The sequence below is a fragment of the Martes martes genome, assembly GCF_963455335.1.
Source record: "Martes martes genome assembly, chromosome: 7".
Lineage (NCBI taxonomy): Eukaryota > Metazoa > Chordata > Mammalia > Carnivora > Mustelidae > Martes > Martes martes.
The window spans coordinates 48234000-48376729 of record NC_137894.1 but is presented as its reverse complement, the minus strand read 5'-3'; the positions used below and the strand labels follow the sequence as shown (position 1 = coordinate 48376729).

The following is a 142730-nucleotide window of genomic DNA, read 5'->3' as shown; positions in this document are numbered from 1 at the left end:
ACCCAGAGCTCCTGGGCCATAGGAGTTTGGCACCAGGAAAATTCAGCTGTTGCTTCCCCCACTCTACAAATACTGTGGACACTTGCCCTGTGCCAAGCAGAGTACTAGGTACTGAGGAGGATACAGGGGTGAGTGAAATCAGACAAGCTCCCCACTCTCATGGAGGATACAGACATTAACCAAATAGCCACAAAGACAAATGTACCATGCACCATGACTCTGCTGTGATGGGGAAGTCTGCAGAGCTATGAGGGGGTACTCTGACTGTGATTGAGCTGGGCTTGGAGACGCAGGGACTGAGGTATAAGGATAAGCAAGTGTTAAGGTAACAGACAAAGAACAGCACTCCAGAACAGCATATACAAAGGTCCTGAGGTGGGAGGGCCATGGGGAATTGAAGGCCGGCTGGTGTGGCCTGGGCAATGACAAAAGTGAAAAACCAGAGGGTAAGTGGGAAGACCAGAGAAGGCTTTGGAGTGTGAAAATGGCAATTCCCCAAAAGCGGTAAGGAGCCATTGACTGGTTTTAAAGAGGGGGACCCAGAGGAGTTGTAACACATTTACATTTCAGAAAGGGGACTCTGGCTTCCTGTGGGAATGAGACATGACCAGCAGGGATGCAGATAGTCCTGTCTGGAGATGACTGCATGGCCCAGAGCCCTCATGAGCAGAGATAAAGGGGACAAACGTTAAGGTCTTTTAAGAATGAATACCAGCCCTTCACCAGCCCACATCCTCAACCTCCGCTGCAGGGCCCTGGGGTTCAGGAAAGGATGCTCAGCTCACTGGCCCAGCTGAGAACAAAATGGGCCCTGGAAGTTGCAAGCAGTCCCCTGCTTTCCCTTCCTAAGAGCCATGTCCTCTTTGGCTGAGCTCAGGCATTTTGCAAAATGGAGAGGGATTGGGGAGGGTGAAGAAGGGAGGCAATTTCTTTAATTTCTGGGCCATTTTCCCGTTTTTTGTGGGAAAGTCCCCTGCACTTATCTGCACGGATTTTCAGATTGTCTGGCAGAAACCCCAGCTGGGGCCCTTTGGGGAGAAGAAATGCATGATTCAGCCAGAAGGGTGGAGTCAGAAAGGTCTGCAATTGATGAGGGAGGCTGGGGGTGAGGGGTGAGGAGTGAGAGGCCCGGGTTCCTCCCCATTAGAGCTGCGGGGAGCCAGACAGCGATGGTGAGGAGGCTAGAAGGAAGCCAGCCAGTATCCCCAGGTGTGCCAGGCAGAAGCCTGGCTCCCGTGCGCCACTTCCTGGAGGCAAAGCCTCCCAGCCAGAAAGCCAAGAAATAAGATAGGACCGATTGAGTGACTGATTCAGCAGTGGGGTTGCTCTTGGTCCAGGCCCAACCTGGAAATTACAGCCCTGGCTTGCAGCTTCCGGGACAGCTACTGGAATCGGGGGCCTGCTGGTGATTGTGGTCCACAGCCACAGGGCCTTGCCTTGCCTTCCTGCGCCATGGTCATTGACGGTGGGGGTGGGGAGGGGTGGGGGGCTCTTGCGCCCAGCCCCGGCTGGAGAGCTGCAACTGGGAGGGCCCTCCAGAGGTTTCCCAGCAGCACAGATGTCCCAGAACAGTCCACTGTGAAGACGAGCCTGGCCTCGCCTGGGGCCTATGAGACAAGGATGGTAAATTCTGTCCCTATTCACAGTGGTCGCGGAGGCGCAGGTTCACACGGGCGCCATCGTAGTCCAAAGGAGACGAGCTGTGGCTTTCTTATCCCAGTTTTGCCACTGCTATGTGGCTTTGGCAGATTCACTTCCCCTTTCTGAGCCTCAGTTTCCCAACCTGGAAATGGATACAGAGAGACAGAAGTAACTGCTTTGTTACCATCACTGTTGTGATGGTCAAGTTCAACACTTTGATGAAAGGTGAGACAAGAAAGAAGGTCATTATGGTGATGACATCCCATGTGACCTTCACCTTGCCCTCTAAGGAACCTCAACCTTATCTCAGGGCCGAGGAAGTGGAGGCTCAGGAGCTGAAGGATCCCACTCAGATCAGGTTGGATGGTGAGTGGCTGAGCCAGCAATCCAGCCACATCCACCTACGGGAAGACCAAGGCTTCCTCCCAGCCCCACAGCTGCCTGTGGGTTCCTCAGGAGCCATTTGCATTTAGAGAGGTTTAAAAAAAAAAAATAGAAGCCTTGGAATTCAGAACTGACAACAACAACAGTTGCCTTGTTAATTTTCAGATTTGAAAAGTAAGCAAGATTGCAAGGATCAGCTCATAGCAACCTCTCCGTGAACTCCAAGCAAATAAAATACCTGGAGATTTGTCCCCACAAATCCTTGAAACAGGAGCAGCGAGCTTAGGGCTGGGTGGGTTTTGCAGAGCTCACCAAGCTGCGGGAACTTGAGAGACGAGGTATTGCCGCATTCCCATCTTACAGATAAGGAGAGCGGGTCCCAGGAACTGAGGGTAGGATGGTGTCATCACTAGTCCAGTTAGAGGCCGAGCTAGGACAAGAACGTGAGTCTCCCTTAGACTCCACACAATGACCTTTCCAAAACAGCAGCTCTCTGTGAATTCATCAGAAGGGACTGGGTGATCTCAGGAAGTGAGAGGTGACACTTTCAAGGAGCCCTTCAGCAAGTCTTCGGGACCTTACCCTTGCTGAGATGCTTAAGCGCTGTGTAGACAGAGGTTCAAGGCCCAAGTTCACTCCCCATCAACTACCCAGCCTCATCCTTCAAGCTCCTCTTGGATGACCTTTGTCTCCCCAGCCCCATCTCTGCGCTCTAGCCAGGTGGGCTCCTTGTCTCCAGCTACCACATCCTCCCACCCCTCCTGAACTCCTGCCTCAGTTTCCCCCACTCCTGCCATCTTTTCCATGGATCCAAGTTTTACACTTCTCTTAAGGAACTCGTTCTGCCTGCTCCATGAAACTTACCCCAGGTTGTCTCTCTCCCTTCTCTGAACCAGGGTAATAATCATCCCTATAGTAGCCAACACTTTCTGAGGTTTTGTACCTGCCCAGTGCTGGGCTGAGAGATCACCTCATGTAAATCCTCAGGCATTATTGCTTAGTTTTATCCCCACTTTGAAGAGAGAGAGGATACAGGCACCTGGAGAGTTGAAGTAATGGCTCATAGTCACACAGCTTGTCCGTGAGAGAGCTGGGGCACTAGGCCGGGCTAAGCTCTCACCATCAGGCCCCCCAGCTCAGAGGATGGGGCTGCAGCTCATTCTGTCTCTACACCCGCTGCCCCCCACCCCCCACCCCGGGGCAGCTGCTTCGACCCTGTCTTGGTGCTATCCATTTCCTGTGCATAGCCCTGTCTGACCAGGTAGGCGGGGACCTCTCAAGGCAAGAACAGACAGATGCCTGACCATTTCACTCTCTGGGGGAAATAGGCAGAGTTGGCTCTCAGAAAAGACTATCCTTACTTGAATCACCTTCCCGAGAAGGACTCTGGGCTGCTGAGAGACAGGAAAACTTAGGTCAGCCGGGCACCTCCACTAGATGGTTCCCTGTGTTCCCAGAAGACAGGGTGCTTTTCGTAGTAGCAGAGTAAGTGGGCTCCTTCTTCCCAGTGTGGTAAAAGTGTCTCTGGTCAGCTGTCCGTGGAATCCCCTCCTTGTGGTTCCTCCTTTCTTGTCTTCCCACTCTCTGATCCCCTCCAAGCACTTCCAAGGACCTCTCCCTGCTGTCTTCTCTGAAATCGCCAGCTCCTCACCACCGGTGGCCCAGGATTCCCACTTCTGTGTGTGAGTCTGGATGCCACACGGAATAGGCTTGTGTTGGCCATGGAGAGAAGGGGGAGGCCTCTCCCACCCCCCTGGGTATTTCCCTGGGACAGGATGTGATCAGCATCTCACCATCGCATTATAGGATTGTAAATGCAGAGGGTGCTGGTGGCCTCAAGGACATGCTCCCTGAGAACTTAGAGCAAAGTTACCCTCAGAGACAGAAGGGCACCCCGTCAGCAAGACTGAGCCACACCCAAGGGCAAGGTCTAAAGAAAGATGGCTGTGGTCCAGTGGGGAGGGTCTGGCCAATGACAGAGGACAGGACCAGAACAATCCCGCAGTGCCTGAGAATGCAGGGAAAGGCATCCCTGGCCTTTGGACCAGGAGAACGTTCACACTTTTCATTCAATCTCTCTGGTCATTCCCTGGAACATGAGTTTCTGTGGCATTTATCACAATTTATAACTTTATTTCTAGTCGCGTACTTAACTGTTTATGTCCTGCTTCCACAGTGAGGCAGTCAGCTCTGTTCTGTTCCATGCTGTGTCCCCAGCGCTCACCATGGCACTTGACAAGTATCTTTTGGCTGAAGGTAGGACATGTCATCCCTGGCGAGACAAGGAATGCAGGGAGTTGTGTCAATACACAGTGGCGATGCCAACCTCACTGGCAAGGCCATCCAGGCTTGAGAGGGATGGTCCCCCTGAACTCACTAGTGAGCGTCCTGAGCCGCGTCCTGTGGGAGACAAGAGTCCCCTTTCAGGAAGAGAACGTGGGCACACTGACGTGAGGACTTAGTTCTACTTAGAAATTAACAATGTAGTATTCAGGTGTATCCATGAAGTTGGTATGTTTTGTTCACGAGAACCTAACCTAACTCCACTAAGGCAGAGTGGGTAGGAGCCCAGCCGAAGCCAACAGTAGCAGGTGTCCTGTGTGCCTGGCCCAGGGTCGATGTCGTGAGCGCCCCCTGGAGGCCTTGAGGAGATGGCCAGCCTGGGCTCCTTCAGGGTCAGCCTGGGAGATCGCCTTTCCACTCTAAAGTCGTCCACATCAAGGTGCCCCAGTTTTGGAGTGTCATCGAATATGTGCCTAAGAGCTGCTTCTAGCCTTCTGTCACGCCCACAGAGCTGGTGACCACCTGGGCAAAGAGGTCTCTGGGAGATTCCCCTCATCCAACTCCTTTAGTGTAATTGTCTTTGTAATGCCATGTATCATCTGTCCAAGAGTGCACAAGAGATGTGTTTGTTTACAGAATCATGAAAATGAACAGCGTGTACTACACCATCCAAATTAAGGAATGACCTATTACCATTTCAAACTGCCCACCCCCATTTCCTGTAATAACCACCCCTGCCGAACACACACACCAGAGGCAGGCATGTCCTGATTTGGGGTTGGCCAGTTTTGACTTTTGAAACTGGTTTTACCACCTAATATGTATTTTCATTATTGAGTTGTAATTCAAATAGCATCAAGTTTACCCTTTTAATGTTAACAATACAGTTCAGTATTTTTACATGGTTGGGCAACTGTCACCCCTATTTTCATCACCCCCAAAAGAAACTCTGTACCCGTCAGCAGTCACTCCCCATCACCCCTAGAAACCATTAATCTCCTTTCTATCTCTATAGATTTTTTCTATTCTGGATATTTTGTCTAAATGAAATCGTACCATAAGTGACGTTTTATGCCTGGCTTTTCTCACTCAGTGTGACATTCTCAAGGCTTACCTGTGTTGTAGCCTATGTTAATGCTTCACTCCTTTTTATGGGCGAACAATGTTCCGTTGTATGGATATGGATATAAACATTCTGTTATCTGTCCATCAGGTGGTGATGAATATTTGTGTCGTTTCCTCTTTACGGCTCTTACAAGTGATGCTGTCCTGAACATGTGCATACAAGCTTTTGTGTGAACATCTGTTTTCAATTCTCTTTGATACACACCTAGCACTGGGATTTCTGGGTCACATGGTAACCCTCTGTTTAATCACTTGAGGATCTGCCAAATTGTCTTTCAAAGTGTCTGTGGCATCATACCATCAACAGCGTCCTTCTTCATCTCCTCTAACACTTACTATTGTCTGTCTTTTTCATTACAGATGTCCTAGGACGTGTGAAGTAGTGTCTCATTATGACCTTGATCTGCATTCCCTTAATAACTAGTGACGTCGAGCATCTTTACACATCCTTACCAGTCATGTGTGTATCTTCTTTGGAGAAATGTCTACTCCAACCCTGTGCTCCTTTTTTATTTGGGCAATATGTAGTTTTCTTTTCTTCTTTTTTTAGAGGGAGTAAGGGAGAGCAGTGCGGGGGGGGGTGGGGTGGTAGAGGGATAGGGCAGTGCAGAGCCTGTTGCAGGGCTCGATCCCATGACCTTGAGATCATGACCTGAGCCAAAACCAAGAGTTGGATGCCTAACTGACTGAGCCACCTAGGCATCCTGGGTGATATGCATTTTTAAAGAATGAATTTCCACATGCAAATGAATAAAGTTAGACTCTTGTCTCACGCTGCATGCAGAAATTAACTCAAAATGGGTCAAAGCCCTAAGAGTTCAAGCCATAGGACTCTTAGAAGAAAACCTGTGTAGATCTTCATGACCTTGGGATGACTGTAGACAATTTCTTAGATGTGACACCAAAAGTACAGGCAACAAAGAAAGAATAGAGAAACTGAGCATAATCAAGATGAAAACATATTGTGTTTGCCAGGACACCATCAAGAAAGTGAAAAGGCAAACTACATATGGGAGAAAACTTTTACAAATTCTGTATTTAAGAAAGAACTTGTATCTAAAAGATGTAAAGAACTATTGTAGTTCAATAATAAAAAGATAAATAACAATCAAAACAGGCCAAGTTGGGGTACCTGGGTGGCTCAGTCCATTGAATGTCCAACTCTTGGTTTTGGCTCAGGTCATGATTGCAAGGTAGTGAGATCGAGCCCCAAGTTCAGCTCTATGCTCAGTGTGGAGTCTGCTTGGGTTTCTCTCTCCCTCTGCCCTCTGCCCCTCTCCCCCAACCTGTACATACTCTGTCTCTTAAATAAATCTTTAAAAAATAAAAATAAAAACGGGCAAAGGATCTGAATCTTCTACTGAGAGACATCTGAGCTGTTTGAATTTGGGACTGTTACAAAGAGTTCTGCCATGAACTTTCTTTAAAGTGTTCCCTGGTGCACAAGCACAAAAATGTCTTTATTTAACAGTGGAATTCGAGTCATAAGGTTTCCACATGTTCAACCCTACTAGGTAATGGTAAACTGTTTCCAAAAAGCTTCATCAACTCATATGCCCACCAGCAGTGGAAGAGGGCTTCATGACTCTATATCCTTACCAATACTTGGTGCCATCAGACTTTTTACTTTTTGCCTATCTTGTGAATGTATAATCGTATCTTGCTGTAACTTGTGGTTCTTTGATGATGGTTGAGTTTGAGCCTCTTTTCGTATACTCATACACTATATTTCTCTGTCTATGGCATGCCAGTTCACATATTTTTTTTTTTGCCCAGTTTTCAATCTTTTGTCATTTTGTACTCTATTCATAATAATATATTCTGGATGCCACTCAATACCTTGTTGGTTTTACTAACTAACTTGTTTTACTTGTTGTAATTACCCTCTGCTGGTTTGTGGGTTTGTCTTTTAACTCCCTTTATGGTGTTTTGTGATGAACAAAAATTCTTAATTTTAATGTAGCTAAATTTATCAATCTTTGTCTTTCTGGTTTGTACTTATGGTGTCTTGCTGGAGAAATCTTGCCCTACTCTGAGGTCATAAAGATACTCTCTTATATTATCTTCCAATAGCTTTATAGTTTTTTCATTTTATGTCTAAGCCTTTATTCCATCTGGAGTTGATTTTTGTGTATTGTGTAAGTTGGGGGATTAAGTTTCATTTTTTTCCATATGGATAACCAATTGTCCTCGTGCCACAGACGTGCAATGTCTGGTCTGTCATAAATCAAGTTTCTGCATATGTGAGGGCTTATTTCTGGACTCTCTTCTGTTTCATCCCTATGCTAATATCACATTGTCTTAATTATCATATCGTTATGATAAATCCTGATATCTGGCATAATAAGTCCACCATCTGGTTTGTTGGAGATTTTAAAATCAGAGTATCTTGGCTAGTCTTGACTATTTTGCCTTTCTATACATTTGAGAATTTGATTGTTAAATTCTAAAAAAAAAAAATACTTTTGGAATTTGAATTGGAATTATATTGAATTTACAATATAAATCTGAATTTTAAAAAAACTGACATCATGAAATTATGATTTATTATTGTTTATTTTGTAGCTAATGCTGTTTGTGTCCTGTTTACGAAACTGTTGCCTATTTCAAGGTCATGAAAATGTTCTCTAGTGTTTTCTTCTATTATTTTGTCATTATTTTTCAACTGTTTTTGCTTTTCACATTTAGATCTGTAATCCCTCTGGATTCAGTTTTTGCATTTCAGCTAGTGGAACAAATTTATTTTTTTACATGTGAATAGCCCATCAACCTACCACCATTTATGAAAAACAAATCATTCTAATACTACATTCTTACACTACATTATACTATATCTACACTCTACATTAGAGTGTCACCTTTGCATAAATCCAGGGACAGAATATGTGTGGATCAGTTAACAGATTCTAATCCATTTCATTATTCTGTTTGTATGTGAGCCGTGCTGTTTTAACCACAATAGCTTTATGACCAGTCTTGTTAGCTAGTAGTGAAGGTGCTCCAGCTTAGTTTTTTTTGAAGATTGTTTTTAATATTTTAGAACTTTTACATTTTCATACGAATTTTACAATTAACTTGTCTATGCTGATTAAATACACACACATGCATGCATGGACACACATATACATACAGATTTTTAAAAATAAAGTCAATGTAATTCCATTGACTTTATAGATTAATTTGAGGAAATTCACATTTTCACAATATTAAACCTCTCAATCCATCAACATATTTTATTCCTCCCCCTTTTTATATGAGGAGTATATTCTCTTTAAACATTTTCCTCATCAAAAAGTTGAAGGGGCGCCTGAGTGGCTCAGTGGGTTAAGCCTCTGCCTTCAGCTCAGGTCATGATCTCAGGGTCCTGGGATTGAGCCCCGCATCAGGCTCTCTGCTCAGCGGGGAGCCTGCTTCCTCCTCTCCCTCCATCTCTCTCTGCCTGCCTCTCTGCCTACTTGTGATCTCTGTCAAATAAATAAATAAAATCTTTAAAAAAAAAAGTTGAAAATAGAGCTACCCTATGACCCAGGAATCGCACTACTGAGTATTTACCCTAAGGATACAAATGTAGTGATCCGAAGGGGCACATGCACCTGAATGTTTATAGGAGCAATGTCCACAATAGCCAAACTATGGAAAGAACCTAGATGTCCATCAACAGATGAATGGATAAAGAAGATGTGAGATATATATAAAATGGAATACTATACAGCCATAAAAGAAATGAAATCTTGCCATTTGTGACAGTGTGGATGGAAATAGAGGGTATTATGCTTAGCGAAGTAAGTCAATCAGAGAAAGACAATTATCATATGATCTCCCTGATATGAGGAATTTGAGAGGCAAAGTTGGGGGTTAGGGGAGTAGGGAAGGAAAAAATGAAACAAGATGGGATCGGGAGGGAGACAAACCATAAGAGACTCTCAATCTCACAAAACAAACTGAGGGTTTCTTGGGGGAGGGAGGGTACAGAGAGGGTGGTTGGGTTATGGACATTGGGGAGGGTGTGTGCTATGGTGAGTGCTGTGAAAAGTGTATAAGCCTGATGATTCACAGACCTGTACCCCTGGGGCAAATAATACATTATATGTTAATAAACATTTCCCTCAGTTATATTTTGTAGTTTTTGCCACAGGAAACTTGCATGTATTTTGTGAGGTTTATTCCTAAGTGCTCAATGTTTCTTGATATTATTATAAATTGTCTTTTAAAATTCTATTTCCCACTTATTTCTGGCATGGAAAAGAAACACAAAATTTTAGTACTAACTTTATTAACAATGACCTAGTGGAACTCACTTATTAATTCTAGTAGTTTGTAGATTATTTTTGGGTTTTCTAGGCACAAATTAATGTTATTTGTGAATAAAAAAATGTTTTATTTCTTCCTTTCTAATCCATTTGTCTTTTATTTCTTTTTCTTGCCTCATTGCACTTGTTAGAAACTCCAGTACAATGTGGAGGACATGAAATAGCAGACATCCTTGTCTTCTTCCTAATCTCAGGTGGAAAGGTGTCATTATTTTATACTGGTATTATAATATCAATATTAGAAATTGTATTAGGCAATTATATAATAGCAAAATATTAAGCATGATGTTTCTTATAGATATTTTGTAGATACTTTTAATGGTTTAATAACGTTCCCTTCTACTTATAGCTTGATATGAGATTTTATTATAAACGGATTTTAACTTTTACCAAATGCATTTTCTGAATCTATCAAGATGATCATATTATTTTTTCCTTTCTTTTGTTAATATTGTGAATTACCTTAATTGATTTTCTAATGTTAACCCAAACTTGCATTCCTAGAATAAAGCCCAAATATAATAATGTGTTGGCTGGGGCACCTGGGTGGTTCAGTGGGTTAAAGCCTCTGCCTCCGGCTCAGGTCATGATCCCAGGGTCCTGGGATTCAGCCCCACATCTGGCTCTCTGCTCAGCAGGGAGCCTGCTTCCCCCTCTCTCTCTGCTTACCTCTCTGCCTACTTGTGATCTCTCTCTGTCAAATAAATAAACAAAATCTTTAAAAAAAAAAAAAGAAAAAATGTGTTGGCTTTTAAAATATGTTGCCAGATTTTATTGAGTAGCATTTTGATAAGGATTTTTGCAACTATATTCATGAGAGATACTGATTTTTCTTTTCATTTTTTGCAGTCTTTGCCAGGTCACAATATCGAAGTGATGTTGGCTTTATGAAAAGTGTTAGGAAGGATTCCTTATTTTGATGTTTTCTGGAAGAAATTGTGAAATTGGTATTCTTTCTTCTTTAAGTGTTTGGAAGAGTCCATTAGTAAATCCATTTATTCTTAGAGTTTTCTTTCTAGGGAAGTTTTTGACAATCAGTTAAATGTCTTTAATAGAAGGGTGCCTGGGTGGCTCAGTTGGTTAAGTGTCTGCCTTTGGCTCAGGTCATGATTCTGGGGTCCGGGATTGAGCCCTAAGTTGAGCTCCTTGCTCAGTAGGGAGGCCACTTCTCCTTTTCCCTCTGTTCCTCCCCACCCCTCCACTCCCTATGTGGGTGCTGTTGCTCTCTCTTATATAAATAAATAAAATCTTTTTAAAACATTTTTAACAGATATTAAACTATTCTGATTTTCCATATCTTCCAGCAGTGTTGATAAATTATATTTTAGAAAAATTTTGTCCTCTCAATTTTCTAATTTATTCAAAAAATTGTTCATACTCTATTATTTTTCAGTATCTATAGGATCCATGGGGGTGTCTATCTTTTCATTTCTGATATTGGCAGTTGTGTTTTCTCTTTTTTCTTGGTCAGACTTGCTAAGGAGTTATCAATATATTAATCTTTTCAAAAAACAAATTTTAAGGTCTGTTGTTTTTTCCCATTGTCCAGTTACTTTCTATTTCATTAACTTCTGCCTCTATCTTTAGTCTTTCCATCTGCTTTATTTAGTATCATCCTGTTGAACTTTTTTTTTTTAAGATTTTATTTTATTTATTTGACAGACAGAGACCACAAGTAGGCAGAGAGGTAGGCAGAGAGAGAGAGGGGAAGCAGGCTCCCGCTGAGCAGAGAGCCTGATGTGGGGCTGAATCCCAGGACCCTGGGATCGTGACCTGAGCCGAAGGCAGAGGCTTTAATCCACTGAGCCACCCAGGTGCCCTGCTGTTGAACTTCTTAATATCTACATTACCCACAGTATATTAAATTTGAACTTTTTTTTTCTTTTCTAAGGAAAGAGTTTAAAGCTAAAAATTATAAATTTTGTACATAAGAGTTTCATTATTGTTCAATTATAAGTATTTTCTTTTCTGTTGTGATTGTGTCATTGACCTATAAATTATTTAGTAGTATAGTATACTTAGATTTAAATTCAATGTGTGGTGTTTTTTTTTCTAATAATCTTTTGGTTATTTATTTCTAACTCCATGGCACTGTGTTTAGAGAATATGACCTATCTGATACCAATCTTTTTGAAACTTTTTGAGATGAGTTTTGCAACCTCCTATAAATTTATCATAAATGTTTCTCCTATGTGTGCTTGACAATTCCTATGTTCTTTGATTGTTGGTGTAATGTTTTATCTATGCCCATTAGATCAAAATTTGCATATTGTGCTATCACTGAGTTTTCATATTTTATTACTCTATAGGTAATAGAAAAAGCATGTTAAAAATCTCTCATTATACGGTCTGTTTGTCTATTTTTTCACTATAGATCTATGAATTTTAGTTTTTATCTTTTGAGGATGTTATTATAGGCATACAGAGTTAGAATGTCATATTTTATTGCTAAATTTTTCCACTTATTATTATATACTGTCCTCTGTAATTGTAAAATACTTTGGATCTTTAAGTTCATTTTTTTGTCTCTTATTGAAATAAACATTCCAGATTTAGTTTGGTTAGTATGTGCCCAGCACATATTTTTTCCCATGCTGAGAATTCCAATCTTCCATTGTTCTTTGTTTTAAACATGACTGTAGTAACACCTTACAATTGACATTTTCCTTTGTAACCCAGTCTGACAACTCTTCTCTTTTACCCTGAGTTTTGTCTATTTACCCTTATTGTGCTTACTTATGTATTTGTATATATCACTAATATTTCATTACATACTATTTCTTTTTTCTTGCTTTTTTGGTCTCCTTTTCCCACTGCCTTTTTTTCACCATCTTTCTTCTTTATTGGGTTTCTCCTCTTCCTCATTACTTTATTAGAAGTTGTAAGTTCTTTGCCTGTTTAGTGACTGTCCTAGTTATCATGAAATGCAGACTGAGCTCAACACACGTGGAAGATACTATCCGCCTTCCTACCAGGTAATATAAAGATATTAGAATGCCTTAATTTCAATGATCTCCTTGCAATTCATTTGCTATTATTGTTCAGTATTCTAGTTTTACCTTGTTTCTTCCCCTACATAAATTAGTCAATATTATGCTATTTTATGCAGACAATAATTTTCCTATTTGCCTGCATCTTTACAAGTGTCTTTGCTCATCATTACCTCTTGTACCTTCAGTCTTCCATCTGGGACTATTTTCCTTTCTGCCTGAAGCACATACTTTATCATTGCCTTTAGGGAAGATTTTTGGGGATAAACTCAGTGTTTGTCAGAAAATGTCTTATTTAACTCTAATTCTTCAAGGATAGTTTTGCTAGGTATAGAATTCTGTGTTGGTGGTTATTTTCTCTCAACTCATGCTTTTCCATTAAAACATCAGGAATCTATCTAACTTTGTTTTTGTCTCTGGCTGTTTTGAAATATTTACTGTATGTCCAGGTATATACATGCATGTATGTGTATGTGTTTACTCTTGGAATCTGCTAGATTTTCTGGATCCATGGTTTAGAAGCTTTCAACAGTTCTGGGAAATTATTAGTATTTATTTCCAAAACTATGTCCTCTGTGTTTTCTCTTTACCTCTTTCTGGAAATCAATTCAAAATATATTAAAACATTTCAGTCTGTCTTTCATGTCTCTTAACACCTCCCTCTCTTTCATATTTTCTAGTTCTTTGTGTCCACATTTGGCTAGTTCTTTGAAACTATTTTCCAATTTACAAATTTTCCTTTCAGTGTCCAATCTGCTCATTAACAATTCATTTGAGTTTTTATTTTAGTTCTTATATTTTTCAATTCTCAATCTACTTGACTCTATTCCAAACCTGCTTATTTCTTCCTCGTGTTTATATGATTTTTTTAAAAATTTCTTTCAATATGTGAAACCTAGTTATCCATCTGCTAATTCCAGAATATGAAGTCTTTGTAGACCTGCTTTTTGTTGCTTCCATTGACCCTTCCTTTTGGTATCTTATTTCCTTGTGTATTTTGTTTCATTTTGTTTTTCCTGTGAGTTGCTCCTTTTCCTTGGAAGTTTATTTGTGGAGTTCTTTGAGGGTTGGATTTAAGTTTAGTTTCTCCAGAAATTATTTATATTTGTTTCTTCTAATGTAGGGCCACTTAAAATTAAATTCTCCACTTGACGTTTTTGGGCCACACTGAGTATGAACTTGGACTGGAAACTCACACGAAGGTCAGCTTACAGTTTTGAATTTTCAGAGTTTTTCCCCCTCTCCATCCACAGTTAAGATTTTTTAAAGACTAGTTTCTATGCTTTGCCCTCTTTTCAGAGTTCATTTCTTCTTCATTTCCACTGAAGGCAATGCTTTTTAGAGATGTTTTAGCCTTGTGCAAAGAGCTCTCCTATTGGATTTTCTACCTTGGGTCGCCCCTAGGCCTCCTGTTCTGTCCCCTGCTTCTGTAAAATCATGAAACAGAAGCTCAAGATCCCCAAATTTTGACAGAAACCCACAATTCAAAGGAGAGCTTTGGCACCAATTTATATTCAAGGATTTGGGGTTTCAACTTATTTGTGATTTCCTTACCTTTATGCCAGCTTGTCAGTACAGTTAAAAATATTTTTTCTTCTTTAGATAGCACTGTGTACTCTTCCATCTGGTATGTGGTTTATGGTGTGCCATGATGCAAGAAAAAGAAGTCTCCATCACTTCACAAAAGAGGAACCTAAGGCCCAGAGAAAAGAAGCCAGCTCACAGCCAAGCAGATGCTGGCATTTTTCAAAGGAGCTAAATGAGTCTGCTGAGAGTACAACTCAGAAGGATCTTTGGGGCCAGAGCTGACCTGGCAGATTACTCAGTATGGCCACTGTGGGCAGCGTGACCAGAAGAAGTCTCTGATTTATGGTTCAGAGAATCAAGTGTCCCCAGCGTACCCTTCTACCCTCCTGTTCCCTTACGATACTTATGTCCCACTGTGCACACCATCAGCTTCCATTTCATAAGAGGATGGCATGGGACATAGCAGAAGGCTAAGGCCAATCTAGCTGGAGATGGAATCATGAGCTTCTTGCCAATTATGGTCCACCCCAGGAAATGCTCTCTGCCCCTTCTAGCATCATCCATTGGTATATGCTAGGTTTTGACTGGACTAGCTTGACTCCCTGCCTCACACTCAGTGGCAGCCACCTAATGTCTAGTTTTTAATCCTCTGGTAACCAGCCAGATATTGGCCTGGATGCCTGGGGAGGAAATACCAGCCTTGGGGACTGAAGTGGCACCTTTTGCTCCTAAAAGCTCCACTGCATTTGCTTTCTGGTCTCTGCCCCAGAAAGCACAAGTAGAAGAAAGTTGAGCAGAGTTGTGCACACAGGCTCATTACCTTCATCTTCCTAAGAGCTCATAACTTATTTACTGAATGTTCCCTTTACATTAAGCCCTGTGCTACACTCTTGCATGCACTCACTCATCTAATTCTCAAGCAACCCTGGAGCTAAGAGAGGTCACCCCCTTACCCAAGGTCCCCTCTTGGTAAATGGTGCTGGGATCCAAACTGCGTCAAACTGTCTGATTTCAGAAACCATGATCCTGACCCTCTCATGACAATTTACAACCTGAAGTGACCTTTTGGATAACTGGATACAATCACTTCATTTCGCAGAAGAGGAAACTGAGAATCAGGGAAGTCAAGCAATCAGCCCAAGGTCACACATCTTGCCAGTGGCAGTGCCAGGCTTACGTGATTTTCCTCTTGATGAAACATTCCTCAAATAAGTGAAAGCAGAACTTGGATGCTTTCACAGATGAAAAGAACCTGGTTTTCCTCCAGGGAAACAGCCCCACAGCATTACCCCTTGTGAAACCCTGACCCCAGCCAGACTCTGACACAGTGTCGAGAGAGCCCAGCACCTGGAATTCTCCTTCACATCTCCTATACACCAAGTTGGAGGTGGCAGCAAATTCCCTGCCTCATCCTTTGAGTACTCCCCCAGCTGCCAGCCCAGCTGCCTGCCTGCCTCCTATCCACAGGGTTGTGGTCAGGGCAGTCTGGGAAGTATTGGATGCTGCTGGCTTTCCATCTTCCCATCCAACCTTGGAAACCACCCCCACCCCCCACCCCCCAAGATCTTTGGGCAGCAAGCAGATTTGGAGAAAAGTGAAAAGTTGGCTCTCCTTTCTGACATCCTGTGGAGTGCCAAGAATGGAACAAAAAATAGAGCCGCCAAGCTATGGCTCAATGTAATTTAAAATGAAAGCCTCATTTGAGGAGAAGCAAACAAGGTATACCAATCTCCAAAGACAGACAATGGGGCAAGCTACAACTTTTTCTTTCTCCTGGGTTTTGTGGTTTGTAGTGCTGTTGTTTTATATTACTTTCTTACCTGGAGGAAAATATCTGAAGAAACCAGTTCCCACCTAGAGGGGTGTGTAGTGTAGACCAGAATGATGGGTATCGCGTGTATACAGTGTGGGAGAGGACAAATAGGGGCCAGTTAGGGAACAGTGGTGGTCCTATGGAGTAGGGATCTCATGAGACATAGTGTTTAAAAACAATATTTTCGGGTAGAGCTGGAGGTAATCTCCCCAGACCACCTAGCCCTATACCCCTGCTCTACAAACAAAGAAACTGAGTTCCAATAGGAGGAAGGGACCAGCCCAGGATCCTCCACCTACAGTTTAAGAGCCAGAAATGGAAAGTCTTGGCTTTTTCAAAGTCTGTCAGTTGTCAGCCAGGAATCCCAATGGGAGATTCCTCTCCAGTTTGGACCACAGGGGTCATTAACCCCAACCATCATGGGGAGGGAACAGGAGATATTTTGATGGGCTGTTTTGGGGCAAATTCCCAGGGTCTTTACAATCCACATCCCACCTCCAGCCGTTCTTACCTTGGTTTGTCTTTGGCACTGACTGCTTGTGGCATAACACCCAACACATTGGAAAGCACCATGTCTGTTCCATGTCTATCTCCTCCATCAGACTGTGAGCTTCTAAAAGCCATCTTCGTAGTGCCAGGACCATGAATACAGTAGGTGCTCAGTAAATATTTGTTGAATGAATGAGCAAATAAGTACATGGAGGCATGTATGTTTAGACGGATGGATGGATAAACTAACTGGTATTTTCCCAATGGACAAGATTTCAATTTAGTGTTGTAGAAAGTTCCCAGTATCTAGAAACAAAAAGTGGATGGTTAAATCTGAGTCCACTGCTCACCAGCCATGTGACCTTATGCAAATCACACAACCTATGCCTGGTACTTGGCAAGTGCCAGGCCTTGTATTAAATGCTCACCTCATAGTGCCTCATTCAAAACTCATAAATAACCAATGAACTAGACACTGTTATTCTGATTTTAAGATGAAGAAACAAAGGTGCAACCAGGTTCAGAAACAGTGATGTAAAGCTTGAAATTAAGGTTCACTATCATGAGCTGCTTGATATCTGGTGACATTAAGAGGACCCCAAATGGCTTAATGGCTAGCTCCCCTCTCCCCTCTGCTCTCAAGGATAAGCTTCTTTAGCCAACTCTTCTTATCAGACAGGCCAGGCACAATTCTTACTTATCTCTGAATAACACATTTCAGTTCCCTGCCAGACCACAGAACTATACAAACAAGCCAATCATTGCGAACCAGGAGGCACCATACCCTCTTGAGACTACAGAGTCTGCTTCCCTCCACTCCAGTTGTTCATCCTGCTCCCAACTGAGACCCCCTGTGGTCCTGCATGGTGGTGGCATCCTCCTCCCTGGGCTGTGAGCATAGATAACTAGTAAATACTCTTGGTCTCATCACCTAGTGTGTGTTTAGCCATCCCCATAACCTTAGGGTAGTGATCTCTTCCTCACCAATGGGGTGAAGAGGTCATCAAAACAGAGACTTGCCCAAGGTCTAGGACAGCTAGTGTGCCATAAAGCTGGGACTTGAACCCTAGCATCTGATGCCAGAACCTGCAGCCTTTACTTGTGACAAATTGCTCACAGTTAACATTCAATGATTATCTTACAAGTCTGTAGGCAGCATAAGGTCGAGAGCAAGGTCTTATTCAGAACTGTATCCCCAGAGTCTAGCACCAGGAGTATTAAGCACCAAGAGCAGTAAGGGATAATTCAATAAAGATTTATAAGAGAATAAGTGGATGGACAAACCTCACATTTCTGAACTTCAATTTCTTCATTTAAAATATTAGGATAGGGGCGCCTGGGTGGCTCAGCGGGTTGGGCCTCTGCCTTCAGCTCAGGTCGTGATCTCAGGGTCCTGGGATCGAGCCCCACATCGGGTTCTCTGCTCTGCGGGGAGCCTGCTCCCCCCGCCCCTGCCTGCCTCTCTGCCTACTTGTGATCTCTGTCAAATAAATAAATAAATAAAATCTTTAAAAAAATAAATAAAATATTAGGATAGTCCATTTACCTTGCTAGAGATAGTTTATTTTAGAGGGTAAAATCTGTAGCTTTGGAGCCAGATGACTTGGGTTTAAATCCAGGTTTCAGGGACACCTGGATGGCTCAGTCAGTTAAGTGGCTGCCTTTGACTCAGGTCATGATCCCAGGGTTCTGGAATGGAGCCCTGCATTGGGCTCCCTGCTTGGTGGGAAGCCTGCTTCTCCCTCTCCTGCTCCCTTTGCTTGTGCTCCCTCTCTTGCTGTGTGTCTCTCTCTGTCAAGTGAATAAATAAAATTTAAAATAAATAAATAATAAAAAATAAATCCAGGTTTCACCCATCATGTAACCTTGGACAAGCTCCTTAACACTCTGTGATTCAGTTTTGTCATTATAAAATGAGGATGATAATAGCACCGACCTCACTGAGTCTAAATGGGTTCGTGAGCACTCAATAATGCTAGCTATTACTATTGATTTATTGGCTAACTGTGAAAAACATATCAGAATGTGTATGTAAAGACTCAAAATAATGTGTGGAATGGGTGGTTTGTCTTTGGTAATGTTCTACCCTTACTACCAATCCCCTGTGGTGAATATTGCCCAGTAACCATTCTGCTCCTTCCTTCTTCCTTCCTAATAGAACCCCAATTTTGTTGAAGAATTGGCCTTTCCCCAACATGACTCAAGGGAAGATGGTCCCATTCCCAGCTAGAAACAGATCATGGCTAGTCTAGTTCCTTCTGGTAATTTTATTTCCTTTGCCAGTGATTGGTATAGGAGAGGGCATGTGACCCAATCCTGCCCAATGAAAAACGAGGAGAGATGAGGGGAGGTGTGTTGGTCTTCCCGTTTTTCCTCTGGATCTTTCAGTGGTTGGATGAGACCAGTGGAGCTTCAGCTGCCATCTTTTGCCAGCCCGAGGACAATGAGAGGTAAGAGGCAGAGGAGCAGCTGACATTCCAATGACCTCTGTCTGAGGTTCCTCTACCTTGAGGCTTATTATTTTGTGAGAGATAATACATTCAGTCATTATTTAAACCCATTTGGGTCCAATTTTCTGCTGCTTGCAGACAGAGCATCACAATTATTGTAATTCTTCTTGTACTTGGCATCCTCATACTCTTCCTATTGCAATCGATTGTTTTCAATGATTTTTCTCTCAATCTCTCATCACATTTGAGTGTAGCTAAATTTTTATATGTGCCCTCACTCTCTCTCTCAATCTAGACTTTAAACTTAGGGACGGGGGGAAGGTGTCTGGTCTACTTACCATTATATCTTTAGGGCCTAGATCAGTGCCTGGAACATAGCCAACACTGAATATTTATTGAATAAATGAATAAATTAATTTCCTAGTCCATGAATTGTTATTAGGTAAGACTAGATAAAATCAAGATCCCAGACATACCCACTTTTGAATAGAAAATTCTAGAAGGTTTACTAGAAAATTCTTGCTGTGTTTTACGAGATATTAAAGGATGTCTTGAGGAAATGATATTGTCATATTTTGGATTACACTTCCAGTGTTGGCAGATTGAATAATGTAGACAAGTTTCCTTCTGAGGAAAATTAAAAAAACTGGACAAAATATTTTCCAAAAACCAGCTTGTAAGGATGGGAAAGCTATCAAGGTAGTAAAAATATTACTGGACTGAGGTCTGCAAGAGGAAGGAAGCCCAGAGAGAGAAGCTTGGCATTGGGGCTCCCATTGCCCTGGGGGCATCTGCAAATCCAGAAGATGCAGCTGAGAAACTGGGAAATATTTTTGACCATACCTGTGGGTAGGGAAAAAAAAATGTAGTTCAGGATCGGCAAAAGTGGGGATCATAGTAAACCCAGAAGGGCCATACCCTAAGAGTAAAAGTGAACTACTAGTAAACCAGCCCTCACATAGACTGAAATACAGCTCCTAGACATTTGGGGCCCCAAGAAAGTCTCAATCCCAAAATATTATTAACATTATTAAGAGTATTTGAGTGATCTAAATGACCTTGGGAGCCTAGCAGAAGCAAATAATCCTTTCCGGAAGATAAAATTCAAGCTCTCAATTTATTTTCATAATTTTCCAGCCCATTGACCTATGCACAATCAAGGATAGCCAGTCCCATGAGAGATAAGACATCATACATGAAGATCAGGAGAAATAACATACAATAGAAGCAGACCATAATGACTCTGGTTGATCAGACCCAGAGTTTAAAGTAACGACGTTTCCTATATTTGGGAAGATAAAAGACAAGATTTAACATTTTAAAAGAGAACTGTAAAGAACCAAATAGAAATTCTCAAAATAAGAAATTAAATAACCCAAATTAAGAACTTAAAGAATAGGTTTGAATCAGCTGGGGCAAGACCTAACAAATTGGAAGATAAGGCAAAAAAAAAAAAAAAAAAAAAAAAATATATATATATATATATATATATATATATATATCTAGAATGAAAATTAGAAAGAAAAAATAATTGAAAAATGCAAAGATGAGAAGCATAAAGAATAGTGTCCTAGTCCATTCAGGCTGCTATAACAAAAATACCACAGACTGGTTGGCTTAAACAGAAAACATTTATTTCTCACAGCTGGGATGTCTAAGATCAAGGTGCCAACAGATTGGTGTCTGGTGAAGGCCTGATTCCTGGCCATCTCCTACCATGTCCTCATATGGCAGAAGCAGGAAGGGAGGTCTCTGAAATGTCTTTTATAAGGGCATAAATCCTATTCATGAGGCCACCGTTGTCATGACCTAATCACCTCCCAAAGGCCCCACCTCCTAATACCGACATATTGGGGTTGGGATCTCAACATATAATCTTAGGCAATACAAACATTCAGTCTATGACAGATACATGATAAATTCTAATAAATGTCCCAGTGGTAGAGGAGAGATAAAAATGGGACAGACATAATATTTGAAGAGGTAAGGGCTAAAGTTTCCCCAAACTGATTAAGAGCTTTGAATTTTAACAGTTTTTTTAAAAGGCCAAATTAATCTCAGTAGGATAAATAAAAAGAAATCCACATCACAGCAAAATTTCTTAAAACCCAAAGAAAAACAAATCTTAAAGGCATCTATAGGGAAATTAGACATTTTACCTTCAAAGGAACAATGATTAAACTGAGAATTGACTTCTCATCAGAAATAACAAGAATCTGAAGACAACGGAATGATCATTTCAATGTGATAAAAGAAAAAATATAATGCCCAGAGAAAACATCCTTCAGGAATAACAATGAAATAATCATTTTCATACAAACAAGAACTGAGAGAATTTGACATCAGAAAATCCAGTCCTAAAGGAAATGCTAAATGGCATTCTTCTGGCAGAAGGAAAATGATCCCATATGAAAAGTCAAAGATGCAAGAAAAGCAACAAAAATGGCAAATATGTGGACAAATCCAAATATTGACAGGCTGTATGAGAATAATAAAGTATCATGATTTTTAAAACATGGAGAGAAAAGAAAAACAATTGTGTATAATCATGAAGGTAGCAACTGCAATGCAAATGCTCTGAAGTTCTTGCATTGTCTGGGAGAAGATAAAAGCACTTTTTCATATTAGACTTTCATAAATTAAAGATGCATGCTGGAATCTCTCAGGAATCACTAATGCCTAGCAAATTTCTTTATTACTTTCCACCTAAAAAAGTGGGGGAAAGAATAATTAGAAATGATCTATCCAAAAGAAAGTAAGAAAAGAGAGAAAAGGGAGCACATACTTCGGGCAGAACAAATAGAAAATACTAAGATGGTAGATTTAAACTCAAATATGGTGAAAATTAAATGTAAATGGACTAAGTGCTCCAGTGAAAGCTTAACAGATTAAATTTTAAAACAATTAAATTCTGCTTACATGAGTTATGTGTAAAATACAAGGATATAGAAAGTTGAAAGCAAATAAATGGAAAATGATATTCCACGCATACACTAACCAAAAGAAAGCCAGTGTAATCATGTTAAGATCAAAAAGTAGATGTTGTCAAAAGGCATAACTAAAGATAGACATTTTGTCACAAGAAAAGGCTCAAGTCACTAGGAAGATATGACAATTCTACATTTGCACGCACCTGGAGACTTAGCTTCAAAATCTATAATGCAAAAATGGACAGAACTATAAAAGAGAGACGTATGATTCTGCAGTCTTCCTGGGAAATGATTTTTGGTTTTACTGTAAGCGAATAACACTTACTCTGTGCCAGGCACTTTTCCAAACACTTGACATGTGTGAACTCATTTCAATCTTCACAATAGTCACATGAGACAGGTATGCTTTCTTATAGGTTAGAATTCTGAAAAACCAAGAACTTAAGGCACTTGCCCAAAGTCACAGAATTCATGTGTCAGGGCTGCGATTTAAAACCAAGCATTCTAGCTCGAGTCTTGGTGAAACATAGCAGGAAATATTAACACTACCCTCTCTGTAACTGACAAAACACACAGGCAAAATTTTACCGGAGTAGAAGACTTGAACATGGCCATGAGACTCTCTGTTACAGGAGCTCTGCTCAGCCCAAGTTTTATGGCACAGTTATGTTCAGTGGTGGACTGTCAGGAGGTTGATATGAGATCACACCTGTTCATAAAATGGAAAACGTTATACAAATATTAGTTCCATTGTTTGACTCTTGGTCTTCTATTGTTGGAATTTTTTTTTTAATTGTAAACCCTTCAGGTCCTAATTATAAAGTTAGAGGATAAACAAGCAATAAATTGTTATTGTATCACAGTTTACACAGCTGGGTATGAAAATGTTTCTGTAAATGCAATCTGAGTGAAACATACTAAAGGACCACACGCTGATGATAGTTTGGCATTTTTTTCAGCCCGCTGGTATGTAATTCAGGCTCTGGGATATCAACACAGGCTTGCTGAAGGATGGTATGACCAGAGGGCTAGTGTGGGACCTTATGTACATTGCTGACCTTGGGCCTCCATGTCCTTGTTCATCCAGTAATCATGCCCACTCGAAACTGCCCCCACCACTCTCACAGGGCCTTCAAGGAAGGTTCTCAGAGGCCTAATCGGGGAATGTCCTTTGAATTACATATGGAGCTAAACAAATGTCAGGCATTGTTAACAATCTTAAATGGTGCGGATAGCTTGACTAGTCTGTTTTACGCTGTTTCATATGTTGTTAATAATAAAAACTAACATTTATTGCAAGCTTGCCATGTGGTAGGCACTGCGCCAAACCCTTTATAGGCTATGGTTCAGCCCTGCCTCACGACAACCCAAGAGGCAGAGGGATCCAGGTAGATCATGTAAGGCCATCTCCAGGCTCCACCACTGACCAGTTGAGTGTCCTTGAGCAGTTTATGCTTCCCCTCATGCCTCAGTTTTCTCATCTGTAAAATGGGAACAATGATAGCCCCAACTTCGGAGAGCTGTCGGGATTATTCAACGAGATGATATACGTCAAGTGCTGAGAACTGTGTCTGGCACTCGGTAAGTGACTTATTGAAGCCTGTTTTCATTGTTTCCACCTGAAATGGTCACCCACCAGATGCCAGGCCAGGCTGGGATCCTAATCTAGGTCTCTCTGGGCCCCAAGCCCACATGTGTAACCACTACACTCCCTGCACTCTACAGCTTCATGAGCAATGTCAGGGTCCCCAGCCATTTACAGGGTCTGTTGAAGCTCTGCAAACACAAACACAGACCAGCCCCTTTCCTTGCAATAATCCTATACTCAATGCTTAACTTTTGGCCTACATGGAGGGCTGGTGGGGTTAAGAGGCCTTTAAGCCCAGCTTTTGCACCCACATTTTGCTCACTAATGCTCAGCAGAGAAAAAAAAATCCTCACAGAAGCATTTGTTACCCAAATGTCAACTAAAACATCTCCACTCCCCATCCCTCTCCCCACATCTGCAAACACCACCACTTAGCCTCTGCCCCCAGCTGCAAATTGCCTAGGAGATGTTTATTTCTAGTACATGCTTTAGGATGAGCAGCAGCAGCTGGAAAAGTCTGGGCACAACCTTCCCCGGCAGCACGGAGGTCTGTCCTCTTTCCAGAAATACGTGTAGACAAGCAGTCTCCAGGAAAGCCCCCACTGGTGGCTGACCCAGCCTGGCAGGTATGTGATCGCAGGGACGAGTCCAGCCCCTCATGCCTGTGGCAGAAGGGGAGGTACAGGGAGGTAGCAGCCCTTTAAAATTCTAGTCTCTGGGTTTAGCGAGGCTGGCTGGAGACAGAGGTAGACAGATAGAGGGTTCGTCACTGGTTATACTGTCACGAACATTTTCTTTTCTTATGGTTTGTTTTGGGTTGTGCTCCCCTATCTCTTCTCTTGGACTTCCAAGATCAGGTATACAACTTGTGATGTTCAGAAACCTCTGCGTGCCCTTCCAGGCTGAGGGCATTAGCCGAGGCCTAGGACCGGCTCTCAGCTAAATGGGGAAACAGGACATGCTTTCCCCCCACCCTCTCAGCAGCCTGCCTGAGGGGCTGCTTTCTGCTGCTGGGGCCTCCAGTTGCCCCAGGGCTGGTTCTCCTGATCCACATTTGCTGCAGATCCCTTTCTTGTCCCTTTTAAATCTCCTGCTCTGTTCAGGACCTTGGGGAATAAAGGGCTGATATTCATTGAACAGGTTCATCGACTTCCCAAGTGGAATTTTCTTTTTCAAAGAGTGTACCTGGAGCCAGAAACTCAGACAGCAGAATTTCCGGCATTCCCAGGCATCCCAGGTGTTTGGACAGTTGTGAGCAAGTCTGGAGGTCTGATAGTTGGCACGGTTTGGGGCTACTCTCAGTGTCCCTCCCATGTCCCCTGGGTTCCAGGCTTAGTCTGCCACTTTCTAGCTACAAAACTTGGATCTAGTTGCTTTACTCCTCTAAACCTGGCAGTAGACCCTGATAGGAGAATTTCAGTGCGAGTGTTCTGGGGTGGGGGTGGGGCCGTGGGAAGGTGATCCCAGAGAGCACTGTCAAGGGAATGACAAGAGAGAGAAGGGAGGGAAGCCCTTACAGGGTGCAGCAGTGAGCAGGTGGCCACGGCGGGCAAACAGGGCTCAGTTCCGCCCGGCTCCCTGGGACACCGTGGAACATTCCTCAGAGTGGTCCCTCAGGAGGGATGTCTTCGTCTGCTTGGCCTCCTCTGTCAAAAATACCACAGACTGGGTGACTTATGAACAAGAGGGATGTGTTTCTCAGAGCTCTGGAGGCTGAGAAGTCCAAGATCAAGGAGCCAGCAGATTCGGTGTCTCCTGAGTCCTGCTTTCTGGTCCGCAGACAGCGTCTTCTAGCCGTATCCTCAGATGGCAGGAGAGTCAGGGGGACTCTCACAGTCTTTTTTAGTAAGCACGGTAATCCCATTCATGAGGGCTCCACCTTCACGACCTAATCCTGTTCCAAAGGCCCCCACATCTTAATACTTAGGGATTAGGATTCAACATAGGAATCTGAGGAGGGGGAGACAAGCATTCAGCCCCTAGGAAAGGCTGTGGGAGCTGGGGTACTCATCCGTCATTGGTTGGGGACTGCTCCCACTGATTCCCCAAAACTCCCAGCCTGCTGACAGAGCTCCAGAGCCAGGGAACACAGAGAACCCCCTGTGGGTCGCAGCTGAAAGCCTCAGGATATGGCATTCACAGGAATGGCGAGGGCCAAAGGAATACTTGAAAATACTGACAGTTGCCTGCAAAGCTGCCTGTGTGGCGGGAACAGAAGGATGGGACGAGACGGTGCAGGACATTCGGTCCAGAATCTGGTCCGCGGTCAGGGATGCTCAGTGATGGTAGCTGGTCCTGTTATCCGTGTTCCAGGCGTGCTGAGTACTAGCCACCAGACTAGAGCACGTGGTTTGTTTCAGAGAGAGGCAGGAAACACAATAGGGAAGGCAGGAGTAAGTCCCATTACACAGGCTCTGAAGGGCACTGAGGGCACAGGTTAGATCCAGTAGGCAGGGCTGGAAGGAATGCAAGGTTCAGTGCTGAACACAAGGAACGGTACCCACCAAAGCTGAGAAGGAAAAGACAGCATCTTTATGGAAGCCCAAACATTGCCCATGAAAGCTCACAAAGTCTTGGGGGAGCATGAAGGGAGGATATCGAAAAGATGATCTGGGAGTGTTGGCCCCTCCTTCACAGAACCTTCCTGAATGGGCCAAAGGCCACAGGCTTCTGTCCCCCCGACTGGTTTGGATACAGATCTCCCTGCCCTTCCCCAATTTCACTCAAAAACCTCTGAAGCCTTCTTGTTATCAAATGAAGGCTGATTAAAAATACCCCACAATGGGACCAAAATTATTTCTACCCTTTACCTTTTAACCCATCTTCGGCCCAAATCCCTAGGATTTACAGCCCACCCCCTCGGAATTTGATCTGCCCCCAAAGTAAAGGCTAAAAATATAAAAGCTTTATCTGGGCCTTTTTAGAGCCAAAGGTCATCCTTCGGGAGCTCTGTCCCTGGCATTTGAGCCAAGGATGCCGTGACTCGTAACTCAGACTTCACCTGAAAGTGGGAGAAAGAACGATGAGGAACCAACACTGTTCCAAAATGCTCTCTCCAAAACGCACAGGGTAATCTGTACATTTGAGGTTTTCTTGGAGTAATGTTTCTCTTCCTTAACATGGATTCAGATGGTGCTGGATGGGAAGAGTGTATTTATGCTGGCACGGATGTGTGTGCATGTGTGCAACCATGCACGTGTGCGTGTACCTGTATGTTTGGCCCGATCATACCCACTAGAATTTGCTTATCGAATGGCCCAGCTCCCACACTCTGGACAAGTGGCACCCTTGCACCTGCTCTGTGTGCATAGTTGAGAATCCCTTTCTCTGCTCCACGTCCTTGTCTGAGACTCTCCTGAGAGCCCATCTTTACCCTAGAGCGTTCCATCCAGACCCTTAACCTTCATGGCTTCTCCCTGACCTCTCAGTCAGATGAAGGTCCTAGACAGCCACCTGGGTGCGGATGATGAAAGGAGTTCCATTAGTCTGTACTGAGTGCTCATTGAAGGCAGGTGTCCTTCACACTGTTCTCGCTGTGACGTTTAACCCTGATGTCGCCCTTCCTGTCTGGTCCATGGTCAAGGGTTTCTCTCATCTAAGCTGCATTAGAAATAGCTTTTCCATTAGGATGTTGACTGCTACCTCGAGACTTTCAAAGCAATTTTTATTCTCCCGCACCCTCTGGCATATTTTTCTTCAAAAGGATGTTTCTTCATCTATCTTGTGTGTCTGTGTGTGTTGTGGCCATTACTCCTTCCCTTTGATATCTTTACTGCAAAATAGTACATACTTGTGGCTTGAGAAATGGAAATCAGAAAATAACTTCCTGGATTTGGTATAGGTTGTGTACAGGGCTTGGTCCCAGTAGGAATCCCAGTCCCTAACCCTCGGCTCAGCACAATGTTTGGAAGATGGGAACATCCCCCCAACTCCAACATTTAGGATGATTGAACTTTCTACTTCAAGTGGAAACCAGCTGGGGCAAACATCAGCTACTGGGGTAAACACATTTATTTAAAGTTAACCTCATTCACTCTTTTGGCAAGGATGAGACCTGGCATGACAAACTGAAACATAAGGCCATTTGTGCGTGACACAATCACCTTCCCATCATCCCCATTATTGGTCTGGGACAGCGACATGTGTCATTCAAACAGCAGATAACAAAAGCAATCCTGTAGCTTTCTTCTACTTTGTTTTTTGCAGTGGAATTTGTTATCTCTCTCTCTCTCTCTCTCTCTTTTTTTTTTTTTTTTTAATTTTGGCAGATGATGTGCCTTCCCAGGGACTGTAAGTTTGCTGAAGTTTATCTTAATTTAAAAAGAGAGTCTGCATTTCCTAAGCACCAACCAACAGACAAGGCACAGGAAGAGGGCAGATCTATGAGGGAAGCCTAAGGGGGCAGAGAGGAGCCCCGGAGCCAGGGTGCCCCCCCCCAAGGTGGACCCTCCCTCATGCTAACATGGTGAGTGGTTGCACTGGAGGCACGTGGGGGCAGAAAACAGAAGGGTGGGGAGAAATAACTAGAGAGTAGGGGATAGATACCTGGCAGGGGAGGGGGGAGGAGAATCTTGGAGAGGAAAATTGAAGAAAAAGTGGCAGAAGGTCCAAGAGACAGAGATCGGGGACCAATCTGTCCCAGCTGGCCAGGGATGGCTCCGATTTTGACACTGAAGTCCAGCAACCCAGGAACCCTCTCTGTCTGGCATACTTTGTCATCCTCTTTTTTCTGTTTCCTTTCAGGGAACTATTCTCCTACAATATGTGGTCTTGGTGGGGCTGTCAGTCATAAAGCCCTTCTCTTCCCAACTCCTCAGGGCTGGGCATGTGCCCCAGACTCGGCCAATTATAGTACCCTATTCCCCAGCTACTGATTGGTTCTGGAGTAGACATGAATCAAAATCCTGGACTTTCCTGCTGCATCTAGTAGGGAAAGCTGTCTCTCCCTTTAGAATCTATGAAGTGTAAGCTTGGGTCTGTCAGCTACATCTTCCTAGCAGGCAGAGAAATCCTGTCTGCTGCAGGAAAGGGAAGCAGAGCGAAGCAAATGTAAGAGAAGACAGAAAAAAAGAGGAGAGTTTCACTTAAGACTCTGGATCCAGCCATACCTGCAGCACTTCCTGCCTACATCAGCTGATATGCTGCCTTTTCTGCTTGAGTTTGTTTGTGTAGAGTTTCTGTTCCTTGCAACTGAAATAATCCTTATCAGTACAGTCTTTTTATCTATAAAAGTGAATATAATTCCTTGCAGGACTCTTGTGAGCATTAAGTTAGATCGCAGGTGTCAAAGGGATTTCAAAATTGGTAAAACACCATGTACCCCCTCATACATCGTGGGTAGGAATGTAAAACAGTGCAGCCACAGGTGGTTCATTCTTCCAATGATTAAGCATAGAGTTACCACACTACTCAGAATTCCACTCCCAGGTATATATCCAAGAGAACTGAAAACATATGTTCATACAAAAACTTGTACACAAGAGCTCATAGCAGCATCATTCACAATAGCCAAAGGGTAGAAACATGCAAATATCTTTCACCTGATGAGTGGATAAATAAAATTCAGTATATCCATGCAACAGAATGTTACTTAGCAATAAAAAGGAATGAGGTGCTGATCCTTGCTGCCAGAGGGAGGAACCTCAGATACATTATGCTAAATGAGAGAAGTCAGACACCGAAGACTATGTATGATATGATTCCATTTACACAAAATGTTTAGAATAGACAAATCCACCCAGACAAAAAAGTAGATCTGTGGTTGCCAGGGACTTGGGTGACGGAATGGGGAGTAACTGCTGATGACTACAGAGTTTCTTTTGGGGGGGGGGTCACGACAATGAAATTAGTGGTAATAGTTGCACAATGTTGCAAATAAACTAAAACTTGCTGAATTGCGTGGTGTATTTCATGGTATGTGAATTATCTCAAGAAAAATAAATATGCTACATACCCATGAAGGATTAGTAGTATTCTTGTCATTGCTCAACTCAAATCCCAGCTTCCACAAAGCCCTTCATCCAATTCTCTGAGCTTCTCCAGCCAGACTGTGGGTCACGCATTCTCCCCCATACGCTTCTGCCCTCTGTGATTTTCACAAAGTTTAATGGTCATTAACGAATACGTTATTAAAATAAGTGATTAAATAATTAAATTATTAAATAATAAGTGATTAAATAAATTAAATAAAATAAGTGATTAAAAATAAGTGATTAAATAATGACATCCATAAATACGAGGTTGTGTCTTGTCTTCTCAGCTCCATCCCTTGCTCCTCCAGTGTGAGCCCCTCTCGTGTGTTTTGCACGCTGAAAGAGGGAAGGCGCACCTCTCCCTCCCTCCCCCACCTTGCCAGATTACAGAAAGGCACACATATTCTATTCAGGACTCCCATGCCCCTGATGAGGACAATGAGAGCTAATGACCGGATGAACAGCGGAATTGTTACTCGAGCCCCTTCAGCAAGCAGTGTTTGGTGCTTTGGGCAACGCCCATATATGCGGAGTTTGAGAACCACCAGAGAAAGTCTGAACTTGTGTGAGGCAAGGACGTAGTTTGCAGCTCCTTAGATCACTGTTCCCAGTTAGGATGCTCTAAGTTCAAAGCATCCTGACTCAAATCTGCTCAAACAATAAAGGGGCCTCATTGGTCATAGGACTGGAAAGTCTTCAGGGGAACAGGCTGATTCAGGGGCTCAACAAGACCCTCCTGGACTTGGGCACTCCATTCTGCCATCCAGCATCTGTCTGCCTCATCCCAAGCCCAGATTTCCTTTCCCCACCCCTATGAGCTTCTGGGCCTACAGGAGTCTTTTTCTCAGCCTGGGAGGGGATGTGAGAGTAGGAGAAGGGAGGAGCGAGTTAGTTACTTCATTGTTCCTTCCTTCATTCATTCCAGGAGAATCAGAAGAGCAAGAAAGCTTGTTTCCTAGAAAAGAAAACCTTCTTCCTTTTTCTTCTCACATTTCCCTTTCTTCAACTATGGCCAGGGGATGGCAATACATTGATTCACTTCAGCCTAAACCACGTGCCTCCCCCAATACACATGTACATACCCCCTCCAGAGATGGAATCAGCTTTCCCCAGTCTGTGGTGGAGCGGGAGAGGTGAGGTTGCCCAAACAACAACGAGCATAGCTAGAGAAGAGAGCAATTTTGGCGCAACACCCATTACTACACTTGCATGAACCTGGACCTTCTCCAAACCCACCTCATCCTCCAGGACCCAGCCTGAATGGCAACTCCTCTGGGAAGCCCTTCCAGTCCCTCCCAGACAGGAAGTTCTACCCTCTGAGCCTCCCCTCACAACACCTGTGCTCGTTCACCTATTCATCCAACCATCCACCTACCTACTATGTGTTCCTGGATGCTCAGTGGTGAACCAGACAGGGATTTCTACCTTAATGGAGTTTTCAGTCTGGACAAGGAGAGAAAAGTTAATGCTTCTACCAACTGAGGCATAGCTTCTCTACTAAGTTCAGTGAAGGAGAGAGAGAGAGAGAATGGACATGTACCCTGGTGCGGATCTGGGTTCGGGAGGTGGTGAAGGAAGGCTTTCCGGAGGAGGTGAGGCGGGGTGCCTGCTCTAGCTTTCACGACCTGGGCCATCCCACCCTCTGCCTCAGTTCTCTCCCTTGCTGGACAGGCCAGCCTCCGCACTCACCGGTTGGGGTCCAGGTCCTATTTTAAAGTTCGTGCAGCAAACGTGCATGGGATTTAACTGTCCGGGGTAGAACTACTGGGAGGGAAGGGAGCTGCATTCCAAAGAAGAGCTTCTCTGTTCCAGATGTAGGCACGGGTTCCTCCTGGTTGCTTTGGGGTGCCTCAGGTAGGAAGCAGCCAGAGTGCAGGTCAGAAGAAGCACTGGGCCCTTTACATTCCAAGCTCCTCGCCGCGGGCCCGCAGGGGGACGTTTCAGAATTGACGTTGGAGGGACATCTGCTCTCCTGGGCCTATGGAGGCCTGAGTCGTGACCCGGTGTCCCCGGGTCACCTGAGATAACCCCTCGGAGCTTTGTGAAGCCCTTCCCTCTGGGAAATGGGAATATAAGCCACTCTTCCTGCAGCGACGTGGAATTTGGTAGCGGAGCGTGGAGGGCGGCGCCGCACCAGCTCTCCCCGGCAGAGGTGGGGTGGGGGCGCGGGGCTGGGGTGCGGGGACGGCGCCCGGGCGCGGCACTCCGCCGGCCCAGGTGGCAGAGGGGCCGAGACTGGCCTGGAGCCCGGCGCGAGCGTATCCGCGCGCCCCTCCCCGCGGCGCGAGCCCTCCCACTTCCTCCGCAGGAGCGGCGGCTGTCAGGGAGCCGGGCGCGCGGCGCGCAGTGCAGGCTCAGGGCACTCGCGAGGAGTCTGCCGCTCGGGCTCGCTGCCGCGTCGCCCCGCACCCGGCCCCCGCCGCCGCGCCGCACGCCATGGACCTGCCCAGGGGCCTCCTGGTGGCCTGGGCGCTCAGCCTGTGGCCAGGTACGTTGCCCCCTTGCCTCCGCGTGCCCGTGGGAGCCCCTCGCAGGGTCGGAGCTTGGCCGCCGGGGTGGGGGACGGGGGTCCCCCGGAAAGTGGCTGCAGTCTAGCGGCTCCGCCAAACTCCGCAAAAGAGGGAGGCGCGGCCGGACGGCTTGGAGCCGAGCGTTTGGCGTGTGGGGAAGAGTTGGGGAAGAGTTGGGGAAGGGCGGAAGAGGAGCGCTGAGGGGTGGCGGCCCCGCGGGACACGCTGGCCACTCCAGGCGCCCCGCCGGGGACACTCAAGCGACCTGGGAGCGCGGAGGGCGCGTGGCCCGCGCTGGGAGGGGACGCGAGGCGCGGAGCAAGCGCCGCCTCGGCCGCCCTCCTGCCCGCGGAGGGAGCCGCCTGAAGTTCGGCCAGCACGACACGGAGGCCCGGAAGGGCTGGGGGATCTGGGCGCCGCGAGCTGCCCAGAATCCCTCGGTCCGGGGACGGACGAAGCCCCAGGGCGGCGGCCCTAGGCGGTGCCGGCCGGGCCAAAGGAGACGGGCGCAGCTCCGCAGCCAGGGCCCGGGAAAAGTTACCTGATGCTTGGGGTAGGGACCGGGCAACCCGCGCTTGGAATTATGCAGTTATTCAATAATCTGGAGAAGCCGCCGTCGCTGAGAGGCGCGCCGCCCGCCTAATGCAGTCCAGGTGTCGGGGCGCGGCGGGGACCTCTGTCCCGCAGGGCGCACGACCCGTAGCGAGAGGCCAACCCTAGGCTCTCCGGACTGGGGCAACCAGCCTGGGCTTCTCCACTGCCGGCGCCCCGGCCAGACCCATACCTGTAGCGCCGCCGTTCTACCGGCGGCGACAGCTTTCGGGGCCTCTCGTTTGCGCAGCCGAGTGTCCCGGTGGGGACCAGCGCCAGCCGCGGGTACTGGCCCCCCGGCCTCGCCTCCCCTTCCGCATGGGTTCCCGGCTGGGGCTGGGGCCGAGACCGGGGGTCAGATATGGAAGCAGCGAGAGAGGAGCCATCAGGAAGCACAGGTGGAGACCCCCCAGCCCTGGCTCACTCACCACTGTCCGGGGGTACCTCGGAAACAAGTGCACCCCCCGCCCCCATCGGTCTATAGCAGAGCTTCTGGGAGGGGCTGTAGTTGAAAAAGTCTCTGGCTGAGGGAGTTCAGTCCAGATCCTAGAGCCACAAAGTAAACGTTAACGCTTTAAGTTGTTGGGGGAAAGGGGTGTTCTGAAGGACAAAGGAAGAGCTGCCACCAGGCCAGTGTTCATCTAGAAACCAGCTGCCGGAGGTGAAGCCCATTCTATGTCACTTATGAGGGAAGAGAACTCCAGGAACTGTCTTCTGATCACAAGGAGATCCCTCCGTAGGAAAAGGGAGTGTGCCCCTGTGTGACTCCAGATAGGAGGACCCATCCCACCAGACCCTGAGATGGAGTAGCTAGAGTCAGTCTGAACCTCAGGGAACTGAGGGGGAAGTCTTTGCAGTCAGAACGTGTTTTCCATTCTGGCTCTGCTGCCCACTAGCCGTACAACCTTGAGTACATTATGCAATCTCTCCACAGGTTTCCTTCTCTGTGGAATGGAGATGGAAATTCAGACTGAGTTCATAAACTTCTCCAGATAATTGAGTGAGGCACTGTCAGAAAAGCTCTTAACTCGGGGCTGGGTGCACAACAGGACAGAAGCAATGGTTGTTCCTGTTGTTGTTAGTCAAGCAGGAATGGTGGTGAGGGAGGGGGGTGTGTGCTAGGGGAGTGGGGTGAAGGACAGGGACAGAATTTGTGACTCAGAATTCCCTTTAAATGGAGAAAACCGCCCTTGAGTTCTGTCTGGTCAGTTTGGGTTCTTAAAATATGGGATTCATTAAACATATCAATCAATGTTGGAACGACATCTGCTTGCAAGAAACTGGGGGTGGGGATGAAGTATGTGTGCGATCTGGGCCCTGCCTGGCGCTGGGAATGAGGCAAGGCCAGGCAAAGCTAAATAGAGGAAGAAGGGAGTGAACGGCACAGAGAGACTAAGAGCCACGGTTCAAACAAGAAATTCAATTTCACTTGCATTAGCAAGGAAGGCTTCCTGAAGGAGGAGGTATCATTTTAACAGGGTCTTGAAGGAGTGTGGAGAGGCCTTAAAGTCGATTGGTTATTAAGTTAAGAGTGTTATTTCCAGGGACTAATCAAAGAACAAAAAAGTGGATATTATAAAACCATAAGGGTGACCCTAGTTTGGACTCCGAAAATTGGAAAGGTCGTGGGGTCGATGAATCCATTCCCCTGGCTCTAGAGCAAGATTGATGTCCATCTCCCAATTGTGTATCACATGGATCCAATGTGAGAATTACCAGGAAGCGTGCCTGCCGGTGACAGCACAGTTTGGCTGAGCAGGGGAACAGGGGACCTATCATAGGCCAAGTTGGGAGGGAGTCTACACTGAAACCATTATGAGTTCAGAGCCTCTGTCTTGCCAGAGCTTCTGCTACAAGCTGGGCAGGGTGATGGGTGGGCAAAGCTACCAAGAAAGCAAGAGAAAAAAAGAAATAGACAAGGCCAAAGACTTCTATAGCTGACATCCAGAGATAGCAGATCCATTGATAAGAAGTTCCTATCATAACACATCTGTAGTAAGGGTTGATGAGTGATGATTCTTTTCTTAAGATTTATTTATTTATTTTAGAGAGAGAATGTGTGTGTATGAGTGGTGGGGATGGGCAGAGGGAGAGGAGGAGAGGAAGCAGACTCCGTGCTGAGCACAGAGCTCCACACAGAGGTTCATCTCAGGACCCTGAGATCATGACCTGAGCCGAAACCAAGAGTGGGATGCTTCAGCAACTGAGGCCCCCAGGTGCCTGGATGCATGATGATTCTTTTTAAAACCTCAGTCTTCACTGAGCATCTGTAATCTGCCAGGCCCCATAAAGGCACATAGGGAGATTAGACACAGTGTGGGGGTGAAGGCGCTGGGGTCTCACAGCCTGGACTGGGTCTGGGCTCTGCCAGTTAGGACTCTGTGCTCTTGGCAAACTACTAAGTGGTTCTGTGCCTCAGCTTTCTCACCTGAAAAATGGGGATGAAAGGAATAGAACTTACAGAGTTAGCCAAAGATTAAATGAGTAAGTGTAAATAAAGGGCTTGGAAAGTCCCAGCACACATTATGTATTCAAGGAGGTTGTCTCTGTTTTCCATCATCATCAGCAACAGTAGCACTCAAGATACTGACCATTCAGTAAGGGATGGGAGTGTGCAGGGAGATGAAACTGCCAAGCCGCAGTCCCAAAGAGAAGTGTAAAGGAAGGGCTGGGGTTGGAGGCTCAGAGGGGGCATACATGCCAAGGGCCCGGGAAATCCAGACTTCCCCAGCTCTTCTCCCAAAGACCTGGCCCAAAGTCTTGATCATCACGGGAGTTCAGGGATGGATTTATTTATTTATTTATTTGCCATGGAGTCAGTGCGATCTTAGTGTGAGTGCCTTGTGGCATTTTGTGGAGCAGAGAAAAACCACGCCATTTCATTTCCAGCAGGAAAACCTTGTCTGGAAAAAACACAGGACGAGGCAGCAGGAATGTGCAAAGACTAAAAGGATCCAAGCCCTACTCTCCAGCTTTGGAAGAGCAGAGCAAGAGATGAAGCTTGTCCCTCCCTGCTGGGAGCTTGTCAGCCAAGCCTCTCCGCTACCATCACCAGCTGAAGAGCTTCTAGATCCTTCCGCATGGAAGCCCTTCCACATAGGGCCCTGAAGGGATAGGAGTAGAGTCTCACCTTCTTTCTACTTATACCCCATAGCCCATCCACCCCGCCCCAGACCCCCAGAGATGGGCTATCTCCTGGCCGTTCTCCTTGTCCTCGCCCACACACACGGCCATGGGCCTTAAGGCATTCAGACGGTGACTCACCTTCTTCATGACCTTTCTGCAGCTCTTTCTCTCCCCTCCTGTAGTGGAAGCTTCCTCCAGCAGCAGGGAACTTCCCTTCCATCCTCTCCTCTCGTTGCTTAGGACAAAACTTTCTTCTCAGCTGGCTTGACTCTTTTTTTTTTAATGGTAGTGTTTTGTTTTGTTTTTTTTCTAAATAAAAGCAAAATTGGTATACGATATTATATTAATTCCAGGCTGCAACATAGTGATTCAACGTTTATATACATTACAAAATGCTCACCAGGATAAGTGCAGCTACCATCTGTCATCATATAAAGTGGTGACAATATTATTATGTTCCCTGTGCTGTACTTTTCATCTCCATGACTTATTTATTTTTATAACTGGAAGTTTGTGCCTCTTAATCCCTTTTACCTCCTCGGTCCATCCCTCCACGCCCTTCCCCCCTAGCAAACCAGTTTATTCTCTGTATTTCTGAGTCTATTTCCATTTTGTTTTGTTTGTTCTTTTGCTTTATTTTTTAGATTCCACCTGTGAACGAAACCATAAGGTATTTGTCTCCATCTGACTTATTTCCCTTTAGCCCAACACCCTGCAGGTATTATCCATGTTGTTGTGAATGGCAAGATGTCATTGCTTTCTATGGTTGAGTAATACTCCATTGTATACGTACGCCACATCTTTATCCATTCAGTGGACATTCAGGTGGCTTCCATATTTTGGCTACTGTAAATAATGCTGCAATGGACATGGGAGGACATTTGTCTTTTCAAATTAGTGTTTTCATTTCGGGGGAGTAAACACCCAACAGTAGAATTACTGTATCATAGAGAAGCTCTATTTTTCACTTTTTGAGGAAACTCCATACCGTCTCCTGCAGTGACTGCCCCAGTTTGCATTCCCACCAACAGTGCATGGGGGTTCCCTTTTCTCCACATCCTCTCCAACACTTGTTACTTCTTGTCTTTTTGATTCTAGCCGTTCTGACAGGTGTAAGGTGATTGCTCAGTGTGGTTTGGAATTGCATTTCCCCGATGAGGAGTGATGGTGAACAATTTCTTCATGTGTCTGTTGGCTGTCTGGATGTCCTCTTTGGAAAAGGGTCTATTCAGTCTATCTGACTATTTAAAAATCAGATTGTTCACTTTTTTTCTGTTGAGTTGTATGACTTCATATGTATTTTGGGTATTAACCCCTTATCAGATATATCATTTCAAATATTTTCTCCCATTTACTCCCAGGTGTTGATGGTTTTCATTTTGTGGGTGGTTTACTTCACTGTGCTACAGTTTTTAGTTTGATGTCGTCCCAATTGTTTATTTTTGCTTCTGTTGTCCTTCCTTCTGGAGACAGACCCTCCCTCCCCCCAAATATTGCTAAGACCAAGGTACAGGAGTTTACTGCCTATTTTCCTTTAGGAGTTTTATGGCTTCAGGTCTTAGATTTAGGCCTATCATCCGTTTTAAGTTTGTTTTTGTATCTGGTATAAGAAAATCGTGCAGCTCCTCTTTCCCCCTGCCTTCCTTCCTTCCCCTCTCCCACCTTCTCTCTCTCCTTCTGTTTTCGTTCTCTTTTTCTTTTCTTTCTTTTCCTTCCTTCCTTTCCCTCTTTCTTTCTTTTCTTTTTTGCCTACCTTCCTTCCTTCCATGTAGCTGTATGGTTGTCCCAACACCATTTATTGAAGAAACTGTCTTTTTCCTATTGGATGTTCTTGCTCCTTTGTCATAAATTAATTGACCATATAAATGTGGGTTCTGTTCTGTCCCACTGATCTATGTGTCTATCTATGTGCCAGTGCTACATGGTTTTGATTATTACAGCTTTGTGGTGTAGTTTGAAATCCAGGATTGTGATACCTCCAGCTTTGTTCTTCTCTCTCAAGATTGTTGGGCTATTTGAGACTTTTGTGGCTCCTCACAAATTTTAGGATTATTCTAGTTCTGTGAGTAATGCTATTGGTATTTTGATAGAGATTACACTGGATCTGTAGATTGCTTTGAGTAGTATGGGCATTTTAACAATATTAATTCTCCCAATCTATGATTATACTATATTTTTCATTTATTTGTGTCATCTGTAATCTCTCTCTCTCTCTCTCTCTTTTTTTTTTTGAGAGAGAGAGAGAGCAGGGAGGAGGGAGAAACAATCTTTTTTAATTTATTATTTTTTATTAAAGTTCACTTCAGTTAACATATAGTGTATTATCAGTTTCAGGCGTAGAATTTAATGATTCATCAGTTGCATACAACATCCAGTGCTCACTGCATCCAGTGCCCTCCTTAATGCCCATCACCTAGTTACCCCATCCCCCCAGCCTCTTCCCCTCCAGAAGCCCTCAGTTTGTTTCCTATAGTTAAGAGTCCCTTATGGTTTACCTCTGTCTCTGTTTCTATCTCTTTTATTTTTCCTTCCCTTACCCTATGTTCATCTCTTTTGTTTCTTAAATTCCACATATGAGTGAAATCATACAGTATTTGTCTTTCTCTGACTTACTTCGCTTAGCATAGTACCCCCTAGTTCCAACCATGTCATTGCAAATGGCACAATTTCATTCTTTTTGATGGCTGAGTAATATTCCACTGCATATCTAAACCACATCTTCTTTATCCATTCACCTGTGGAAAGACAGCTAGGCTCTTTCCATATTTTGGCTATTGTAGATAGTGCTGTTATACACGTTGTTGTGAATGTGTCCCTTTGAATCATTATTTTTGTATCCTTTGGATAAATACCAAGTAATGCAATTGCTGGGTTGTAGGATAGTTCTGTTTTTAACTTTTTGAGGAAACTTTATACGTTTTCCAGAGTGTCTACAGCCATTTGAATTCCCACTAACAGTGTAAGAGAGTGAATTTTAAGCAGGCTCCATGCCCAGAGTGGAGTCCAGTGCAGGGCTTGATCTCACCACCCAGAGGTCATGACCTGAGCCAAAATCAAGTGTAGGATGCTCAACAGAATGAAACACCCAGGTGTCCCAATCCTCGGTGTCTTTCATCAGTGTCTTACAGTTGTCAGAGTAGAGTTCTTTTACCTCCTTGGGTAAATTTATTAGGGTTTTATTCTATTTGACACAATTTTTTGACATATTCATTTATTAGCTCTACTAGTTTTTGTGGTTTGAGGGGAACTCTTTAGGGTTGTCTATGTATATCATGTCATTTGCCAACAGTGACAGTTTTATTCTTTTTTATTCTTTTTATTCTTTTTTATCTTTTTTATATTCTTTTTTATCAGGCCTTTTATTTCTTTTTCTTGTCTGATTCCTGTAGCTAGGATTTTGGATACTATGTTGGATAAATGTGGCAAAGTTGGTCATCTTTGTCTCATTTCAAATCTTAGAGGAAAAGCTTTTCACTGTTGAGCATGAGGTTGACTATGGGTTTGTCGTATGTGGCCTTTATCCTGTTGAGGTATGTCATGGCATCCAGTGGACTCAGAGAAGGTCAGCTACAAAACAAACTTTTAACATGCACCAACGCATTTCAAAATTATATTTCTGCTGACCCTCATCACTTCACGCCCCTATCCCCCCCACACTACCACCCAACTGTGGGCTACCATCAAGGATGGACAGCCATTTGAAACCATCTTCCCCCAAACAATTGAGAGCTCCGAAGACACCCACATCCCCTCGGTATGGAAGGCTTGCTAGAGGGAGCTGTAGTCCGGGTGGGGACCATACCCAACCCCCATGGTGTAAATCCTAACTGTACCAATTCTTAGCTGAAAGCCCAGAAGGAGAGGAGAGGAGAGAGCCTGCAATTGGTTGTCTTGTAAACCCAAAGCGAATAAGCTCCCAAAACATTCCACAGAGGGCTTTCATACTGTGTCTTATGATCTGAGTCACAGCATGAATAAAGTCCCACATGGAGGGAAAGTTGGTGGGAGAGTCACACTGCCTCCCTGTCTCCACCCCTTATGTCTTTTTTCACCTGCTGCTTCCTGAACAGCAAGAACAATCACTACACGAAGGGCCCAGGAGCCCAACAGCCCGGATCCAAATCCTTTCTCCTTGGGTGGCCCTGGATAAGCCCCTCTGGGCCTCGTTTTTCTTCATCTGCAAAATGGGGAGAACAACAACTTCACCCGCTGCTGTGTGCTAGATGTTAGATAATCTCTTTGTGGTCCATTCCCATCCATGCTTACAATAGCATCCGGCATCCAGGAAGCCTTCAGCTACCAGGACCAGTTCTTACCCTTCCCATCATTTATTATTTGACAGGTGCCAGCCGTGGTGTGAAGCCCTTTCTCGCATCTCAGTTAGGCCTGGCGACTGCCACACGAGGTCACTACTGTGGTCACCGGGTTACACGGGAGGAGTTAATGGTTCACCCAAGGTCATGCCGATAGAGTAAGAGGTAGTGTCGGGATTGCCTGATCCCCAAGCCGCAGCTCTGACTTAATCCATTCATGATATTTCTTTGGGAAATGGGCCTGGAGAGCATTGAAAGATGAGTAAGACGCTCCTGCTGAAAGAGCTGTCCTCTGGGAAAATGAGATCAGCGCTCAAATGGCCACCCGCACAGGGGCACCAGCTCGGAAGTGACAACTCCCTTCTTCAAATTCAGTTAGCCACTAATTTCTCAGTCAAGATGCTGGCTGGGTGAGAAGCAGTGCTCACATGGGGCCTCGGGAGGTGGGGGCTGCTCTCCCTTGCCTCACAGCTTGGGGCCAAGAGAGGCTCTGCCAGCTGCCTCCCAAGTGCCCTTACTCTGGACCACTCCACCTGCCCCTGGACTCTCTCTCTAGTCCATCCTCGGGGAGCAGGCTGAGCCTTTTCACCTGATCACAACCTGCTCTAAGCCCCAGTCTGTTAACAAGGAGTTAGTTCAGGCTAAAGAGCCCTGATGAGCAATGACAACTTCATGTGTCCTACCTGAAGGGATTCACACTGGAACTGGGCTGTGCCTTGACCTAAAGGAACCAGGGGCTTTTGGTGGGATGTCAGGCTCAGAGCCTAGCCAGCAGACCATAGAGATGAGGCAGGGGACCTGCCTTCACATGGTCCAGCCGCTCAGCCCACTAAACCAGTCTGTGGCTTGGGTGATGTGCTAAAGCAGACAGAGGTTTTTCCACGTGGCATGTGGGGTGAGTTAGGCAAGTTGCTATAGCAACATACTCCAGGATTCCAAACAGGATGACACAGAGAAGGGGCTCCTGCCTCTACAGCTGGGGCTGACGGCTTTCTTCCTGCAGTAGCATCACCCAGCTGGGCTAGGCTACTAGAAATCCTGACCCTGCAGATTTCCTGGGCCTATTTCTTTACAGTTCTTTACAGACTGGGAAGACTGTGCCTGAGGAAGGTCTTGGGGGGAAAAAATGAGGTAGTGGGCTCAGATCCTGATAAGCAGTACCATATGTTCATTCTCTGAGTGACTGGGTGGCCAGGTGAAGCTTAGAGGCCCTGCCAAGGGGGCTATGTCCATTAGATAAATGGAGAAACTGAGGGTCTTACAGGTTTTCCCAAGGTCACATGGGGACTCAGGGGCAGGTCTTCTGGCCAAAGATGAGCTTAGGAATCTAATCTGCCATACCTAATTTAAGGAGCAAGCAATGCTTCAGCCAAAGGAATAAAGTTCTAATGGTAGAATTTCTACATCTCTGGTAGACAAGTGGGATAAGGTCATTGGAGTCATTCTCTATAGACCTTTGGTTGTGTCCCCAGTCTCTATAGTTCTCCCTCTCAGTCTGGCCACCCCCAGACCTTCAGACCACTGCCCCCTCCTCCTGCCAGAAAGGTCACAAAGCAATGTCCATCTTCTCTTCCTCTACCAGAATTGGTCTTTCCCTGGAGCTAATGGCCCCTCAGATTCAGCAACTGGTGGCAATCATAACATCCCATAAATAACTTGTAGATAGAGCTCTTCTCTGAGTTTATTCACACCATTTTCCACACAAGCAGAACCAGATACATAACCTGTAGAACGCAGCACAAAATGAAAATGCAGTGCTCCTTGTTTAAAAAGATTAAGGGGCACCTGGGTGGCTCAGTGGGTTAAAGCCTCTGCCTTCAGCTCAGGTCATGGTCTCAGGGTCCTGGGATCCAGCCCCACATCGGGCTCTCTGCTCAGCGGGGAGCCTGCTTCCCCCTCTCTCTGCCTGCCTCTCTGCCAATTTGTGATATCTCTCTCTCTCTCTCTCTCTCTCTCTCTCTCTGTCAAATAAATAAATAAAATCTTTAAAAAAAAAAAAAGATTAAGAATTCCAGGATGGCCAAAGAGGAGCATTAAACCAAGCAAGGGCCCTTCTGAGTGTAAGACCCTGAGCAGTTGCATAGGTCACACACCCAAGAAGCCAGCCTTCCCAGATGGTGCACAGGCAAAGTGAAGACAGGGTGGGGTGGGAAAGGATGCTCCATTAGGAGGAGAGACCTGGGAGCAGAGCAGCAGGGCCCCAGCCCAGCTTGGGTGTCTTTGTCTCTCTTGTTCCCACCCATCAGACCTTTCTCAATAGCAGCCAGACTAAAGCTAAAACAGAAGCAGTGTGGTCACTCCCCTGCTTACAACCTTCAGTGGCTCCCTATTGCCGTTAGGTTGAGTCCAGACGGTAAGAGAGCTAAGCAGACCCTGAAGAGCTGGCTTTGGCCTGTGCTCAGGACTCACCTTGAGGATCATCTGCACGGCCCTCTAGCACCCCCAGCAGACTGGGCTTCCTTGTGTTTCAGACACACCAGCTCTCTCTGACCTACGCACAGGTTGTTCCTTAGTTCACATCCCACGTCTTCCTTTCTCCTGGCTGCCTCCCACTCATTCTTCAGGTCTCCACTTGGACACCAGTTCCTCCTGGAAGCCTCACCTCACCCCCACAATCCAACCTTGGAGGCCTGTCTGATCTCCAGACCCCTGCTCTCCACATACCACACAGTCCTGCAACTGCTTGAACATCTTCCTGCACTGGACTGAGAGCAGAGACGACCTCCCTGATCAGACCCTGTGTCCCCAGCTCTCCCACGGTGCCACAGTCGACGCTCGATTAATATGTATTAAATACGTAAGCACTGTCTCTCCAAGTAAACAGAAAGCTATCTAAGGGCAAGACGGACGTGTTGCATTTCTCTGCACATGCCCCCCACCCAGGAGGTCCTAACACAGGAGCCCGTATGAGTCAGGCCCCATGCTAGGTGCTCTAGTGGGCAAAAGACAAGAGATGCAACCTGTCCTTCCCTGGGCTTATGGTTAAGTGGGAGGGATAGGATCTTCGGGTAAATAACATAAGGGAAGATGCACTAAAGGCTATTCCAGCTACAGATAAAAGACCTTGGGATTTGAGAGTTGAGCAAGAGGTTGCAAATGCAGGAAGGGTAGTGAGTGGATCTGGGCAAAGGGTCTGACATTGGTCAGCAGGATGCTGGAGGGTGTGACATGAGGAACTGCAAGAAGGCTGAGACCCTGAGAGAGGACCTGAAGGCCAGCTGAGGCATTGGATTTAGCAGCTAGGGAGCCACTGAAGGTTTTTGAGGGAGGGTAGTGGCATGTTCTAATCTGTGTTTTGAGAAGTCATGAGGGGGAGAAGAGAATGAATACAGCAAGACGACTGGGAGTGGGTAGAATGATAAGATGGCACGGTAGTGACCCAGGCAGGGGACAGGGGACACCAGAGCCTGACGGAAAGGGGGTGAGATGGAAGAAGAGGTGTGAGCCTGGGAGGCACAGAATGGAGCAGGGCCTAGTCACCAGGGGAGGCAAGGTGTCAGGGAGGCCAACAGCTGGTGCCACTGGCCTGAGCAGAAGAGGCTGGAGGGAGAGAATTCAAGTCTGTTTGAGACATGTCGACTTGGTGGGGCTTTGGGGGCAGGTGGAGGCAGCCCCAGGCCGGCTGGAAAGGTTGACCGGGAGCTTGAGAGTGAGTCCGAGCCCGAGGGCTTTGAGTGGGAGCTTATCACATAAATGTGCTTAGTGAGACACAGGCCTACGTGAGAGGGGGCACCGCAGATGGGGCCTCCCGCCTTCCATCCCCTTCCCAGGCCCAGAAGCAGTGATTCATGCCCCAAACTTAAAGAGAACCCAGATTTTGATTTTTTTTTAAAGCCTTTCAGAGCAGAAGAAACCAAGGAAGAAGGCCAGGCCAGACCACAAGCCAAGCGTCAGCTGTGGAATGTGCTTGCTGCTGACGGTGAGGCCAGCCAGGGGCAGAGACGCTGGCAGGCTCGGCAAGGGGCCCCAGCGACAGTCCCGAAGGCGTCCTAATGGTCACCAGGAATGTTCCTGCTCTTTTCTCTTTTCGGCGTGCTGCTGCCTGCGTTCTAGCTCATCTGAAAACTCGCTCTCCCCTGCCACACCCCAGCCTGGGAGTTCCCAGGTCCCACATCATCCATGCGGGGAAAGCTCTGGTCTGCCCTCCGCCTACCCATCTCTACCCACTCGTCCTGGAGGACTAGGGACCAGGGGGCGGGCAGGGGTCAGGAGGCTACTGTGGGACCCCCAGAAAGTCTCCCATGGCTCATGGCAACAACCACCTAACTGGTCTCCCAGCATCTGCCCTTGTCCCTTGAGGCCCTTCCCCCTCGTCGGCAGAGGGATGCTGCTAGAATGTAGGTCAAATCATGTCACGTCTGTCCTCTGCTCCAAGCCCTCCAGGGCTCCCTTCTTCCTCTGAGTAAGAGGCCCCTTGTGATCCGGCCTCCCCTGACTTTCTGACCTCATCTTTGGCTCCTCCCCCACGTGCTCCTTCTGCCCCACCCACACAGTCTCTGGAAGGTTCTCCAAGCCAAGCATCCTGGGCTCTGCACATGCTCTTCCTTCTGCCTGGAATGCTCTTCTCCAAAGAGCTTCTGTCACTTCCTTCAGGCCCTTAACTCTAGCATCACCCACTCCTGGAGGCCTTTCCCGTCAGGGCCAACGAAACTTCCGACCTCCCCCGCATGCACGCACTGACATAAACACCCGCCCAGCCTCTGCTTCTCTGAGCTTATTTCTCATTCTTTAGCTTCGTTACTGATTTATTTACTCACCCTGTTCATTGTCTGTCTCCTCCAACAGAACGTAATCGTGAGAGCAAGGATTCTCATATGCCGTGTTGGCTTCTGGGCCCCTGGGGTCCAGAGCAGGCCTGGCCAGAGCAGGCAAGCAATAAATAGTTGTGGAATGAATCAGTGAATCAATGAAAACTCATCCAGGCCTGCAATAGCCTGAAATCCCATTCATTAATCCCCTCTGAGGTTACGATCCCCTTTCTTATAAGGCCGGTCCCCTAGGTGGGCTTGCGTGCGGTCTTGAGGTTTCCAAAGCCATTTGCTATTATGTTAAAGACTTTCTTTCCAGACAAGAAGAGTTAGTGGCAGTTGCAGACGGACAGGACAAAGTGGTGGAAGAGGGTCTCTTGAAGAGAGGAGGGTCTGGAAGGAGCAGAGCAGTTCATAGTAGGCAGCCCAGGTTGGCCCAGCTGGTCCTGTGCTATTCAGCATTATTATTACTGTGACTCAGGCAGGACACGAGGAGACATGGGAAAGGGCTTGTTTTTACACAGTGCAAACCTATGTATATAATGGGACTTCCCAGGAACAAGGCGGGTGGAAGGCAAGTTCAAAATGCTTCGTTCCCCACAGAAGGGTGGTGATTCAGACATTGTCCACGTACCGCGGGACGCAACCATATCATTTAGTACCGAAGGAGGGGCTGGCAGTGCCCAGAGAAGATGGCAGGGACTGTACGGTGGGCCCCAGGTTATGCTCCAGTCCCTGGGCACTGCCAGACCAGAATCTGCCCTGGGGGGCTTGGGAGAGCACCTGAATCCCATTGTATGGGTGGAAAGACTGAGTCTGAGCCAACGCGGTTCACATGAGTAGCATGTTGCAGTGACTTGGGGTGTGACTCCTGGCCCTGACACTTACGAAGTGTGACCTTGGGTAAGTTACTTCTCTTTAGATTATATCATGGAAATTGTAATGTCTACTATGTAGGATTAGTATGAAAAATTAGAAATGATGCTGATTACTCCAAAATGTCTGGCAGGGATGAGGAGCTCAGTAAACATTCCTTTATTACATTTAGCAATAAGAATACTTGCTAGCATTCATTGAGAGCTTCCATGAATCGGCTTCGTTTTAAGGACTCATTGTCTCTATAGTCCTGTAAGAGGGGTGCTATGTCCCCCATCTTAAAGATGAGAGAACAGGAGCCTGTAGAAGTTAAGTAGCTTACCCAAGATCACCCACAGGATAAAGTCATAGCCTGGGATTCAAACCCAGGCCATCCAGCTCCAATGACCGCAATCCCAAGAGGCTTATGTGACTCGCCCAAGGTCACGCAACTGCCACTGAACAAGAGAACCCAGATCCAAATCCAGATTTGATCATCTCAAAGCCCACTCCCTTCCTGCTTTTCATGTACCTCCCACATGACTTTGGGCTTACCTGTGCAACATGATGACGGTTTTCACTTAATAATTTTCTTTACATTGACTTTAAATTAGCTTCGTTTTATTTACCCCAATCCGAAGCAAAAATCTCCATGAAACCTAAATTTTCATTGACTTGCCATTCTTTAATATCCATTAAAGAAACACATGAGTCGTCGAGTTTTAAAGTTCACTCTTGTCCCATGTAAAATTTTCCCGCCCATGATGCCGTGGTTTGGGGGCCACTGGCTTACACTGTGCGGTGCTCAGGAAAGACAGATACCCCTGTATCTGCTGGGACAGGGTCAAGCTGGACTGGGGGATTTTGTGAGACAGACCTGGATTTCATTCATCTGTGGTGTGATTTGCCCTGGCTCTCTCTCCTTGGAGGCGTGGTTGAGGTCTCGTCAAGGGCCAGCTCCCCTGCGGCATTCACTAGGAAGGGTCTAGAGAAGCTGGTAGGTGTCCGGGCACAGGGGTGGCCATTTTCCCTCATGCTCAGCCCACCCCGGGGCTTTTGCAGAGCTGCCTGACTTGGCAGTGGCCCCACTGGACTGGTTCCCACTGCTCATGGGGGCGGGCCTGGGAAGAGAGGTCTTCCCAGGGTGCCCCACTCCTGAAGGCGAAGGAGCTTTATGTGGGCCTAGAGCCCAGATCAAAGCTTTGCTGAGCAGGGGTTGGCCTGGAGTTGGAAGAGGGGCAGGTGGGGTGGGATGTGGTAGGGGGAGTAAGAAACCACAGGGAGGACAGTCCAAATAAATCTTTGGCCCCCATGAGAGAAGAGGAAACCCCCAATCCTTTCCATAATAAGTGCCCTTAGTAGATGTAGGTTAAAGTGAAGAGGAGCTTGTTGCTTTCCTGGGCTTTAGCAGCCCCAGAGAGATCTCTTCTTTCAGGAAGCCCTCCTGGACCACTGCCGAAGTGATGGTCATATTTCTGTGGGCTTCTCTATCAGCAACACCTCCCTTATCCTGGCCCTTTGGGCAGTGGACACTGTTCATTGGCTTCTCTCTAACTCTGTCCCCCTCTGTGTAGCATCACACCACCCTGCTACCCAATGCCAACACACATCCTTTTTAAGCCTGGGACGCTGGCTCAGGCAGCTCACCCCAGCCAGCAGCCCCCCTTCTTCCAACTGTGGCTCTGCCCAGCCTGCTGGGCAGGAAAACAGCTGCAAACCAATTCACACAGAGGAGCTCACGGGTGATAGGATATGAGCCCCACCCCGCTCGTTACTGATTTTTTAGGAGAGGCTGCTTGAAACCAGCGATGACGTGACCCAAGCAGGCCAGTCTGAACCAACCCTGAATCTTACAGACGTGGAAACCAAAGCCCAGGGCTGGATTACATCTCTCACTACCCCTCCGAGTCAGAGGTCATGAAGAACCCCTGGCTTACAGATGATGACCTCTAGGTCGAGTTCAGGCTCCTATACTAAACTTAAGGGAGTCATGTATCCTCTTAAGACTTCCATCCAATCACGATTCTAATAGCTCTTGCTTCTGTGAACAGTCCTGAGCCAGAAGCTCAACTTGGACTATGAAGGCCACGTGTAACATGAGAAAGTTGACCACGGGGACTCTCTTTCAAAAGAAGTTCATCTAGAGTGTGGGTGGACCCACTACATGGTTGGCCCTTCCCCTGCCACAGGCCCATGAGCAGTCCTAGGCCCCAGGGGCCTCTTACAATGCCTCAGTACCAAGTATCTGCCTGAGAGGAAACGTAGAGCCTGAATATCCCAGACAAGCGGCCATCCTTGGCTTGCATCCCTCCAGGGACAGGAAGCCCACCACCCCACAAGGCAAACCTCTGCTTTCTAGCAAAGGCAGATGGAGACGTGAGCCCTTGACTCTTCTAAGGACCTAAAATGGACAATAGACAGTAGAGAGAGTTTTAGAACCGTAGGGAATGGACATACATACACAAAAACCCAAAGAGAGGGCTTCTGCATAAGCTTCTGGGAGCCAAACACTTCCACTCCCTGGTACCCTCCACCCCCATCAAGCCTAGCCAATAGCATCCAGCTTAACTGCTTGGGTCTGTGTTGAGCTCTGTACAGCCAGAGAACTTTTCAGATGGGTGTGGATGTGTCCACTGTAGGGCGGACCCTGCAGGCTTAGGAGGGAAGGCCCCCACAATTCCTTTTTTTAGTTCGTATTCAAAGACAGGGGCAGACAGGCAGAGCAGTTCTCTGGGTCCCACTGCACTGCTTCCTCTCCTCCGAGGGAAAGCCCTGCCACAAATTGCATATCCTAAGCCTTGTCTTTCTCTTACTTTGCCCAAACACTCCCTGGGCTGGGGCTAACCCTGGATGTACAGGGCTCTTGATCCACACCCCCATGACAAGCAGGAAATAATCTTAGGAACTAGAAAACCAAAACCAAACTGTCTGAGCTCTTTGAGCTGGTTAGTATGTCAGGAAAGGGAGGAACTCAGTGTCCAATTCGGCTTCCTTTGAAATGGCCAGTGGCCAGGACCAGAGTGGGCAGGGCCGCCACGTACAGCTGTGCAGACTGTGCACTGCATAACTTGATCAACTACAATAGAAACAGCACCCTCTGCAGTTGTGTGGTGTAGTACAATGACTGGGGGACAGGAGGTGGTCAAGTGTTAACAGTGTACATTGATAGAGCAGCTAGTCCAGTGTGTGCCTTTGACAGATAAGAGAGCAGGGTCAGGAAGAAGAAGAAACCAGTCCAAGATGTAAAACAAGTTAAAAGCTATGCTGAGATTAGAACCAGAGCTTCTGGAGTCAGATTAAGTACTCTGAAGTTCTCTCCCTCTCTGAGGATCCAAGGCTCGAATTCCCCTTCTATTCCTTGTTGGCAGGTTAGTGTATGAGACTCTTGGAGGCCTGAATGCTTTTATTCATTTTTCCCCCCATTTCTTTTAACAAATGCATATTGAGTATTTATTGTGTGCTAGGCATTTTTCCAGATGCTGAGGATAAGGTAGGGAGACAGACAGATACAGTCCCTTCCAGGAGAGTGCTGATAAATGTTTAACAACTCATTCTGGCTCTTGGAAGGAGATGGGAAGAGTCCCTATTTGTAGCATTTGCCAAATATCGTGGTGTAAATCCTCCCGCTGTGGTCCGTTAAAAACCACCGTGACATCACTGAAAGGGAAGATTGCACACATTCAGCTCTATGAGCGTGGTCTCCCCAGCACACCACTGGTCCCTTTCCCTGTGGAAATGAAACTCTAGGGGCAGAGGGAACCGTGTCCAAGTGAGCAAATAGCTCTTATAACCAACTGTAATTATCTTTATTTGTAAAAGACATAAGGAAGATGCTGTGAGGGAGAATAAGGGTTCTCCATGGCATGGCCAGGGAAGATTTCTCTGAGGCTGGGACATTAAAACTGGAAATTAAGAAGGAGCTGGCTGAGCAAAGATCATGGAGAATAATGTTCCTGACCAAAGGAACAGCACGTACAAAGGCCCCGAGGTGGAAAGAACTCTGTGTGTTTGAGGAGCAGGGAGGAAGTCAGTATGGCTGGAAGTAGAAAGTGAAGAAGATAGTGATGCAGGAACAGACAGAGCCTGCAGGGCCTAGTGAGCCCCGGGGAAGGGTCTGGAATCACTCTGAATGCTGTGGGAGGACCCTGGAAGGTTTTTAGCAGGAAAGTGCCAGGATCACTCTCGCTGCTGTGAAGAGTGTAGCTTGGAGCTGAGCGCGGGTAGAAGTGAGGGACTGAATGGAAGGCTCTTGAAAAGGTCCAGGCACACAAGAATGAGAATGACTCGGTGTGGGTGGCATAGGAGGAAATAGACAAGAGGGGACACATTCTTGGGAATCGAGGGGGCAGAGCCTGTAGGATTTGCTGCCAGGAGACTGACTTCCAAGTCTTTGACTTGGGCAGTCAGGTGGCTGGTAACTCCAGGTCGTGAAATGGGGAGTCTTTGGGGAAAGCCTACTGGGGAGGGAAAACCTAAGGCAACTTTTTGGTCACATGAAGTGAGATGCCAGGAGACGTTCAAATGAAAATGCCTGCGGCAGCTGGGCATTAAGCATGGGGTGCAGAGGGCAGAGCTGGGCTGGGCTGGGTGTGATCTAGGGTTCACAAGAGCCTGAGCCACTTTGGGGTGAGTGGAGAAAGGCAGCAGCCCAAAGCCCAGTCCCTCGGCTGGGTCCTACAGGTGTATTTTGGGTTCATATCTCTTGACTGTGGTCCCCCAGGCAGCTTGCAGTTTGTGTATTGAGGGGAGGGGGTTAGTTGATCTAGGCTTTGTTGTGCTTGAAATGAACTTGCAACACAGAGATTCATAACACCGATACTGGTGTGTTTTTGTATCTCCTTCACAGCTGTTTTTGAAAATCTTAAGGAAAGCAGTCCATTTGGATCACTTTCCCTGGCTAGAAAAAGGAGTAAATGATGTAAGGCAGAAAAATGCACTGGCTTTCATGAAATTGTGAGTCTTATTCCTGAAGGAGGTGATCTCCTGAGGGCATGAGACGGCTGTCCAAGGCTGGGAGCGAAAACAATGTTAATTACAGCAAATTTCAGTTCGGTGTTTGCTGTTTTCAATTTTTAGGCCTGTTTTCCATGAGCTTGACATCTGCTTAACCAGCACATTGGCAAACTCCCGATCTCTCAAAAAAATAAAAAGGACAGCTCTGGCTTTCGCCAGCACAGGCTCCTTCTCCCCACTCCCCTCGTAGTATGCTTATGCAAGTGTCTCTCTTTGAGCCCACAGCATCCCCTACCCCCAGCCCCACGTAAGTAACACCCAGTGGCCAGGGGCCGTCAGGACCCCATACAGCCTCTCAGCCCATGTCTGATTACTTCTGATTTGTGCTAAGTCACACATCAGCAAGCATTAGGACCCTACGGGAACAGGACAGAGAATGTTTGAGCTTTTAGATGAGACAAGGAGACTGGAATAGGGGACAGAGGTAGGCAGGTGAGAGCCATAGTTTTCCTTCTGGGTAGACGGTGTGTTAGAAGCAGTCTGGACCCAATGAGATCCTGAATATGGAAGCTTTTATCTACCTCTGTACACATAGGAAGGCTTTTCAGGACACAAGATTCAAGGGGAACCCAGAACTCACCCAGGGACAATGTCTAGACCCCCTCACTGTACCCGAGAGGAAGCGGTCTGATTCCAGTGTGCTCTTTTTTCATACATGTAACATCCTGAAAGACATGAACGTACACATTGACCTGGGGTCCTTCCTCCTGGGACAGGGGTCAGGTGGCCGCAGCTACCCAGGAGATGGCTGCTGGCTCGCCCAGAGTGGCTCGCTGACATAAGCAGCAGGGAACGCGGGCTGGGGACATGCTGGTTCCCAGATGAGATCACTGCCCTAAGAGAGTCCCCCAAGACATGAGTGGCATGCTTGTTCTGTGCAGAAGGCTCCACACGGAAGCCTTCACACGAAGGCCTCTCCGTCCCTTCTCTACCAGTGTGAGGAGAGGGGTGGTCCTTCAGAGGGATGGCGCCCGCGTCCCCTGAATCTGCGCCGCCTTCTGAGCTGTTGGGTGAAATCATTGCATCGGGCTCCCTCAGTGGGCCCATTGCCACTGCACCACATGGGGGGTGGGGTGGGGGGCTGGGATTTGAGATTCCGTCCAGAGATAGGTTCCCTCCTGCTTCTTCAACAGAGGGAAGGAAGAGGAAGGACGGTACTTGGCTGGTGACACTTGTGGTTGGAGGGATAGGACGGAGGGTGGACTCCATAGGACTTCTTTCCAAGGAAAAGGCAGTGGGATAATGACTTGTTAGCAGAGAGACCTGAAGGCACAGAGGAGGTGGTTGGAGGAGGTGGAAAACAGGCTGGTCTTCAGCCAGAGGAAAGACCTGAGTTGGGGCAGGTTTGCTCGAAAGCTGCAGAGGGCCGCAAGGGCCTGTTGGTCAGACCTGGTTTGGAATACCCAGACCTGTGCCCCACCCCCACCCCATCACAGCCTCCAACTGTAGCAGGGGGTCAGCCCGCTGAGTGCTGAGCCACGGAGGGCCGGTGGGAGGGGGCTCCAGCTGCCTTCCAGAAGTGGCTTGAAGGTGAGGGGGACCCAAGTGCTACAGGGGAGGGGCAATGGCCCCAGTCCCAGAAGCCAATCTGGCAGGGACTTGGGGGGACAGTGACCATCAGCTTGCCCTCTTGGGGTGCCCAGTGCTCATCTTCTGCCTCTCCCCTCCAATGGGAGATGGATTTGGAAATGAATCCAGAGGCAAAGGGCCACACAGCCTCAGAACATCCCGACTGTCGAGGTTCTTAGGCCACCCGGTCCAGCATCCTCATTTTTGGTAAGGGGAAACTGAGGTCCAGAGAGAAATGCCTTGTTCAAGGTTCAGCCAGTGGGTGGCAGAAGCCAGGGAAGAACCCAGGGCTCCTGCTGCCTGGCCTCCTTCTGCTTACCAGGGCAGGCCTAGCTCTCAAGAGGTGGGCACTATATTACCAGGTTGCTTTTTCTGAATTGTCAGGAGCCCCTCCTCTGGCTTTTGACCTCGGTAGGGGTCCTCCAGCCAGTTCTCCCCAGTGCCTTCACTGGGCTCATTACTTCCATTCCTAGAAGATCCTGGGGAGAGAGAAGCATCAGTCATTCCAAGGCCACGTAGCCATGTACTCAGGGAGCTAGTGCCCAAAGCCCGGCATCCACAATTCTGAAGGAAGAGAATTCCGGAGGCAGCCGCGGTGTCCCCTGCTGCAGACTCCCGATCTCCTCCCTGGGGTTTCAGCAGCACAGTCCCACTATGGGGCAGGGCTGGGCTTTCCTGGAAAGGTGACCACATGGCCTGGACCCCCACCAAGGCCACCCCTCTGGCAGCTGGGCGGGCCAGCAGCCGCAGCCAAGGAAGAGAGGCCCTGAGGCCTGGTCTCCAGGGTTCAGGCAAGGAGAGGGAGCTGGGCCTGCACACTCCGGAGTGCTCCACGACAGTTCTCTTCCGTCCTTCCCTTTGGCTTGGGAATGCAAAATATCATCATTTTTGCCTGGAGAGTTCCCTTCCTACATGTGTTTGGCTCTGGCCAACGTTGAGATGAGTTTGCATTCCTCCACACTGCCGGGCCTCCGATTCTAAATTGTTTGCAAAGCCTCAAGACAGATGCTCGCGTGCCGACAGCTGGAAGCTGGCTGTGCTTTTGCCCTAGAGAAACTTACTGACGTGCGCAGGGATGGGGCCTTAGAGGGCAGGGAGCAGAACCCTCTCGTTTTACAGATGGGGAAACTGAGGCCCACAGAGGCGTAGGGACTCTCCACGGACGCATGGTCCAAGTGAGTGACAATGCTGGGATTAGGACCCAGATCACACCGGCCTGGTCCAACTTTCTCTGGGCCTCACTTTGGGCTCTGCTGACCAGCACGTATGTCCATTGGGTTGCCCACATGACTGTTGACTCTGAAGACCACAAGTCTTGTCTTATTGACTTTGTGTCCATGCTACTAAGCATGGAACCTACACCCTCACAGACCCAAATACACTTTTATTGAATTGAAGGACTGAAGAGAAAAGTCATGCAGAAGGCCTGGCAGTGAATAAAGATGGGCGTGAGGAAAAGCCAATGACCTTGCACAAATCCCCACCCCTCTCTTAGCCTTTGCTCTTTCATGTATGACAATGAGTCTTAAACCTGATCAAGTGGTTCTCAAACTATGTTCCAGGATACCCCAGGGTTCCAAGGAATTAGGACACTCACTGGTGGTGAAGAGGTACTCCTTGTCCCTCACCCTAATCCCAACTTCAACCTCTTATGTCTGCATTTCACGTGTTGATTGTGTTCAAAGAAGCTGGGATTCACTGCAAAAAAATAAAGTTGGGAGACTGCTAGACTTAGAGACTCGATCTCTAAGATCCCTGCTTGCTCAGAAAAATAAAATCTGAATATGTTTCGCACCCCTGAAAACAAATTTGCTACTCCTTCGACCCAGTGTTCAGTTGTCTGGGAGGGGTGGATAGTGGGTCATGAGCCCTGGTGATGGGGAGGAAAGAAAATGAGGTACAGGAGGGCCCTTGTGCTATGGAGAGTTTGGTAGGGCATAGACCCTACCTAGAGCCCAGAATCAATGCTCAGGGTCTGTCTGTCTGTCTGTCTGCTGCCCCTGCATCTGCCATTCTGTGTCCTGACTAGGCATGGCAGCGCTGTTCTAAGGCTGGGTGCATGGCTTAGGTCATGACCTGCTGGTTGGGCCACACTATTCCTTGACAGGTGAGGACACGGTCCAGCCTTCCCTGTGAGCCCTTGCGAAAAGAATGATCAGACTGCTACCCTCAAGATCACGAGTCCCCCACAGACCCCCCAGCCTCCCTCTCCTGTGTCTTTGTCAATCACGCTATGAAACTGTTCCTTCCCCTCCCTGACTGTCCATCCTTTAAGAGCCAGACCAAATCAGTTACCAATTGCTTCAATGATGCCGCATAACAAATAACCACCAAAATCTGAGTGATGCCCAATAATGATGTAGTTCATATGTCTGACACCAGTGGACCTAAACTAAGCTCAACTGAGTAGCTCTTCTGGTCTCCCTGGGCTTGTTCATACATTCTGGGGATGGCCGATCTCAGCCAGGGTTGGCTAGGGCAGCTCAGCTCCAGATATCCTTCATCCTTTTCCTGGCATCAGTGAGTTAGCCTGAGTGAAATACTTCTGACATCCATGGCAGAAGTGCAAGTGAACAAACAGAAACAAAGCCTTGTAAGACCTCAGCTGGGAGCTGGCTCACTTTAATTTCTGCCTCCTATGGCCCAGCCCCAAGGCAAGCAGGAATGCTCCACAGTGTCTGTTTTGTATGGTTGTTAGGCAGAGCTAAATGGTCTACTTCAGTTCAACACATTTTACTGAGCACCTACTGGGTCCCAAAGCCTTTGTTAGGAATGAAGAGATAAATGGAACCAATTCCTTGTTCTTCTGTTGCTCAGAGTCTTGGCACTGGGATACGATGTAGGAAATCCATTCTGCTCAGGGCATAGGTTTAACCCCACACTTAACAAAGATTCACTCGACACCCGCACCAGTGGGGTTATGGGCCGAGCTGCTGCCCAAGAGAAGCTTGTAGGACAGTACGATTGCCCTGTTGTTCAAACAGCTACCCACAGGGGAAGGACTGAACACTTTCCCCATCTGCCAGGGGCTCCCAAGGTCAGAGCCCAGATCCCCGCCCTCCTGAGGGTTTCCTGAGGGAGTGTGTAGTTACTAGGTTTCTTGGAGGGCAACGGGACCCCTGAGCGCAGGGTCCCCGCTTCTCCCCAGAGCCGGAGGACACCTCAGGCTGGGCCCACCTTCTCTCTAGTGCAGGCCTTCTTCCCTCAATGGGCCAGAAGTTTCTCTGATGAGGGGACCACATGCTCCCTCCTCCTAGCCTTTCTCTTGGATCTCACTAGCACCTATCACAGGGGCCTAGACTAGGGAGCACCCTGGGGACTTGCCAGCCGTGCCCCCAAACCTGGCACTGTCTTCTTCCATGCCTTGTCTTTGGAACAATGGCCTTGGGGCCAAAGGGAAAGGTGACTGGTAGCAGAGTGAGAATCACTAAACTTTCGTGATTTGCCCAGGCCAGGCAGAGGGGACGGCCAAGCAGATGGGGCAAAACAGCCAGACATTGAAACCTTATTTCTGTCTCACTTTGGAAATATGTTATATCGTCTTCCCAAGTGTCCAGAAGTTCACTTTATCATTTCTTTTTGCTCAAGCTAGTTTCTGGGTCTTTCTGCCGCCGCACCCTGCCGCGCCACACCCCTCCCCCCAACCCCGCTGCCTCTATCTGTGTGATTGGCTTTTAAACAAACTGAAGTGAAGATTCTTGGGGCCCATGTAAAATTGAGAAGAGGGAGACAATCTGAGAGAGCTCGGGTCACATTTCCACTCCCTCGACCCTATCCAAGCTCATAGCATCCAAGGAAAATGAAAGCGTTTGCTTACACAGGTGCGACTGCAGCCCCGAGCAGGGCCCACGGAGTGAGCCGAGGCCGGGTCTGGGCACACGGAGGGCTGCTGTAAGGCCTTCACCCTCAGGTTCCTCCGAGGGGGCTTCTTCCTGCTGTCACCGCTAGTCTGGTGCTTTCAAGGTCCTTGGGACTCTGGCTGCCTCCTTCCGCGGCACAGCTGGTCCCTCCTATTCTACGCGTTAAGCTCAGGGGTTCACTGATCAGCTCTCTAGTGAGCAGGATTTAGGGTGTGGGACCTGGGACTGGGGAGGGTTTAAGAAGCAGGGGGTGGGAGGGGTCAAGCCTGGGTGAGAGCACTGAGGGCAAGGAATTCAAGTGAGGGGGCGGGGGGCTGACAGGGGAGAGGAGGCTTGTTGGAGGCAGGCGGCAAGGGGCTGGAGTGCCTCCCTGCCATTCCTAGCTGTGTGACCCCTGCTGGTTTCCAGCCAGTGCCTCAGTTTCTTCTCCTGTAAAATGAGAATATACTGCGCTTACTTCAAAAGGGTATTAGGAGGATGAAATAAATTTAGAACTGTGTTTGGTACCTAGTGAATGCTATCCATGTTGGTATTGTAATCTAAGTGGAGGGGACTGTGAGTACCTAAGTCAGAGGGCCAGGAGGTAAGCTAAGGCAGGAAGAAGCCAGCAGGTACTGGTTCTTAGCACAGATTCTCAGAAGGTGAGAAATCCAGTTCCTCAGAGAGGCTCAGGCAGAAGAAGCAGCAGGGGCAAAGGTCCCGAGGTGGAAGGAAGCAAGGGTGTCTGGGGCTCAGAAAGGGGCCCCTGGGGACTGCCCCTGCAAGGAGCCAGAGGAAAACTCACACAAGAGGAGTCTGCAGAGGTCTTGGGCCTGCATGGAAGATTCGGGACAGGGCTGGGCAGTGGCGGGGAGCAATGAAAATGGACCGACGTAGTATAGACATGCAGCAGCTGCCCCCTAGGCTAGAGTGAGCATTCCCTGGGGAGCTGTTGGCCGACAGTTGCCGTGGACATGTGTTGGCCAGCGTGCCTCGGCATTTGGGATGATGACTGCCCCACCTGGTAGCTGGGCAATGGCCTTCACCTTAGCCTGGAGGGGTGTTCAAGCTCAGGGCTGTGTCCCTGAGTCAGTCCCTGAGTCAGTCCCTTCTTGGGACTGACTGGTGCTTTTTAAAAAGACAGATATGCTTCTGAAAAAGGGAGCAGCAGCCAATGTCACTTTGGCCCCGGTCCCCAGGAGAGCAGCCCAAACATTGTGGATCTCCCCCCTCCATCATCAGTACCCAGGGCAGAGGGGCAGCAAGCCGGGCTCCTGGTGTTGCTCCAGTCGGCCTGTCAGTTCCCATCAAAAACAACTTTGTTTGGTTTTATTGGTATTCGGAGTCCATAAATCTCTAAGAAGGGTACATTCCCCAAGCGTGGAAGCCGTCTGCCATCAGAAGAGCGTGCCAGAGATCTTGATGGGAGCCAAGGTCAGAGTGTCGGACTTGACATCACATTTAGGAAATCCATTCTCTGACTCCATTTGGCCAAAAGAAAATCCCAGCACCTTGTCACTTAACGCCCTGACCTTGAGGGCTTTTGTCCTCTTCCCTGTGGCGCACTTCACTAATCCTATCCCCAGGAAGTTGAGGGTGGGGGTTGGGGGGAGACTGGGCTGGTCCCAGACAGACCCCCAAGTGAGGGAAGGAGCACAGGGAGGCCTGCCTTCTCTCCGTGTGCTTCTCCCAGCAGACCCCAAAGGCAAAGCCCGCTGACATCTGAGGACAGAGGTCAGGGAAGATTCCCTTCTCTGTAAAGAATATTCCCTCCTCCCTAGTGGGTCCTTCTCATGAAAGGCTGGTCCCCCAGGGGTAACACATCACCCCAGGGCCCTGAGCTCTTTGGTCTTGGACTTGCTCTCACTTAGGGCAAATTATTTAACCTCCCAAATGTGTAGTACCTATCTTATAGGGTTGGTGTGAGATTTAACTAATGAATGTAAAATTGATGGTTAGATACCTAGGATCGTGCCTGGAACATCTCAGTGCTCGGTAAATAGACTTTTCTTTCTCCTTTTCCTCATGAAAGGGAGAGGGCACCCCAGCCCCATGTGCCTCCTGGTCCCCAATCATCTAATCATCAGTCTGTCCCTATGACTATGTGCCAAGGGCTAGGTCTCTATTCAAGCCCTAAGCATGAGCAATGAGGGCAAAGCCGTGTCTCATGCCACTAACGAGAACCTAAGAATATTATCAACTACCAGCCAGGTGACAAGAAAGAGACAAATATATATTATGTGATCAGTGCTATCAGGAGGAATGGAGAAGGGGGATCGAGAGTGACAGGGTGGTCTGCTGGTGGACAAAAAGGAACTAAAACAGGGACACCAGTGACTTAAAGGGCGAGCCGTGTGGCTAACTGGGAGAGGAACCTTCCAGGCAGAGGGAACAGCCAGGGCAAAGACACTGAGCAGAGGTGGTCTGACAAAGCACGACTGGAGCAGAAGGATGGAGGGGGAGGGCAGGGACTAAGGGGCAGAGGGAACAGCACAGGGGTGGGGCTGGTGACACAGAGCATTGTGGGTAAGGATTCTGGCTCTGACTGAGTGGGGTGGGAAGCTGGTGAAGGGGATGGGACTGAGGAGTGACAGGACCTCACAGGTCTTGGAAGGATCCCTCTGGCCATGTTCACACAACAAGCACTGATAGCAGGAAGACCTCAAAGACACAGTTTTTGGCCTTGTTTTCGCTGACCCTCACCCTCCAGGCCTGGAAATGGTGGGTGGGTCCCAAGAGCCAGAATGTGCCTTCCTCTTACTCCGGGCCACCCCCTCCTGCTGAGGTCAGATCCAGAAACAAGAGGACCAGGGACAGCCATGGGGTGTCTGCAGGGGGCACAGGGAGCCAGGTAAAGTGTTGCACACAATCTGAGACTGTGTGTGACCTGTGCATATAAAAGTGTGTGTGTGCGTGTGCACGCGCACAGACTTATGTGTTACATCTGTGTGTGCGAGCATGTGTGTGTGCACACAGGTCTATGGTGTGCACGGGTGTGTGCATGTGTGTAAATATGTTCATTTATGGGACCGATTTGCAGTTCCTCATCTGCAACTCCGCTTTTTTAACCCCTCCATAGCCACTTCTCAGCTCTGCACAGGGGACACTAGTGTCCCTCTCTCCTCCAAGACATGCCCTTACTGGCCAAGAACTGGTGCTCCTTGATCCCCCTGTGCTCACCAGACCAGGAGCCTCTTCCCTGAGGCTGTGCACTGCTAACCAGGCTGAGAAGCCCGTTCATGGTCTGGGCCTTATAAAGAAGGCACTAAAGGGTTAAGTACTCCTCTTCTCCCACCCCCACTCTGGGCCATGACACTATATTCATGTGGCAGATTAAGAATCGTGAAGACCAGATTGGCAGCTATATAGCAACTTGCTGCCATGGTCCTTATCCCCAGCAGGCACTGCTCACGGATCACAGTAGTCTTGTCTGCTCAGCACAGACTTGACCTCAGAATCTTTCTTAACTCAGTGCTCTAGGCAGCACTAATAATCAATTGACATTCAATATATCTAATAGGCCTACTCTAAGGCGTTCCAGTTTTCCCTCTGGGACTGTAATTCAGTGACTCTAATGATAAAACTGTATCCATTTTCAGTGCAAAAAAGAAAGTGTGGAAGAAACTACTTGCTCCCATACAGTAGGTCTTGTTTAAGTAGGTGCTCCTGGGTATCACCCTCAAACACTCAGCCCAGGGGCTCAATGTCCACAGGAAGGACAATGGGACACTCAAGGTGCAAGCCTCACATTCAGAGTACTTGTCTAGCGGGCTACCCTTTGCTACCCACATCACAAGACTGTCATGGAGGTCAAATGGTAACATATGTATAGACGTTCTTTGAAAGGCATAAAGTACCCTACACATGAAACAGGTGACAATGACATTCTGTCTATTCTATTCTATTTATTCTATCCTATTCTATTGGTTGTATTTCACTAATCTGAAAGTTTCATCTGATGGTAGGATCCTACCCCTTAAATCCCATGGGTCCCAAGTTTGGTGTTCCTGTTAATGATGATGGGTAAGGAGGTCAGACATGCCCAGAAAATGCCTCATGGAGAGGAATCAAAGAGCAGGCATCTGAGGTCCTAGCTCCTGATGCTACCACTGACTTGCTGTGCATCCCTGGACAAGACTCTTCACTCTCTGGGGCTGAAACCCCTCTGCCAAATGTAGGTGATGCTTGTTTATTTTCCCAAGTTTCCATGAGGGAAAATAATGGCTGATGTGAGGAGACCCAGAAACCCAAGGTACCATGCAGGTGTGAGTTGTTGTTTGTTGTGATTTGGTACAAGAATGCCAAAGGCTCAACACCAAGGCTCTCCAGCAGATAAAATCAGTTCACTGATGTGTGACCTAACCAAACAGAGAAGATGGTAAAGGCCAGGGTGAAAGGGTTATGAAACTCTTCCTCTGCTTTGCATTGACTGCCCCAGCCAAGCAGTGTCCCCAACTAAATTCAGGCAGAGCTTCGCAAATTGGTTCAAAAGGCAGTGGTGAACTGGCAGAGTTGGAGCCATGACCATTAGGACCCCAGGCTAGGGGGACAGGTGGGAAGTCAGTTCTTTGACTCTTTAACAGGCAGAGATGAGAGGAGACAAGAGAGGAAAGAATAGGAGGGAGAGGAGGAGGAGAAAGGAGGGAAAATAGAGAACAAAATGGAAGAAGATAGCAAAAGCTAGAAGAAGCAGAATTGGAGGTAGGTAGAGGAGGAAAGGAGTGGTCTTGTCACCACCCCCATCATGGGACCAGGAATCCTTGGCGGGAAGGACCAGGTCTTCCCAGTCAGACCTGGTCTACCTGGGAATATGTTTTATACCTCCCCTATCAGATTATGGCTCTTGCAGGGCTGGGGCTGGGTCTTCTCCCATCAGACCAAGGGCTCCTCCAAGCGGGGACTACCTTAACCATTTCATATGGGGGGTCCCCAGGAGACGGGAATATACTCCTCCCACAGCCAAGACCTGCCAGCGGGTCCCATCAAGCCATTGGGGCCCACACCTCCGCCTGCCTGACTACCCTCTTCTCCCCATCCCAGGGTTCACAGACACCTTCAACATAGACACCAGGAAGCCTCGAATCATCGCTGGCTCCAGGGCTGCCTTCTTCGGCTACACGGTGCAGCAGCATGACATCGACGGCAAGAAGTGGTAAGTGAGAGCTGCCACCCCAGCCAACCCTAGACCTCCCCACACCTGTCTCCTCCACCAGCTGCCCAACATGGCTCTCACATGTGCAGACACCCCCACGTCCAGTGACTCGATTTCCTGTCCCAGCTGCCTAGGGTCTGCCCCTGACTGTGAAACCTCAAGCATTCCATAGCAGGCCCTCGATCTTTTCATCTGAAAAATGGGGATGAAAACAACACAGGGAGCAGGCATCCTAGAACCAATAGTTACTATCTATCTCTCCCATTTGCTTATTTTTTACTCTGTTTTATTTTACTTTATATACTAATTATAGTTATTTTGAAGTCCGTGGCTAATGCCAATATCTGAAGCATCTCCGGGTCTACTTCTAGTGACTATTTCATCTTACGATTATTGGTCACTTTTTTCTGATTCTTTGCCTGTTCAGTAATTTTTGTATTTTATTCTATGGTGAATATTGTGAATGGTACACAGTAGAGGCTCTAGGTTATGTTACCTCCCTTTGAAGAAATACACATTTTGTTCTGATAGGCAATTAAAATACTGAGGAAATCACCTAGATCTGTGGCTTGGCCTGGGCCTTGGTTAGGGAAGATATCATCTTGTTTTGTCCTTACTTCGAGACTGTGGTCTTTATTCCTAAGGCATAGATTTTCTGGGATCTCCACTGAAAGCCCATAGTAGTCATAAAGTTTCTCCATTCAAACTGAGCATGTACCCCAACATCTCCGAAGCACTGGACAGCCTCTAATATCTCTTCCCCAAGGCCTCTTCTCTAACAGATTTTCTAGAGTCTCCCACTATGCATACACAACTTAGGAGTCAGCCAAGGATCCTGAGGAGAAATTTTAGCAGAATTTTGGGGGCTCTTTCTCTGTGGCTCTCTCCCTCTGCCTGCCCCCACCAGATCCTAGTTTCAGCCCCGACTCCAATCACTATTCCCTCCATGCAGCAAGACTGCTCCTCTCTGGATTCCATTCCTGTGCCAAAATAACGAAAATGCCTTCATGGAGAGGGCTAGGCTGAATGTGGGGTTAGCTGCCGGGATTCCCTTTTCTCAGGTACTGAGCTCTGCGTTGATTGCTGTCCAGTGCCTGAAAATAGTTGTTCCATGTGTTTTGTGTAGCTTTTGTAGTTAGTTTTTGGTTACAACTTTCCTATTCTTTTACCAACTGAGATTTCACTTCTCCTACCTTCCCTTCCCATCACTGGATGAGTTGCCCCATAAGGTTTGTATTTCATTTTTTATGTTTACCAAACTGAATAGTGATCGCCTTTTTTGTAAAATAAGGGGTACACTCCTTGGCAATTAGTAGATGCTCAAAAGAACATGCTTTGAAAGACTAAATTAATGATTTAAACCTCTCTCACCCCGCCCAGATGTAAGAGGCATAACATCCAAACTTTTTACACGGGATGAAGGGTTAAGGATGAAATAGAACTGGCTTTGGCAAGATTGAAATTGTTTTGACTCATATTTGTTTATTAAGCTTCTGTTAATAAACTTTACTAAACTCTGCAAAATATTAGTGTGAGTAAGACATGGTTTCACTCTCAAATCATTCACAGACCATTTGAGGAGGCCACACTAATACCCCTGAAATAATTAAATTATACAAGACAAAATACAAGCTGATGTTCATTATGTTTCTCTTTGTGAGGCCACTTTCTCCATGAGGCTCTCCAGACCCTTCTCCTAGCCTAAGATGATCTGACCCTTCCCAAGCCCTCTCTTCTGGTGACAATATCACTTCCGACCTTATGTTGGAGTCACTTAGGCCCGTGGCGTATCTCCCCTCCTGGACACCATCATCATCTCCCAGCACAGTGTTTTGCTCATAAAAGAAACCCAGCCAGAGTTCGAAAGGAGAAATCTGCATGCCTGGGGTCTCCAGGAGGGCTTCATGGAAGAGGGGCATTTGAGTGCGGTCTTGGAGGATGGTTCTAGAAGAGCAGTAATGTAGGATAGATTAAACTCCTGGTCGTGTTTTCTGATCTGAGTATATCATGGGAGGGGAATGGTATTGCACTGGAGCCATTTGACCTTGGCTTGTTTTCTGCCACAGCTGGCCTGGGAGAGCCAGAGAGAGGCCTCGGAGCCCCAGGGAGCCCCAGCTCATGCAGAACTATCTGGGGCACACAGGACCCTTCAGGAATCCCTGTCCTCACTGCAGGGATATCCCTGCTCATCTTACTTCCTTGCTTCCCTCTCTGCTTCCCCTCTGGCCCCCATTTTTCCTGTCCTATAGGAAGCATCTCGAGTTGTATTCAGACCAAAGCCCCTGGGGATGTTGATCATAGGGAAAGAGGTTGATGCCAGTGTGATTTGGGGGATGTTGGCTGGAAATGATGCACGGGAATGGCCCCAGGGGTTCGTGTTGGTTCAGCTCCCTGCCAGGAGGCACCTCAAAGGGAAGACAAGTGCAAGCAAAGGCTTGCCGTCCAAAGATGGCGGCTTGGGGGGAGGTCTTGGGAGAAGCTCTCTCTGTTTCCCTGCACCTCTATTAGCTGGTGTGTAAAATGGATATGAACATTCCTATCTCAGTGCTAGGCAAGGTCAAAGAATACCTCAAATGTGAATGTGCAGAGCAGGAAATGGGGGATTGAATTCCTTACAGCCAGCAAGAGGCCAAACCTGAAATCGGGCCTCTGCAACTTTGTTGAGCATCTCCCTCTGACCCAGGCTCTTCCTGCCTCCTGGGTATGGACTTGGATCCCAGGCCCACATCTCCTGGGCCTGTAGTGAGGCCACAGAATCTGTGTTTTAAAGAGCTCCTCCAGGAGACTCTAGCAGGGAAGGGGGACTCCTGAGGATCACCATCTCTGCTGGAGGGAGGGAGGTGCCAGTGTGGAACCACATCACTCCCCAGCCCCTGCCCAAAGACCCAGCTCCCAACCCTGCCACATAGAAGCCCCCCCACCCAGCTATCATCCACCACAGGCGCCTATGAGGCCCGGCCCCCATTTACCAGGTTGTGGGCCTCCTTAAATGTCAAGGGCACCAGAGCCTGATGGAAACAGTTGGACGATGAGGGGACAGACTTGGTGGGGATGCCACTTTATTTTCTGAGCCCTTCACCTTCTGCCCATGGCGCCCCCAATTCCAGGCTCAAACTGGGCAAAGCTGGTAGACACAATTTATCAAACATCTTGAACAGTTTCCCACATGCCTTGGTTTTAGCAACAATAACAACATGCACAGACACACAAAAAGGAAAAAAGAAAACAAATTCCTCTTGTGCTGAGTATTCTCTGCCCCTGCTTTTAAAGCCCCTGTGTATTTTCAGAGAAATTTAATCCATATGACTCTAATGCATGTACATTGAAGTCATTAAATCAGTTGGTTTTTAAAGTCTTCAGTTCCCTGGAGCAGGAAGCCTCCTCGTGCAGAAGAGAAACAGAACTAGGCCTCACGGGCTTTCAGTTTGTCACTGAAGCTCTCACCCCTTGGAGAGAGAAGCCTCAGCTCTTGGCAAGGCAGGGCATTTGGCACTCTCCCATCAAGGGCAGTGGGGAGTGGGAGCCAGACAGCCCTAGTGGGCTCCGCAAAGGGGCCCCTTTGGAACTTAAACCCATTTTGGCTTTAAGAACAAGAGGGCATGGCGAGTTCCCTGGGGTGCAAGTTCAGGGACATGAGCAACTTGTGAAAGAAATTGGCTTGTCCCCATTTTACAGGTGGGGGAACTGAGACACAGGAGAGAGAGGACATGATTAGTAAGACTCTCAGCCAGGTCTGGAGCCCAGATCTCATTAGGCCCGAGGGGGCCCAAAATAGAAGCAGCCCCAGCCCGGAGGCCAGCTGGAACCTACAGTCTTCCTTCCCTACCGGGCCCACAGGTGGCCTCACAAGAACCAAGGCAATTGTGTCCCCAGGACCCAACACTAGCAGATTCACATAAATGTGCTGAGCTCAGCCAGGAAGGGAGGGTGTATGCTCATAGAACCCCAATCCCCCATGATAAATACCAAGAGAGGGCACACAGAAAGGATAGTGGGAATTCATGTGATGGAGAAAGTTCTAATTCAGTAAGTGGAGGGAATCAGGAGAGGCTGTGGAAGAGGGGGCTTTCAGATGGGTAGGATTTCCATGGGCAGAATGCACATGGGTGAGAGAACTGGCGGGACTAGCATGGGTATTTGTACAGAGATGGAAAAGAAGAGCCTGTGTTTAGAGAAAGGACACCATCCCATGTGGCTGGAGGAGAAGGTGAAGAAAGCCAAGCAGGGAGGTCACAGGCTGGGAGGGTGAGGAGAACACCAGAGAAGGGGACTGTATCTGGGAGGCAATGGGGAACCAGTGGAGGTTTTAGAGCAGGAGAGTGGTTCATCAGAGGTGTAATTTTTAGGGTGCTCAATTTGGCTACTATGTGGAGGAGGGAACTGAGGGAAGGAAAGCCTGGAGGTGAGGAGGCTGGTGGGAAGTCTATGGAAGTCTAGGCGAGTGGAGGGTATAAGGCCTGGGGCTTGAGGAAGGGGCCTGCTTTGTGAGTGTCAACAGTTTATTCATTCATCCTTGCAAGCCTGGTGTTAGGTCCTGGGAATTCAATGGTGAGCAAAACTGCAAAGTCCCAACCCTGAGGGAGCTCTTCTTCTAGTGGGACAAGACAGGTTGTTAGTTTGCCCATTGTCCGTCCAATGTTGATCTGGCAATTGAGATACATTAGGCAGGGTAAGAGGGCTTATAAGTGGGGGGGCGGGGGGAGATGAGTGCTGCCACCTTATGCAGGTCACCAAGGAAGGCCTCAGTGCTAGGGTGATAGCCATCAGAGACCTGAAGGAAAGGGAGACTGGGACAATCATGGATACCTGGAAAAGACTCTTCTAGGTGGAGGGAATGGCAAGTGCAAAGGCCCTGAGGTAGGAAGATGCTGGGATGTTCAAGGAACAATGTGTGTGGTTGGAGTTGAGTGGGTTAGGGCAAGAAGGAGGCAGTTGAAACAGTATGAAAGGTGACTGAGGGCAAATCTTGCTGACTGGGAAGCCAACAAAAAGGCAGAAAAACCAAACTCAGCAACAGGAGACCAACTTTGGGGGAACATGAGCTAAGCTTTGGTCCCACTGGTTTGAAGTATCCAAGGGTCATTGGGTGCAAGTGGTCAGCTGGCAGCAGGGGCCAGAGACCTTCAACTGGGCGGGGAGATCAGAGCCAAGATTCAGATGTGTTTGGGAGAACTACATTCTAAGAGGAGTGATCAGAGAGAAGGAGGGGGCTGGGGAAAGCACTGTTGGATGCCTATGAATATGAGCGGGGAAGAGGGAGAGAGAACCATCAGAGGTATGGGCAAAAGGGGTTGCAGTGTCCCAGAGGGCAGAGGAGGGGAGAACTGCAACACAGAGGGGGGTGGGGTTATCCTGACTGTCACTCCGGGAAGTAGTGGCGGGGCCCAGCTGGGGATCATACAGCGCTGGGCAAACTCTTACAGGACCAGAGCCCTTGCAATGGATGGGAATGCCCATGATGTGAACTTAGGCACACAGAGTCAGTCAAGAGCTCTCCTAAGGACTCCATGCAACATCTGTGAAGTCTGAAGTTCCTACTCTAGATCAAGTGGTTCTCAAACCTCAGTGGGCGTCAGAGTCCCTGGAAGGCTCATTACATGGGATCCCTGGGTGCCAGGTCCAGAATTTCAGAGTCACTAGTTCTGGGGTGGGATCTGAGAATGCACTTATCCAGCAAGTCCCCAGGGGCGGCTGGTGCTATCATTCTGGGGACCACACTCTGAGAACCACAGACTAGAGATTTCTGTTCCCGGTATCTTAAGCTGATGACAACAGGCAGACACAAAATGACTGGAACCATGTAGGTGCCCCCATATGTGGGGAAATGGGGACTCGGGGAGCCACAGTCAGCTGGGGATGAGGCTTGAGAAAGACCTGCTCACACCTCACTGTCATCCCCAGGCATCCTGCTGTCTCTCTGAGCCCTTCCTCTGCTTTCTCTTTCCTTTGGATTTTCTTTTTTCTTCTCTTTGCTCATTTCCTCTAGCTGGTTTCCGGATTTCTTGGCTTGCTCCTTACTAGGTGATACCTATTTCACCTAAGTTCGAATTGGGGTAAGGTATTGATTCTTTCATAGCATGGACCGTCTATATGGACCTTCTTGGATAAGTCCCACTCATGATAGAACTGGGGGTGGACTGGAATGTATCCATGAACACTGGGTGTCAAGCCTAAGCCTGGGGTGCCCTCTGGCTCTGCCATTCTCTCCTGTCCCAGCCCTGGCCGATTTCCAGCCTCTCATCAGTGGCCCCTTCCCTCGAGGTTGTGGCAGATCTCACGGTTGGCACAGGTTTCCTGCCTGGGCACATAAATGAAGGCACACTGAGGGGCTTTTTACTAAGGAGACATCTAAGCTTCTGAGCCACATGGACCTGGGTTCTGTTCTCCGCTCAGCCACTTTCCAAGCCAGGGGAATGGAGCACCTTACAGCCACTTTCTGGACCACAGTTTCTTCATCTGTGAAATGGGCACAATGATGCCGGAGCCCAAAAGTTCTTTCGTGAGGGTGAAATGGGAGATGGTGTACGAAGTGTCTACTGTGGGCAGATTTTGCTGGAGTTATGGTTCCCTGCGCTGGTCTATGCTCCATAAAAGGATATGGTGTCAGGAAGAGGTTCCGGGGAAAAGGGCCCCAGGGACTGTTGCTTGGGCAGAACAGCGGGTCTTCTCCAAGCCCGCCCCTCCTCCTCCTTGGTGCCCTTATGGGCAGTCAGGCCTGGGGCAGCCTCAGCCTTCGAGGCTGTAAAATCGCACTGTGGGGCAGCCTAAGCTCTTCTCCTGGCTCAGGGCCCCAGAGCAGGGTCCCAAGACCACAGGGCAGAAGTGCCCTCTGCTATTTTCTCTTGGAACAAATAGAATCTGGTACGATGATTCATTCTGGTTAAAGGATAAATCACTACAGAAGCAAAGCCCAGGGCAGGATGAAACCACCCAATGCACCAGAGAGAGGAAGAGAGAGAGAAAAACTGTGCTGGTGGGGAAACGTTGGCCCAGGGCCCAGGCCCCCAGCCGGCCCTGGCAGGCAGCGCACGCCCCGGAAGAGTGTGAGCAGGGGTAGGCAGGAGCAGTGGAAATCCAGACGGCTGTCCTTCCAGACCGGAGCCCAAGGCACCTTCAGGCCCTCAGAGACACAGAGCAGGCTCTGAGCTGCTGGGGAGAGCCCGCAGCGGGAACTCTGGGGCCATGTGCACAGGAGAGACTAGGCCCTCGAAGGTTTTCCAGGCATCTCGCATCCGCAGATACTGCTTCTGTTCTTGCCTTTTTCTCTCTTCCTCTCTCCTTTCTTTCTCCTTCACCTTCTGCTTCTTTTTTTTTCTTTTTAAGGCCACAACCACACAGGGAAGTCCCAGGACTTGAAGAGTATGTCAGCTAAGGCTCAGGTTACCCCGCCCCCGCCCACACCCACGTGCACACGCATGCACACAGGCACACAGCTGGTCAACCTGAGACCCTCAGGGTCCTGGAACAACCTTAGTGCTGAGCACAGAAAGGCAGAGCGCCAACCATTGCATGCTTTGAGGGTAAGTGGAAACATTGCAAGGAAAGTCTCCAGGTTACTAACCTCCATGAAAGCAAATAAATTTAATTTGGGCAGTTCGGGGAAGCCAGAGGGATTTGCGAACTCAGCATCTTCTCCACCACCACCCCCGCCCCACCCCACCCCCACACACCCCCCCCACACACACCCCCACACACCCCAGGGGCCTATGGTCTCTTCCACCTGGCTCTTTGGCCTCTGCCAGCACGCTCCTTCAAGGACCCGCAGCGTCCTTCCTGGGTCCAGCGCAGGACAGGGAAGGAGGGCTCCTCATATGACATGGAGAACAAATTGATGCTGAAATTCACTCCATCTTGAGAATGGCTTTCTATAATTTCATAGGATTGAATTTTCAAGACTGGTTATCAATGGCACCTTAGCCCTTTATCTGCAATTCTCATAACTGACAATAGGGGGAGCAAGGCCTGCCAGTAGGGGTTCCTTACGTCAATCATTTAGGCTTTCCATTGATGTTACAGCTCAGGGCTAACAACCTGTGCCTCCATGCCGTCCGGCTACAAAATGTGAAAGACTGAGCTCCTTATTGAAAACCATAATTGGAATAAACATGCCTTAAAGTTATATCCAATTATAAAACCAAATCAGTGGGCTGTACATGCTTTTTCTCACTAACCTCAGCTGTGATAGCCCACGGCTCAACCTAACCCTTGCTTTCTCCAGGCTTGGATAGAATACCTCCTTCTAGCTTTTCCTGACTCCTTTGTGAAGAATTAAGGGCTCTTCGGGATTTCAAACTTTTTCCAATGGCTCTTCTCTTTCACATGGCTGCATCCCTCAGACATACAGCCAATGGCAAACGCTTGCTCTTGACTCAAGACTCAACAAGGTTGCTCTTGCCTTCTGTGGAATCTCCAAATCCTTTCCACTTTCCCTCTTGAATCACTTATTCCTGGTTTAGCTGTGGTGAGTCACCCTGAGCCAATAAAGCAGACAGATGTGAAGAGTTGTAGACAAAGCCAGTTAAGAAAAGTGGCAAAGGACCCCCAAGGGTAGGGCTCGCCTTTGATTCGTCTTTGCCTGGCACAGACCCAAAGAAGGAGGAGGGGAGGACGGTTCTAGAAGTCAGGCTATGACCTACCTAAATCTCAGGGCAGCCCTAAGCTGGACATTCTGGTGGTAAAGAGCCTGGGGACAGTGACTCCACATGGGAGGGGTTGGTGAGAGACTAAAGTATGGGCAGGGGGCGGCAGAAAGAGAGTCAGGCAGGCAGCAGGTGGGGGCTTGGACAGGGGTCTGGTCCCACGTTGGGTGCCTACTTTATAGCATCAAGTCCTCTTTGCTTCTCCCCAACCACTGAGCCAGAGATTTTGTAAGCCAAGAGGGAGGATGGTGGGGTTGATGTAATGACAGATTCTACCCACCCAGTGGTTCGAGGGAGTCTACTGCCTCCGTGCTTCCTTATGGCTTCTCCAATAATAATGCTGTAAGAAGAGCCATTACTCACAATCCAGAAGGGAGAGGAGGGAAATAAATCTGAGCTCTGAACCAGACAGAAAGTACTTCGAAGGATTTTGCATAGCCAGTAATTCCCTGATGCAACTCGGGGCTGGCGTCTGTGTGTCCCGCCCTCCTGTGCCCAGAGCCAGAGAGAATGAGGCCACAGAGCTGCCCAGCAACCAGCTGGGTGACTTGGGTTAATGTCCAAGGTAGCACCTAGCGCAAGCTCAGACACATGGCCAACTGCCCCATCATTTGTGCGTGCATTAGTTTATTTGCTTGTTCATACAAAGTGCTTTCAAAGTCCATGTTTGTTAAGTAGTGTTTGTGAACAGTTTTATGACCGGGCATCCTGTCCCCAGTTCCTATTATCCTGTTTTCCATTATCTCAAAGCCTAGTAATCATCTCACAATATAACCCAGGGGTTCCTCAAGCTGGCAGAACAGAATTGCCTGAGAAAGTATTGAAAAGAATACAGATTCCTTAGCCCAGTCCAACACTTGCCAAATCAGAATCTCTGGAGGTAGGAATCCACACTTCTAAACATGCCCACGCAAGTTAGATGCCCAGCCAAGTTTCCGGAACGACTGATTTAAGGGGTCCGTGAGTTCTCATGGATTCGTGGGTTAGCTCCTTTCCAGGCTTACTCGGAGAGTGACCCTCAATTCCTGAACCCAAAGGCATGGCCAGTTGCAAGAATTTAGAGACCCTGGAAAGTGGGGGAGGGGGCAGAGGGTTAATCTGATTGGGGGGAAAATGCAATGGTCTTCAGCAGGTAGGCATCTAAGCATCTGTGTACAGTTCAGGTCACATTAGGTAGAGTTCTCTGCACAAGCGAGGGGAGAAGGGTGGGAATTTGGGGTGTTGAGGAGATGCGAGTGGGGAGGAAGAAGGGGGATGAATGGCATGAGCACAGCTGAGAATGCCCTCACGCTGAGCTTTGTGAAGTCAGGCACTTACCTGTCTCTCTGGGTTCATCCCTGGCCCATGGGAGCTTTTGCCACACCAGGTGCAATAGAAGCACGCCCATCAGCCTGGCCCCGTCAGGACTCAGTGATCACTCCTCCTCGTGAAGGGCTAGTCACCTTGCAAGGCTCTATCTAGCAGCTGCCTGCTCCAGAAAGGCTCCCCACACGGCTGAGCAAGTGTCCTTCCTCTGCATCCCCACCACATCCGGGCCCCCTCTTGTAGCGCTTTCCTCTGCCCTGAAATCACCAGGGGCTTGTCTCTCCGCCCACTCCCAATTAAGGGTGTGGACTAGGCTCCATTCGGCTTTCCATCCTCAGTGCCCAGCTCATACTATGGGTTCAGTGACTCCTTTTTTGCAGTGAATCTGCCCAAGCTGTCATTTCATAGGTGAGGACACAGGCCCAGAGAGGGCAGAGACTCCCCCCAGGTCACTCAGCCTGCCTGGGAGCAGATCAGAATTAACCATAAACATGACAACAGGCCCCAAACTGAAAAATGGCATCTGTTGTTTTGCCTCTTCTCCCCTTTTTCTCCGCTCCCCAAATCCTGCTGGCGGAAATGGCAGCAGACTCAGTAGGCCTAACGAGTATCCCGTCTGCACCTCGGCCTCTACCCAGAGCCTCTTGGCATGCCATGCAATGCCATGAGCCAGGGCTGGGTATGCTGGTCACATTTTGGGTATCACCAGGCTGACCATGACCCCGAGGAAGCAGGCCTACACGGGACAGAGAATGGGGGCTTCCATGGCCAAGTTCGGACTGAGGAGCTGCCACGACATTGAAACCATACGTTCCACTGAGCAACATCTCCCCAAACTATCCGCGTGTTAACATTTCATTTTCTGAGGAAAGAGTTGTTCAGGAACTGGGGGGAGAAAGCAACCTTGAGTGCACCTTAGAAAAACAAGCAAATTTATTGGACATTTTGAAAAGAGAAGGGGAGGTCCTTATGCTCCCCTCTCCAAATGGAGACCAACCCACCATCACCCTCCTGGAGAGCACCAGGTCAAGGGCATTCCAAAGTCGGTGGCCCAGCTGCAGAGGGGGCCCAGAAGAGCTCAGCTCAGCTCCTGGCTACCTGCACCCTAAGAAGCAGAGTGAAGATTCAGCTCATCTTTGCCAAATGAGCAGTGTCTTCCAACCGTCCATCTGCATATGCACTCAACAAGCAATTATGAAGACTAGACCATGTTCAAGGTACTTTGACCAGCACCAAAGGGGAGACTTAAAGGTGGATCAGGGTCTCACTCTCTGCTCTCTCGAGGCAAATTATCTAAAGGAGAGAAAAAACAGACAGGAGGGGTAAAAACAAGGCTTCATGCAGAAGTGAGAGAGAGCTTTCAGCTGAGAGATCAAGGAGGGCGACCTGGAAGAAGAGGATCTGACGAGTGGATGGAAGGAGGCAGGCTCAAGAGTGTGGGATTAGGGGACCGCACACACAGAGGTAGGAAGGAGAACTCCAGGTCTGGTGAAAACTAGGACAAGTGGCCCCGAGAGACTGGCAGCTGGGTGTGTGAAGGGGAGGGACACTGAGCTAAATGGCACAAAGGGCCACTCCGTTCTTCACGGTCAGTGGGTCAGGTTCTTGTTTTCCCTTCCAGTGGGCCGAGATTGTCCTTTGCGGTCACCTTCCCTCACTCTTCCCTCTGCTGCAACTTAGGAAAAAATGCTGTTTGGATGTAAGGTGAGGTGGACCCAGAAGTTTCCAGGAACAAAGCAGAAAGCCAAGCTTGTGAATGAAGTCAGCAGCTGTGATGATGCTTGTCAGGCAGGCTCTGTGCCTAAGACGATGGGGGCCGGCTCCAGGGCCCGCCTGCACAGTAACGGGCATGAGTTTTGTCCCCACTGACTATGCTGCCCCACGTAGCTAGGCCTGCGGAGTCTTGTTTATTCATTTGGGCTATGAAAGGCCGCACCTCCAAGCTCTGTCCTTATACCCAGCCAGCAGCCATTCCTCTGCTAGCCCTGTCAGTGGTAGGATCCACCGTGGGAAAGACAGATCCACGGAAGAGGCCTGTCCTGAGCTGTTTGGACAGGAGATTTCGACGTCCCCGCACCCAGGCTGGGGGGGTCGTCGGCTCTAGGTGTCCTGTCCCTTTGACCCCTAGGACTCTTCACCCCGTGAGAGGGGGCACAATCAGAGGAGGGTCAGAGTGGGCCCCAGGACAAGGGGCCCGGGACCAGGTCTAAGTGTGACATTAATATATACTGGCATGGAAAGTTGTTCTACTGCAAAATAATTAAGTGACAATAGTTCACTACAGAACCGTATATGTAGAATATTCCATTTTCCAAATTCGCTCTATAAATACCTAGAAGGTTTTCTGCACCCGTATTGCTAGTGGTCGCTATCTATAGAGGGCTGGGTGAAGAGGAAGGGGGAGGTCTTGCATACGATACTTTGCACAGTTCTGCATTATGAACTTCAGACAGTAAGCATATATCACTTATGTGCTAAAGTAGGTGTTTCTTATGTGTTTTCTTGTGACCAAAAGAAGCAAAACAAATTTTAAAAATATTCCTGGGCCATTCCGGGACAGGTAAGAAGGGTGCCATGGTCATGATCCCCAGATGTAGTAAAAATTCCTGGGACGCATGTGCTTTTTCACATGTCCACAGGACCTCACATCTGCTTCCTGCCTGAACACCTGGGAGCTTCTAAGAATAGATTTCTGAGCCCTGTCCCCCACCTGGTTGAATAAGAACCTCCTGGAGGTGAGGCCCAGGAACCTGCATTGGTAACTCCCCAGGTGACTCTGATGACCAGCAAGGTCTGGGACCCACCACCCTCAAAACCCCAGTAGCCCAGGTGTGTTCGGTCCCATTCAGTTGATGAGAACACTGAAGCCCAGGGCAGTTAACAGCCTTACCTCAGGTGTTGTTTCCACCAGTAGAGCTTGTTCCACTCTCCCGGCTGGATTAACAGGTGTTGGGAGACCAAGGAGGGCCTGTAGTCGGCCGTCCCAAATTGCAGGTTATGGGATCACAGTCATTCCACTGAGCCAGGTGACTGGCTAACTCATCCAATTGTATTTTGGGGAGCTGACCTGTGCCAGGCACTCTTGTGGGTGCTGGGGTGTCTTTGAGATGCAAACCTGGCCAACAAGGCCCTCACCCCCTTGTTTCTCACATTCTACTGGGAGATAAGGATGATGAACAGGGGGCTGCCTGGGTGGCTCAGTTGGTTAAGCGTCTGCCTTCAGCTCAGGTCATGATCCCAGGGTCCTGGAATCAAGTCCCACATTGGGGCTCCCTGCTCAGCAGGGAGTCTGCTTCTCCCTCTGCCTACCACTCCCCCTGCTTGTGCTCTTTCTGTCAAAAAAAAAAAAAAGATGATGAATGGAGGGGGAAGCATCTTCAAGGACACCTAGGTGGCTCAGTTGGTTGAATGTCCGACTCTTGGTTGGGGCTCAGGTCCTGATCTCATTGTCGTGAGATCTAACCCTGTATCGAGCGCCATGCTAAGCCCAGAGTCTGCTTGAGATTCTCTCTCTCTCTCTCTCTGTCCCTCTCCCTTTCACTCATGCTTGTGTTCTCTCTCTCTCGAATGAGTAAATAAATCTTAAAAAAACAAACAAACAAACAAACAAAAAAAAAAAACCTGGTGTCTTCAGAGAGGGGGAAGTGCTAAAGGGAGTTAAGGCATGGTGGTGAGACAGGAGGGGCAGGTGGTCAGGAAAGGCCCCTTGGGGGAGGTGACCTTGGAGCTGAGCCCTAAGTGACAGACCCAGTCGTGCCACATTCAGAGCCACCCTGATAAAAAGGGGGGAGGGGCAGGTGAGCATCAGGGAGCCAATACAGAGCTTCTGCAGGCAGAGTGAAGAGGGTGGGTTTTACTGGAATGGATTTGGGGCTTTGAGCCCAGCCAGGGTCGCAGGTTACCCCACGTATTATGATGTATTATGATTACATGGGTCATCATCCCCTAGAGGGCTTATTAATACACAGATGCTGGCTCCCCCTTTTAGTTTCGATTCTGTGAGTTTGGGTGGGCGGGGCTTGGGGGGCAAGATGTTGCATTTCTAACCAGCTCCTGGGGACGCTGATGCTGCTGGTCTGGGCACCACTGTGAGAACCACCGCGGTGTTGTCATGACCTGTTAACCTGCCCGTGTCACTAGGTGAGCTCCTCTGGAGAGCTCCCAAAGGCAGGATGACCTCATGTGCATTGTCGTGCCCCCAGCGCTTGGCACATTAGCAGGAGCTCAATAAATGCTCACGATTCATTGAATGAATGAGGGTGTGGATCATTGGCAGCATCAGATTCATGGAAAACCCTTGGAATATAACAAGCACTATGTAGCTGTATTGGGGTTCCCCAGAGAAACAGAACCCATAGGATGTGTGTGTATGTGTGTGTGTATACATACACATATCTATAAAGAGATTATAAGGAGTTGGTTCACATGACTATGGAGGCTGGCGAGTCCCGAGATCTGCAAGGTACATCAGCAAGCTAGAGGCTCCGAGGAGCTGATGGGGTAGTTACAGGGTGAGGGCCAGCCGGCTGGAGACCTAGGAGAGCTGAAGTTTCCATTTGAGATGAAAATAAGAAAAAGCAATGTCCCAGTTCCAAGGCATTCCATTAGGAAAGATTCTCTGTTACTGGCGCTAGGGTCAGCCCTCTTGTTGTCTTCAGGCCTTCAACTCTTTGAACGAGGTCCACCCACATGAAGGAGGACAATCTGCTTTACTCAGTCTTTAGATTTGAATGTTTATCTCATCCCAGAACACACTCACAGATATACCCAGAATAATGTTTGACCAAAGATCTGGACTCCCCATAGCCCCGTCAAGTTGGCACATAATAAAATTAGTCATCACAGTACATGTGTGTGTTTCAAATGCACCCAGAGGAGTCCCACTTCTCATGGGGGTTGCACCCGGGCAGGGGGAGTTAGGGATATGCTGGCAAACAGAGGGGTCTTCATTTTCCTGGCCCCCAGGAGTTCAGACCTTGTCAGGTCTTTGAGCCACAAGCCCCTCCGACCAAACCAGGAAGACCAGCAGGTGTCCGGTGGGCTCTCCCTCCACACCCCACCCTCAGCACGGGGTTTGCTGCGCTCAGCGCTTTCCTAGCCCCATCTTGAACACATTAGCCACCCTATTCATGTTGGCTGCAGGAGATTACATTTTCCATGGAGAGAGAGGGAGAGGAAAAACCTCACTGAAGGAATAGTCTCTCCTTTGTTCCCCGGAGCTCTCTGCTCCTCAAGTGGACCCCCCTCCCTGATGTCCCTATCTGATTTCAAGGAAAGAAAATGGAGCCAAGAAAGAAATGGAACAAAGGGGCTGGGTGGGTTTGAGTGGAGGAGGGGTGCTGGGAGAGAGGAACAGGTGAGGGAGGGAATGGGGTGATTGGGAGAGAAAGGGACACAAGGCCCCTGGGGGACTGGCCCATTTGGCTCCAGGGGGGGTAGCCCCTCTCCATCCTGGGCCTTCTGAACTGGCCACTCTTTCACAATGGTGGAAAGAGCACTGGACTTGGAGTCTCAGTGTCGCTCCGCAGGCTTGTCACCTCACCTTCTGAGCCTCAGATACAAACTGTTCTTCCAGTCTCAGAGCTGTTCTGGTGATCAAAATCAAGTGTAATTCAACGACACCAAAAGGGATTCATTAAAATGAAAAAAACAGTCAGTCATAGTCGGATGTCCTAGGATGTGAGGGCCAGGTCTTGCAGAGAGAGGCAAGGAGGCTGCCCGAGGAGCAGATGAAACCTTACATCCTGCCTTTTTCCTCAGCGGTCTGTTCTGACCTCGGGGCTCAGGACCTCCTCCAAGGGCAGGCCCATCAGTTGGAAGTTTTCTCTTTCTTTTCCCAAGCCTCTGATGGCCTTTTTGTGCCCATGGCTTCTGCTGACCCCATCTGTTGGGGAGCTAAGCTGTTCACACCTACCTCCCCAGACCCAGCCAGTAAAAGGCTGAGCTGCACCTAGAGCCCCAGCCCTTGTCCCCATGCTTTCCACCTTCCATGCTTTGGGGGACCATTGCCCTGGGAATCAGGATGCCATATACCAGTCCAGCTCTGCCACTGTCTGCTCTGAGATCTCAGATACAGAACTTCCCTGATCTGGCTTCTGATGACTCACTGTTATGTCGTGAGGCTGACCCAAGGAACCTCTTGGTTTCCTCTCAGGTCTGATGGCCTGCCAGGCCAGTTACCAGGTAACCAGAAATACCTGGAGTGTGGGTCTCCCTATCTAAGTAGCTGTTATAAGTGTGATGCACATAGAACAAAAGAATTTCTGTTCCTACAAGAGTGGGTTTTATGCATTCAGCTAAACAACCAGAGAAATAACATACATGGTGTCTGTGAATCCACCCACCACCCATGACAAAGTAAGGATATGCCCCAGATGGAGCATGAACTGAGGGGTAGGAATCTGCTCCTCTCTCATTGGTCTTGGATGTCAGGTTCCTCTTATAGCATGGTAATATATGGAATTTCTAAGGGTAATTTTAACTATGTGGGTTTTTTGGCCTTACACACTGTAGTTAGATGTCTGTGGTTATAAATATCTGCAAAATCAACCCAAACAGGCTTATATGGTAAAAAGTAGTTATTGCTTATATATCTGAAAAGTCCAGCAGCAAATCTAGCTTCAGGTAGAGTTTGATCCAGGGGCTTACAGTATCATCAGGACTTCAGCCTCTTCTCTTAATGCTTCTCTCAGCCCTCCCCCTTTCCATGCATCAGCTCACAACTCTCATTGCCACAAGGTGGCTGCCGGCAGTCCCACAGCTTACATCTACATGTGGCATCTGGACAAAAGGAACTACTTTGGTCCTTGAGTCCCAAGCAGAAGTCCTGAGATTCACTCTGATAGGGATGACCCTGACTTAATCACAGTAGCAGGGGATAAACTTGGTCTCGCCTGAGGTATGTGCTCAGTCCTTAGAACTGGGAATGGAGCTAGATTCCCTGGATCCCCAAACAAAAATGAGGACTGTGGGAAGAGAGACATGGGAACCAAGGAAGCAAGCAACACTGACTAAATGGAAGGTGGGTCACTCCTTTGCACAGAAAATACTCCATTTCTCAATAACACTTTTTCTGGGTACTGAACTTGGGGCTCCTCTTAGGTCTGAGGCAAAGCTGAAAACTCCTGAAACTGCTACTGCAGCTCTGGACCATAAGCCAGAATGTCAGATCAGCCGATAGGTACCTCTTTACCAAGGGCCTTCCAGGCCACCCAATGCTAGTCCTGGCAGCAAGGCAAGACGAGGACATTTCAGCCCTCAAGGAATTATAACACTGAAATACTGCCTGCAGCAGGCAGCAGGGATTACATACTAGTTCATGTGGGAAAGCCTGGGAGTAATCAGGCAGGGCTTCCTGGAGTAGGTGGAAATTTTGCCAAACTCAAATGGATGGTGTCCAGGGTGGGATGTGCACACCACTGGGCATGGACAGGACAGTATACTTTGGGCACAAAAATAAAACAATTCAAGGTCTGTTTAAATTTATATTTTATCTGAAAAAAAAATTACTGATCTTTAAGATACAGACTAACAGTTTCGCACAGGTGTAATTGACATGTAAATTTATACAACTGGAGGTACATGTTACCTTTTTTTCTGATAGGAGTATGCATTTGAAAATGTTCAGAGACTGAAATTGCCTTGAAGGATGGAGCCAAGGATAAAGGGAGGTCAGGATGAGCTCCGAAGGGGCCCTGTTGGAGAGGGCGTGAGTTACAGAGCCAGGGCTCCTGTCTTAGTCTGTGACCTGCTGGGAGCCAAGGAGCCCCAGCCCTAGCGGGCCCACCACACCTGCCTTCCTCAGGTGGCCCTCTTTCTAGGGAGCCTCCTCCCTTGGCAAGGCCCTGCTTCTATAGAGGACAGTCACCAGGGAGGGGTCCGCCAGGGCTTGGGCTGAAGCCTGCCTCCAGTTCTCCCATCTGCAGCAGCCCTGCTCCCAGAAGAATGCTGGGAGCCCACAGCCAGTGAGTCACAGCACACTGCGCATGGAAAGGGCCCGATGCTCGCCATGACCTTTGGGGTTTGTCTTCCCGTCTGGTGCCCACACCACAGGGATTGGTGTCCTGCCCCCAGAGGCACAGCAGGCCTGAGGCTGCAGATAGCTATATAAGGGGACGGCCAGGGCTGCCAGACCCCAGGAGCCATTTGGCTGGTCTCAGTGGTGACGCAAACATTTTCCCTGGGCTTGGGCAGTTACCCCCTCACAGTGAGATTGAATCATATCCTCAAAACCTCAAGCCTGACAGGCACACGTAACGCCAAGACTCAAGAGTGGTAAAGAAGGCTGACCCAGGCCCTCACTGCATGACAAAGAAATATTTGGGGCAACACAGACAAAGCTGTCCCAGGAGAACTGGTCCTGGCTCTGCCACAGACAAACTGGGGGGTCTGGTTCAGCATCCCTCCTGGGGGTCTCATCTTCTGCATCTGTAATATGGGGACAGTATGCCCTGTCCCATCACCTCTTGAGATGCCAGTGTCCCCCCGGGGAAACGAGGTCTGGAGAATGGACATGGGATGTAGGGGGCTGGCCCATGAACTTAGTCTTTCTGCATAGGTTACTTCAATGTAGCACCTCTGTTTCTTGATGACTTTTGACATCTGTGACTTCGCACAGATATAGTATGGGGGGTTGTTAACCCCATTTCACAGCCAAGAAAACCAAGGTCTGGAAAGTTCAATGACCTTCAAGACCACACAGCAAGCTAGAGTCCAAATGAGCCCCTACAATCTCAACCCAAAGGCCTCTCCCTGTACTGGGAGCTTCACCCAGTAGGCCCCCCAACAGGGGCCTCAAAGTCCCAATCCATAAGATGGGCAGAGTTGTGAGGATCTGCCTTGTCAGGATGCTGGGGTGTTTTCTAGAAGACACATGGAGATAGCTTTTCTAGCAGATGGCCATGGGTTTTCTGACGTAGAGCCTGCTGAGCCTAGTTCTCCCAGAGGCAACCTATGAGGTATTCCTCAGAGGCACTCTTTCCAGAAAGCACTCACCATCAGGTGGTGGGGCCCTGGAGGGAAGACTGGGTCACATATCAGGTTGACCTTGAAAACTGGAGCAGCGGAAGAGCAAGCCTGGGGCCCAGGCCTCACTGACTGATAGATGGCTCCCTCCCTCCTGCTCTCCCTCCCTCCCTCTCTTGTTTCTCTCTCCCTCCGGCCATCCTTCCCTCCCTCTCTCCATCCTTCGTTTCCGTTTCCTCCCTCCCTCCTTCTTTCATCGCACCGTCCCTGGCTCTCTCTTCCTCACTCCCTCCCTGTCTCTCTCTCTCCCTCCCTCCCTCACTCTCTACCTCTCTCCTTCCTTCCTTCCCTCCCTCTCTCTTTGTCTCTCTCTCTGTGTCTGTCCGTCTCTCCCTCTCTCTCCCCACCCCCCTTGCTAGAAAGACTGCAACAGCCTTGACCACACAATCACTCACAGAATTAAGTAGCCAAAAATCACGTCGTCTAGACAAACAGATTTTATGGGTCCAATTAATTCCTGCTGGTCAAAAATAGGCAGGCTTAATTAGCAGATATATTTAGAATCTGTCATTATCTGGTTCCCAGGGGAGAAAGCTCAGCTCTTATTTCATAAACTCTAATTTCAAACAGAGCTCTGTTAACCTTCCCCTTCAGACCTATTGTGCTTCCCTGACAGCAGTGAGAGGTGGACAGGAGTTGGACCCGGGGGAATTTGACCACAAGAAGCCACTGGAGTCCTGGGTAGCCTGAACCTCCAAGTCTGTCCCCACTCAGCCATCAGAAGTCAGAAGACGCGATGGCTTCTTTGGGCAGTGTCACCAGGGGTGGGGAGCTACAGGGAAAGCAGGCGTCCAGAGTGGTCTTTATGTCCTACTGTCTCCCCTGTCCCTGCACCCCAAGCTCCACTGTTGTCTATTGCCTGTGCCTTGGGGCCTGGGAGGCCTCTGGGGCACTGTGAGCTCTGGCACCTTCTGTCCCTGCCAGGGCTTCATTCTTGAGTCAGGCCTGAGCAGAGGAGGTGGTCGCTGGCTGAGAGCAGCACTGGAGGCCCAGAGGGTTCCAGGCATCTAAAATCAAAGTGTGGGCCGGGCTGTGTTCCCCTGCAGGATCTAGGAGAGAGTCCTTCCTTGCCTCTCGTAACTTCCATTTGGCTCAGCATTCCTTGTTTTGTGGCTGCGTCCCTCCTAGTTCTGCCTCCATCTGTACATGGTTTTCATCTCTTTCTGGGTCTCTTCTGTGTTTAGCCTACAAGAACACCCAGTCATTGGATTTAGGGCCAACTGTGTTCTCTAGAATAACTTCATTTCAAGATCACTTATTGTAATTGCTAAGACCCTCTTTCCAAGTAAAGTCACAAAGACATAGGCTCAAGGCAGAAGCCCCAGCTGGGGGCCTTGCCCACCTTGTGCAAAGATTTAGTCATTCACTCATGGCTCTGGAGGCAGCCATGAGTGACCGCTAGGCACCATGCCCCAGTCCCTGGGTCCCCAGCAGAAAGACTGTCATGTATGGTGAGGAATGAGGCCCTCCACAAGTTGTGACACATGGCCAAGACTCTATGGCTCCAAAACCATCATTCCTCTGCCTGAATGACCACCATTACCACCGTCCCTTTATTTGACAAACTCATAAACATCCATTAAGACCCAGCCCAAGCACACCTCCTCCATGATGTCTGCCCTGCTCTCTTCTCCCAGGGACTAACTTCCATCTCGTTAGCAGCAGGGCCCTTATGGTCTTCATCTCTGTATCTAGATCCTGGCAAGGGCCTGGAGTAGGTCACAGGCCCCATGACTTCATGCCGAATGCCCAGCATCCCTCTCCCTGGGAGACAAATGTCTGAGCTGGAGGGTCTGCACACAGCTGCCCCTCACGATTTCCTCCTGCCTTCCTTACCCCATCTTCCCCTCAGTACCGCCCTCCCTGTTCCATCCTCTGCCACGAAGAAGCCAAGAAGCCCCTCCTCCGACATCTTTACACGTCTTCTTTTCCTTCCCAGGCTGGTCGTGGGCGCTCCATTGGAAACCAATGGCCACCAGAAGACAGGAGACGTGTACAAGTGTCCAGTGACCCACGGGAACTGCACCAAGCTCAACCTGGGTAACGTGAGCCTCTGGTCTCCCCACAGGGAGGCCAACCGCCATCTAGGGCAGGGCCTGCTTTAAAGCGCATCTATGCCCACAGTCATGCTGGCTTCTCCCAGCCACCCTGGGGTCGCTGCCTCCATTCGACAGATGAGCAAGCTGAGGCCAGAGAGAGGAAGCCACTTTCCCAGAGTCGCACCAGCTTGTCTGGGGCCAGCCAGGATTCAAACCTCTGCCTCTGTTGCTCTTTCCGATTCTCCCACTGCCCATGAATGTGAGGCTTTCTCTCCCAGCGGGAGAAAAACATTCCCTGTCTTCTTTCCAGTTTTGAAGTAATAACAATGGCTAATATTCATATATCTTCTATAATGTTAGCCATGTGCCAGGCACTAGTTTAAACATTTTTAGAGATTTTGACTCATTTAATCCCCTCCACGACCATTTAAGATTTGAGGTAATGAAGGAGGGAATGGCAGCAGGGGGAGGTGAGGGGACCTGTCGAGAGTCACTAGCTAAGCAGTAGTGAGGCCGGGGTTCCAATCCAGGCAGCCACTGTCACCCTGCAGTCAGTGAGCAGCCCAGCCTTTCTGGAAATAAAGGCACTGTCCTCACCCAGGAGCCCCACAGAATCTGTGCGTGCAAGTGTGTGTGTGCACATACCTGGGCATCTGTGAAAACGTACATGCTAATCGTCTGACACACTTCCATCTTGTGCTAAACACCCGACCGTGGCTGGGCCATCACTGCGCTTTCCGAAGGGAGTGAAATCTCCATTTGGGCTGGGACGCTACTGTCTCAGCCTTGCCCCAGAGCCAGGACCCTTGGCCTCCCTGCCTTCTAGGAAGGCCTCCTCTGCCCTCCAGCAGCCTCGTTGTAGGCTCCCTGGAGAGATGAAGCCGGCGGGGCCTGGTTGGGGAGGCAGCAGAGCTTCACGAGATAAGCAGATGGATGGAAAGGCCGGCATCAAAGAGAAAGCCCAAGAACCCAGATCCCCAGGGCAGCCAGCTGTCCCATCACATGGACACTCCCGCTGTCCACATCTGCGTCAGCACTGTGGGTGGGAAGTTCAAACCCCAGCACAGCCGGGGCCCAGACTTCAGTAAGGAAATAGTCTAGGGGGAGGCAGGAGCCTCGCTGGTGGCTCACAGAATCCAGTCATCACCACCCTGAAGGCACAGACTTCTGGAACAAGTCAAGCTGGGTTTCTCCTTCCAGCTGGACAGTTTCTTCGCTGTGTGTCCATAGGGAGCTCACATCCTCTCTCTGAGCCTCTGTTCACTCATGTGTGAAGTGAGGAGGGTGGACTCGAAGACCTTAGGATCCATTCCAGGTCTAATAGGTCCCCAACCTTTACTAAGAGCCTAGTATGTGTCAAGCACTGTCCTAGTTTTGGGGGATACAGCAGGGCACAAGAAGCCATGGGCTCTGCTGGGAGAGGACAATAAGCAAGCAGATAAACTAGAAAGTGGGTAGAGATAGACAGGCATAATGCTATAGGTAAGGATAAATGTTGTGTGATCAATCCCAGTGCTATGAGAAGAGAGACTGGGTGGGGAGGATGTGGGGAGGGGATTGTACCTTAGCAAGGTGGTCAGGGGAAGCCTCTTTAATCAGGTAACATTCCAGCAAAAATCTGATGGCAAGGAGTCAGGTGGGGCCAGAGCATGCTAGGCAGTGGGAGAGCACGTGCAAAGGCCCTGAGGTGGGAATGAGCTTACTCTGTTGGAGGGCAGAAAGAAGGGCCATGCAGATGGGTCAGAGGGAGCAAGGAAGGGGGTGGGAGGTATAAGCACTGGACTCAGGGCTAAGGCCGCTGAGAGAAGCTCCTGATCCAGGTAGGGACATAAACACATGAACTCATCATTTAATTTCCTCTACTGCTCTGATTTCCAGTGCGGATCCTATTTCCTTCCAAAGGAGGAGGAGCGCCTGCTGGCAGTGAGAGCCATGAAGCCCTCAGACCCTGGAAAACATTCTCGAACTGGGGCATATGCTGGGAGGTAGTGGGCAGCAAAGTGAGTCAGGGCAGAGGAAAAGAACTGATCGGGAAGCCCTTCATTTGAAGAGTGTTTCTTTCCCTCCCACTGAGGAGAAAGTGTAGGGCAGGAAGACCATCTGTCAGTTTATCCCCACAGTGGAAAACGCAAGGCTGGGAAACCTGACTCCTGGGTTTTCCTATGGCTTTTCCAGGCTGTGAGCCTCACCAAGCCAGAAATGTTCTTTCTTCTCTCTCCAGGGAAGGCTAAATGGGTGGCAGACATTCACAACTCAGTGTGAAAAAGCCTGTCACTGGTGCTGTCTTCCCAACACCTGGATGAAGTCAGGGGTTTAATGAAGGGCAGAGGCTCAGGCAGAGGATGTGATTCTGGAAGGCAGACTCCATGTGAGGAAGCGCTTGTGCCCCACGGTCTTCAAACAGACCAACCAAGAAAGATGCTAGTCTCTCCTGCTCACAGAGGGGCAGACTGAACCAAAAAGAGGGTAATGATTACCCCAAGTCCACAAGACCCGTACACAGCAGGGTGTGAGCTTGAGTCTCCCCTACCATGCTCATCTACTTCCGAGTCAGCAGTCTGACTAAAGACTTTGGTCACTGAGACCAGGGGGAATTAGATGGTGCATGGTGAGGTGAGGTGAGGTGAGGTGAGGTAAGCTGAGGTGAGGTTAGATGGAGTGAGGTGAGGTGAAGTGAAGTGAGCTGTGGTGGAGTGAGGTGGGGTGAGGGGAGGGGGGGTGAGGTGAGGTGAGGTGAAGTAAAGTGAGGTGAGGTGAGGTGAAGTGAGGTTAGATGGGGTGAGGTGAGGTCAGATGGGGTGAGGTGAGGTGAAGTGAAGTGAGCTGTGGTGGAGTGAGGTAGGGTGAGGGGAGGGGAGGTGAGGTGAGGTGAAGTAAAGTGAGGTGAGGTGAGGTGAAGTGAGGTTAGATGGGGTGAGGTGAGGTTAGATGGGGTGAGGTGAGGTGAAGTGAAGTGAGCTGTGGTGGAGTGAGGTAGGGTGAGGGGAGGGGAGGGGAGGGGAGGGGAGGTGAAGTAAAGTGAGGTGAGGTGAGGTGAGGTGAGGTTAGATGGGGTGAGGTGAGGTGAAGTGAAGTGAGCTGTGGTGGAGTGAGGTAGGGTGAGGGGAGGGGAGGGGAGGGGAGGGGAGGGGAGGTGAAGTAAAGTGAGGTGAGGTGAGGTGAGGTGAGATGAGGTTAGATGGGGTGAGGTGAGGTGAAGTGAAGTGAGCTGTGGTGGAGTGAGGTGGGGTGGGGTGAGGTGAGGTGAGGTGGGGTGAGGTGGGGTTGGGGCGTGCCCCTGACACAAACGGAGGGCAGAACTCCCCAAGCTGCTGAAGGGTGGAGGTTGCCTGGTCAGGGCTTGCTTAGAGCTTCCTCTCCAGATTTCTCTCTGCCACCCCACTGCCACCACTGCCCTGCCATCAGACAGGACAGCTTGGGAAGGAATGGTACACAGCCTGGACTCAAGTCCCCACTCTCTCATCCACCAGCAATTGACCTCCTAGAAGTCACTAACCTTCTCTGCATCTCCATTTTCTCATCTGTGAAATGGAAATGTTGACTCCTGGGCCTCCCAAGACCAAGAGGGGGTCTTGGGAGGGCATGTGTGGGCAGTACTTTGTAAATGATATAGGCATTATAAAAACACAGGGTTATTACTATTCTTTTCTCTCCGGCTTCTTTGGACAGACAAAATAAAACAATCCCAGTCACTCACAATCTCCAGCCAAGAGGGGCTGGATTTCAAAAGGAGCCTTACTACCAACTGAGGGAACCCAGAAAGAAAAAACAGCCAACGTAGCTGCCCCACCCCCTGCCCACAGCACAGTGAGGCATCGAAGCTCCAGCCTCTGCTAATGCCCAGCTCCAGGCCCCCCTCGTCAAACTGACAGCCTCCACCAAAGCTAAATGTGAATTGTTCTCAGTGGAGGTCACCCAAGTCCTTGGAAGTCGGCAGGGAAGGCATCTGCTCATCCTTCACAGTACAGGAAGATTGACCTGCTCTCCATTTAATGAAATGCCCAGCTCACTTCCCCCAAAACTCTACCCCCTGCCACATGCCCACACACGTGTGTATACCCCAACACGCATCCATCGACACATCAGCGCTGGGGAAGTCAAGCTTGTCTCCTTCCCTTCAGCGGCCTGGTGCAATGATTTCGTCAGACCTTCACAGAATTTTTTGAGCAATTCTAATGTGCCCCAGCCCTGTCCTGACACTCAGTTGGCTGCTGGTAGTCCGGCTCCTAATCAGCTCTCTTGGCAGCGCACCACAGAACGACGTTCTCGCAAGACCTCACACACCTGTAAAGAGCTCTTCCTGCCCCGTGAGAGAATCAGTTATCGCATGTCCATTTATCAGATGAACAGAGAGGTCATGAGGAGGACATGGACTGCTAAGTTTTGATGGCAGACTGGCTTGAAGGAAAATGTGGAGGGGACGCTGCCCAGAGGAAGCCAGCCTAAGTCGGGTGGTCTGGAAGAGGCAGGACGGGACACATGAGGAATGCTAGGGACCGGTCAGATGTCTGGAGGGAGAAACGCTGGACTGGGTAATGCTCAGCCGAGTGCTTACTGTGTGACCTTGAGCAGGTTGCTTGGCCTCTCTGAGACTCAGTTTCTCCATCTCACAGGGAATTGTGAGGAAGTAACAGAAACATGTCTGGGCAAGACCTTAGGATATCATGAAGGGCTGCCTGGATGTGCAGGCGAACAAGGGCTCCAGAGGGGCAGGGAGAATCAGGGAGGGCTCCTCCTGGCCCTGATCCTGGACAGGCACCTCTGGGGGCTGACAGCAGCAGCAGGCTCTGGGCAGGGGGGTACAGGGCTCCTGGCTAAGTTTCTCCCTCCCACCCCAGGAAGGGTCACTCTATCCAACGTGTCTGAGCGGAAGGACAACATGCGCCTCGGCCTGAGCCTGGCCACCAACCCCAAGGACAACAGCTTCCTGGTAAGAGCCACCCATCCCACCCTCTCTCCACATCCCTGCCCCTCTTACCTACCCCCCAGACCCTCTGCTTGGAGCCAGGAGAGGCAGGGGGTGAATTACTATCTCCTTATACACTCTCACTCTGTCCACACGCTCAGGGAACAGCTCTGAATCTGATTCCTGCCTGTACCATTCTGCCAGCATGCCCTCAGCTTTTGAGAGGGACAGCCCTGGCAAGAGACCATACTGAGCTCTTTGTATGCATACCTTGGGGATGCGGGATAGATAGCCCAAAAGGAACAGGAAGCAAGATGGCCAGCAGTGTGAAGGGGGTTCATCCCTCCTTCTGGAGAGCCAAATTTTTGAGGCGGCGGCGGGGGGGTGTGAATCTCTGCTCCAGGTACGATCAAAGAACCAGGACACACCACACACCCTAGAAAGTGTCTGAAGGGAAGCCATAAATGAGAGAACACGGATTTATGACAACTGGGGGAAGAGATACAGAACAACGGGCCCCCCAGACTGCACAGGGTTAGATGGGAAGGCTTCCTGGGGGAGGTTTTTGATTTGTTTTTTGAGAAGAGACAACGGGTCTTAGCAGGGAAGAAAGAAGAGGGGGTACCTGTGCTGAAGAGGCAGTGATGTGCTGAGCCCAATACCAGCCACGAGATTCAGCAGTCAACAGAACACCTGCCCCCTGGAGCTTCTGTTCTGGTCGGGGGAGAGCTGATAAGCCAGAGTAGTGTAAACCTGATGTTGGGGCAGGAAGGCCAGTCGTCAGAGGTCTCTGCACCCTGCCCAGGCGAGTGCTCCCCAACTTTGCACACAGTCAGCAAGGGTGGGTGGCCTCGTGGCAGGCACTGCTGCTCCTTGCCACCATGGGTTGGGCAATGCTGGAGATTCAAAACAGGATCCTGCTGGGACAGATAGTTCTAGAAACAGCTGCAGAAGAGCATTTCAGAGAAACATTACCCCAGAAAGCCCAATAAAATGACCCACTCGTTTTAAGATGGGAGGGCTTTTGTCGCTCTCTGTTCTTGTCCAACAATATGTTTCTGTAGACAGATGGGACATTCAGGGTGTGGAGCACCAGACACCAGAACAACGAGATGAGTGGGATGTTCAGGGGCTGCGGAGAGCAGAGTGGGCCTGCCAGGGAAAGTTCAGAGGTACCTCGGATGTGGTCAGCCCACATCCCTTCACCATCTCAACCAAGGGCAGACAGGACACTGGGTCTTGTCCACACACAGACCTGTCAGGGGCTTTGTTGCTACTCCCTTTTCCTTCTGAGGCTCCTTATCATGTTCCTACCAAATTGATTTCATCTACTTCACGAGGTGGATGAAGGCCCAAGAAGGAGGGTGTGACACACCCTCTGGGGCTTCTGTGGGTGGGTTAAGTCCCTGGTTTATAAATGGCAACTTTCATTCACTCATTAACCCATCCATTCATCCATTCACTCATCAGTCCATCCCCCAACCAATTGTTTATCTCTCCATTCATCTGTTCATCCATCCATTCACTCATCCTTCCATCCATCCCTTCCTACACCCATCCATCATCCATTATCCATCATCCATCCATCCATCCAATTTCCGTCTTTCATTCACCCACTCATCCATCTATCATCTATCCACCCATCCTTCCAGCTACCATCTATCAATCTAGCCATCCATCCATCCTCCATCCTTCTACCCACCCACTCATCCATCCATCATCTGTCCACCTATCCATCCAGTCATCCATATACCCACCCATCTATCCAGCCATCATTTATCCATCTCTCCATCCATCCATCATCCAACCACCCACTCATCCATCGATTATCTATCCATCTATCCATCTGTCATCTATCCATCTCTCCATCCGTCCATCAACATCTATCCATCTATCCCTCCAGCTAACATCCATCATCCATCCTCCTTTATTCTCCCTTCTACTTCCAGAGAAATTTTACTGCAGCTTCAACAAAGGACAGAGATAAAACAAAACCTTTAAAATCTGACTGAAAAAAAGAAAGCTAATTAAAGAAAGGAATTAGAGATGGAATAATTATTTTTCCAAACCAAAGAAAATTACAGCACAAAATTTAGTCCCGGGTATCCTGGCAGCAGGACAAAAATGGAGGCATGGGGCCAGGCTTTTTTTTTTTAATGATCCTGACCTGAAGGGACTCATCACTCAGTCTTTAAATGAGAAGCTGACATCAATGTGTTTGGTAGCAAAAAGAAAACATTCTTTTTTCTTTCCCCAGTAAAATGGATGGGCATATTGTTGGGACCCAGTCCTGGAAGTTTTCCCAGTAAAGAACTTCAGGGGACCTCTTCAGACAGAGAGGCTCTTCTAGTGACCTTGAAGGGTCCACTCCCATGGGTGATGCTGTGTGGTGGGTGGGGTGGGCAGGAAGAGTGAAGGAGAGTCACAACTCTAGATGATGGGATAGAGAATGGGACCCTTGAAAAATACAACAAAGGAGGACTCTAACATTCATTTTTCTCCATTCCATCTGAAACCAAGGTAATTAGAACGTATTAGAGCAAGAAAGAATTCAGTTAGACTCCAGAAAACTCTCTAAATCCTTGGAGTACCAATCCTCAAATAAAGGATGTCTGTTTGGGGTTATGGAGGTTGAGCTCGGCCAAAGGCTGTTAGGCCTGGACCCTCAGGAGATGCCCCCTTCCCCCCACCCCCTGACTACTGGTCTTCCCTGTGCTTCACAGGCCTGCAGCCCCCTCTGGTCTCACGAGTGTGGGAGTTCCTACTACACCACAGGAATGTGTTCGAGAGTCAACTCCAACTTCAGGTTCTCCAAGACGGTGGCCCCAGCTCTCCAAAGTAAGTAGCTTCAAATCTGCAGACCCATGCTGAGTAGCTGACAGTCAGTCATGGGAGGCTCTGAAATATCCCTGGTAATGGTCCCCTCTAACTGGTATTCCTGGATATCAGGAAACTCTACCCAGCTTGCCCAGAGCCTCATGGAACACAAAACCTCCCACTCACTCCCCACCCGCCAAGAAAATCTGGAGGAATAATGTTCAGACCTTGTCTCCAGCAAGCCCAGACTACTTGGCTCTGAGCCTCACTATTTCCTCTGGGCTGAATACCATCCCCCAAGCAGCTGCTAACCCAGTTTATTGAGGGTGAGGGGATTAGCACCTCTGGCAAGCAGCAGCCTCCCTCCAAACAATGTGGTCCAATCAGAGATGAAAGGACAGTGCTTGGGGGCTGGGGGAGGGTGGGGAGGAAGCATCAGCGCAGCAGGGGCTGCAAAGGGGTCCTTTTAAGGGTAAGGAGGAGGTGTTGATTCTGTGCTCACAAAGTGGCCAAAGGAAAGGCAGAGCTGTGGCTGGCAAGTCCGATCACATAATGTGTGAATGGGGAACCTCACCCCAGGCCAACAAATGACCATCTAAGCCTCCGGAGAACTCATCCGGCCCATCAGTGTGCTGGGAGTTTGTCAGACTCAGATCTCAGGGCACCACCCACAGGAGCCTCTAACTCTAGGTCTGGAACAAGCCCCAGGGTGTGCATACGCCTGAGTGAGTGAGAATGTGTGTGTATGTGTTCACTAGAGTGTGTGTTCCACCCTGTTTAGGAACCCCAGATCTAACTCAAAGTTCTTCCTAAGATGCTTAAAAAAAAAAAATGTGAAATTGCAAGAATCAGCAATAAGAAATGCATTCTAATAATAAAGATGGCTTAAAAATCAAAGAAACTGGGGCACCTGGGTGGCTCAGTGGGTTAAGCCTCTGCCTTCAGCTCAGGTCATGATCTCAGGGTCCTGAGATCGAGCCCCCGCATCGAGCCCCACGTCAGGCTCTCTGCACGGCAGGGAGCCTGCTTCCCCCTCTCTCTCTGCCTGCCTCTCTGCCAACTTATGATCCCTCTCTGTCAAATAAATAAGTAAAATAAAAAAAAAAAAAATCAAAGAAACCTGGTTCCTACCCCTAGATTAGGAATTCCCCCTGAATAAGGAAGGAGTTTCTGTCTCTGTCAAGTCCATGGCCGCCCACACCACACAGATGGCCACAGGCATTAAGCTAAACCAGACTGGAAAAGGACAAAGCTGTCCGGCTCTGGGAGCCCAGAAGAAATGGGCCATCACACGCTGCCCACAGTGGCAGGTGGAGTGAGAATGTCCGCATTCAAAGCCTCCGCCTTTCGTCTCTGGTGAGCACTGACTCCAGCTTTTCAGGATGCAGCAGTTACTGGAATGGTTAGCGCTCAGAAGCCTCCTGCCATATTGCCATAAAGTAGACTTTACAATAGCATGAAAATTCTCCAGTAGAAGTCAACAGGTACCCAATATTTCGATATGATATAATCTAATATAGTATGTATCTATCCTATCATATTGGGCCATCAATTTCAAAGTAACTGCAACCACTCACCAATAGAAATAAGTTACTTAGATTTTAAAGGAAGCTTTTTGCATTTGTTACAGTACCGGTGTTTCTTTGTTGATTTTTATTTTATTGATATTTATTTATTTATTTTTATTTTATTTTTATTTTAACTCAGTATTCATATTAAAAAATATAGAGAAACATTTACACCCAGAGCAGAGATAAAAGTACAAACGCTTGACCTGATGAAGTCATTGTCACATTAACAAAGTACTTTGCTTAAAAAGTAAATAGAGGGGCGCCTGGGTGGCTCAGTCGTTAGTCCCCTGCCTTTGGCTCTGGTCGTGATCCCAGGGTCCTGGGATCGAGCCCCGAATTGGGCTCCCTGCTTGGTGGGAAGCCTGCTTCTCCCTCTCCCACTCCCTCTGCTGTGTTCCCTCTCTCACTGTGTTTCTCTCTCTGTCAAATAAATAAATAAAATCTTATTAAATAAATAAATAGGGACGCCTGGGTGGCTCAGTTGGTTAAGCCGCTGCCTTCAGCTCAGGTCATGATCCCAGCGTCTTGGGATCGAGTCCCACATTGCGCTCCTTGCTCAGCAGGGAGCCTGCGTCTCCCTCTGCCTGCCACTCTGTCTGCCTGTGCCCACTCTCTCTCTCTCTCAATCTGACAAATGAATAAATAAAATCTTTAAAAAAATAAATAAATAAAACTTTTATTTTTATTTTTTTTTAAAGATTTTATTGATTTGACAGAGATCACAAGTAGGCACAGAGGCAGGCAGAGAGAGAGGAGGAAGCAGGCTCCCTGCTGAGCAGAGAGCCGGATTCCGGATTCCGGGCTCGATCCCAGGACACTGGGATCATGACCTGATCCAAAGGCAGAGGCTTTAACCCACTGAGCCACCCAGGCGCCCCAATAAAACCTTTTTAAATATAAGAGGATCTGCTAAGGTTTCTTGAGCACTGACTTTGTGCTCAGCCTTTAAAAGCCTCAGCTCCTTGATTCCTCATGGCAACCCTCTCTCCTATCACCACACCTGTTTTTACATGACAGATAACAGGCACTGAGACGTTAGGTGATTTGCCCACGGTCACACAGCTAGTGCCCAGCAAAACCAGGAATCAAACAGTCTGATGCCAGATCCCTCACCCTAAGCCATCACCCTTTACCGTTCTCCTAAAACGTGAAACTCATTCATTTGGTCTGAAAGCAGTAAATGCAGCCTGCCGGTTATAGTAAAAGCAATGACTATGAGCTCCTGGTCTGGACGGGACGGCTGCCTCAGAAGAATTAGCCAGCTGATGGTAGGCTGGATTTAAGCTTGGTTCAAACAGCCCAGCACTGAGAAGAGCCAGGAATTCCTGGGCTCAGCATTCGTGATAATCAAATAAACGACTAGCGCAAGCAATTACAGCTCCCCAGCCCAGGGAATCTGTACATATGACAGGGCCCTTCTTCTGTTGTCCCCTGGCCATGCACCTGGAATCAGAGCCTGAAAGCACTGAGTTAGTGGGCAGCCATGACTATGTCCCTGCTTCCCAGGGTGCCAGACCTACATGGACATTGTCATTGTCCTCGACGGTTCCAACAGCATCTACCCCTGGGTGGAGGTTCAACATTTCCTCATCAACATCCTAAAGAAATTCTACATTGGCCCTGGGCAGATCCAGGTGAGTGTCTCCCTCCTCCTCTGACCAGGGCTCCCCAGAGGCTGGCTTGGGGTGTGGAGGAGCATCTTTGCACCTGCTAACTAGCTTTAAGTGCCCAGGCCCTGCAGCTCAGGACGCCCATCTCTGGGAATATTTCAGGGGAGGCTCCGCTTCACAGGCCAAACCTGTCTTTTGGCATTGATTCTCCCTATTAAGAGAGACCTTTCCTAGAGAAAGTAAGAAGGAAGGCAGGAAAGGTTGAGTGGATCCCTGCTGAGTGAGACAAAGGGGAGAATTAGACACACGGATCCTGAGAGAAGACTAAGCGGAAGAGGGAGGGCATAGCCGTCAGCCCATGTCCAAAACACCGCCTGGCGAAAGAGGGGCTAGATTTATCCTGAGCTGTTTTGGCCAGCCAAGTGAGGACTAACATATAGAAGGTACAAGGTGGCAGATTTCGAGTCACTCTAGGAAATTATTTTGTAACAATTAGAGCTGTTAAAAAGGGAGTGGGTTTTCTCAAGAAGTGATGACTTGCCCATAATGGGAAGATCATTTTTAGGGTATCATGCATGAAAGTCTGTCCTTAAAAAGGCACTAGATAAACTTGGGGCCATCCAACTGGAAGGTTTTATCATTCTAGTCTTACTATAGGCCTATAAGGGGTTTGTTTGTTTGTTTGTTTTGAGGCTATTAATATTGTCTATACCTTTTCAACCTTAGGGATAAAAGGTTCTCTTCCAAGTTTTTAGGAACCTTGGTTCCAGCATTTGGTGAAAAAAATGTCATGGGCCTCCAGTCATGCTGCTCCTAATATTTTAGGCTTCAATCCTATGCTTAAGTGAGAAACATAACCGGTTGGGCCTTTATTTTTATTTATTTTTTTATTTTTAAGAAAGAGAGAGCGTGCACAAGCTAGGAGGGGCAGGGGAAGGAGAGAAAGAGAATTCCAAGTAGGCTCGCTCAGCATGGAGCCCAACACGGGGCTTGATCCCACCTCACAGTCTCCCCTCTGGAGAGGCTCCTTCCGTTCTCCTCACCCAGCCACCCCTCCATTCCCAGAGCTCTACAGGACTCTGCAGAACAACTTCCCTTCCCAATGACTCTCCCTCCAGGAGGTTTCCCACCCTCCACACTCCCCAGGAGTCACAGACAGAGGGATGAATCCGGGGACCCTCACCGCCAGCAGCCCAGCTTTCAGGGGTCAGAGTGTTCTGTAGTCCTCTCCCCTCTCTCACAGGTTGGAGTTGTCCAATACGGAGAAGACGTGGTGCATGAATTTCACCTCAATGACTACAGGTCTGTACGAGATGTGGTAGAAGCTGCCAGCCACATTGAACAGAGAGGAGGAACGGAGACCCGGACGGCATTTGGCATCGAATTTGCTCGGTAAAAAAAAAAAAAAAAAAAAAAAAATTTAAAGTCCCGATAAAATAGAAATAATGATAATATACTTAAATCTCAGATAACTCTTCTAGTTCTACATTGCTGTATAACAAACCTCCACATAATTCCATACCTTGAGACATTAATCCCTCCCAAGTTCAGGGTCAACTGGGCTCAGCTGGTCTCTTCTCTCTGGGTTCTCTCCTATGGGTGTAGTCTGGTGTGTCAGCTGGGGCTCTTGTCATTGGAGGCGTTGACTGGACTGGACATCAAAATGGCACCCTCACGAGGCTGGCAGTTGTCTTGGGCTGTTGGCTGGGAGCTCAGTGTGAGCTGGCGACCTGAGCACCCACACGTGGCCATCTGGCTCAGTTTTCTCATGGTGTAGCGGCCGGGCTTGGAGAGGGAGCATCCCGAGAGTTTTCCAGGAGGCCCTCACAGGAACTCTGAGACTGCCTTGACCTAGCCCCCAAAGTCCTGGATATTCTATTGAATATTCTATATTCAATATTCTATTGAATATTCTATTGATCCAGCAAGTCATTACGACCAGCCCAGGTTCAAGGGGGAAGAGAATTTGATTCTGCCTCTTGATGGAGGAAAAGCAAGGTCACATCACAGAAGAGCGTTTGGAAAGGGAGGTATTGCTGCAACCAACTTTGGAAAATGCGCTGTGCCACAGAGACCCCATAAAAAGTGGGTAGGTTCCATGAGGGCAGAATCTTTTGTGGAGTCTGTGTCATCAATGGAGTATGAGGAACATCGCTAAATCTCCTAACTCCTGAGGTTGTAGACTAATGGGGCTGGCTCCTTAAAAGTCATACCAGAACCCACTCACCATGACAATGAACATTCCCTCTTGAAAGCGCCCTCACAGATGGCTCCGTGCTCACTCTGGTGACACCGCCATTGCTCAGAACTCTGGCTCACCCCCCCACTGAAATCAGGGAGTGCTTTCAGAAGCAATTCCCCAAGATGTTTTGAGTTGAGGCCTAAACCCCAAAGGTGACTCCGTCTAAGGCTAATGGGTTTTAATGTATAAATTCTACATCTACAAGTAAAAGTTCTGCTCTGTCCCTTGGGACCACAGGCCCATTTTCCTATAATCCCACCTCACATAGGATGAGGGGATGTTTTTCACAGAATTTAGCAGGAACACAGATTTCATGTGGTCAAATGAGGAAACTTTTCCCAACCTATAACTAACTCTTCATAACTAAGTTACAGCTCCACTAACATAATTCTGTTTGCTGATAAAACTTACCCTAGCATTTTTCCTAAATGAACCTCCCTCTGTGAGAAGATGAGTCTTCCTCATCCTCACAAGGAACGGGACCATTTTCCTCTTTTGCCATCACAGGGATGAGCCCCTGAGGACCCCACACGCCCTCGTGAAATTGCTGGGGCAACAGAGGAAGACAGTGCCCATGGGCAAGCGCTTCCTTGGTGTGAACTAACTGACTCATACAGAGTTACAGCCCACCAACCCCAGGTCATTTACGAGTGTGGGACCCACCAAGGAGTTTGAACCAGTCATGACTCAGGAGCATGGCTGGGCCTCCAGTGAAGTGTGAAATCTGATCTCAGCCTGCCAAGTCCCAAATTACAGGGGGTGCGTCTTAAAGTAAAAGGTTTGCTCTCCTCACTCAGTTTTTCACGATAAATTGTGTGTGTGTGTGCACCTGCCAAATTATAAAGATCGGGGTCTTGGACTTGAGGGGTTACAAAGATGGTAACCAATGGCCCCTCCTGCCTCTGACAAACATCAGCCTAACTCAGCAAGGATGAAAGGCTGGGATCCAAGGGGAGATTGTTAAGAGGGGCTAGCATTTGGGTGCCTGGGTGGCTCAGTGGGTTAAGCCTCTGCCTTCGGCTCAGATCATGATCTCAGGGTCCTGGGATCAAGTCCCGCATCTGGCTCTCTGCTCAGCGGGGAGCCTGCTTCCTGCCCCTCTCTCTGCCTGCCTCTCTGCCTACTTGTGATCTCTCTCTGTCAAATAAAGAGGTGCTGGCATTTCTCTTGTTCTAGGAAGATGCCATAATTCAGTCAGGGAAAGGTGGAAAAAAGACATTCTACCCAGCCAAAGACAGAAGAGGGGAAATGTCAAGGAATGTTTCTATCTGGAGTCTTTTGACAATGGAATGGGGTTCCGGTTTGGGGGTATTGGGGCCTGATTGTGAAGATGATAATGTCATTGCTAAAATAACCATGAATGGCCACTGAGGGCTCTTAGGCTAGAGAGTGTTGTCATCAGATATGCTCATAAAGGTGAATCCGGTAGTCATGGATGGCTTGGAGGCCATGGGCACAATGATGTGATTCCTCCATAGTTCACTCAACACTTTTTATTAAGGGGAGCAAGCAGGAGGAAGGGCTCAGAGCGACAGAGGGATGGCCAGGCCAGATTATGATGAGTTGGTGGGCCATTGTTAGGACCACAAGAAATGGGACCCAGTGCAGATTTTGAGCAGAAAGGAGACATGATATGGCCTCCTTGTCCATAGATCACCCTGGCTTCCAGAATGTGAGTTGTGAGTATCCAGCTCTCACTGCTCTCAAGGAACTTATGATCTGATTTACAAAGGAACAAATCCAAGGCTTTTTACACAATAGAAAATCACAATTTTAAATTTGATGATTCATGTCAATATTCACCTCGTTGCAGATTCATACAGATAGTCACACGATTCCACTACATGGAAATATGAACCTGAAAATTCTTGGCTCTATATATAATAAAACCTGTTTCTCCCCTGCCATACTTTTTTTTGCATGAGTTTTGTGGCTGGGCCTGACCTTTTCATGAGGTGATGGAAACATCTAGAATCTCCTTTGAGGGACTGGCAGAGTTATCACTCCACTGGGTCAGGCTGATGCTCAAAATTTGCTGTAGTCACATCAAGTGTGCCTCTAGCCTCCTTTAGTTCACAGCTCATATTAAAATTTGACTTTTTTTTTTTTTTTAGTATAACCACAATATCATAGAGTTGAGAGAATGGTGTGTCTGTCTCTCTTAACTAGGAGCTTGAAGATGCTCTGAACTATCTTCTTCCAGGCTCCGTGAATTCCTCAACCTCTAAATCATGCCCATCAGTTCATCAGTGTGTCTGGTGATGGGCTTCAACCTAGCATCATGGAGCTTAAATCTAAGGGTCAGACCATATGGGTTAGACCAGAGTCTATGGGAAACATTTATCTTCAGATCCTTACTGGAAAATTCTACCTGCTGGGCCAGACTTTGGGTCCAGACCATATCATTCCTACTCAGAACGTCACAGTATAAAGGAGGATTGGCCACAGAGGCACCGAGAGCCCGGGATGGTTCCAGAGCCAGGTTTCCTGCTTCTGAGATGGGCCGCCAGCTGCAAGGGCCTGTCCACAGTGTCGTGGGCCAGCGGGCCAGGCCCCCAGTCCCTGGCTGCAGGGCCCAACAGGCAGGCCAAGCACCTGCTCCAGGCACTGAAAACAAAGTAAAAAGAAAGAAAGAGGAGTATTTGTCATGGAATTTGATATTTAATAGCTCCCAAAATAGAATCGAAATAGTCCTTGTGGGAAAAGTCAGAACTTCGTTCAGGCTGCATTCCGTGTATTTTACGGATTAATGTTGTTTGGGTGTTGAGTTACTCTGGCCCGTCGCCCTTTCAGTGTGTAAGGAAGAGCTTCTCAACATTAGATCATTAGATCTTTGGAAAAATACTGATGTCTAGGCCATGTCCCAGAGCTTCTGATTACATGCCCAGGTGGGGCCTGGACATTGGCATTTTTTTAAACTCCCCAGGTGATTCTAATGTACAGCTGGGTTTTTGAACAATTAACTTAGACACCTTTAAGGTGTCTAAAGGTCCCCATCTGGGGCACCTGGGTGGCTCAGTCTGTTAAGCATCTGCCTCTGGCTCAGGTCATGATCCCAGGATCCTGGGATTGAGCCCTGGATCTGGCTTCCTGCTCAGTGAAGAGCCTGCTTCTCCCTCTGCCTCTGCCCGTTTGCTCCCACTCCTGGTATAGTCGGTTAAGCATTCGACTCGGTTTGGGCTCATGTCGTGAATCTCAGGTTCTTGAGTTCAAGCTGTACATTGGGCTCTGCACTCAGGAGGAAGTCTGCTTGAGATCCTTTCTCCCTCTTCCTGTACCCTTCCCACTTGTGCACTCTCTCTAATAAATAAATAAATCTTTCAAAAAAAAAAAAAAAGGACAAGCAGGTACATGACCCATCTGAGCAGCTGGTGAACGAGGGGTGTGGGCATCCTGACCCAGCTTCTTCTTTGATTCTAGATCCCAGTCCTTTTGGGTTGCTCCCCCTGGGAGTGGGCTCAGCCCTACTTCTGTGGCTGCCCCCTGGAGGAGCTCTGGGGACTGCCCCATCCCTACATCCCTCTTCTGACCTTCTCCCTGTGCTCTGGTTTCAGCTCAGAGGCTTTCCAGAAAGGCGGAAGGAAAGGGGCCAAGAAGGTCATGATCGTCATCACAGACGGGGAGTCCCACGACAGCCCAGACCTGGAGAAGGTGATCCAGCAAAGCGAGCGAGACAACGTGACCAGATACGCTGTGGCCGTGAGTCCTGCCCCTCGTGTCCCACCCTGCGTGCTCCTAGAGGCTTAGCCATCAATCCCCTGGTGCGTCCCAGGGGCATATTCTAGGTTGTGAACAAGCTGTCCAGCCCCTCCAATGGCCCTCTCCTTGTTTCATCGTCTCCTAAAGAGCATCTGGGGAGTTTTCCTTCAGCGCTGTCCAGGGCCATCCAAAACAGTTATGGAGTTTGGGGGATTTTTTTCTTCCATTGCTAGGGAGGTTCTGAAACTTCAGAACTCTAGGAAACACCTCCCCAAGCCACCCAGCTCACAATCCCTATCTTAGACCGGGGGCCTTCTGTAGCCCCTGTAGGACAGCCTGTCCCAAGCTGCAAGTGGAACCCCAAGTTCTGCTCCTGGTGGCTGAAACGGGGGCCCCGGCCACTTGAGGGACAGCGGCCGCAGGCGTGTGGGGAGGTCTGGGCCACGTCCTAGTTGGTCACCCTGCCCCTGTTCTCTGGCAGGTCCTAGGCTACTACAACCGCAGGGGGATCAATCCAGAAGCTTTTCTAAATGAGATCAAATATATCGCCAGTGACCCCGATGATAAGCACTTCTTCAACGTGACTGACGAGGCGGCCCTGAAGGACATTGTTGATGCCCTGGGGGACAGGATCTTCAGCTTGGAAGGTGAGCAATGCCTACCGAGAGGGGTCCGCGCTCCCGGGCTCACATCAGGTGAACCCTGTGGAGTGTGATATCCAGCCCCACAACATGGAGTGCTTTAGCAGGAACCATCCTATAAATCTGTGTTACTCCGTGAGGGACTGGGGCTTTGCTGGCATTCTCCTCCTGGGACCACTGGCGATCCTGAAGCCTGTAGTAGTCAAGGGACTTGCCAAACCTTCCCCGGCTTGGGAAGGAGACAGGGTCTGACCTAGTGTCACCAGAATTAGCAAGTACAAAATACTGTGTTTGTGGCAGACTGATCCTAAGAAGTTATCTGCTGGTTGTCTGAAATTCAAATTCAACTGGGCATCCTGTATTTTATCAGGCAAGCCTAGTTTGGACAAAGCTGGGCCTGCCTCCGTAGCCCAAAATACTTAATCCCTGAGTCTTGCTGCCTCCTGCCAAAAGCACTTCAAGTAGGGTTCCTCCTGATTGCCTCTCTCCTTACTATTTACACTCCAGTTTTGTCTGCATGGCTCTCCTTTGTGCAGTGTCTTGCGAAAGCGGGTCCTCCCAACACTGGGCTGGGCCACGTGGGAGGGTTTGTAAACAGAGAGAAAGCAGCATCCCAGGGCATGAGCACATTGGAAAAGATGAGCTCCAGAGACGAAAGCAGCCCTCATCCACAAGGATAAAGGGGTAGAAAGTGTGAGCCTGGATTTTGAAACTCACCCCAGGACTTAAATATCCAGATGAGAGTACTTCTTATAGAAACGGTTGCCTTGGGTGGGGACTTTTATGGGGTGGGGCTTTCAGCACACACGGGTTTCTTGTGCAGAGCTGTGGTGGTGACAGGTCTCCCTCCCAGGGGTCGAGCTGGCATTTGGGAATCATCCAGAAGCATCTGGAACCAAAGCTGATGAAAAATAAGAGTGAGAGAAGTGCAGAAAGAAATGGAATTTCCACTTCTTGCCAAAAATGTAGACTATTTCTTTCCATGCACTTTCCTTGATCTTTCCCCTATTTTGACAGTCAAATAGCATGCACACTCTGTCCTATAACTTGTCCCAAACCTTTTTCAGCAGTGACGGGGTTACTAATAGTAAAGCCGGCGCCCAAAGGAAGGTTCCTGGTGCCTCTCCCTGTAGGCTGTCTGCCTGTGGAGCCACCCAGAAGGGCAGTGCAGCTGGACTCAGCCTCAGGCCCTCTCTGCCCTCCCTGAGGGGCCCCCAGGACCCAGGTGTTGGGGCTGAAGATGCAGGTGTGCGTGGCGCTAAGCGGTCAGGTACGGAGCTGAGATCTCTCTGTCCCTCTGTTTTAGGCACCAACAAGAACGAAACATCCTTCGGGCTGGAGATGTCGCAGACAGGCTTTTCGTCTCACGTGGTGGAGGTGGGTTGGGGTTGGAATCACCCTCCCATACACGTCCCAGCTCTCTAGGTGGTCACCCCACCTTTCCTGGGCTCTCACCACTCTCTGTGTCTCTGGGTCTCTCTACCTCTGTCTGCCGTGGCCGCAAGAAGGAAGTCAAGGTCTTCAACTGAAAAGAGGTTGTCTCCAGCCGTTTTCAGCAGGGAGTGGTCTACAAGTAATGAACCACCCCTCCCTTAGCAGGGCCGCTGGGGGCATTTCCTCCAGGACCAAAGGTCCCAATCGGTCTGCAGAGCCCTGCGCGAAAACTGGGTCAATGAGGCGAAACTGATAGCATTGCGCTCCTAGTGTCCTGCTCCCCTGGCGGCGGGGGGCGTGCGGGGGCGTGCGGGGGCGTGGCCCCACGCCGATATTGGCAGGTGTCCAGATGTGCCAGATGCGTTCCCCCTGCAGACTCGGCATCAACTGGCAGAGGTCCCAGGTGGGCACCGGGGGTCACAAGCAGCATGCCCTGTCAGAGGCTCTGCTTCACAGACCCAGAACGTCAGGCCGGGCACACCCCTCCCCTGAATCTGATTGACAAGGTGGGGCTGGAACCTCACAGGATCGCCAGAGGGGCAGAGAGTCAGTGTCTGTGAGAATGTTCTAGAAACCGTGGAGCCCTGTCTGGGAGCACCATGTGGTGGAAGGACCGCGTGGCAGGAGTCTCTCTCAGTGGACATGCATTGGGCAGACGGTGTCCTAGCTGTTCCCAAATTGGCACCATGGGAGTGTATTTCTGCCTCCTCATTTGCCAGAAAAGATCTATTGGTCCTTCCTGCTTACACATGGCCTTCATTATCTCACTGATCCCCGCCCCCCACTCCTCTGTGAGGTGAATCAGGCAGGATTCCTAGGTGCCGGTCTCCAGAGGAATAAACTGAGTCACAAGTGACATAAGCCAGAAAACACCAGTCTTACACTCTTCCTCCCTACACCAAGCAGCTGCTCCCTTAAAGCTTGTAGACTCTAAGGGGGTCTGAGTCAGAAATCCCAAATCAGAGTGGGGGTAAGGCAGGGGACATGTGCACAGCAGGCAGCAGGCGGAAGGGCGGAAACCTGACTCACGCTCCGCTGTTCCTGAGCTGAATCTGGACAGGCTCATGCCCACCCCGAATATAGCAAGATCTAAATGGAACTGCCTGTAAGAATAACACTCCTGTTCTATGCACACAGCACTGCATAATTTTCCAGGAAATTCCTGCGCCCCATTTCATGCTCCACACAGCCCTGCCGGGTTGGCAGCGGGAAATAGTTGTCCATTTTAGGTGGTCAGATCTGCATATCTTTTCCATGTCTTCCCGGGGCTGGGCCATACATTGGGTCCTGGAAGATGCAGGCTCCTGCTTTGAGTACCGTGTATGCCCAGCAATCAGGGAACCTGAAGAGAAAGGGAGGTTATGACGAGGTTCAGGTACTCAAGAACACTGAGATGAGTCTGGAAAACGACCCAGGCAGCTCAATGTGTCGAGCGAGGTGAGTCCTTGCAGGATCCGTGGGTTCCCCAGCTGCACAGGGGAAACTGGGAGCTCCCAGCCAGCTTATTATTTAGGTCAAGGTCATGCATAGCCCTGTGCAGATTCTCCCGCGTGTCCAGCTTGTTTTCATTCCCTGGTTGGAGAGACCACGGTGCTCTTCCCATCCTCATCCCCACGCCCGGCTCTTCTAAAGCCCCCGAGTCCTATTTTCAAGTAACAGGCATCTGGAAGTTTTTCTCTGATAGGACTCTTAAAGAGATGATCAGATTTGAATCTGAGATGCTTTAACACTTAAAAAGAAAAAAAAATCCTTCCAAATCTGAAGGAATGGAGCAGTGATGGTGGGCTGTCGGCACTGGGACTGGCCATTAGGTGTTTATTTTAGGGCATGGAGGTTTCTCAGTGCAGGCCACTGATGCCGTCATAATTGGCCACAGCTGTCCTGTCCCCGTGAGTCCAGCTCCACAGCTCTCAGGGTCGGTCAGAGCTCTGTGGGGACGGAGAACAGGCGGTCCAGGCTTTCGGCTTTGCCGGAAGTGGGTCCGGAGCCCCAGTCAGTCTGTGTCCTGGGCAAGCTACCAGGCTCCACCTTCCCCAAAAGTGCTCCGCAGACAGCCTCAGACAGCTTCTTCCTGCGAATGTGTGAAGAGCCTTAGGCTGCCCTGGACCTGTTTAGTTATGTCAGAGAGAACGATCTCTAGTCCCAGGGGACGGACCCCATAGAATGTCCTCAAAGAGCAGAAGGGCCCAACTGCTCATCACCTGGGCTGCTGTTGGAAGGAAAACAGCCTTTGAGGGAAAAAGGATGAAAGCAACTGGAAGAGAAGAGACTCCAGTGCCCAGCGTAGGAGAGGAGACCCCAAAATGTCACCTGGTCACCCAAAGAACCCAATGCCCCAGGCCACAGGAGCCTCTGGGGAAACCCAGGGAGCTACAGTCAACCCAGGGAACTCAAGTCTCGATTTGCAAAAAGGGGAAAAAAGATATTCTGGAAATTACCATCAAGAAAACCAGCTGTGGATCTCTGGTCAAATTCAAAAACAAGTTTTGAAGCCAGTGGCTCCATTAGCATTTGGAAATGAATGCAAAGGTCACTAATAGCTGAAGGGGCTCCTATTAGTCCTGGCTGCCTGCTGAGGTAGTGAACTCCCTGGTGAGCTGGGTAATCAAGAAGAAGCTGCAGGAGTCTGCCAGAAAGCTTACAAAAGGGATCCGTACCTCCCAAGGGGGCGTGACTCTCTGAAGCTATAATGCCCACAGGCCGGGAGGGGAAGCTATGCTGGAAGGAAAGGATTGTGAATAATCATTGCCCATTGGTGGTGGATGGAGTGGGGGTGGGGGGTGGGGGGGAAGGTCGGAGGGGTGGGTGGGTGCTCCTCTCACCTGAGCCCTCAGGTAAGCCCTCGGCTGAGGAATTTCACTCGGACCTCCTACCCCGCAGTCTGTAGGTAGGAAAGTTTAGAGAAGGAAGCAGTTTTATTAGGATGGGTCCTGTCTGCACAAATACTTTGGTGACTGACCTGAGATGGGAAGAGACTATTTTCCTTTCACCTACACGTGATGGCCCAGCAGGACAGCCCTCAATTATTCTGGAGCAGGCCAAGGGCGGAGAGCCTCCCACCTCCCCAACCAGCTGCCCTGTCAGCCTGTGCCCTTCCCACAGCAGCCCCTGGGGTTGTGGGCGAGAGCACAAAGGCTCTTGGCCGTTATGGGAGGCTCTGAGCTGCTGAAGCCCTCAGGCTGTCATCTTTCCTAAAGGTTTTACGTCTGAACTAGTTTGGCACACTTGATTCAATCAAAAATGAAAGACACTAATCCATAATAATGATGCGAGGGGTTGACACCTGGAGGTTGTAAACTCCTCTATGCCCCCGTAACTAGGGCAGGCAATCGGGGTGTTCTTGCATTCCATCCTGTGTGGCCAGGACGTGGGAACCAAGGTCTGTCAGCTTGCTGTTCCAGATTGGTCACAGGTGACTTCTGGTGGCAGGAATCATGTCCAGTTCACTGGGAGGTCCTCCTAAGCCCCGGGCCCTCAGGCTGCGCACTGGTGCCCAGCACCCCATTCCTGGGCTTCGTTCCCGGGAACTCTGATCAAGACAGAGCTGTCAGGTTCTTACTCCCCACAACCCCTCCTTGCCACCCTGGCTCCCGGTTTCCGGCCCGGTGAAGGGCTTCACTCCACAGAAGGATTGAAGTCCTGTTTCCGGCTGTCTCTTGTCCAACCCCATCTAAACCTCCTGGCACTCGTCCCTTCCTCAGGCTCCTCTTCGGGCTTGTTAAAAACACACCATCTTAGGACAGAATCCAAGCAGTTAGTAAAGTATAATCCATCCTCTTAACAACGTATTTGCCTTAGGAGGGGCTCTCGGCCCTTCTTCAGTCACTCTGATGATCGCACACAGGCACTAGGGAGCCATGGAGTTGTCTGGGGAGGAGGACAGCCCTCAGGGTCCTCTAGGTGGCCCGTGCGCCAGTGCACAGGGCCACCAGCAGCCACCCCCACCTGCCGGCACCGCCCTACCTAGCCAAAGCCGAGAAGAATGGCTGGCATCTGGTATCCTCATTCCATTACTACCGGGCAAGAAGAAAGCACTGCTGGCTGTGTGGCCTCAGACAAATCATTTCACCTCTCTGAACCTCAGTCTTTGAGCAGATGTCTGAAAAATATTTGCTGGAAGTGAATCTTGAGGCTTGGAACTGGAAGTGCACAATTCGAGGCTTGCTAATAAATCAAGTAAGGGTTTCTTAAAATCCTATCCTAACTCCACCCATCTCCTCAGTTGCCCACCCCTTCCTGCGGGGACTCCCCCCCCAACGAGGCTGCCCTGGCCTCCAACGGGGCCCTCCCCTTGGGCTACCAGTGGTGCCAACCTGACCATGAGGTCTGCCTCTTTACTCCTGACTCCCTGGTGTTTTATGGGTGAATTAAAGAGTGAGAGGAGCTACTACATACCGAGACCTTATTGGCTGCCCAGCACCATGCTAGGAATTAAAAATGTTAATCCTCACAACAAAACGACTTACAGCTGCAGTGGAGACAGAGCAACAGAGAGAGAGAAAGAGCGAGTGAGGGAGAGAGAGAGAGAGGCTCCCCCAAGGTCACACAGCTAGAAGCTCTGGAGCTGGAACAGGAACTCGGGAATGTCTGGCTCCAAACTCTATAATCTAGCCACCAGGCCAGGGGTGCTCAGCCTCAGCCCGGTGGACAGTCTGGGTCCCATCATTCTTGGCTGTGGGACTGTCCTGTGCATGGTAGGCAGCAGCCACTACCCCCAGATGCCATACCGAGCCCAACACCACCTCTAACCCCCTGCTCTGACAACCAAAACTGTTTCCAGGTATTGCCAAATATTGCCTGGGGGCCGAACTGTCCCCATTCAGGAACCACTGCCCTAGACTATGCTGTTTCCAGGGCTGGGGATGCAGACTGGCTGGAACATGGTTTGAAGAGATATGGTCACATGCCCAGGGAGCCTTCAACTCAGCTGGGAAGGCAAGACTGCTGCAGAGGCTGGGGCAGAAAGCAGCTAAAGAGCTGAGCTAGCAGAGTCCAATGGCAGGTGCTATGCTCAGGTGAATGCAGGTAAAAGTTGTCTATAGGGAGGGCACGGACTTGGCCTTGACCATGCCTGCATCCTCATTTCTGCACAGAGCACCAAAAAAGGCAGCTTATGCCAAGGGTCCAGGGGCAAGGCCACCCGGGCGCACCTTGGCCCTATCATGTGGGAGCTCAGGTAGCCCCAGGGGAAAGGAAGCCATATATTGGGGCACCAGTGCCGGTCCTGGGGCATGGGATGAGGCTCTTCCTTGGAATGCCCTGCTGTTTGTGATCCAGCTGGGTCTCCCTGCCCAGCTCCTCTGTCCAGGCTTTGGCCCTTTGGGGGGCCCTGCCCTTCCAGATTTTTTCCAAATTCAAATTGTCTAGGCTCCCCTAGCTGAGGAAAGAGAGTGCCATAGCGAGGTTTGGTCCAGTGGCCTTCACTTGCCCTCCCGTCCACTGTACTCTGCAAGGCTCTACCTGGCAATAGACCCCTCTCAGAAAAGGGCCACCACCTGGGAGCACAAGCCGCAGCCCCTGCCAGGATAAAACGGCATAAAGCAAGAGCCCGTGAGGCCTCAGCTGGCCCAGTACCGCCAAATCCAGAAGGCCAGTGGAATCCCTGAGCCCCACTAGTCGGTATCAGTCCTCCCCAGCAGAGTCCCAGGCATGTCACCTGAGCCAGTCCTCCTCAGTCCATTGTGGAGGCCCCCTGTCATCTGCAAAGCCAAAAACTCATCTTCCAAGGCCTCTCCATGAAGGAAGAAGCCTGGTCCTGCAGTAGCAAACTTGGACTCAGCCAGAAGAGAGGGGGAGGAGAGAGGGGAGGCCCATGCATCATGGTCCTCTTAGAGGGTGCTCCGATAGAAAACCAGAAGCAGAGTCCAGAAGCTTCCCATGGGTATTTTCTCCCCTGCCCAACCCACCTCCCTGCTCCAAATCCTAGCCCTGCCCCAACTTGCTGTGCAGCCTCGGGCAAGTCGCTTTCCCTCTCTGAAGCTCAGATGCCATTTGTCAAGTCCTGTTGACAAATCAAGTATCTGTCCTGTCGGCCTCGCACAATGGGTGGCTGGATGAGAAAGCACTCTGCAAAGAAGGGAGCTTGGCCCAAGTTCAAGGAACACTGGCAGTAACCATGGGCAGCAAGTCTTTGAGGCCCCAGCCCCGATCCTGGCCTGGCAGGTGTCAGGCACTCCCAAGCTGAGGCTCACACAGAGTAGGAGGAAAAAGCTAATTAGAAAGTGTGACATTAAACACAACCAAGCATATCAGACTCTCCAGAGACTGGCTCACTTACAGTCGTAAAAACATTCTGTCTGAACAGTCAGTTCCACTTCCAGAGTATTCCGACCCTTTAAACCTTATCTAAGATCAACTTCAGTCTTTAAAGTGCCCCCTGGGAAATGAGAAATGGAAGGTCAGCTTCAGGTTCACGGTCGTGCCCCCTCCACTGCCACCGGTGAGACCAGCGCCCAGTGACCCTGCCACGATCCTGACTGTCCCAAGGCCAGAATCACGTTTTTCCATTGGCATCATCACTTTGGAGGTTTGGGGAGAAAGAGTGGGGGAACCTGAAATCCTGCCAACCAGCCCGGATCAGGGAGGTTCAATGTGGGGGTGGGGAGAAGTGACTTCGCCAGGTAGTGCTCTCATAGTCCAAAGTTGGGGTACCACCTGCCTGGCCCAGAATGGCCAAGGTCATCCGGGAAGGTGGCCCTCCCTGCTTCCACCACCTCCTTGGGCCTTCATTGTCCCTAGTCACTGCTCTTCCTCTTCTAAGTGCTTGCTGTTTGCCTTCCTGGGCCCACTAGGTCTGTGGGTTGTTTAAAGAGGTGGGGTGGTGATGGCGGGGTTGCAGAGGCAGCCCAGAGAGGGAGGGGACCCAGTCCTCTGGGATGACCCCAGAGTCAGGAACTGGGAGCCTGCCTCTCAACGAGCCAGAGCCCCCGTCTTCCCATCCAAACACTGCAGCTAAAGACAAGTGTCCTTCCTCAGAACACGGGCTGTCACGGATGTGGCCCTGGCTTATCCACCCAGCCTCATCAGAGTCACTCTGGCCCCTCACTCCATGCTCCACCCCACCAAACAGCTTCCAGTTCCTTAAAACCAAAGCCTCAAGACTTTCTCCAGCCTCAGGGCCTTTGCACATGTGTCCCTCCCTGTCCAAGTGTCCAGGCGAGCATCACGCATTCACAACGCTTTTCCTGACCCCCATTTCAATCTAACCTAAACCTCCCTGTGCCATTTACCTATAGCATTTATCACACTTTGTAACTATTATGCTTATTTGCACATTTCTTTAGTACTTGGAGCTTTGCAAGGGCAGAGACAATATCCCAGCACCAAGCAAGTACCTGGGATAAAGCAGACACTCGGTGAATTTTTACTGAAGAAATGATTTACACATAGGAAAGCAACTCAGACACCACAAAGGAATATGGAAGGAGGCCAAGTGCAAGGGCTTCAAGGAGCATCAGAAGGAGGGAGAATGACAGGAGAGTTCCTTCAGGGGGTTTGAAGCCCAAAGAAGAACAGAGGCTGGGTCCTAGAGGCGGAGTTTATTTCTAGAACATTCCTTTGTTTGACCCATTTTGTGCAAAGGATGAGGTGGAAGGTTCTTGGCTCATTCAAAAGTCAAGAATCCTGATGGAAGTTGTTAAATAATGAACACAGGAGGAGGGGCCTGAGGTGGCTGGCAGATGCTTCATTGCGTAGAAACCTTTCGCGGCTTCCCAGCGAAGGGCCCCCGGGGGTCACGAGCTGATGTGTGTCCCCTCCCCAATGTCAGGATGGGATTCTGCTGGGAGCCGTTGGCGCCTATGACTGGAACGGAGCCGTACTGAAGGAGACCAGTGGCGGGAAGGTCATTCCTCTCCGAGAGTCCTACCTGAAGGAGTTCCCCGAGGAACTCAAGAACCATGGCGCATACCTAGGTAAGAGCCCAAGTGGGCGAGGAGGGACCCAACGGAACTGGCCCCACACGAGACGAAAGGCCTCTCTGTGACTATCCAGGCACAGGTCAGGGGCCATGGCCTCTTCAGCCTGGCATCCACCGTGCCCAGCACCGTGCCTGGCCCACAGTAGATTCTCGAGAAACAGGTAGAATAAGTGACAAGCAGTGCACCTGTACCTGAAATTCAGCTGATGCTTCTAGACGCTAGGTCAGAGGTTTCTGCATCTTTAAAGCTCGCTGCCTTGACTGGGGTTTGACCCATTAAGCACTCCAGAAGTGGACATTAGAGAGAACTACAAATTGTTGGCCCAATGGTGATAGGTCCCAGCTCTGAGGCCCTAACCCACTGAACATAGTCACCTCCAGTTCTGGAAGAACCATGGGCCTGGCCCTTGACGCTGAGGCTGCCAGGGCAGATTCCTTTCTGAAAGGGCAGAACCAGAGCAAAGGGGAGCAGGGGATGAAGGGCCAGGGGTCCCATTGTTTCTGAACCAAGTTGGCCATCTTTGAAGTCACCCATCATTAATGCCTCCTCGGACCCCACTCCTCCATGAGCCTGGGCCAGCCAGAGTTGGCATATCTGTCCACATGTCTGTCCTCTCCCTAATGTTCCATGTCCTCCTCGCCTTTGTCACTCAGCTCCTCAGCCACCCACCTTGCCTGTGACACTGTCCACGCAATGGTCACCCCATTTTCCATCTCCAACTCTGGGACTCTGAGCTGACCACAGGACAGAAGCCTGGAATCAGGACTTGCCTGGGAAAATACAGAGGTGTAGGTCCCTAAAAGTCCCCCAACACTGCCTGGCCCACAGAGATTAAATCTGAACTGTGTAGAGCGCCCTCCAGACCCCCTGGTAAGCCGGACCCCGCCTCTGCCTTCCAGCCGCTTCTCAGCCAGCGTGGCAGAGACAGGTGCACAGATACAAATTATAATGCAAGTGGGGCCAGAGTTCAGATGCAAGCACAGAAAAGGAGAGAGAGATTGGAGCCCTGTCTTGGCAAAGGCCCCAACAGTAGAAGAATTGTCAGAAGAATGAAGGCTAGGGGCCGCTTAACACAGACCAGTCATGAGGGCTCGTGCTCCTCCCTTGTGCTCAGCAGGGGGCTGAAAGTGGGGACACCAAGTAAGCGATAGTGGCTCAGGGGCGGTGAAGCCTTCACTATCAGGGAGATAGCACCAGCACCCTGGGCCCGAGTGAGTGGGACAGACACCGCCGGTGGTCGTAGTCCAGCCATCATGACACTCGGGTCCCTGCTGCGTGTGCTGGGGCCTATACCAGGGCTCTGAGGCGGGAAGAGACTGAAAAAACCAATAAGGTCCAAGAGAAGGAGGGAGATGCGGAAAGTGCCGGGCAGGTTCAGGACTCCCCAGGGTATAGAGTGGTGAGGCTGGGGTGGAGAGGTGCGGCAGAAGGGGAAGGCAGGCTAGGGCAGGCGGTGGCTGGAGGCCTCAGATGCCAGGCTGAAGAGCTGGAGCTCTCGTGCTAGCAGCAGGGAGACAGTGAAGGTATCTGAGTGAGGAGGCAGCAGGACGAAAATTCCCTCTCTCTCCAGGTCCCCAAAAGCTGTCTTCCTTCTCCCAGGAGACCCTGGTAGGGTAGAGCCAGGCTGAAAAGCCCTCGTAAGGCCCCACCATCTTGCCTTACCCACCGTCACAGCCTTGGGCGGGAATCCTGACAGAGGGCCTTCTCTCTTCCTCCTCCCTCTGGGGCTCATCCATGAGTGTCTGGACTCTCTGGAAGATTCCTTCCTATGTGCCCCAAGGGAGAGGGCTTTTGGAGGAGGGAGATGGGGAGGCCAGGCTCTCCTTCTCCACACAAGGAAGCTGTATGGACTTCTGGCCGTGGGTCTTCCCCCGTCATCTTGTCAAGGCCTTCTGGGAGGTCGGTCCAGCTTTCAGGATGGCCCTGTCTGCTGGCCAAAGAACCCCACTGAAACTGAAGCCACAGCCAGCAGACTGTGGGAAGCAGGAAGTTCCCCATGCTGCTTGCTGCTTTGAGAGGCGCCTGCTCCCAGGACATTATACCCCCATGTCCCTCCCCCAACCACTGTCCCTCCTTCTGAGGAAGCCCAGAGCCAGGGGGCTAATTAAGAACATTTTCATTAGTGCCACTGGGGGCTCAAAAGAAGGCTTGGTGCGGTGCCTGGGTGGCCCTGTTGGTTAAGTGTCCGGTTCTTGATTTCAGCTCAGGTCCTGGTCTCAGAGTTGGGAGATCAAGCCCCGAGTCAGGCTCCATGCTGAGCGTGAAGATTCTCTCTCACCCCTCCCCCGCCAAAAAAAGAAAACTAAAGCAAGCAAGCAAATGAGCGAGCTCAGCCGCTCTCCCTCAAGCTGACCCCACCTTTATGTTAATACACAGCCAGATCAGCCTAGGCGATATCCTGCTTCCCTGACCTCTCAAGCCCCATCGCCCAGAATACACCTTTAAGAGTCAAAAATGTTGTGTCTGGAACCAGGGTAGCTCACCCCACTGCATCTGTGCTCCCAGCCACTGAATCAACTAGTCTACACATCCTGCAGCCACTGTGTAAACAACCTGTGGAACTGTAGTGGTGACCCCCTCTCACACATGCACACGCACACAGCAGAAGGAGACAGCCCGGGAACCACCAACAAATGCATCTAAAAACTGGGGTCCAGTATCTGAGGTCATCCGGCAGAGAGTGGGTCTCTAGGCTCCGCATGCCTCCTGGGCCCTGCGTGTGCAGCCAGAGTCACAGCAATCAGGCAAAGCCAACCCGACAACACAGAGTGGTGGCCTTTCCAGAAGATCCCCTGGTTTCCATTTCTTTCTCACTTGCCTAGCGTACCTGTGGGACTGAGAGGAGCCTCGGGGCTCCTTCCTCTGGTCTGCAAAGTTCTGGGGCTGCAGGCATCCCTGGGGCCCCACATCGATGCCCCGTGGAGCAGCTCCTTATACCCGGCAGCCAAGGCTCTAATTTCCCAAGAACCACTTAGCCGAGGTTACAGGAATGAGGATGACACTGGCTGGTACCTGAGAGGGACACCTGTTGGGGATCAAAAATCAAAGCCAGCCCAATATGTAATAAAGCCCAGCTCAGACCCACCATCTCCCTCCTCCCTGCTCTCCCTTGCCCTTGGGACTCAGGACTCTGCGGAAGGAGGAGACATGCACGTTCTGGGTCAGCAGTGCCTTTTAGTAGCCCCCCCCTCCCCCACTGCCACCCCGGCTTCCTTGGTGCCCTCCAGCCCGGAGTGGGGGGCCTGAGTTCCGCCTACCCTCCAAATCGCCATCCTGAGCCCCGCCTTTTCCAGCCGCCCCCTCCCAGTGGTACCTAGGAATCACCACCCTGTGGTTTCACATCTGCTCAGCTGCCTGGGCGTGTTCCCCAAGAAGGCCCGTCCTCAGGCACCCCCCGAGGACCCAGGGCAGAGACCAGCCTGTTTCCTCCCGCGGCAGGGTACACAGTCACATCGGTCGTGTCCTCCAGGCAGGGGTGGGTGTACGTGGCTGGAGCACCCCGGTTCAACCACACGGGCAAAGCCATCCTTTTCACTATGCACAACAACAGAAGTCTCACCATCCACCAGGCGCTGCGGGGTGAGCAGGTAAGGAAGGGGGAGTCTGAGGGCAGGGGCGTGGTGGGAGGGAACAGGGGAAAGGCTGAGCTGCGAGGACTCTGAGGCTCAGCAGTTTGTCCTTGGAGGTTCTTCCCAGTTGTGGGGGTGGGAGGGGCATACACCTCCTTCCTACCAGCTTTGGAGCTGGACTGTCTCTTCCCCAGAAAGCCAGGCCCTGGTTCTTGCTGCAGCAAAGAGATCCTGGGAGAATTTGCTTGCCTCTGTTTCATGGACCTCAGGTCTCTGGTGCCAAACCTCTGCCCCCACCTGCCAGCTTCTCTGGGTTCGCATCCAGAGTTCAGGGTCAGAGGCAGCCTCCCGGCTCTGGCTTCTCAGCTCGGGCTGCCGGGGCCCCAAGCGTCCTGAGGAACAGGCATGTCCCTCCAGACACCTTCACGCTGCAAGCTGTGGAGGGCAGCAGCATACCCACCCACAGCGAGGCCCCCTGGGGTCACCAGGACACCGCCAGCTTCTTTCCTGTCCCTGGAATGGGAACAGTGCAGAATGCTACAGCCGCCAACGCCACGGCTGCGCCCAGGCTGCCATGGAAACCACGCGGTGTTGCTCTGAGTCTTATGGGTCATGACTACCAGTTGCAAAGCTATGATAAGAGTCACTAGTGGGGGAAAGACCAGAAAACAGGATTCTGATCCAAGTCGTTCCAAAAGCCGAGGAAGACAGTGGTCCTGAGAAGCCACAGAGCTTTTCCAGGGTTACACAGTGGATTCAAGGCTGGGTCAGATTTAGAACCCAGGACTCTCTGGAAGCTCTCTGCCTTAATCTACCTCCTGACCCTTGATAACCTCAAAACTAGTGCATGGGTGCACACGCGCACGCGCGTGCGCGCACACACACACACACCCCCCGCCTGGCAGCACTCAGCATCTGTGGTCCCCTGGGCCTGAGCTGGGCCCTAGCCAGGCCCTTACCATAATTCTCAGCTCACCCTTGGCTCTGCGGGGCCAGAAACAGACCTGTCTCCTGCACCTTTTACTGCCCTTGTGAGGACAAGCTCCTCACGGGGTCTAACCTAAATCCCTCCAGCTGCGGGAGGCCATCGTTCCCGTCTCAAGGGCACTGGCAGACCAGCACCCTGCTCTGTCCCTGGGCCTCCATGCCGCCTTACTCACACTCTGCCTGGGGCAGGCTCTTCTGGGAATCCAAAGCTAGACCTTGAGAGCTGGAGGGAATTTGCTGATGAATTTATGACATTTTTACTGCCCGGTTCCTCCTCCAACATCCGAACGAGAAACCACAATGCTGAAGGCAGCTAAATTAAGTAGATTCCAAATCTCTGTGACCCACATAGCTGAGGCCACATATTTAGACAAAAGACTCCTTCCCTCCTCCCCTATTTGCTCTCTGTCTGCCTCTTAATTACCTTAGGTAGGGATAGCTCTTTCCGAACGCACCCCTGGGCTGAGATTTCCGTTTTCCTCTTTTCTGTGTTTCTGTCTCATTCCTCAGTTAAAAGCTTTTAATACTTGCAGATAGATTTCTCCTGAAAGCACCCCAAGCCAGGAGGCGGCTGGGGGAGGCAGTGTCACAGGCTTGGGTATCAGACCGGAGTTTCAACCCAGTTCGGCTGTAGCCAGCCTCTGACCTTGGCCAAGTGACTCAGATTCACTGAGCTTCAGTTCGTTCCCTGTGAAATGAGGACAGTGATCTCTCCTAAGGTAGCAAGGGGCTCACACAAGCCAACTGAGGCTGTAAAGTGTGTCACATGGGGCTTGTCCGTGGAAGGGGCTCCTTTATCCTTCCCCAGTGGCCCACTGGTCCAAAAAACATTTGTTATATTTATTATATTATGATCATACCCAGTCCTGGAAGGGACACAGCAGGCACAGTGCCCACTCTCCATGGGGGGAGCAGGTGCTGGTATGGGGCTGGGGGGAGCATCTAGGAGGGGTACCCATCTCAGGCAGGGGGGGGCAGGGCGGGAGTCTAACAGGAAGCGACCTGAGGATGATAGACATTATCAGGCAGGAAGAAGGGGAGAGGAGGGCAGACAAGAGAAAAGTATGTACAGAGGGAAGCCTGGAGCCCAGCCAGGGCCTGGAGCTTTGGGGAATCACTGGGAATGTCCAGAGAGAGTGTGGGAGCCTGGGGCGGGTGGCAGGGGAACACAGAGGCTAGTGGGGGATGGAGGCAGCTCCAACAGGGTCAGGCTGAAGAATTTGGACATCCCCCCGCACCCTCTTCGAGAGCAAGGGAGTGGTGCAGTCAGCTGCTAGAGGCCACTCTGGCTGCCCATGGGGGTGGACTGGAGGGTGAGGCAGGGGGTCCTCTGGGAGATGCCTCACCTCGGGAAGAAGCCTCAGAGGAGGGAAGTAAGCAGACTCAGGACAAGTCTGGTGCACACCAGGCAGGGCTGCTGGTGGGAGAGGTGGCGGTGGGACCAGGGAGGACCCTCAGGTTTCAGACTGAACAATTGGGTGGCACCCTCAGTGAAGTGGGGGGCATGGCACCCGAGGTGGGAGAGGAGCATAGTGAGTGCTCAAATGCTAAAAAGAAACCACAGTTCCCCATCCGAGGTGCTAGTCCCAGAGTTCTTCGTAACATTAAACATTGAAACAAGCCAAATGTCCCACAAGAGGATTGATTATGCACACATGGCCCGTGTGTGGTTTGGAATATCACAGAACCACCGATGATCAGATTGTAGGAAAAAATATAACACATCAGGGAGACACTGTTCATGATTCATTGCTTGATTTAAAAAATCTTATATAAGCTACATATATAAATATAAATATATATATATATAAAATATATATAATATATATAAATATAAAATCTATATATATATGCTATATACAAAAGCTATATATATATATAAGCTATATATATAAGCTACATATATTACAATCCTCAACTGTACAAGTAAAACCGTGTACACACACACAAACAAGCCCCACACATCCTGGACAAAACAGACTAGACGAAAATGCACTCAGACGTTCACGGGAGTTCCAGTAGGATGTTGGGACAATGGGTGACTTTTATCTTCTTCTTCATACTGTTTTCTGATTTTGCTCATTTTTGTCATAAGACCGTGTTGCTCACAAACAGAACAAATGGTAATCGAGACAATTAACCAATGGAAGGAAAGAAGGGGGGAAGGGTGGATGACAGAAGGAGAAAAGAGGGCAAGGTGGGACCAGGTGAAAACAGGTGAGTCCATTCCACAGGAGAGAAGGGGAGCGGGGGTGAGAAGGGGAAGACCCTCCTCTTTGCTCACCCTGATTCTGAGGGGAAAGGTGTCCCCGGCTCCCCACACATTCCAGCCCACTGCCCTTTCCCATCCCTGTGCTCCAGATAGGCTCTTACTACGGGAGTGAGATCACCTCGGTGGACATCGACAGCGATGGGGTGACCGATGTCCTGCTGGTGGGCGCCCCCATGTACTTCAGTGAGGGCCGAGAGCAAGGCCGAGTGTACGTCTACAACCTGAGACAGGTACTGGGGCGGGGGAGGGGTGCCTCACCCCTGCTTTCACTTGGGAGTCCGTGAGGGAAACAGGGCTACCCCAGAGAGGCCAGCACCCGCCCGCCGCTGGACCAGGCTGGGGACAGCAGGACCCTCCTCTGTCGCCGTGCTTAAAGAACCCAGAGAGGGGAATTCCAGGGGGAAAATGGGGTGGAGACAGGCTGAGCCTTGTCCCACCCTCGTATTGCAGAACCGGTTTGTTTATAACGGGACGCTGAAGGATTCCTGCAACTACCAGAATGCCCGATTCGGGTCCTCCATCGCCTCAGTTCGGGACCTCAATCAGGATTCCTACAACGATGTGGTGGTGGGAGCCCCTCTGGAGGACAACCACAGAGGAGCCATCTACATCTTCCACGGCTTCCAAGCCAGCCTCCTGAAGACCCCGAAGCAGGTAAGACCAGGGGTCCTGGCCGCTGCGGCTGGGGCATCCCGTGCAGGGATCTCTTCTGTGTCCTCTGGCAGGAAAGGATTCCAGTCTGTCCTAGCTCTACTTGCCTCGTCGGGATTTTGAAATGGGTGCTTTTGTCTTTGGGATGGGTGGCATTACCATCACCCCTGTGGGCACCCTCTCCCTGCTTGACTTTGTCTCCCCGGCAACAATGAAACCCCTGGGGACCGGAACCTCCCTACAGCCCCCCACCCACCATGCACACGCACGCATGCGATTGATGTGAGTGGAGAATTCCCATGTGGGCTTGCTCTTTTCTGGAAATGCCGCATGTTAGAAACCCTACTTCCCTCAAGAGGGACCCATCTCAGGTCCCACGCTCTTGGGGTCATCATTTTTGCATACATATTTTCTTGTAAGGGGGTCCAATACCCCACGGTCAGAGATGCGAGGGGGTTCTGCCAAGGAACACAGGCTTACCCTTAATGGCGATCCCTTTTAAGACACAATTTCTTTCTTTTTCTTTTTTTTTTTTTTTTAAGACACAATTTCTTAATCTGAAAGGATGACTGGAGGGTCAGTGCCATCGCAAACCAGGAGAGGAGATAGCTTGGGCTGGGGAAGCTTCCCAATGGTTCCAATGGTTCCAAACGGGCTCTCTCCAATGTTCCCAATCGTAGCTTCCCTGAGGGTCGCCCTGCCCCACCCTGTGCTAACAATGCCAGTCTCCAGCTTTCTCCTCCTATGTCCTGCAGAGAATCGCTGCCTCAGACCTGGCTCTGGGCCTCCAGTATTTTGGCTGCAGCATCCACGGGCAGCTGGACCTCAACGAGGATGGGCTCGTCGACCTGGCGGTGGGCTCCCTGGGCAACGCTGTCATTTTGTGGTTGGTTCTCCTGCTTCTCTTGGCTCTCGGGCTCTTCTGAGGGTCATGATGGACACTGGGTTTTAGAGATAGGCTTTAGGACCTTTGTCCCTTTCTTTAATCGTTGTCAACCCAATTCACCCTTTTCTTGTCCTCTCATAATGACACACTTCTTTTCTGTGGAATCACTCGTACGTGGCTTTGGAGTCCAAATCCCTCTTCCCAACAGCATTCTAAGATTTTAGAGCAATCTGGTGTCCAAAAGTCCCTCTTAGAATTTGGCCTAAAAGTTCTGGCTGTTAGGGCATTTCTTCCGCTTCAGCTTTTCAAGCTCCTTAAAGGGTCAGGCTGAGGATATTCTTCTCGGCTGGACGGATCCTCCTTCTCCCCGAGTGTGGCAGAATGTTCCTGCCATACAGGGGTCTCTTTCCCCTAAACCCCTCGGGGCTCCTCGTTTCCTTTTTCAGGGCCTCATCTCTGTACCATCCCATCAGATCTTTTCCATGTATCTGCATGCAGGGGTTTTCTTTACAATTAAAAGTCTATAGCTCTTAAAAAAAAAAAAAAAGCTTTCTAAAAGTTGCTGTATTTTACTATGGGTTGTGTTGGCTACTTTTTAAGCCAAAAACTGTTTAACTTTTCATGTATATTGATGGGCTATTTTTCATTATAAATCCAATAACTTAAGGAAACATGATAAAATGATGAAAAAATCATTCAGGGTTTCATCAGCGTAACATTACCGCTATTAGCATTGGGGCTTTTTTTCCCCCTACCAATCTTTTCCCACCCACAGGTAAGTTTATATAAGTACAGTCGTATTTTCCATACGACTTTAAAAAGGCATGAAAAAGGCATGAAACCAAAGTGTCCCACGACCTCACAGGGAGAGCAAAGGAGTGGACATGCTCACAGCCGTCAAAAACATCACAGCGCAGTTGGGAGATGCCTTAGCCTGGGTTCCCTAGAAAACAGAGCCCAAGACTGGAGCTCATATGTAACACCCTGGGAGGAGCCTGGGCCCTGAGGCAGAGATGGGGGCAGGGGTGCTGGAGGAGAAAAGAGGAGGAGTGTGAGTGGAGGGCATCCCTGAGCCAGCCGGGGCCTCACCTTCTCACCGCTGCTTGTTCCCCGGATCTCTCGCAAGGCAGGACACACCCTGGCTTCTTGCAACAGACCATTGTAGGGGAAGAGGGAGAGCAGTGTGTCTAGGGAGTCCCTCTATCCCCTGCGGTGTCCCCAGGCCTCTAAAGGCAGCGCTGGGCTGCCACACACTGGGGCCACGGCCTCGCTCTGAAGGTCTGCTGCATATGTAGGGGCTCGTGGAGGTGACAGCGGCAAGAGCAGCGTGGGTGGGAAAGGTATTCCCGATGTCGGTTCCAACAGCCAGGAAGCAAGACAGCTGCCCAGGATCCAGGGTACGAGGTAGACATGGCCTAGCCGGTCAGTAGGGTGACACAGAAACTGTGTCCTTTACAGGAAAGAAGAGACACACCCCCACACCCCCAAAAGAATCACTTTGGCCCAAAGGACCCGTTCAAGCTCTAGCTTTTGAGGTCTCAACCTAAGTGCTACCTTAGTGTGTGATGAAATTGTGGGCCAGAACCCTCCGGAGGGGTTCTGTGCTCAAACCCCATGGATCTCAAACTGCCCCATTGCAATCGGGTGCGGAATTTTTCTCCTTTTCTTCCCCTTTCTTTTCATTTGAGTGTAGGTGATGTTCATGTTCTGTTAGTTTCATAGAGCATGGTGATTCAACAGGTTTATATGTTAACTGTAGCTTCCATCTGTCACCATATGCTGTTACAGTATCACTGACTCTGTCCTTTATGCGGTGCCTTCCTTTCCCAGATTTCCACATTCCATAGCTGGAAGCCGGTACCTCCCCCCTCCACACACACACACCCCGCCACCCTTTTTGCCCATCCTCCCACCCCTTCTCCTCTGGGAACCTTCGGCTTGTTCTCTGTGTTTATGGTCTGATTCTGCTTTTTGTTTGTTTATTCATTTATTTCGGTTTTTAGATTTTTTTAGGTTTTTTTAGATTTTAGATTTTTTTCACAAATAAGTGAAATCATATGGTATTTGTCTTTCTCTGTCTGACTCATTTCACTTAGCATCGTACCCTCTAGGTCCACCCATGTTGTCCCACACTGGGGAGCTTTGCAAAGGCTCATAGCCCAGGCTTTACCCTGACCACTTAACCCAGAATTTCTAGGCAGCCAAGTTTGAGAACCACCTATAGAAGCTATCATGTTGACACGGCTCTCTACACTGTCAAAGGGCGCCCCCCTCACTGACCTCCTTCGATTCCCACATCCCCCTCAGAGAGATCTTGGGACCTGCCCAAGGGCCCTGAGGAACCACTGGAGCCAAGACTCAAATCCGAGACCCCACACAGAGCAGGGAGGAGGCACCAGCCCCTCACGAAGGGAGCAAAACATCAGCACAGATATCGATGCGAAAATTCGGACACATTCTAAATCACACCACACCTGCTTCTTTTTATATAAAAGCATGGTTTGGAGAGGCAGTACACTTCCTTCTCTGATTCTGTTTTATTACACCCATAGAAGAATAAATTTGCATGGGGTGGTGTCGGGTAGATAGGTGGGGAATCTCTAGGACAGGGCGTGGTCCTCGACTTTGGCTGCACATTGCAATCCCGAGGGAGCTTCAACAACTTGCTCTTCCAAGGGTGGTCCCGGACCAAGAGCCAGCATCTCACTGAGGGCTTACTGGAAATGCAGCATCTGTGCCCACCTATGGGGTCAGGGTCTGCATTTTAAAGATCTGCTTCCACCGGCCCCCTGCCCCACAGCCCCAGAGATGTGCAAACATTAAAATTTGAGAAGCACGGCCTTCAGACAGGTGGATGCCAATTCTGATTTGATTTGACCTGGAGGGCAAACTGGGCATCGGGATTTTAAAAATCTCTCCCCATTGTTCTAATGAATGTCCAGGGATGGAATGGGGAGACACATGGAAGTCGGTGTGGTCTGCAGCGAGTACAGCTGCGAGGACGTAATGAAGGGCTGGCCTTTGGGGCTGCCCTCCACCCACCTGGCACTTTTTTGCCCAATACTGTAATATCTGGGGCCCCTCTCTGCCCTCCCCCAAAGGTCTGCAGATTCCATTTCCATCTGCGGGACCCCCTTTCGTCCCCTCCCCCGTCTCTGGGTCCCTGGGGCAGTGGAGCGCCCCACCCCCCAGCTACTCGTTCTTCCACTCCAGGTCCCGCCCAGTGGTTCAGATCAATGCCAGTCTCCACTTCGAGCCGTCCAAGATCAACATCTTCCACAGGGACTGCAAACGCAGCGGCAGGGACGCCACCTGCCTGGCTGCCTTCCTCTGCTTCACGCCTGTCTTCCTGGCACCCCATTTCGAAACAGACACAGTCGGTAAACCAGCCCCCACCCCGCCCAGCCCTGAGCCCCAGTCTCCCCGCGGATTTTGGCATTGCTCTGCTTCAAAACCTGGGCTTCTGCTGAAATGGGCAGGGTCGCACCTTGATGACTGCGCTTGCTGATCTAATTCCAAGGAGCCAAAAGGGAACAGCATGCCGGAGTGAGGGTGGCCGTGAGCCACTGTGACCAACAAGGGAGAGGCCTGGGGAAGAAGGAAATAGTTGGGGTGCAAAGTTTCCATCGGAACAGGAAACTGGGAGCTGTGGAGCCTACTGGGCAGCCTGGAATCGGAGGAAGTGTCGGTCCAGGAGAGGGAGCAGGAGAAGGGAGGGTCAGACAGACGCAGCCCCCAGTCACCGCGGTAATGGCTCAGAGTGGGCTCGTGGCTGCGGTGGGACGTGTCCTTCTGAAGATCGTCCCTTCCACCCCAGGAGGCAGCCTTGGGCCCACGCAGCCCCACGAAGTGATGGCTGCAGGTTCCGGGACCAGACTGGGCCCTGGGGCAGGAAACTGCAATTTCCAAATTTTTTTAGACAAGGAGCAGGGCCCACCTGAGGGGTGGGGGAGAGAAAAAGGCCAGTCTGGGCAGCTGCGGTCTTCTTTCGCCTTCTACCTGAAAAAGGAGAAAGGTGCCATGACCTGGCACACCTAGAGGGCTGGCGGGGGTCCAGGCGAAGGGATGAAGCCTTTCCTGGTTGTAGCAAAAGGTCGGCCCCATTGAAGGCAAGGAGGCTACAGGCCTTAAATCCCAGAATGGAGTCTTGGGTTCAAGGAACCAGAGGGAGGGAACTGCGGCTTGTGGAGGCTCTGAGCCAGGCCTCACAGGAGAGCCTGGGAAAGTGAAGGAAAGGAGAGCTGGGGAGGTCTAGCACTCCAGCAGGGGCTCAAACAAGGGCAATGCCCTGGCCCCTCATCCTATCTCCTCTCCCCCCATGTTCCTTTCTCCTGTATTTCTTCCTCTTTCTCTCTCCCTTCACGGTCAGGTGCCTCTTCACTCCTCCTGCTTCTGCCTCTCTTCTCTTTGGTTCCTTCTTTTTCCCCTTTCTCACTGCATCATTCGCACTCTGCATGGGAGTTTCCCACCCATACTAGGCCTCTTGAGGGGAGAAGAGCAGTTTTCCCTGACCAGCCTAGAGGGCTTCCTGGAGGAGGCTGGCTTTCAGGAGGCTCTCTTAGAAGATGGGCCAAGAGTCTCGGATGGACCCGTGGCTCCACCTTCCTGCTTTTGCCCTCTCCCTCCTGCAGGCATCAGGTACAATGCTACCATGGATGAGAGGCGATACGCGCCACGGGCCCACCTCGATGAGGGCGGGGACCGGTACACCAACAGAGCCGTCCTGCTCTCCTCCGGCCAGGAACACTGTGAGCGGATCAACTTCCATGTCCTGGTGAGCTTGACACCCAGCAGCCCCACCAGCCAGGAGCAAGCTCCCACAGGAAGGGCCACAGAGCTGGAAGAGGAATTGCCACGGGAGAGCCAGAGAGCTCAGCGGGCGCCAGGCTGGTTCCGAGCCCCCAGGAGACCTCAGGAGGCCGGCCAGGGTGCAGAGTCCTGGACCTTGGCCGCGCCATACTCACGCCCCAGAGAAAAGGCTACTGAGACACGGTATCCTGTGGTACCCTCTCCGAACTCCCTTCTTCCCCAGCACTCAGATGCCCACTGTTCCTTTAGCAGGGGGTGAGATCTGAGGTGGGAGGTGGGCTCGGTGAGGTCTCACAGAGGAAACAGGGGTCAGCCAAAGGGGCCGTGGTTGGAGGGGATGGAAGCAGGCTTTGGCTAAAGTGGAGGTAAGACAGGCCCTTGGTGGGGGCGAGCCAGGAGAAGGAACTGACTGTGGCCCACCTGGCAGAGGTGGAGAAGCAGCAGGGGTCTGGTGCCTGGTTTCATGGATAAGGAAGAGTTGAGAAGTTTGCCCCATCCAGAAACTCCAGATACCTAGGCCACAGCTCTGGCCTTGGAGACACAAGCAGGGGGCACTCAGAGCCCCCTCCTGCCCCCTGTAGTTCAAAGGCCAAAAGTCAGAAAAATGAACAGATGTGGGAAGTCCTCCTGTCAGTTAATATGGGGTCCCCTCTGATGTGTTCGTGTACCGGTTCTCAAAGTGTGGTCCCCCGGACCAGCAGCAGCAGCCCCATCACATGGGAACTTGTTAGAAATGCGTGGTTTCTTTCTTTCTTTTTTTTTTTTTTTAAGATTTTATTCATTTGAGAGAGAAAGAGAGAGGGCACAAGCATGGGGGGCAGGGCAGAGGAAGAGGGAGAAGCAGACTCCCCACTGAGCAGGGAGTCCCACATGGGGCTTCATCCCAGGACCCCAGGATCATGACCTGAACCGAAGGCAGAGACCCAACCAACTGAGCCACCCAGGTGCCCCAGAAATGCATGTTTTCAAGCCCCACACCAGACCCCACCAAATCAAGAGTTCTGAGGGTGGGCTCAGCCCTCAGTGTGTTGCTGGGCCCCCCTCAGGATTCTGACACAAGTTCAAGTTGGAGAGCCACTGCCTTGATACAAAGAAGCCAGTCACGTCAGGATTCGGGTTCCAGCGGGGAGGCTTTGTAGGCATTTCTAAGCGTCCCCTTCTTTACCCTCCGCACCTGGACCCAGACGAACAGCCCCCGTTTTGCTCACACATTTGTTCATTCATTGACTCGGCGCGCCCGTGAACCCTGTCACAGTGCTGCGGCTGGGCCCCAAGCTCCTGAAGAAGGGAGAGGCCGGCACACAGAGATAGATCAAATGCCACGCGAGAAGAAGTGGGCTGTGCACATGGGATGGTGGGGGCTGCCTGGGCCCCCAGAGGCCGAGGCGCAGGGGGATGGGTGCCCAGCCTTGAAGGCTGAGCGGGGGCTTGCTGAACCTCCAGCCAGCCAGCGTGCTTCTCCATCCTGGCCTCATCCTGAGACTGGCAGGGAGGCTGCCCTCCTGCCTGCGGGACGTAGCAGTTTTCTTTCATGGTCCTGGCCCAGAAACAGGTGCTCCGTGCCCCCTCACCCTGTCCTCATCTCCTCCCGCGCAGGACACCGCTGACTACGTGAAGCCAGTGACCTTTTGGGTAGAGTACTCCCTGGAGGATCCCGACCACGGCCCCGTGCTGGACGACGGCTGGCCCACCACCCTCCGAGTCTCGGTACATCCCCGCATGCAGGGCACACAACCTGGGCGCTCCGTTCCCCACCCCACCTCCTTCCTGAAGCCCAGATCCAGAGGGCCCAGGTACAAAGGACTCCTTCCCCTACTGCTGTCAACTTGGGAACACGCTGAAGGAAAGGACAGGGCCTTTCCTGTTTGAGGATCCCCCGTATCGCCAGCATAGGGGGAGCCCTGGACGGTCCTGGAGAATCGCAGAACCAGAAGGGATCTTAGGGCTCAATCACCTGCTTCCCTCAGGAGCAGGTGAGGGCACTGGGACCCAGAGCATGGGAGTCAGCCACCCAGAGCCTGCCCTGCAGCTGGGGTCTGTCCTCCTCAACCACAAGTTCCTGATCCCTGGCTCTAGCAGCATCGGAACTTTCTGGTATAGAACACTCACACACTCCTCCCACCTGCAGTTCACAGTTTATTTCTGCCTGAACTGTGCTGGGAGAGCAGGCGAAATTCATGAAATCAATATCTAATTCCTGAACCTTGAGGTTCAGCAAGGCTTCCGAAATCCCCTCTCTGCTCCCATTCACCCCCGCCTTCCCTGCCCTCCTAGACCCCACTGCCCAGCCCCCGACCCTCACACCTTCCCTCTTTTCTCCTGATTCCGCATCCCTCATGTATAAGAGAGGCTGTCTCATGCAGTTCGAGAAGGGGGGGAATGGACTGGCCGAGATGGAGACGTCGTCAGTGACGGGTGCGTGAGTCACTACTGTTCCCCGCCGCAGTAATTACAGAGACACTAGGGCGAATGAACGAGAATCTGCCAGGCGATCCATGAGTGAGTCGAAGCCCATGATGCAGATTGATGCGAAAGGCTCACTCTGCCCCACATTGATAATCCCAGTGCAGGCTGCCAGTTAGGACTGGAGGCCAGGGCGAAGACAGGAGTGAGCTCAGAGGTGTTGCTGAGCAATCAGAGGACAAGCCAGGAAGACTTCCCGGAGAGGGCGGCTTTCAGCCAGACCCTAAGGAATAGACCAGATTCAGATATTCGGGGATGGGAAGAGTGGCCTTCCACTCCAGGAGAGCTGACAGTATGACCAAGGGACGGCAGTGAGAGAGGCAGGCTGAAGAGAATGTGTAAAGAGAAAAAAAATTGAAAAGGAGGAATAATCTGGGTCCTATTATCAAGGCTTCAGATAGCAGCTAAATTTCAAAAAAAAAAAAAATCTTGTTAATCTGGATTTCTAACCTCTCCCCATTTCTAGCAAATGAGAGACATTCTGCCCAGTGCTCTTCTGCAAATTTTTAGTTAGCATCCGCTCAGCGCCCAGCTCTGGTACAGCCCTGCAGTATCTCGCTTCCTGGGGGATGAGCTGTTCCACATAATTGAGTGTAGCAGCTGCTTATCACATTAATTATTCCTTTTAATCAATTGGATGGAAATGTTCTGAAGGTGATAGGACAGTTTGCACTCTTTGGAGGCAGGAGGCTGGGTGGGCGTGGAGGCATCTTATCGGAGAATTGAAGTCGCCGAGGTGAACGTGGGTACTAGAGTTAAGTGAGCCCCCCCCCCCCCCCGGGTGATCAGTGTTTTCCACTACGTCCCACCACTGGATGGCCTCCCTCCGCCCTCCTTTGTACGGCTCTGCTGCCCTCTCTATTTCTAGCTGCAAATCCACCGTGCAATGGGGCAGCTGGAGGCTGCAGGTAGATGTGGGTGAGGCTCAGGGGCTCACCTTTGAGAAAGGTCCATGAATTTCAGATCTGTGTGGGCTTGGTTTCCCCTCCCCTGGGTTTCCGCTGTATCCTTGGGAGGGACAGTTGTACTCCTCGGCTCCCAACCTGCACACTTACCTGCTCGCTGAGCACTTGGACCTGGAAGGACTACAGGACCACAGAACCAAACTCAACTTCACCCCTCCGTTTATAAATGAATGGTGCAGCCCTCCTTCCAGGCACTAAAAAGGGACTCATCCACGTCCTGGGCCCTTTGGCCCCTTAGCGCTGATGAACTCCAGGTCCCATGGACCCCACCTCTGGCAGTCCTAACTTGTTGTCTCCTCTCCACACCTGTACCGCCCCCCCAACACCGTCATCATCTCTTGCCTGAACACTGAAGCAGCCTCATCAGTGGCCTCCCTGATTCTAGCCTTGATCCCTCCAGTCCATCCACCCATAGCGGCCACAGCGAGCCTTTAGTATGCAGGTCTGACGGGATACTCCCCTGCCTACCGCAATCAGTGATTCCTGTCACCTGCAAAGAACAACCCCAAGGCCCTAGAAGAACTGACCCCACTCATCTCTCCATCCTCTCCATCCCAAAATGCAGCAATGCTAAACCACCCAGCATTTCCCAAACTCACCATGCTGCTTCATGCCTCAGGACCTTTGCACAGGCTCGTCCTTCCCCCCGACTTCTCCGTCTCCCTGGTCACCCAGCTAACATGGTCATCCTTCAGAACTCTGACCTACTGTCTCTTCCCTGAAGACTTCTCTGACCATGTACAGGCCAAAATGATTGTTTTCTCCCCTCTGCCTCTCTTTTCCACACACAGATTTCTAATTTTTTTTTTTTTGCACATTTCACACTGTAATTATTTATCCAGCACTTTCCCATGAGCTGAGAGCGGAAGCTGTGTCTTCCTCATCCTGTACTGCCAGTACCTAAGACCTTGCCCCCAACACAGACGATCCTTTAAAACCTGCTGTGTACGTGTGGGTATTCTGAGCTTAGCTGAGAACTGAAGGAGACCCAGGAGCAGCTGAGTTTGGAGCCATGTTTTAAAGAAGGTATTACCTGTGCAAAAGCGGGAGCATCAGCAGGGTGGCGTCTGTGAGGAGGGCAGAGAGGACAAAGCCCGTGTCTAGTGTGGTGGAGAGAGGAGCCGGCGTGCTGTGGGGGTGAGGGCCGGTTGGCAGCAAAGACAACCAACCAGCCACCGCGCCCTGACTTTCCCTGGCGCAGGTGCCGTTCTGGAATGGCTGCAATGAGGACGAGCACTGTGTCCCTGACCTCCTGCTGGATGCCCGCAGTGACCTGCCCACGGCCATGTGAGTTGGCTCCTCCCTGCCCCTGCCCTGACTCCGTTCCTTCCCCAGATAGTAGATCTGGGGCTCCTCAAGCCCTGAGTGCTGCCTGCATATCATTCTTGGAGGCAACATGGCTCAAACATAGAACGTGGAGCCTGGGTCTAGCCCAGGCTCTGCCTCTAATTCCTGTGTGACTTCAGGCACGTCCCTTCCCTCTCTGGGCCTCAGTTACTTCCTCTGCAAAATGAAAACTACTCATCTATCCAAACTCCTCAAACTTCATTTAGGAAAAGGAATCCTTTCTTTGGAGTCTTTACTACCAAACAGATGAAAGGTGGAGACTAGGACCAGTCTCCTGGTTGCTCACCCTCCAAGCCCCCAACTAGGTGACCTGTGGGCCCAGTGACGGATTGCTTGAGCTAAGGAGACAAAGCAGGTGGATGAGCAGGGTGCCCACAATCTACTGGAAGAAAAAAAAAAGAAGTAGTATACAAGGAAAAATAATGAAAAATGTCCTCTTTAAAATTTATGTCATTTATTTTCAAGTAATCCATCCTCGACCTTTACCCAACTGTGATATGACTGAGCTAGAAAACATATACAATAAGTAGAAGTAACACAGATAAACCCTGTAGAAGGATGAAGAAGCAAACTGTCTAGCCATCCAGGCTACTCATCAAGATAGTCTCTTCATTTAGCTCTGAGCTTCCTGGTAGCCAAAGCCAAAAGGGAAACACGCTGAGGAGAGCAGGGAGGCCTGCCCCCCGCCCTCCCCATTCCATGTGCCTGGCCCCGGGTGGGCTCTGTCCCACAGGGAGTACTGCCAGAGGGTCCTGGGCAAGACCACGCAGGACTGCTCCGCCTACACGCTGTCCTTCGACACCACGGTCTTCATCATCGAGAGCACGCGCCGGCGGGTTGCTGTGGAGGCCGTGCTGGAGAACAGAGGCGAGAATGCCTACAGCACGGTTCTAAATATTTCGCAGTCAACAAACCTGCAGTTTGCCAGCTTGATCCAGAAGGTAAGACCTCAACTACGGGCCTGGCCTGCCTGAGGCTAAGGGCAGAGGCAGGAAGGGAAGGGTCCAACCAAGGGGACTGGTGGGCTGCACGTTACAGCCACCAAGAGCTTACAGATCCCTGTGGCCAGGCTTCTCCCAGAGATTTGACCAGGTTTGGTCTGGGGCCACACCCACATCAGCATGCTTTGAAAGGTCAAGGTCAGCGTGCAACAGGGGAGAGTCACTGGGAGAGGGGGATCTGAGCCCTTCCCGAGTGTGGGGAAGAATGTCCTTTAGCCTGTGTCCTTGGCCCTCGTTAGGGGCACACACACATACACGCACACGCACAGCCACACATACCCCCCACGGGTGCACACCAGCTAATACAGCCCCCTGCCCACAGTTCATCCTTCAGGCTTTCTCAAAAGGGCTCTTCTCACAAGAACCGGAACAGGTTATTCCAAACTTTAACATTTCCTATCATGCCAGAGACTGAGGCACAGAGGGGTGGACGGGGCCTGACCAGGACCACACAGCTAGTAAGTGGCAGAGGGGTTCCTGGGCCTGCACTTCAGGGCAGGACTTTGTCCTCATGTCACATGCTCTGGAGGGCCTTCCCGAAGCCCCAGAAGGCCACACGGGCTCCCCCAGCCCCACACAGCTCCCCAGCACGGCCCTGCATGCGTTCCGAGGGAACACAGTGCCTGAGTGTCGGCCTGTGGTGACCCCGAACTCCGCAGGGCTCGAGTCCAAAGAAGTCCCTGAGACAGGGTCACTGACTCAACCCAGGACATCACTGTCATGTGGAGGGGGGAGCTCCCCTCAGACAGTCTCTGCCCCCAAGGATCTCAGAGCATCGGTGTGGAGCCCTGAGTGCTGGCTGGGGCAGACACGGGACCCTTCTGTCTCTGCCAGGCAGTCCCTCCATCAGGCCCAGGGCTGGGCCCCACAGCCAAGCCCCCTGCAACCCCAAGTGAAGATGAGCAGCCCATGTGATGGCCCTCCTTCCAAGTCCTGTCCTGCCCAGAGATTTTGGCATCTGTCTGAATTGGGGTACTTAGGGGAAAGGGGGCCCCAAACCCGCATCCACCTTTCACTACTTCCCTGGTCCAGACGCTACAGTGCCATGCCTATTCATAAGCCCAGAGGGCAGTCTTCGTGGGATTTTGTGTCTGTAGCACGGAAGGGCTTTGAGAAATGAGGAAGGCAAAGAGAAGCAGGCAGCGGGCAGCGTGTTCTAGAAAGGGCTGCATCCACACAGGCAGTGGGGTTGGGGGAGGCAGTGGGGGGTGGCGCGTGTGTGTAGGGATAGCCCACAACCTGGCTCCGCCCATCCAGCCCCAGCCCAGGAGCTGCTCACAGCTGGGAGACCAGCACTCCTCTCCCTAGGCTGCCCTCCATCCCACCATCCAGCCAAGGGGAACGCTAATGGAGGAAGCACCCCCGCCCCAGCCAGTTACAGATGTGTTAGTCTGATCATGTGCACTTTGTACACACACATGCAAAAGCACACAGACCTGCCTGTGCATCCAAGGAAACCCACCTGTTCCTCGTGCATGCCACAGGGCACACACAAGCGGAGTCTACACAGACATGCCTTTCCGTCCACACATGCATATGCATGCCCAAAGATACACACAAGGACACACAGCCACCCAGCAGTGTCAAGCTAGAGTGCTGTGGGGGAGTCCCCTCCCTCAGGACCCTAGCGGAGTGGACCCCGGCGCTGGCCCAGCAGGGCCCCAGCTCAGAGAGGGCCAGGAGCCTGGCAGTGATTCCCCCTCAAAGCCACTGCCTCCCGTGTCTCCGGGGCCCCTGGGGTCCCAGCTTCCTTCCAAGGTCTGTGGTACAGCTCTGGTGTAGGTTGTGGGATGCAGCATGGGTGGTCCCCAGGCCCAGGTCTCTGGCCCTCCTAACAGCTGCCCGCGGTGCCCCCCACCCTCCCCCAGGACGACTCAGATGGCAGCATCGAGTGCGTGAACGAAGAGAGGAGACTCCACAAGAAAGTCTGCAATGTCAGCTACCCCTTCTTCAGGGCCAAGGCCAAGGTTGAGGCAGGGGGCAGTGTGGGGGTGGGACCGGGTGGGTACTGGGAGGCACTAGGGAGGCAAGGGAAATGGAAATGAACAGAGGGGAGAACGGGGGAGGGATGGAGAAGCCTGAGCATGGCTTTTAAGTATGCTAGTTTTTTTCTCCCAGGAAATGACACACGACCTAACTAGCCAGCGCACCCCCAAGAGAGCATCCAGGTTCTTTCACCTCAGGGGAACGCCACCACTCCCACCCACCACTCTCCCACCATCTCCTGGCCAGTTATCCCTTTATCCTTTATCCTAACACATTTTTTTCCAAGTCCAGCCTCTCTCAAACTATTATGTGCACGGAGAGAGATTGGGAGAAAAATTAACGTTTTGTGAACACTTGTCATGTGCTTAAAGGGGCAAGTGGAAAGTCGGTAGGGTATGTGAGGGGAGAAGCAAATTCCCCAGGAAGGAGAATCCCCAGATTCCAGACTCCAGATCATGTAACATTTGTCCATCTCCACTGGGCACTGGGTAGCCACTGAAGGTTCTGGAGCAAGAAAAGACCCAACTGAGACTAGGCTACTTGTAGAGCTGGAATCAGACAGAAGGGAGCTTGAGGCAAGAGTCAGGGAGAGTGACAGCTTGTTCCCAGGATCGGGGTCTGCAAGGCTGGGGGAGAGAGGGGGAATCCTTGCCAACATCCTTGCCTCCCCACTGGGACACAAGTCAAGAATGGGGCCCCAGGGTCTCCTTGGGAAACCCCATGAAGCAGATCTGGGAAGAACATGAGGTCTGGGCAAAGCCCTGTAATGTCCCCAGAGTCGGGTGGGAGGTGGCGAGGAGGGTCAGAGGTCACAGCGCCACACTCAGGAGACCCAGGCTACAGTCCTGGGCCAAGGCCAAGGGAAGCACAGGACTGGACCATCAGAGTGGTGGGAGGACCGCTGGACCAGGAGGCAGGTGCCTTATTGAACTGCTGGGTGCCCGAGGCAGCCCTCACCCTTCTGCTGGCCTCTCCCTGTCACACACAGGAAGAAGGGGCCGCTGCGGCAGTCCTCCCGCTGGCTTCTAGCCCTGCACCCTGTGATTCATGGGGATGGCCACCTCCCCTTCCCACCATCAAGTTCCCCACCCAGGAATTCCCACAGGATCCTGAAATTGGACCTGCTGCCTTCTAGTTGCCTATAGTTGAAAACAAAATGGAAGTCAAGGGGAAAACGGCTGGTGCCTTAGCCAAGAAACCCCATCACAGGAGCTGTTGTCTGTGGCTGTGTCCCCAGGTCCCGAGCTCAGCTCACATCATTCTGGCACCTGGTCCTCCAGGCACCCCAGGCAACAACTACCCACTCACCCCCCCTCCCCGGGGGGACAAGGGTAGGGGCAGGGAGGGGCGGGCTGGCCATGCCCAGACCTGCAGTTCCTAGCCACCCCAGCTCCAGCAACTGGACCTCTTCCTCGCAGGTAGCTTTCCGGCTGGATTTTGAGTTCAGCAAATCCATCTTCCTGCACCACCTGGAGATCCGGCTCACCACTGGCAGGTCTGGGCCTCGCCTGCTCCTTCCGCCCCCCCTGGGCTCTGCTCGCTGCTGTCCCCTGCTCTGCTGCTGGCCACAGCTCCTCCCTGCACCCCTGCCCCGACCTGGGGGGCCCACCTGCTGCCTTTTCCATCCTCGGGCAGCTCAGAGAGAAATAGCAATACACTTACCGTTCCTCTGGCAGCTGTTTTTCAAACCTTCGGTTACAAAGCACTGTACATATAATCATCAGGCCTCACAGCAGCCCCTGACGATAGCAAAGCAGGGGCCCTCCTCACAGAGTAAGGGAAGGAAGGTCTTTTAAAATGGAAAAATGTTGGAGGGGAGAGACGTCCAGGACAGAAAGAACACCGGAGAAGGAGTAGAACAAACAACCAGTGTCCCTCTCCCAGTTGCTGTAGTTACACACTGTGTGTCCTTGGGAAGTTCACACAGCCTCTCGGAGCCTTCCTTTCCTCACCTGTTAGTTGCTTTGCCCATCTGAAGGGGCTGCAATGAGCCCACGCGGGGAGCCGGCTCGGCTGGTGGAAGGCCCTCTGGCCCGCTCCTGACTGCCCCGCACGACTCTCCTTGCAGTGACAGCGATGAGGAGGAGAGCACCAAGGAAGACAACACGGCCCTCCTGCGCTTCCACCTCAAATATGAGGCTGATGTCCTCTTCACCAGGTGGGGTGGGGGGGCAGGCTGGGGGAGGCCCAAGAGAAGTGAGGCCCAAGATGCGGTACCCTCTGGGGGGGATCCACATAGGACCAGAGGTCACAGGGGCCAGGCTGCAGTGCCGAGGGACTGTGAGTCGGGGGTGTCCCTGAGGACTCGGAGAGGGCAGCCCCCTCAGCCATGCTGGGCAGGGGGTAGAAGGAGACACAGAGCTGGCCTCCAGGGAGCTCCTGCCTCAGGGAGGGGGGGCGCATGGGAGGTGTCCACCCCCAATGCAGGTGATAAGTGGAGGCCTGGTCTGAGAGGATTTTAAAATAGTCATAAAACCTACTAAAAGTCAAAAAAAAAAAAAACAACCCTACTAAAAGTCCATCTGCTTTTCATTACCACCTTGGACTAGCAACTCTCCATAGCGAAAGTACGAGAACCTACCTCCCCACAGGGCAAAGTGCTCCCACCGGCCAGCCCTGTCCTCTGGGAGCCCCTAGGCCGATGGAGAAGTCGGACTTGCAACCACATAGAAAGCAGGCTCAGGCCCTCCCGTGGCCACTGCTGGACACTGGAATGGGGCAAAGCGGGCGAGCTCACGCTCTAAAGAGGCTGTGCCCTTGGGCTGAGAGGCCAGGGATGGCCCCCAAGGGCAGGGATGGCCAATGACCAGCTCTCTGGGCTCATGCCCATCCCCCACAGGAGGCAGCCTTTGCTGAGTGATCTCGGCATGCATTCCTGCTGAGGCTCAGAACCCTTCCCAACACAGTCCTCCCCCTCCCCATGGATACCAGAGAAAACCTCTTTCCTGTGGTCTAGGGGAGCCAGGCACATGCCCATGCCCTCTGTCATGCATTTATCCAGCGAGCCAACATTGCCTGAGTTCACAGCGGCCCTGTCCTCTGTCCCTGCAGGGGCAGCAGCCTGAGCCACTATGAGGTCAAGCCCAACAGCTCACTGGAGAGGTACGACGGCCTTGGGCCTCCCTTCAGCTGCGTCTTCAAGGTAAGGCTGGCAGAGAGCCAGGCAGAGTGAAGGACAAGAGCTGAGGGGCCCCCTTGGGGTGGGGAGGAGTCTGGAATCATTGCAAGTGCCTGGGATTCAGCCCCAGCCCTGTTACCCACTCACTGTGCAATTTTAGGCAAGTTCCTTACCCTCTCTGGGCCTCTCAGTCCTTTTCTAGAAAATAATAGGGGGTGCCGGTTGGGGCTCAGTCTCTTAAGCAGCTGACTTTTTTTTTTTTTTAAGATTTTATTTATTTATTTGACAGACAGAGATCACAAGTGGGCAGAGAGGCAAGCAGAGAGAGGCGGGAAGCAGGCTCCCTGTTGAGCAGAGACACCCCCCCCCCCGCAATGCGGGGCTCCATCCTGGGACCCTGGGATCATGACCTGAGCCAAAGGCAGAGGCTTTAACACACTGAGCCACCCAGACGCCCCAAGCAGCTGACTCTTGATTTTGGCTCAGGTCGTGATCTCAGGGTCGTGAGATCGAGCCCCACATGGGGCTCTGTGGTCAGTGGGGAATCTGCTTAAGATCCTCTCTCTCCCTCTGTCCCTCTCCCCCCACTCAAATAGAAATAAATAAATCTTAAAAGAGAAGAAAAGAATGGGGCTGGACTGGGAGGATGTATCAATGAAGGTTAGGTGTGGTTGCATGTATTTAAAAAATATTTTTAAATAAAAGTGGCCTAAATGGACCAGAGTTTATTCTCTCCATAAAAGAAGTCCAGGGTTGGCAGCTTCATAAAATCATTCAGGATTGGGTCTTCTGTCTGCTCCACCGTCCTTGACATGCCACTATCAGCCTCTTAAGTTCACCTCATTGCCCAATACAGTTGCAGCTCCGGCCATCACACTCTCATCCCAGGAAGGAGGAAGGGGAGAAGAGCAGGCCCCTCCCTCCTAAAGAAACTCCTTGGCAGTTCCTCACACTGCCAGTTACCTAGGGAGGCTGGGAAATGTGGCATTCGTCTCTGTCCCCGTGTAAGGAAGGAGCAAGAAGGGGGATGAGGAGGCATTTGAGCAGTCTGCCCCGTGGGCTCCATGCCCCCCCCACCCCTAAATGCTGCATGAGAGCTCGGGGCAGGCTGACGTTGGAAACCATGCATCAGACATGCTGGTATCCAGGTGGCTGTTCCAGGAGGTGTCTAGCGACTGCCTGAGGCCTCACAGCTGGTAGATGCTCGAAGCTCTGGGTCGGAGACTGGCCTCTCTGATTCCGGAACCCTGCTTGGAGTCACTGCCGCTCTGACACCAGCCGTGTCACGGCTAGCACTCGCTCACCAGTTACAGCCTTCGTTAATGAATGACTCAACTCTCACCATCTCCTCCCTGACCGCAGCCCAGGGTGGCCAGCAGCACTAGGCTACAAAATCCCCACAGCCAGGAGAGCCTGGGAATGGAAGTGATCTTGCTCTCCAGCCTCATGGCCCCCACCGGCTTGTCTTCGGCCTTCAGGAGCCCAGCCCCTTGGATGCTTCCACGCACCTTTGTGCGCACAGCCCCTGCCGTGATTTGGCAGAGCATATATGCCAGGGGCTTGAAGGGGCCTGATTCCCAACCTGATGGGTGGCTCACCTCCATGGACCTCGTTCTCCACTCCCCTCTCCTGCAGCTGCTGCTGGAAGTACTGACTCCTCCTCTCTCTGGTCACAGATCCAAAACTTGGGCTTGTTCCCCATTCACGGAGTAATGATGAAGATCACCGTCCCCATTGCCACCAGAGGGGGCAACCGCCTGCTGATGCTGAAGGACTTCCGTACTGACCAGGTACCAGAGCCCTTGGGAGCCTGCTCAAGGGAGGGGACCAGTAGGCGACAGACCTACCCCTAGAGGAGTCCCCAAGTCCTCAGACCTCAGCTCCTCCTCCCCGGCCCCGGACCAGCAGGGCTTTCACGGGGCAGAGGAGGAGAATGGAGCATCTCTGGGATGCTGATTGGGCCAGGGCTGGTGGTGAGGCCAGTTGTGTGTGGCCCTGGTGCAGGTGAACACGTCCTGTAACATCTGGGGAAACAGCACTGAGTACCGACATGCCCCGACGGAGGAAGACCTGACCCGAGCCCCACAGCTGGTGAGTGTCCTCCTTACCCGGGGCTGGGCTGCGAGCCTCAAACCGAGAGGAAACAGAATGAAGAAATATACTTCTTGCTCTTAATGAGCTCACCATCTCGCAGGACACATAGAGTGAATGGCAGAGGAGCCAGGGGACGAGGCTGTGACAGGTGTCAAGAGAGAGACGAGGGGAGCAGACAACCTCCAGGAAAGGAACAGGGATCGTGGCCTGGCACCTGTGCCTTAAAGGGCAGCAGGATATGGATGAGCAAAGAGAAGGGGAAGCCCAGACCCAGCAAGGCTCTGAAGGCCAGGACCTCCTTGGCTTGTATTGGAGACTTTGACCCCAGCAGCTGGGTCCTCCCTGTCCCTGGGGCTGGAGGGCAGCTCTCATCACCTCCCAAAGCCCTCCCCGAGACACCTGCTTGTCCCCAGCTTTTTGTTCCCAGGGCTGCCCCTGCTCCAGATAGCAGTTTCTGATTGCTTTCACTGTTGTTCCCCAAACTAACATCTTGGCTGTTCTGGTTTGATTTCCGCAAATGAGCACCTCACACCAAGCATTTTGAGTGTAGTGTACTTTCCTGAAGACCGGGCCTGGGGGGCCGGGGGGTGGGGGGTTGTTTCGGTAGCTGCAAGAGAGGAACACAAACAAGTTTAACCTAATAAATTCTGATAATTTGACGATTTCTTTGGGTTTTCTGTTGAACGGGATCATCTGTAAACAATAATAGTGTGAGCATTACCATTCAATCATTACAAACTGTTTTTCTCATCTTCTGGCTCTGGCTAGGACCTCCAGGGCAGCGGGAAATAGAAATGATGACAGTCTTGTCTTGAACTTGATTTTTTAAAGAATTGTTTTTAAGTTTTTCATTATTAAATATGATACTTGCTGTAGTTTTATATGTATACACACACACACACACACACACATATAAACACCCTATATTCAGATTCAGGAAATTCCTTGGGAGTTTTTATCAGAAACAGAAGTTGGATTTCCTAAAATGCTTTCTCTGCCTCTGTTACAGTAATCATACAATGTTTCCTTTAATCTGTTTGTCCGGCGATGACATTTATAGGCTCCCTAAGGTCAAATGCAAGTTCTGCTCCTAGAATACACGTGATTACCCACAACCTCAACCAGCATAGGCTATACCGTCCTTACCTCGTCCTCCAGCCATCGCCTGGCACCCGAAGCCCATGTGTCCCCCCACCCACCACCTCTCCTTGTCCCCATCCTCTGCCCCTCCCCCCTCACAGGAGCCAAACTTGGGCTCAGCCATCTGTCTGATGGCCCAAGCCCCTGCTCACATTCTCAGGCGTGGCTGGGCCAGCTGCCTCCCTTGCTCCCCCGGAGCCCAATCGCTCACCCCAAGACCTGTCTCCTCTTTCAGAATCACAGCAACTCTGATGTAGTTTCCATCAACTGCAACGTGAGGCTGGCCCCCAACCAGGAGATCAATTTCCATCTGCTGGGGAACCTGTGGTTGAGGTCCCTAAAAGCAGTAAGTAGAGCTCCTGAGCTAGACCCCAAGGAAGCAAGGGAAGGTGGTGGGTGCCGGGGAGTCTCCCCACAGGGGAAGGGTTGGCTTCTGACAAGGTCTCTCTGATTATACAGCTCAAGTACAAGCTGATGAAGATCACGGTCAGTGCAGCCTTGCAGAGGCAGTTCCACAGCCCCTTCATCTTCCGAGAGGAGGATCCCAGCCGCCAGGTGAGCCCCTGGGAACCCTGCAGGCCTCAGCCTGAGCCAGACCAGCTAGGGAAGGGGTTGCCCCTCTCCCTAGAGCTTCCTATGCTCTGTGCTCACGTGTTCCTGCAGGAGAGAGGTGGACCGATCTGCAGTTAGTGCAGCATCAGAAGACAGGAGAGAAGCAAGACAAACAGGCTGTTGGGGCATGAGCAGGGATGGGGCCAAAAGTAGGCATTAGCCCAGTGACCTCGAGAGCACCAGGTTCTATACCACAGCAGCCCCGTGGAATTAGAGGAAGGAGGGGAGCATGGGTATTCTGCACTAGAGGAAAGAACTAGGTCTCAGGCCTGCCTACCTCTAGGGGTAGGGGGTCCGGGTGGGGGGAACTCATTGATTGGTTCCACCAACAGTGAGGCAGGCTAGCAGCCTAGAATGACCATCCATCCCTCTCTTCCCCATCCATCCTCACCCCCAAATACAAGGAAATGCACATAACGTGCTTTAGAAGTTGGTATGATCTAAGTTCATGAAGAACCAGGGAAGCAAGATGTCTCTGTATTGGGGCTCTGTGAATTGGCTAAAACCAGATTGTCGGGTTTTATAGGCCAGACTGTCTAGAATCAGGGCCCCCAGAAGCGGGTGAGGCTTCGTATAGTGCTCTCCTAAGAAAATGAGAAGTTGGGTCTTGAAGAAAAGCCCAGTCCTTTGGAGAGGGACTTGGGACATGGGACACTGCTGCCCTCCACTGGCCACATCCCCACACCGGCCGTGGCCTGCAATCCTTGTGAGTGGTTCTCATACTAGATGCCAAGTGAACCCCCAGCCCCACCCCCAGGAGGATGCTGGAGACCCAATTCAGGCATGGACAGGAAGCCAGACCTTAATCAAACACACAAACACCACTCGCAAGCCAGGTGGGAGGCTGCCAGGCAGAGGGGGAGCAGGAGCAGGGGACCCACCGAAGGAGCAGTTTGTTCCTTCATCTGACATTTGGTGGGTGTTCCTCCTATGGCTCGGGCCCCCAGGGGATACAGAGATGATTTAAGCAGACAAGGGGGATGAAGATAACATAGCATGGCTCTGATCTGGGGGTGAGCACAGGTGCTGGGCTTGGGGGGGCAGTCAGAGCAAGGGATGTCCGGGGGAAGTTTTCTGGAGACAGTCCACTTGAACCAAATCTCAAGAGGTATGTCAGAATTCTGCAGGCAACCGAGAGAGGAGGCGTTGTACAGGCACCCTCAATGCCCACCCCCCCACCACACACACACACACACACACACACACACGACCCCTCTCTCTACACTAGTCCATGGTTTCTAAGTGAATTCTCCTTCTCCTTTCACTCCCACCTCCCCCCAGAAATCCCTCTGAGCCTCTCTGGGTGCCTCACTTCTCTTTTAGAAATGCAGCAACCCAGAACCGAAGGCCCTGTTGGCTTAGCTGTGAGCTAGCTCCGGGGGTGAGGAGGTGAAGGTCCCAGCCCTCATGGGTGGAAAGAGAACATAAAAGGCACTCGCCTGCCATTTGTTGAGCTGTGACTCGGGCCCAGGCACTGTAACAGACACTGGGCATGCGCTCTGGCTCACTCCTCAAAGTGCTGTGAGGTACACCCACCCCTATTTTTTAGATATGGAAACTGAGGCCGTGGCAGGTAAGGCGGAAAGGGGGCCGTGACTGGCTTGAAGTTGTACAGGGAGTGGGTGGCCAAGCCAGGGCTCCCCTGAGCCGCTGCTGGGGGTGGGGAGGTGGGGGTGGTGTCACACATTCAGTCCCCCGCCACGTTGCCTGAGCACCTCCTCTGTCCCAGCCACTGAACACAGAACAGTGACCAACACAGACAAAGCCCTTTTCCCCTGGAGCAGACGTTCTAGATGGGCAGGATGGCAAGACACGGGAATATATCAATGCCGAGTTGTGCCCGGAAAGACAACAGGCACAAAAGTGTGGAGACTGGGGGGACAGGTGCTGTTTTATACAAGGAGATTGGGAAGAGCCTCCCAGATAAACTGACATCAGAGAGAGAGCATGAAGAACGGGGGTGTCTCATCGCTGCAGCCCAGCAGAAGGGACAGCAAGACCAAGCCCTGCAACGAGTGTGTGCTTGGCTCGTTGGAGGCCAGCTAGCTGGAGGGCTGGAGTGGAGAGAGCGATGGGGAGAGGAGGAGACGGGGCCAGGGAGGTGAGCGGAGCCGGAGAGTGTAGGGCCTTGCGGGCCAGGACAGGGACTCTAATTTTCCACTCTGAGCTGCAGACACAGAGTGGAGGAGAGAGTAAGTCTGCCTTCCTCCGGCTGCCATGCCGAGAACAGACTACAGAGGGCGATGAGGAGGCTGGGAGGCAGTAAGCGGGTTCTTGCGGTTTCCAAGGCTAAAAGGAGGGTGCTGAGTCCAAGAAAGTAGCCCTGGAGGGAGGAAGACTGGCCACAGTCGCAGTGCTTCAAAGGTCGAATGGCCCGATTTGGCTTCCATGTGGCCATGAAGAGTCAGGGCCGAGCCCGGAGCTTCTCAGCTGAGCAAAGCTAGGAAGGACAGTGCTGCTTTTTGCTTCCATGGGAAAGGCAATGAAGGAAGAGGTTTGAGGGTGAGGAGTGGGATCAAAAGTCTGTTGGGGAACCTGTTAAAGACGCCAAGTAGGCTGGAAGATGGAGGATATGAGTCTGGAATTTAGCAGAGAGGTCAGGTAGAAGAGAGAAATTGACAGCAGTCAGGGGAGAGATGGTAAAGCCCTACGTTGGAGAGAGTTAGGCCCTCTCGTGACCCTGAGCCCTTTTGCCTTCGGAGCCCCTTCCTCCTTAAAAACATAATTTAAATTATTATTTTATGACAGTGTCCATATAAAGACAAACATAATCCAAGCAAGGTTATATATTTTCTTCTTCTAATTTTAAAAGAAATCAGAACAGTTTCAGGGCCCCTAAAGGCACCAAGGGCCCTGGGCCCACTGTGCCAAGTGGGGAGGACGGCCCCGAGCTCACCAGGAAGTGACTGTAGGTAAAGCAGAGGTCCAAGGACAGAGCCACAGGACACATCAAAATTTAGAAGCTGGGGAGGTGATGAAGAAGCAGTAGAGAAAATAAGAAAAAGTAGCCCACGTGGTGGGAGAATCCAAGGGGAGTGGAGAGTGGTCCAAGGCCAAAGTGTCTCAAAGAGGAGGCAGGATTACCTGGGTCCCTTAACCCGTGTCTGTTGTGCAAGGGCGGGGTGCTCTGGAGCCTCTGCCGGCCAGGTGCCACCCATCCCTCCAGCAGATCCCCCTGGGCGCTAGCTATCCCCACATCCCCCCCGCTGGCCCCCCCACCCGGGGGCCCAAGAACAGTCATGCTGTGGACCTGGCGCCCTCCTCCCCTTGCAGATCACATTCGAGATCTCCAAGCAAGAAGACTCGCAGATCCCCATCTGGATCATTGTGGGCAGCACCCTGGGGGGCCTCCTGCTGCTGGCCCTGCTGGTCCTGGCACTATGGAAGGTGAGGAGGCCCCAGCAGGCAGGTGATGGGGGAAGCAGCATCCTGGAGGGAGGGCAGGGGGTAGGGGGCCCAGGCCAGGGGCTCTAACCTCTGGGCTCTGGTGCCGGTCCCTACATTCTCCTCCCCATGAGAGCTGGCACCCACCCAGCCTCCTCCCCAGAACTTGCCTGCTACCAAAGCCTGCCCCTCTCACCACAGCAGACAGCTTGGCTAGTGCCACCAGGGGACCCGTACCCTGTGGCTCTGACCCTTCTGTGGGTCCCTTTAGGAACTTGATGAAAGCTAGGTCTCTTATCAGAAAAAGAAGCAAGCACACAGAACCACAAAATTTCTCCAAAGGCGTCAGGCTGCTCACAAGCCTCCCAAAGTCCTCTGTGTTTGAGCAGCAGGTGGAGAACCTATTATAGATGAGGCAAGGGAGGCCCAGAGAGGGGTGTTGACTGGGGCAGGGCCATACAGCACGACTTCTAGCCTCCTGACCCAGGCTTCATGCACTCCATTGCAGCCCCCCCACCACCACCAATTCAGGGGCCCATTGTGGCCCACCAAGGGAGTCCTGCTGGATTGGGGGTTGGGGGTACTCAGTATTAGCTGGGGTATTTGGGAAGGAGCCTTGGGAGGGTTAATGAAGGGAAAGCAGGGAGGGGGGACAGGTCTTCTCCACCTGGCCCACCCCTGAGACTTCTACCTTTGCCGCCCACAGCTCGGCTTCTTTAAAAGTGCCAAGCGCAGGAGGGAGCCTGGCCTGGACCCCAACCCCAAAGCGCTGGAGTGAGTCTCAGAGGAGGCTGTGAGTCGATGGGGGCCAGGACGCCGGTCCAGGCAGTGTGCAGGCCCAGGCCCAGGGCCCGCTGAGCTGGGGTGGAGAAGATGCCAGCTCGCTTTGCACTTGACCTCATCACCTGAGAAACCAAGCCTACACCCTCTGAAAGGAACTCAAGCCAGTTTTAGGAGGGACTGCTCTACTGGGAGGCCCAGGCACCTCCAACACAGAGCCCTGGTGATTTAGAGGGACTGGTCACATGGCCCACCAAAGCCTCCGCCAGGCTCTGTGGGGGCATTTGCTGCCCCTGTCACTAAGGTGCTAGGAATTCCTACCGGCCTGTCCCATCCTCAGAAGAAACTGGGAGAGGAAGACTGCCATGCAAACCCACTCTGCACACTCCAGGCCTCCAGTCCCAGTAGGACCCCGGGGGGTGGGGGGGAACGGCACAGTAGATCTGCATTCTGTGCTGTCCTCCCACCCCCCCGCACTGCCCAAGGCTCCAGGTCCCTGCGGACAGGAGCTAGGTCCCTGGAGCTGCCCCTGAATCAACCGGGGCCCTCTGGGCTCGATGGTGACAGCTGCAGGCCAGGAATGAAGAAGGACCCTGGGTCGCGGAGACTGTGTCGGACGGGCAGCTGGGATGCAGAACATGGGGCACCCACCCCGAGATGGGAAGGCAAATGGGCCCTCCACACCCCCACAGCCCCTGCCCCGCCAGCTGCTTTTGTTCCTAGCACCCAGCCGGAGCCCGAGCACCACGCACTGAGTCCCGCGTCCGCACTTGGTCTTCCAGCCTGCCTGGCCTGATGCGCGCAACCGGGCAGCAGGGGCAACGGTGCGGAGCCTCCCCTCCCTGTGTCACCCACCTCCCTGTGTGCGCATGTACACACACACACACACACACACACACAGAGCCTCCCATCCCTCCCTTCCGCCCACCGTGCAGGAGAGAAGGGCCGGCACTGCTAAGGGGTCTCTCTGGAATGCACTGGTTAAAGCTGGTGTAGGGACACCCGAGTCTGTGCAGCCTCAGTGGCAAATGTCTGACCCGCTGGCCCATGGGACAAGTGGTACCACCAATGACGGAGCCTTGAGGACAACAGGCACGCCTGGTGCCCAGCGAGTAATTTATGCCTTAATCTTGTTTTGAGATAGAAATGAAAGGGGGATGCATCAAAGGCATCTGTCCCCCGGTCACATAGTACGACCTTTACTGTCGTAAATATTTTTTAAAATAAAAAAAAAAAATACAGTGATTGAAAACAACCAAGGTGCTGTCATCCCATTTTGTGGGCAGGGCATGTCCTGGGGAACCAACCTCTTTTCTCTGAAGGAAAGGAGACAATGTGGGGCTCCTCCTGCTCTCCCATTCTCTTGAAATGTTGAGAAGGGATCTGTCCACCATTTGCTCCCTACATCCCTACACCCTCCCCACCAAATGGATGCCTGATCTGCGATGAACGCCTCCAGCGATGCAGCCCTTCCTCCCTCGCAAGACCACCAGGCCCATCTTCACCTGTTTGGATAGTTCAAGCTTCTAGCCCTTAGTTCCAGCCCTTCCCTCCCCGGTCTCCTAGACTTCTCCAGCCTAGCATTTCAGTGCTGACTGGACA

General features: G+C 50.4%; 1 protein-coding gene across 1 annotated transcript; it reads left to right on the top strand.

Moving 5' to 3' along the window:
• The first annotated feature begins 31716 nt into the window (after positions 1–31716).
• ITGA11 (integrin subunit alpha 11) lies at positions 31717–142348 on the top strand. Its single transcript, XM_080809228.1, has 30 exons — positions 31717–31990; positions 61107–61218; positions 82126–82226; positions 87064–87155; positions 89855–89969; positions 93026–93153; positions 94373–94521; positions 98926–99070; positions 99552–99717; positions 101018–101088; positions 108914–109058; positions 112503–112651; positions 115982–116122; positions 116343–116546; positions 117299–117429; positions 120643–120809; positions 122061–122203; positions 123835–123945; positions 126868–126953; positions 127747–127954; positions 129883–129981; positions 131419–131495; positions 132069–132158; positions 133052–133142; positions 134795–134908; positions 135123–135209; positions 136588–136698; positions 136812–136907; positions 140238–140351; positions 141055–142348. The coding sequence occupies exons 1-30, from the start codon at positions 31939–31941 to the stop codon at positions 141124–141126; spliced, it is 3567 nt and encodes a 1188-aa protein (XP_080665354.1). The 5' UTR covers positions 31717–31938; the 3' UTR covers positions 141127–142348.
• Positions 142349–142730: the final 382 nt, after the last annotated feature.

Bases quoted from the DNA above. Each gene is read 5' to 3' on its own strand.
- ITGA11 (XM_080809228.1), top strand. From the start codon at position 31,939: ATGGACCTGCCCAGGGGCCTCCTGGTGGCCTGGGCGCTCAGCCTGTGG. The intron at 99,718-101,017 runs GTGAGCAATGCC...CCTCTGTTTTAG, and splicing joins CAGGATCTTCAGCTTGGAAG to GCACCAACAAGAACGAAACA. The intron at 109,059-112,502 runs GTAAGAGCCCAA...CTCCCGCGGCAG, and splicing joins GAACCATGGCGCATACCTAG to GGTACACAGTCACATCGGTC.